The 144179-nt window shown below is 43.5% G+C and overlaps 2 protein-coding genes across 2 annotated transcripts; both read right to left on the reverse strand.

Annotated features, from left to right (window-relative positions):
- Positions 1 to 7230: 7230 nt before the first annotated feature.
- LOC147437626 (uncharacterized) lies at positions 7231 to 9458 on the reverse strand. Its single transcript, XM_086487133.1, has one exon. The coding sequence runs from the start codon at positions 9323 to 9325 to the stop codon at positions 7409 to 7411; it is 1917 nt and encodes a 638-aa protein (XP_086343259.1). The 5' UTR covers positions 9326 to 9458; the 3' UTR covers positions 7231 to 7408.
- A 26775-nt stretch (positions 9459 to 36233) lies between these two features.
- LOC147437627 (binding protein) lies at positions 36234 to 106631 on the reverse strand. Its single transcript, XM_086487134.1, has 14 exons — positions 106497 to 106631; positions 106278 to 106423; positions 105892 to 106091; positions 79841 to 80088; positions 79541 to 79749; positions 73288 to 73390; positions 39993 to 40156; positions 39774 to 39912; positions 39541 to 39702; positions 38634 to 38767; positions 38148 to 38492; positions 37903 to 38048; positions 37292 to 37386; positions 36234 to 37208 (listed from the first exon to the last, which is right to left on the reverse strand). The coding sequence occupies exons 1-14, from the start codon at positions 106527 to 106529 to the stop codon at positions 36732 to 36734; spliced, it is 2601 nt and encodes an 866-aa protein (XP_086343260.1). The 5' UTR covers positions 106530 to 106631; the 3' UTR covers positions 36234 to 36731.
- Positions 106632 to 144179: the final 37548 nt, after the last annotated feature.

Below are 144179 nucleotides of genomic sequence, written 5' to 3' on the forward strand. Positions count from 1 at the left end.
AACGACAAGATCCAGTGTGTTCAGCAGGCCAAGGTGCCCAGGAATGCATCTGAGTTAAGTTCTTTCTTGGGATAAATTAACTTTTTCAGAAGATTTGTGCATAAATTTGCCTCCCAAGCTCTACCACTGTATGAGCTCACAAAGAAAACCAACAAGTTCAATTGGACTGCTGAGTGTGAGGAAAGTTTTCAGAACTTAAAAAGTGTCATTATCAGTAAACCAGTCCTTCGGAAACCAAATTGGGATGTTATCTTCCATGTACATGTGGATGCTTCGGGGTTGGCGATGGGGGTGATACTAGCCCAGCCAGATGGAAGGACTGACTATCATGTCTACTTCGCTAGTCGCAGATTCAGTCAGGCTGAACAAGGTTATACAACCACTGAACAAGAAGCTCTAGGGATGGTTTCCAATGCTACAAAATTCAGGCATTATTTACTAGGCAAATTGTTTCATTTCTATGTGGATCATCAGGCTCTCTTGTTCTTGATTAATAAAGTCATTATTCAAGGCAGGCTAATACGGTGGATGATGTTCCTTATGGAATTTGAATTTTGGATTTTCCATAAACCTGGCAAGAACCACTGCGGCACTGATTTTCTCTCTAGGAGTATGGAGGGCTATTCCGAAGAGTCTTTAAGAGACAAACCAGTGGATGCTGAATTATTTCACTTGGAAGCGACATAATCAGTTGATCCTGAGTTATATGAATATCAGTTTCTTTCACAGGGTGGTTTCCCAGATGACTGGAAGCAAAACCAGAAGAAGGCTCTGGTCATCAAAAGATTAAAGTTCACCATCATTGGGGGCTCACTCTACAAATTAGGTGTGGATGGTATTCGTCGCCGATGTGTGCCTATGGAGGGGAGAATGCAAGTTATCTCAGAGGCGTATAATGGAGAATCTGGTGGACACTTTTCTACTGATGTTACTTACAAGAAGATTCTGTAGAATGGTTTATGGTGGCAAACATTGATATTTGATGTCAGAAGCTTTTGCAAAACTTGTGATATATGCCAAAGAATGGGTAGACCCACAGTTGTAGACATGACTCCCTTAACACCAGTACAACCACTGGGTGTCTTCATGAAATGGGATTTGGATTTTATGGGACCTTTCAAGAAGGTTACTCCCAGGAAGATTAGGTATATTTGTTATACATGCATTTACCGAATTTTATACACCCTTAACTCATATTTGCACTATCAAACACATAACTATATTTTTGTGTGCCAATATAGCACATTGAAACATGCCTTTTGTGATGGATGTGTACTCTCTATCGTCATTCACACTTGTTTCAAAGGACACTTGCCGCATTGTTTGCCTATAGGCCTTCAGAATATCAGCATCGCTATAAAAATACACAAAACACTTCTAGAGATCTAGCTTTTCTTCCTTACGATATGCTTCTTACTTTTAGATGAGAGAGTTAAAAGAGGTTTTTATGCTCGATAAACTCTCTCTCTCTCATAATAAGGGAGGTAAATATGTTCTCTCTCTCTAACCCTTTTTTTTCTTTCTCTCTCTTTCTCTAAGTTCAGGGTCTATGAATTCATATTTGAGAAAGCATATCCTTCTCTTTCTCTTCTTTAGAGAGTGGAGCGAGTGAGCTCTCTCTAAAAATTTCTCTCGCTAGCCCTTCGATGGTTAGGCTTGCCCATCTAAACTCCAAGATTTTACGATTTTTTGAAAATTTTAAGGTACTTAAGACTGGAAAAATACCCCCCAAAAGGCCAAAATGCCTACCAAAAATCCACCTTGCTGGCAATTCGCAGTCTTTATTTTGCTAGATACTTTGACTCTCTCTCCCGTTGCAAGCCTTGGGCTTCATTTTACTAGGAATTTTGACTCTTTTAAAATAAATTTTTATCGTTTTATCTCATCTATAGTGAGGTTGTGAGTTTGCCAACTGAAGGACCACGTGTGCCCTGAGGGCCACATCATCGGCATGGCCGCCGACAAAGGGATATTTGTTATCTATGGCGCCAGGTTGCCTTCTATTGCGCTTGCAAACTCACTGCCCCTTTACCATACATAGCTTTTGCTGTACATTCATTATGTGTTGCAAGTGCAAAGAAGAAATTTTTTAGGAATATATATACACTATTCGAGCAACATTTGGTTATACAACGCATTGGAGAAATCCTTTAAAAAAAGGACCAACTTTGACATTTCATATAAGGGATTTTGAGAGACTAAGCACACAAAAGTTAGCAATGGAGTCCAATAGAGTTTCGTTTAGACAAAGGATGAATACACGGCATCCTATTGTGCATACAAAGGAATGCACCATTGTCTTTGAGAGATGTCAAGGTGAAGTATTTGGGCTTCAATATTGCATGTACCCAATATTACAAAGAACTTGAAATCTGCTGGAAAAATGGTTGAGTAGATTTTGCAGATCACGTTCAATTGTGGTGGTCTCTATATAGAGGAATAGAAGAAGCATGGAATGCTCATTGCACAAGGCAAAAAGGTGGGAAGAATGTTCACTCTTGATGTAGATGCACCTAAGATTAAAGCTTTCATGCTTGCACAAGGTTCAGGAGTTGTTAGAGATGTAGACATTTGGCATAACCATATTGGACATGTGAATAGACAAACACAAAAACTATGAAAAGTCAGCAATGTGTGATGGGTTTGCCACTATTAAAGATGGCTAAAATGCATAAGTTTTGCAAGGATTTTCAATTTGGAAAGCAGGAAAATGCATCATTTCCTCATTACAGGCATGTAAAAAAAAAATGTTGAAGATAGCGCATTTTGATGTGCAGGTCATGCGAAGACTGCTTCTATGGGTGGATGCACGTTTTATGTTATTTTCATCAATCGTGCAAAGTAGATGGTAGAGTTTAAGTTTCTTATCTAATGCAAATCAAGATCATGTTGTGAAGGACACATAGTGGATATAGTGCACATTGTCAATATGATCCTTCCCATCATTTTGCATCTGTGGAAGTTACTGCACATTCTTAAATGTGGTACTTTGACATTGTTGCTTCAAAGCACATTAGATGATGAAATGTAAATTTTATAAGGCAAATAGTTATCAAGCAATATCTTGATTAACTAAAAAAGGAGACTTGTATTTTATAGGAAAAGGTAATTATCTTTTATAAAATTTCTTATATTTTGTAGGATACAAAGTAAAATTTAGTGAATTTTTTTAGTATAATCCTTTTGTCATGCCAATTGTATGCTACCAAGGTTGTCATACATAGTAGGTGACAATTGGCCTCTAAAACTATATGCCCAACTCTCCAAGTAGCATCTCTATCCATTTTACCACTCCATCACACTTGTATTCAGTCTTTGTACTTGAAAAAGCAATCATGGATCACTTCTTATTGCTTTGTGTGATAGTACCACTTCTAAGTGAGAACGTGAATCTACCAATAGTCACCGACCAGAAAGACTACCAACCTAATCCGCAAAACTGTGTAACCATAGAGTGCACCTACATGATATCCTCATAGATGAGTGCATAATCCAATTTAGCATTTACATAGTGCAATATGCACCTCACTACACCCAAGTCTCACTTCCTAGGAAGCTACATAAACTGGCTCTCAAGCCCAACAATGAAACAAAAATATTATCTTGTGAGATTGTCAAGTAGTTTAGGTTACCCAAAGTCTTCTTGTATATGGTGGCATTCTCCAACACATCACCCATATCAGCTTACACCTTCAAAATTTGATCAGAAGGGGATTGCATTAGGCTGACAACTAGATGCACCATACTTTGACAACATATTGAATGCATATTGCCTTTGTGACAACCGTTTTCCCTCTTTTGTATGCATAATTCCAATTCCTAGGAAGTAACTCAACTCTCCCATATCCTTCATATCAAATTACTACCTTACAAATGCTCTTCACATGCTCAAATTTTGCCCCATGATTGCCACCAAACAACAATCAAATCATAGACATAGATGCATATGATTACAATATCTGCATCAACCATGAAAAAAGCTATAGTAAGCAAATAAGTTGTAATCCTCTCATGCCATACAAAAACAAATAAGCAAATAGGTTGTAATCCTCTCATGCCTAGCTCTAGGTGCTTTCTTTAGCCCCTAAAGATATTCCTCATCTTATATACATATTCATGATTTTTTGTATCTTCATATCCCTGTAGACGTTCCATATACACCTCTTCTTGCAAGTTAGCATGCAAGAATGTATTCTTCACACCATATGCTGCAAAACCCCACCCTTTGCTATTGCCAAAGCATAACAAGACTGAAAGTCTCCTCATACTCAATTCCATATGTCTTTGCATAGCCCTTTGCTATATAAATCTAGCTTTGCACCTCCTCACTGAGCCATTTGCATCTTGTTTCACCTTGTAAACTAAATTACATCCAATCACATTTTTTCCTTTCAGAAAATAACCAAATTATGTAAACATCTCTTCATCCATAGCTTGATCCCACTGTGGATCTCCAATAGAATTCTCAAAACACATAGGCTCTACACTCAATAAAGTCTTTGCCATATATGCACAATGGCACTCCACATAACTATCATACATCATGCATTGGATTTCTTACCCTTCTAGATATTTGTGGTCCAAGATCACTGCCAAGTGCCCTATTTTTTTCCTACCTTCAAGCACTTAGAGGCTTCATGAAGGGTATACCAAACTCCTTCAAGCACTTAGAGTCTTTATGAAGGGTATACCAAACTCCTCATCAAAACTTTTCTCCAAGCCACTTGAATCTCTATCATCATGATCTACATTCAAATTTGGCATCCTTAGGGCATCAACCTTTTCTTCCCCTTCTCTTGATACATTTGATGAATTTACAGGACTTACCTTCATACGTAGCCTGCTACCCCTTGGATTCTTAGCATGACTTGAACTAGGTGACCCTTGTGATCCATTCAAAACTCAGGATTGTGCACCTAAAAATCCACATTCTTCTTTACATCAACCCCACCGCAAGAACATATTTTACATCGGCATACCATCTCTTCAATTCATTAATAACCACATCCCTAATCACCCTCACTTGACCAATGACACGGTTGTATCACTTATATCCTTCTAGTCAAGAGAATAAACAATGTACACACATTTTTGAGCTTTTCGCTCCAACTTTGCATGCAACTCATCCACCAGCATATGCATATTTTTCTTAGTCATCATTGCCCTTATGACTTCTGTAATCTGCATGTTCTTCCACTAAGCAACACCATTTTGTCGTAGAGTATACTTGAATGAAAACTTCCTCTAAATTCCGTGCCTTTTCAAAAAACTAATACTCATTAGAGAACTATCCCCCTCCATCTAACCTTAGGCACTATGCATATTACCATGCTTGTTTTCAGCTAGTAATGAAGGTACATTCGTAAGTGCACTACCCAAAGAAAGAAAATTAAAGTAGCAATTTTATTGCTCCTCCTCTAAGAAGTGACAAAGGCTTGATCAACAGCACATTGCTTAACTTGTTTTCCCCTAAATTGAGTCTCTTGTAACAACATAGAGTGAGCCTACACATACTTTAATATCGATTGTTGGATTTAAAGTTGAAGGAATACACACTCAAAAAATTGAGAAGAAAAGAGAAGCTCAAGGGCACACATAGTATTACTTAGTTCGCGTGCACAAAGATCAACCCTAAAATGATGGAATGGTTGAGTGGAAAAATATAATTGCATAATTTTATAATCGATTGGTTTTGTATGGAATTTAAGTCATTGCCTAAACTTAGCAGTTTATGCTTTCTTTACTTTGGAACCTCTCGAGTGTGTCAAGTGTGTTTATGTGGTTTATGTGGGCTATGGAAGAGAGAGGGAGGGAGAGAGCTAGGGAAGAAGGAGAAGATTATTTGCTTTGCAATTGAAGTTTCAATATGTGATTTAATAGAAAAGGCCATATTGATTTTTAATTAACTTGTTAGAGATGTGTTGGTAGTTTGTAATTTGAGGGCATGCATGGGACTGATTTCTCAGCACCACTCACAAACATCAATACCAATAAACGACATTTTCCCACATGCAAAGAAGTGGTGCTTCTTATTAGCGTTTTATTCTAATTAAACTGTATCGAAAGAGCAAGGAGATAAAGCTACAAAAAAATGGAAGGAAACAAATGTGGAACCTGAAAGATGCTGTATCCAATGTTGCTGAGACTAGAGGTGATACAATGTATGAGCACATGCCTCACATGACACATAGCCCATTAATTTTATTCACATGCTTGCTACTCCATGCGATAGCAACACTCCCAAGTCAGAAGATGTATCCAATGTTGCTGAGACTAGAGGTGATACAATGTATGAGCACATGCCTCACATGACACATAGCCCATTAATTTTATTCACATGCTTGCTACTCCATGCGATAGCAACACTCCCAAGTCAGAAGATGAATCCATTGAAAGATAGACGATCCTCTTCTATCATTTTTCCCATATGTAACCTTGTAGCTTTTATTCCCACAGGCATTCTAAAACAATATGGAAATGTGTCCCATAAGTTTGTTCAATGAAGGGACCCCATTCACTAGCTAATCAAAGGCACACAAGCATTTCTATGCCTTTCTCCCTTCTCCTTTTAGAGCATGTTTTAGCATGCCAGCTGATTTCAAACATGAAAGATTAACGCCATATTTAATCACAAATGCCAAACGCAGAAGTTCTGTGAAAGAGAGGTGGGGATGACAACAAGTCCTTGTTATTAACAATGTTTCCACCAAAGGATTCCCCTCAATCAGGAGCACCAATAGTAAAGACATAAGCCCCTTCTTTAGATGTTCTAGTAAAAAAGACATACACATGCTTCACAAAGCATGAAGGGGGCAAGTCCATCAATTACTGAACCCATACAGAGTAGGCCTAGTACTTGTATCATGAACAATGCAAGCTCATTATGAGCCAGAAGCAGCTGCATATTTTCTTGCAAAGACATCGAAAGGATACTTTCGATCATCCATGCACCATGGTCAGACAGCTAGCCCATTCGAAATTCTGGGTAAAGTGACGTGAAACTGCCTTTCTGAACTGCCCTTGCCTACTACTCTGAAATGTACAAATCGTTCATGCTAATGGCAATGGTTAAAAGGCCTCACCATTGACAAGAAGTATACCTTGTTCATACTTCTGTCAAACCTAGCAAAATGCCAATATGGCCGATCAGCAACTTCGCATTTTAGCTTGTCATCCTGTAATATAGCCTCATCATAGCAGGAGGGCTCTTCACAATTTGTCAACATAAAGTAATCCAGGCTTGGCACAACCCTGTTAGGCGCCCTAGAAACTCTGGCTAAGAGCGTATCTCCATCAAAATTTTCCATTCATCAATTCTTATAAGCATGTGAATAATGTGTGCCAAATAGTATATCACACACACACACACACACACACACACACACACACACACACACAAATTTACATTTTACCCCGCCAAGGAGTGTCTCAAAGGTCCCTTCCGATGTAGCTTATTAGCATCAGGAATTACTCTGATAAAGTAGCCATTTTCGACATAACGTTGAAGACAAGCATCCAATGCAAACCCTAGCGACTTCATCGTCTTCCAGAGCATGGTAGCTTCTCCATCCCTTCCAGCTTTTAGGAACCCGTGTATGAGTGTATTAAACATGATAGAGTCTGGTGTGACACCAAAAATAGCCATTCTCTTATAATACCCATAAGCTTCGTCTACTTTTCCTATTTTACAAAGGGAGGCTATGATACACATAAAGGTCACTACATTTGGGCTGAGACCTTGCTTGACCATACTCTCAAATACTCTCTTTGATTCTGCAATATGACCGGCCTTACCAAAACATGAGATAAAGATGTTGTAGAGGCTTCGATCAATCGGCACACCGGCCGTAACAAGCCATTGGAAGAGCTTGTAGGCCTTACCTAGTTGAGAGCTTTTACAATACCCATCAATCATAACGCTGTAAGTGGCACTTTGGGGGTTGAAACCCCTCTGTATCATCGCTCTTAATATCTTTTCTGCCATGTCCACTTTCAAAGCTTTGCAAAATCCGTGTATAATCGTCGCATACGTCACCACATCTGGCTGACAATTCGCCTTCACCATACTCGTGAATGTTTTGCTTGCATCATTTACTTGCCCTGACTTAAAAAAGGTCTTTATGAGCGACGTGTAGAGCACAGAGTCTCCCTCAAAACCCTTCTCTTGCATCTCGTCGAAGTACTTCCTAGCTAAATCGGATTTCTCTGCCTCACAAAGCCCATGAATTAACGAAGTATATGTGACAGTGTCCCGCGAGCAACCGCTTTTGACCATCTGATCAAAAAATTGGATTGCATTGTCAACTTTTTTTTCTCGGCATAATCCATCAATCAACATATTGTATGTGCGTCTATCCGGTAATACATCATTCTCCCCCATTTCTTGGAATAGTCGCACAGCATCGTCTGATTTCCCTGCTTTGCTATAGCTATTGATGATCGTATTGTACGACACTATGTCGGGAAGCTTGTTCTTTTGCTTCATTTCCTTAAGAAGCTGTAAGGATTCTTCCATTCTGCCTGCCAAGCAGAGCCCATTTAGCAGAATGTTGTATGCCTCTACAGAGCCTCCTTTCAGCACTATTTCAAAGATTTTCTGCGCTTCATCTACCATGCCGCCTTTGCATAAACCATCCAGAATGGAATGTTGCGTGATCTCATCAGGCACACAACCTGCCGATACCATTTCCCAATAGACCTCATAAACGCGAGTAATTTTGCCAAGCTTCCCAAACCCATAAAGCAAGATACTAAACACGTGATTATTGGGCTCAACTCCATCCTCATGCATACGCTGATACACAAGCTCCGCTTGATCGCTCAAGCCATCTTTCAAGAGAATGGTCAAGAGGGTGCCATACACAGCAATAGAGCACTCATGGTCATACTGCTGCATCAAATCAAGCACTTGAGTAGCCTGGCTGGCCATACCAGCAACACCATAGCTCTTAATCAGAGAAGTGAAGGTCCAATCATTAAGATGGCATTCCTCAAGACGCATTTGCTCAAGAATCTCCCGCACACTGTCGAATTTTTTGGCAGATCCAAGGTGGGCGATATATACATTAAACACACTGGTATCATGTTTATAGCCCTGTTGCTTGCCAGCCCAATTGAAAATCAACTTAGCATGTTCTAGGTTTTTGGTGTGTTTGAGCACTTCCTCCACATCGCAGGTCCGGAGCTGCCCAGAGAGTTTCGAAAGCGTATCTTCAAGAGCTTGCTCGCCATGGCTGTTGTGCAACGCGTTGAGGATCGTGTCAAAGCTCAGCTTCGAGAAAGGGTCCTTGCGTATTCTGGCTCCCTTCATTGTCTTCCTGCTCATTTTATGAACGACATATCCACGGCTTCTCTGCTCCTTTGAGCGACACTGGAATCGATCTCCTGAAGAGTTCCCCACACCCTCTCTCTCTCTCTCTCTCTCTACCTGTACGAGTCTCACTCGTTTACGAAGGGCTTTAGAATGAGCAATGCTTGGGTGGGGGTTGAACGCCCAAATAGTAAGTTTGTTGACCCCCTTAATATTAATTTACACTGCCAAATTGGACGACAATAGAGCACCCACTAGGGATAGTTATTCTTTGCGGCTATCAAGATACAATTCAATATTTGTGTAAGGTTTCTTAAAATATATATGGGAAAAATTAATACCCCTGTAATTTGCAAAAATTCCCAAAATACCCCTCAAATTTCAAAAATTTCCAATATAACCTTGTATCATTTTGGGATGGATTTGCCCCAATTTTTGCATATTCTCATCTTTATGACAATAAAGTTCTATCTTTAAGTGTCTTGGACAAAACTATTCACCAATGAGCTCGCAAATAGCGGCACCTATGCATAATAATGATGAACAATTTCATCTTAAGAGCCCACGATACCATTCAAGATCCTACTTCTATCATCTTCTATCGAGGGAGAACTAATCTTCCAATAAAGAGTTGCAAAAGAAGTTGTTTTTCAGCTATGTTTTCGAGGTTATTGAGGGGTATTTTAGGGGATATTGGCGAAATTGAAGGGCATTTTGCGAACTTTCAATAAAATATGAGAGGTATATTAAGAATCTTTGAAATTTGAGGGGTATTTTGCGAATTTCCACAATTTTCAAAGGTATTTTGGTAATTTTCCCAAATATTCATCCATAGCAAAACATATGTAGTGATCGAGTTGAACTTAGAAGATTTTTGGACTACGAAAGGCCTTAGTAAAGGGTTGCGTTTTGGGTGCAATTGTGTACCATTGGATAAAGCTTGTTGATTAGTGCCACATGGCAACAAATTTTCTTTTTTCCTATTTCTTGTAGGTCCGGATGTTGACATTTACATAAAGCCCCTCACCTTTACCACTAGGCCAACTCCCCACTATGGTTCAACCTCGGAGACATGTGATGTGGGTGAGTGGGCGCAATCCCGTAAAACTAGTCAAAGCAAAGCTTGGAATGGTATTAAAAAAAAGAAAAAGGATGTTGACATTTATGTACCTCTCTCTTTAAAGAACCATCCCATGTCCCATGGTCAAGTGCGCAAGGATTTCCTCTTTGTGAAGGTGTCTGCATTCACATGGTCTATGTACACTACAAGTGCATCAATATCTGTTGAAATTTGACTCTTTTGGGTCAAGCTCAAGTAGGGGAAAAGTTTGATTCTAAGTTTTTTCCAATATATAAAGTGTATCTTTCTACTTTCACTATAAGCACTAAAGACATCCACATCAAGGCTATCTTTTATTTCATGTTCTTCTTTTTCTTCCTTATGTGCATGTATCATCCTTCTGGTGGCGCCACTTGAGGGAGAAGTAGAGGTCTTCCTTTTTGTGTGTGCATCACCCTTCTTGTGCTCTCTTGGGAGCACCAATGGAGGAGGATGTCAATCCAGCTCCCATAGACGCAGCTACCGTCGAGGCTCCACGTCCTTAGAAGCTAAGGCAAGCACTAATGTGTTTCTTGTATTTGTGTCTACAATGATCAAAACTCCTGCTGGACTACTTGCTGAAGAACATAGCATTAAAAAAATAGATTCACAATGTCCATGATAGTTAAAGTCGATCACTTTCTTGTATTGGAAAAAAACGTAGGTCTTGTGCTTACTACTTCTCCTCCCTTGGACCCAAGTTAGCATTGAGGGGAGTTTCTTTCCAACTCCCGAGTCGTCCAATAAATAGGCTCGAAATATTTTTGTCAATGCTGCAGTTTTCATTGCTTTTGCGAAACTCTTGCTTTTACCAACCTATAAGTTTCAATTGGTGAACGAAGGTGTAGTTTAGAGCAGCAACTCCCATGGGTTGCCATGGCTTGTGTCGACTGTAGACAAAAACAAGGCTCTTGAGAATTGAGGTCCGAGGAGGCCTAGAAAAAGCATCGATCGACTGGTAGCCATGCGGATGAGACTCGAGAGTCGACATTGGCAGAGCAGATTTTTTTATCAACATACTTTGTTGGCACTGCCTTTGGAGCAGAAAGGGAGGGTAAATGCAAAGGGAGTTTTAGCCCGTGTACAACGGGGCACCCTTCAAATTTTAAAGGTATGTTTTATTGGCACTACCTTTTGACATGTAGAAAGGGAAGATGTATGCCAAGGGAGTTTCAGCTCGTGTACAACCGAGCACTCTTCAAATTTTCTAAGGTATGTTTTATTTTTCTGCTCTTTGATCTATAGTCTTTCTTCTTCTCTCTCTCTCTCTCTCTCTCTCTCTCTCTCTCTCTCTCTCTCTCTCTCTCTCTCTCTCTCTCCATCCAGTCGCAGTGAAAGGCAATGCTAATGTCTGTCTCTAGATGCCTTGTTTCATTAATTTCCACTTTGAATTTTTTGGTGCCAGCATTTGAAAACAACAATTGAATATTCACATCCCGACTTAGAATTTAATTATTTATGACTACATGATTGTGAAGAAAATGTAGATTCCATGTGTGCCGGGTGTGATAAAATTACATGTTATGCACATAGTAGCAATTTAACAATCATAAAATTATATTTCCAGACATTGACATTGTTAGTGCGTGATGTGTCAAGGTACTTACCTTTTTTAGTGTAACTAAGGTCTTAGTTTTAAATCTTAGGGGCATGTTTACACAAGTCCCTAATGCCTAGGTAGTTTTAAATACCCGAGTTGTCTCATGGCGTGTAGCAGCTTTTTGGTGTAACCAATGGGCAGTTTGCAGTTGGGTTTCTGTTACCATATACATGTGGTAGTGATGTGTGTGAACACACTAGGACCATCGGGGTATTTTTCCCTCTTTAGGAGGTTTTTTTCCCCGTGCATTTTATATATGCCCATCACTCTAGGGCTATCTATCTTTCCATTGCACACTAAGTAAAACATTCTCAGTTGTGTGCCTTGAGCTTCCTTCGTCTTCTCCAAGCTGTGTGCATTTCTCTGCAACCCTAATTCCAACAATTGGTATCAGAGTAGGTTGCATCCTCCCGGGCTCCAGCACATGCCTACTCACTTTCTCCGATTTCAATGAGCTTTGGCGAGCGTTTGCAGGTCGATAAAAATTTCGGGCAAGTTAGTAGAGCTCAGTCTGCTCATATTCTGATTCGGGCTCATTTCGGCCTTCGTTTCCACTGCAGGCAGGTCTGCACAGGCAATTTTGTCATTTAGTGCATAATTTTTTTCAGTGCCATTTTCTGCATAATAGGTCCCATTCAGTCTACTGTGGGTTGTGCTATATAGCACGTCTCACTCAGTTTCTCCTCATTTAGGGCAGTTTTCACATCATGTGCAGGCATTTTCCATGGCTGACAACAACACAGATGTGTTCAAGATGTTTGCTGTTGAGGATAGATTTTGGATGGGGACAATTACCCTATGTGGGCTTACATGATGCAACATGTTCTTGTGTCAAAGGGTGTCTAGAATATTGTGCAGGGCATTGATGTACGTCATGTAGGCGATGAGGATGTTGCAGGTCTTGCTGCAAGAATTGTTGCTATTAGAGTTGTTTTGCCTACGGTAGAACAAGCTTGTTGGGATGTAAAGGATGCACAGGTTCATGCATTGATTGCATTGTCTATGAAGCGCACCATCACTTCTTACATTCGTTGAACAAAATCTGCAAAACAAGCTTGGGATATTCTAGCAGGTCTTTATGCAAGCCGCAAAATGAGGCTAAAATTGCTTTGTTGCGTAAAGAGCTGGAATCGAAGATTATGCATGAGGAAGATGATATGGACACTTTCCTTACTAGTGTCAAGGATATCAATGACCAACTTATTTTTGCCGGTGAAGTCATTTCAGACAGTTCCCTTGTGCAGACTGTTCTTGATGCCTTACCAGATTCTTACCAGACTTTTGCTAGTACTTGGAGACTTGTGACCCAAGGAAATCGTAAAGTTGTCAAGTTTGATGCATTATGCACATTGTTGTTCCAAGAGTCACTTTCCAGAAAAAACAGGACGAGGCAGCGTGCAGTTGAAAAGGATTTTATTGCTTCTCAAAGAAAGGGTGGTAACAACAATGCAGCCACTTCTTATGGTTCTACTGCGAGTGGCCAGAATTCTGTTCCTAATGCTTCTGCTGGCATCAATTCGTCTAGAAATTCTGGTGATAAGGGCAAAAAGAAGATGCGTTGCCATTATTGTAAATCTAATGATCACTTGATCAAGCAATGTCCTAAGCTGAAGGCCAAAGAGGCTAAGAAGAAAGAGGGTGGTTCCACTGCAAATGCTGGTTCCACTACAAATGCAATCATTGTTGAGTCTTCTGTGAAGGGAGACTGTGATGCTAATGTTGATGCAAAATGGGATTTTAGTGCAGAGTGCACTTACAATCGTGTTGTCCATGATGCGTGCATGTCAGTTGTGCTGCAGATTCACATGTGTGGTATTTCGATAGTGGTGCTACAAAGCACATTACCTCACATTGTGAATTGTTCACATCTCTCAAGTCTGTCCCTCATGGGAATTCAGTCACTTGTGCCAACAATGCCTCTTATCTGGTTCAAGGAGTTTGAAAGATCGTGCTTACTACTACAAATGGCAGTTCCTTCACACTTGTTGATGCACTTTATGTACTTGGGATCAAGAACAACCTTTTGTCTGTATCCGCACTTGCTAGACTTGGATTTGTACTCAAATTTATGGATGACAGATGTATAGTTCATGATCTCAATTTTGGTGATGAAATTGTTGCATCTGGCCTTTTGTGCCGTGGGCTGTATAAGCTCACTTTGTATGACCAATGTGGACAAAATTTTGCAAATGCAGTTGCAGATTCAAGGGCTGTTTCAAATGCAAAACTGTGGCATGCACGTTTTGGGCATCTAAACTTTGCCAGTTTGTTGCGTCTGCAGAAATTTGATATGGTTGCTTCTTTACCGCCTCTTGAAGCACCCTTCAAACATGTTTGTGAAGGCTATATTTTGGATAAAATGCAGCGTTCGAAGTTTCCAAAGGATGGTTCAGTTAGGGCCACATGTAGCTTGTGCATAGTGATGTTTGTGTGCCCATGCAAACTCCGTCCTTGGGAAATTACCTTTACTTCATGACTTTCATTGATGATTACTCCAGGAATGCATGGGTATTTTCGCTTAAAGCGAAGTCCGAAGTTTTTATGTGCTTCAAACAATTTTTGGCTATGGCTGAAAATGTATCAAAATGTACTATGGGCACCCTTCGTTTCGATCGAGGGGGGAAGTATATGTCTCATGAATTTAATGAATTTCTAGCTAGTCATGGGCTAAAACACCAATGTACAGTGCCTTATACGCCTCAACAAAATGGTGTTGCTGAGAGGAAAAACAGGTCACTTACGGAAATGGCACGATGTATGGTCAAAAGTCAAGCTTTGCCGCATTCTTTTTGGCTTGAGGCCATCATGTGTGCCACTTATGTTCTTAACAAGTGTCCTACGAAAGCTTTACAGTCTATTACTCCATATGAAGCATGGCATGATAGAAAGCCTTCTATTGAGCACTTGCGTGTTTTTGGATGTTTGGCATATGCTTTGGTGACACAAACACAGTGCAAAAAATTGGATGATAAGGCTATCAAATGTATTTTTGTTGGTTATAGTGTTGAAAGAAAAGGTTACAGGTTGTATCATCCGCAAACAAATCGTATTTTGGTTTCACGAGATGTAGTGTTTGCTGTCATGTACGAGAGACAGTAATGTAAGCTCACAGGACATTTATGACACTTTGTTGCCTCTTTTCAGTGGTGGAAGTTTGAATGTAAATTCCAATGGGGGTTTCCAACAATGTTACAAATCAGCCTATTACTGATGCAGATGTACTTGATGTACTTGATGAGGAAAGGGCTGAAAATGAGCAGCCTAGAGGTATGCCAAAATGGCTGGTGCATACATTGCGTGACGGTAAATTGGATGCACATTTGTCTAGTCATACTCGTTCAGGCTGTACGCATTCATCTTATGCATCAGATTGTTAAGCTTTGGCTGTGTCTAGCTTACACGATGTTGAGGAACCTCAATTCAAAAAATTGGATGGATGCCATGCAATCAAAATATGATGCACTTACAGAAAATGACACATGGACTTTATGTGATTTGCCTCCTAACAAAAAGGTCATTGGTACGAAGTGGGTTTACAAGTTGAAACGCAAGCCGGATGGTGGGATTGATCGCATAAGGGTTATGCATAGCAAAAAGGCATAGATTATGAAGAGACTTTTGCTCCCACTTGTCATATGACTATTGTGTGTCTTCTTTGTGCATTGGCAGCTCATTTTGGTTGGGATGTACATCAATCAGACATTGTTACTGCTTTCTTGAATGGTGACATATTTTAGGAAGTTTATGTAATGTAACCTCACAGTGTGTCAAGAAAGGACAAGAGGAAAAAGTGTGCAGATGTAAGAAGGCTTTGTATGGGTTGAAGCAATCTCCTTGTGCTTGGTATGAGAAGGATGACACTCATTTGTTCAAACAAGGCTTTCGTAGCAATCCAATAGAAATCACATTGTATGTGAAGCGTGAGGGTGATGTACTTCTCATTATTGTTCTTTATGTGGATGATTCGCTGATCACTGGTCCCAATGAGACACACATTGCTGAATTTGAAGGCTAATTTGAATACTACTTTCAAGATGAAAGATTTGGGGATGTTGCATCATTACTTGGGTATACAGTTTAAGCAGTGTAATGGTGGTATTTCCTTGTGTCAAAAAAGTTACATAGAGACATTGCTATGTAAGTTTGGACTTGAGGATTGCAAACCTATTGCCACTCCCATGTAAATAGGTTTGAAGTTAAGTCTACATGATGCTGGTGATCCTGTGATGTCACTCTTTACCAAACTGTTGTTGCCTGCCTCATTTATGTATGCAACACGAGGCCGGATATTCAGTTTGCAGTCTCACAAGTCAGCAGATTTATGTATAGCCTAGGGTCTAAGCATTGGCAGGCTGTCAAGAGGATTTTTCACTACCTTAGTGGCACTTTACGTCTTGTCTTGTTTTATCCCAAGGGGGGATCATTGCTGCCAGACTTACATGCTTTTTTGGACTCAGATTGAGCTAATTGTTTTGACACGCGAGTGTCCACAAGTGGTTTTTTTTTTCATGCGTGGCAGTTCATGTATATCATGGTTACGCAAGAAGCAACCTACTATGGCCACTTCTAGTTGTGAGGCTGAGTACAGGGCAGTATTCACAGCTACGGTTGAGTGTGTATGGCTCAGACGCCTTATGGCTGATTTGGACAAGACACTACCAACACTATATACATTAACAGTTAGAGCGCATTGGCAATTGTGAGGAATGCAGTTTTTCATGCTTGCACAAAGCACATTGAGGTGCATTACCACTATGTCAAGGAGAGGCTCTCAGTAGGAGAGATCAACTTGGCTTATGTGCCAACACAGGACAACCTTGCATATTTTTTCACAAAGGCATTGTCTCATGAGAAGCTCGAAGCTTTCCGCAAAGCTTTAGGATTACTCCCCTTTGTGGACTGATCATGTCCTCAGGGCATGGCACTTCCCTTTACTCATGTGCCAGCTTTTGTTCATCGCATCACTCCAAGGGGAATTTGTTACCATATACATGTGGTAGTGATGTGTGTGAACACAATAGGACCGCCGGGGCATTTTTCCCCTATTTAGGAGGTTTTTTCCCCTGTGCATTGTATATACACCCATCACTCTAGGGCTATCTATCTTTCCATTGCACACTAAGTAACACACTCTCAGTTGTGTGCCTTGAGCTTCCTTCCTCTTCTCCAAGCTGTGTGCGTTTCTCTGCAACCCTAATTCCAACAATTTGTTACCATATACATGTGGTAGTGATGTGTGTGAACACACTAGGACTGCTGGGGCATTTTTTCCCTCTTTAGGAGGTTTTTCCCCCCGTGCATTGTATATATGCCAATCACTCTAGGGCTATCTATCTTTCCATTGCACACTAAGTAACACACTCTCAGTTGTGTGCCTTGAGCTTCCTTTGTCTTCTCCAAGCTGTGTGCATTTCTCTGCAACCCTAATTCCAAAAATTTCTTGCAGTCGTACTGCCATTTTTGGTCTGTAATCTGATGATGATGATGAATACACAGTAAAGCGGTACCTTCTTTCTCTCAATCATGGTGTTTATTATTCATATGCTTTGCAGTTCTATGACTTAATGTGTAGTCTACCGTTGTATCTTTCTCCTGCATTGTGTGTCTCTCTTATTGAATCTCTGTTAGGGCTATGATCCCCTAACACTTTGGCAATCCTGTTGGTGTCTATTTCTAGAGACTGGAATGAGCTTTTGACATTTTGGGACGATTGGTGAAGCGGTTCTTGTGGTTGTTTCGAATTCAGCCTGAACTGTCATAAAAACTGATATCTAATTCTCCCAAATGATTTTCTCATGTTAAACTGATCATTTAATATGGGGAAGTACCAGGGGAGTAAAAGCTAGAATATTGGTAAGGCTGCCAGACCGGTCTCTGTCAGGGATCCAAAGGAGGGAAGATAGGGATCCAAAGGGGGACAATCTGCAAAAGAGAAATGTGCTTCAATGTGGCTTAAAAGACCTAAGGTTCAGCTCCATCAAGACTTCCATAGGCTAAAGTTCCTAAATTTAATTGTATTCTCCAATGGCGGATGGTCATGGGAAGACTAAAAAGTCTTCCCACATCCCTAGGAAGGGGGGGGGGGGGGGGGGGCGAGCCCTAATGGTAGGGGATGAGAGAGAAACACACACACACACTCCCAAGATTTCCCCAAAGGAAAGAATGGACACATGGTAGGCTCCTAGGCCAGTTGTCCCCAATTTCCCCTCAAACCCTATTGGATGGCCATAGAGGTGGACTAATGAGAATTAGGCTAGAATAAAATTAGTCTAATCAATTTAAAAATGCTTGATAAAAAAACCAATAGAAATTAAGCTCCCTAGAAGACTATTGGATAGTCTACCAAGGGGTCCAATGAGCATCCAGCAGCCCAATGGCTTGCCTGCTTCCTATTGGCCACTAGAAGACAAAAAGGTCCAATGAGAGTTTAAATGAATTGTTTAATTACCTAAAGCTCTCACAAAAGGGAAAAGGGGGACACATGTCACAAGGCTATCAATTATGCTTCTAATTTATGATTGGCGAAGCTTTGCAGGAGCCAATGAGAGGCCAGCATGAGTAATTTGCAAGAGGGGTCGACCAAGAAGAGAGAGAGGGCTGCATTTTAGTCTAACACATTGCTACACATACACACACACACAACTCATGTGTGCAAGAAGAACTCCATCTCCTTCTCCAAGCATTGAGAAGTAGAGGCCTACACCAATAACTCTTAGCTATGGAATGCAAATCGAACCAAGAGCCAAGCTTCAATGGCATGCTCATCTCCTCTACCATGCTAATTACTAAGCTAAGCTATGTTATTAGAGTGATTATGTGAGGATAATACTTATTTCTTGTAAGATACATCTTCTTTCTCTCAATACATCCTCATTCCCTGCTAGCTCTCACCAATTTTAAAGGTGTGTGAGGTCCTGGGACTGAGGCTAGGGACACTAGGTGTGTTTTTCAAGCATAATTTGGTGCATGAAGCTTCCATCTTCATTGCACCAACTAGTTTTGTCAAGGAACACAAAGATTGTATTGTACAAAAGTCTCCTTTGATGGGAGAAGCTATAATACAAAGCATTTATGGAGGGGCGACCGGCTCCATGTAAATCCGGTCCTCAATTGTTGTCAATTGTTCTATTTCTCTCTCTTTTCAAGTATTATCAATGCCAAATTAGCTGGGTGTAAATTGCTATGTTTCTTTCTCAAATTAAGTACTCTCTCTATGCTCATTAGGAACTTGTTCTTAATGAAATGCTCAATATGTTATCAATTTCCACTACACATAACTTACCATTGCATTAAATGTTACATTGGTATCAGAGCTATTGGTTTCTCTTCTCTTGCTCAAGAAGATAGGTCCTCAAGCCATCTACAAATGGTTGGTGTTATTAATTGCAAAAGGGTAAGTAGAATAGGGTTTTTTAATCCTTGAAGCATGCCTGCTTTATGCAGTTAATGGGGATACCATTGAGAGTTATGGTTTTAATAATGGAGTCCTACGGGGCTTGCCTATGGCTTAACCATTACTGAGCTATTAGAAGCTTGACAGGAACCAATTTTGTCTTGGCTCTGTTGAACCCTCTCTTCTATTCCTTGCAATTAATAATATTTGAGCCACGGGTATAGATGCTTGAGTGCTTATCTTTGAAGGTAAAGAGGAATAGCAACTAGGGCTTGAAGTGTCAAAGTACAAGTAAAAATTTACACCTAAAATTTTCTAGTATGGCTAACAAGGGAAAAGAGATTGAAATGAATTTGATTTTGCTAATGAAAGAGCAACTGATCATGCCCCTATGCTTGTAAACTATCTTATTTCTAGGCTTCAACAAGCCTTGGGCAACCCATCCCTCTAAGGTGAAATGCTACAGCAATTGCGCACCCATGGTATTCTCCAAACTCCCCACCAAGAAGAGAGAGTACCTGGGAAATCTCCTGGTGAGACTTTCAAAAGAGGAATCTCTCCGATAAGGAAAGAAGAGGAGGATCTGTACGAAGGGCTCAAAAACTTACTACTTGATGAGGCATCTCCATCTCAAAGGAGAACCCAAGTTTCAACAGTAGAGCCCCCACCAAAAGAACGAGAAAGAAGCGAGTCTCCTACCACCTAGGCGGAGATGGCTCCACGAAGACGGTGGGCAAATGTTCCCCAACACCAGACCATCACATACTTCTCTACACCATAATTCAAAGAGGGAAGAGAGAAAACAAGAGAAGAAAAAGGTGAGAAAGAGGTTGTAATGGAATTAGCATTTTAACTTGAGTTGGAGCGGAAAGTGAATAACATATTGGGCATTTCCTTGAGCATTCCTCTATGTGTAGATATAGAGTGAGAAAGAAAGTGCTTGGATGGAGAGAGCAACACTAACACATTACTTCATTAACATGGCATGAACAATACTTGTAAAAGAGAGTGAGAGTTTAGAGAAATTGACACCAATAGAGGACCGGATTAGTTGGAGCCGGTCCCCCCTCTAATAGGCATTTGTATTATAGATTCTTCCATGACGGAAGACTTGTTTACAATACAGCTTATTGTGTTTCCTTGAAATATTCTTGATGAGGTGAAGATGGTGAAGTTCACTCACCAAGCATTAGCATGGTAACAACAATAAACATGATTAGCATGAACTTGAAGAATGCCCAACCTCAATCCCAAGACCTCAAACACCATGAAAAGTGAGGAGAGCTGGCATGGAGTGAGGAAGAAGAGAGAAGTAGAAGTAGCTCTACGAGAAAGCAATAACCCCTTGGACATAATCACTCATAGCTCTTGTAGCATAGCTTAGCATAGTGATAATGGAGATTAGAGAGATTGATAAGCAAGCATAAGCATTCTCTTGTGTGGATTTGCATCCATAGCCAAGAGCTTGTGGTAGTAGGCACTCAACTTCTCAAGCTTGGACAAGGAGATGGAGTTCTTGCTTCACAAGAGTGTGTGAAGATAAGAATGAGAGAGAGAGAGAGAGAGAGAGAGAGAGAGAGAGAGAGAGCTCATGCATGTTCAAATGAGAGAGAGAGAGAGAGAGAGAGAGAGAGAGAGAGAGAGAGAGAGAGAGATAGCTAGGTCAACCCCCTTCCCTAGGCTTTCCTTGAAGCTCATTGGGCTATGTAGTCGTCTAGCCAATGAGAGCTTGGCTCCCTTTGGGGCAAGGTGTGTAGCCTCTTGACAAGTGTTTTTCTTTCCCTTTTGTGAGGCTAAGCTAGCACGCTCCTTGCTTAAGCACAACCCTTGCCTACTTGAGCAATGTGCCTCTACACTTGTCATGTGGCCCCTTTCCTTTCATGAGATTATGGGTCCTTGGTGAGGTGCATACTTACTACATACATATCTCCTTTTTAGGGCTCGCCCCCTTCTTTGTAGCAAGTTATTTGAACTTGGTAAGCAGGCAAACCCCCTGCTTAAACAAGCTGCCCCCGTGCCTGCTTGTATTTTACTTGAATAAAGTTTAAAATTTAAAGACTATGTCCTAAGGATTTCAACACTTACCTTTGGAGGCTTTAATGAAGCCAGTGCTAAGGTCTTTTGCTCCATTGGTTAACCTTGCTCTTTGATAGACCATCTCTCATTTGGGCTCCTTTACCATTTGCCCCGTGTTGAAATAAATCTATAAGCATATCTGTATCTTAACCCTTGTTCCCATTTATTCTCCCACATTAAGTGATCAGTTTAATATGAAAAATATTGGGTTGGTTAGACATTAGATTTTATGACATTGGAATTGGAGTTGATATCTTTAGATAGCTGATTCTAGTGTTAGAAGTTTACAGCTACTGGTGATGTGTTAGTTCAAACATTAAACTGGACAAGGGAATAGAAACTGAACTGGAATACATCTACTGAAATGAGAACCAGACTGAAGTATTGAGAATGATGTTCATATTCAGATTCAGACTCAGAGAGAATGAGTACAAAGTGTATGACTGGAGTATACTGTACTGCTGTATTTAGGATTACAGATGAAAGATTACAATAAAGATGATGTAGCTCAAGAACAACTCAGGGCTAAGGATTATGAATCAAAAGCTTAAGCAGAGGTACAGCCGACAAATGGCTCGATTCATGCCCACGACTCATGCCAACCCGATTACAATGTAATGGGTCCTATTTATATGCTTAGGGAATTACTGTGGTAACTACTGACTGATCCACTGTGGTAACTACTGTGGTAATTACTGACTGATCCACTGTTCGTCTCACAAGAGCCGGTTCCCACCCAGTGAGACTGTCTCAGCCATCTACATCCTTCCCTCCTTTCTTGAATTTTGGCAAGATTCCAATTTTTTTGAGAAAAAATCCACCGTCCGATTCTCCTGGAATGTTGCTTGTCGAGTGCTTGACACCCCTATAGTTGTAATTCCATGGGCATCAAGCCAAGTTGTACTACAAAAATCCACCGTCTGATTCTTCTAGAATTTTGCTCATTGAGTGTTGAACACCCTTATAATTGTAATTCCAAGGGCCGTCAGCCAAATGACACCAATCCCTGAGTGGAAGAATCTAGCGTCTGCTGGGAAAACTGGTGGAAAAATCCACCGTCTGATTCGAGGACTCAAAGTCTGTGCTAACTGAGAAGAAGGAAAAATCCTTGACCGAATTCTGAGATGGAACTACCCAGTATCCTTCCACTGAACCCGCTTTCGTTTACCCTTTGGCTTGGATGGCGTCTGAGAAGTCCCAGTGCCAGCATTCTCCTTCTGAATGAGTCTGTAAATGGCCTTCTGCTCAAGCTGATCCCGCCTTTCTGTGGTCATCTCCATTTCATAAGGCATGAGAGGATGATAGGTTTTGGTGTCAGGATCATAGAGCGTGCGTCTGCCTTTGGTGATCCGAGTTCTTGCCAGTTTGTGACAATGCAAGGCTGTATGGATCCATCCTTCTGCGAGAGGCTGATTGGTTTTGATCTGAGCTTCAAAAACAATCTTAGCCATCTCTCTATACTGTGGTCCTAGGCCTGGTTTAGCCGTAATGTCCTTTTCAGGCAGTTTAGAGGACTCAAAAGTGAGTTGCAGCAGTTGGTTGGTGATCTTAGTGAGGCCTCTGATATGAATTTTCCACTAGCCCATACACAGTTTGATCCTCTGCACCTCCTCTTTTAGCTCCTGGAGATCATTTAGTTGGAGAGCGTCGTTGAACAGTGTTTGCCAAGTTTTCCATTCCACAGTCGATCGCTCATACCAATCGTGAAGATCATCAGTAATCTTGAAATATGTGAGCCGATCGACTGGTTCTAGATGTTGAGGATAAAGTGCTGGAAAAAATCTTGGCAACTCTGCCTCTCTTGCTGGTAAAGCATACAAGAGAAGTGGGGAATCATGCACAAATTCTAAGAAGTTAAGGACAGCCTGGTTCTCTTGCTGCATCATTTTTCTGGTTACTTTGACCAGCTGAAATAGTCACCGGAGAGCAGTTTCCTGTTCTCCCACTTACATTCGAGTTTGAGGTCCCTTGTTGGTGGCAGTCTGGTCTTCAAGAATGGTCCACACCCTTTGATCCATAACTCCCTAGCAATCTGCATTTGCACTAAGACCTCTTTCAATTGATTCCTGACATCCTTCATGCATCTATATGTTGGCTTGTTTCCCAGTAAAAGCTCTAATTCCATAGCCAGAGAGCAACAATCTATAATAGACTGCCGTTGCCAATGTGGATTGTTTACTCTCTCTTCAGTAGTTAGTATCCATTCAGGCACCATTTCTAACAACTGTATTGTACTGGGATGCGCAGGTAATTGGCAGGCCTCTTGATCATGGAAAGCAGCTGATTTCCAATGCTCAACCATTCCCCTGGCTCCGACATACAGTCACTGAAAGCATTCCAGATCAGAGATAAGATCATCATCCTCCAGATACCGCCTGGTTATAGGAGCCTACTGATGTCTCAATCTCTTGTTTAGCATGATGAGCTGTAATGAATGTTGCTCCTCACCTGCTGGTCCCTCAGTCACAGCTTTGCCTTTCCCTTTAACATCCCTGTTGTGTTGTGACTATTGTGCCGGTGGATTCCCAGTGTTGCTGGGTTGTTGCTCTTCTAGCTGCTGATTGCTCGACCACTGTCCTTCATGTTGGTCTGGTTGGTCTGCCTGTGTGATTGATTTCCTCCAGTTGGCCCTGTACCACCAGTACCAGGTCCTGGAGGTGGAGATGGAGGAGAGGCATCATCATCATCATCATTATGCCCTTTGTCTGGTTCATCCTCCTCCTTCTCTGCTTCTTCTTCCTTATCCTCATCTTCTTCAATGGTAGTCTGCTGTTCAATGTAATCAAGGATAGCTTGATTTGTCAGAGCACTGTTATATTCAGTAACTTTATCCTGCAAATCACTCTACATCGTCTCCATAAGAGACTTCAAGTTATCCATGTCAAAAAAAGCATGGCCTGTTGGATTCAAGATCTCAGCCAGATTATTATAGATATATCATTCTCTTAATGTGGTCTTCAGAGCATTGTGGCGGATCAGTAAAGAGTTGAACTCAACTCACTTCATTCTCAGCATGGTTTTGAACCTATCAGCATCTTGTTGTGCTTCAGCCTTTTCTTTCCGCATGGTCTGCATCTCAGACTCTACCTTGGCTAGCTTACTTTGTAACTATGCTGAATGGTCCTATCTGAGTGAGCCTCAAGGAGAGTGTGGCGCAAGTTTTGGGTTGCTCTCCCTTGCTCCATCTTTTCAAACTGCTCCTCAGCCTCCCTCAATTCAGTTTTTACCTTAATTAGTTCATCTTCTGACCCTGTAGCATCCAGCATTTGTCCCATACAATTGGCAATAGTGTTCCATGATGACTGAATGAGTACTGAACAGCCATCATTAACTGTTGCTAGGTCAGAATCAGTTGGCTCATTAACAGGAGCAATATAAGGTAATGCAACATAATCAGATTTCTGCAATAGGAGATGTCCCTTGAGTGGATGAGTTTGCAATTGTTGTAACCTGTCTTTCTTGGTCAAGTGGAGGGCTTCTTCATTGGATGGGATGGAGACTCGGCCAAGTGGATTTGGAGAAGCTGGGCCTTTGTCCTTATCAACCTGGTCTGCTGATTGCTCAGGACTAGCCTTTTCTATCTGATCTTGGCCAGTACTGGTGGTTACTGAAATCTGACCTGCTGACTGGTTGATTCCACCAGTGGTTTGGTCAGTCTGTTGTTTAGTCTGGCTAACTGGAGTCCTTTCAGTAGACACTGTTTTGACTTGAATTTCCAGCTGCTTCAGGAGAGCACTGCTCTTAGTCAGTGTCGTCCTTGGCTTCTTTGAACTGCAAGGTTCATCTTGTTTAGCCTTCCTTTTCAGTCCAATAGAAGTTGACTGACTTTCTGGCTCTTCTTCATCCGATGACAAGTCGATATTTTTGGATAGTGGAAATGGCTTCTGACTCCAAGCCATTCTCACCTGATCATGGGTGTCTGGAGCAGTTGCCCAGTACAGAAACTGCCAAACATACCAAGCCTTGAATACACTTTGAGATTTTGGCTTGGCAGTTTGCTGAAGCACATTGTGCGACAATATTTGGCAGAGGCTGATAGAGACTTTGGAATCCAGTCTTTTTGCTAAAAGCATGGCAAAAAGTTTCTCTGACACATATGTCGGGTTATTCTTCACACTCACAGCTTCAACCACAAATCAATAGGCAGCAGGAGCTTCTGGTTCTGCAACCAGAATCCCTTGCGCATAGGCTTTCCTTTTCCTCTTAGCAGCATCATCCTCCTTCAAAGCTGCACTGACCTGCTCTGCAGTTTCCACAGACGGCTTGGGCCCGTTTGGCATACGGAATGCAAAAGTAATTCTTTCTGGTGTGACAGACACCTTCTGGCCATAAATCACAGCATTGCCATCTTCAGCATTGAGAGAGTCCAAGACTTGCCTTATTATGGCTGTGTCAAACTCAATCCTTGTGGCTTGCAGAACCACATGTAAGTCCCACAGTTGGAGTAGAGCCTTAGCTTGCTCAATAAACACATAGCACTGAATTTTGATATGCGGGATGAGTGGAAGAGTTGCCTTTGTAGCAGTAATAAGAGCTTGGGTTTCGTTGATAGTGTCCTGTATCTTTTCTGACAGTTTCCTCCTACCCATGCACTGTGAAGATGATGAAGCAGGGGGGGGGGGGGGGGGGATATTTGTATATATTATGGGGCATAAAAGACCCATCAAAGGCATGTGTTGACATGCATGTATAAAAGCACAGAGTACATTAAATAAATAATGTATATGGCACTTATACAGCATGATGTGCATCAAGGCATGGCACATGTTTAAAAGAAACATTTTCTTTTATAGTAGGTATCCTAGAAGTGGTACCTTAAACATAAAGATGGTCATTTTTTTGCAATTGGCATGGACTATGGTCAAGAGGACTCGACACAAATTTTCGAGGAAGCTCTTCCCACCATAAGAAGAAGGCCAATTTTTAAAAATTGGCCTTCATTAACAAAATGTATATGGCATGAAGGTGTTAGCACCCTTGAAATCAATAGATAGGTACCATAAAGATGGTACGTAAAAAAATGAAGGATAGTTCTTGAAATTGGCAACGACTATGGTCGAGAGGACTCAACACTCATTTTTAAGGGCGAGGGAAGATACGTCCACTTGAATAAGTAGGCACTTGAAGTGCAAAGTATGTTAGCATTAAAGAATGTTAGCATACAAATATAAGGTTAGCTATAACTAGTTATATAGAGTATGGGAAGCAAGACAAGGTGTCAACAAAGTGAACTTGAATGAAGTTGTATAGTATGGGATGCATGGTTTCATATGAGAGAACTTTGTATACATTTTTGTGCTTAGCTTCCACCAGAGAGGTAAAGGTTAGGTTTAAGAGGTTGTTACCCGTGACAAGAAGTATGATGACATATAAGTATTTAAGGAAGGAAGAAAGTATACAGATAACAATAAGTTATCTTCAAGAAAATATGAGTGTAAAAACTCATAGTTGAGAGAATGGAAACAATCAACTAAGTGCTCAATGTAGGTCTCAAAGGATAAGGAACAACATGTTCATTCTACCGATTAGTGACATGGAGACTTACATGGCCTATCCATCTATTTGTGAAGGGTTGATTCCCAACTAGAAACTGTGTACACACGTGTGGGAAAAGGAGGATTATTGGCTTGGAAACAAGTTAGTGCACAAATGGCCAAAGATGCCAAGTCAATAATCATGTTGAATATCGTGAGCAAACATTCTAAATCTCGGAGTTCTCACCTGGCCAACAATTTAAAGATCTCTAAAGATAGGCAGATGGAAATCACCTACGAGGGGACATCATATTGTCCAACCAAGTAGTATGGGATGCTTGGTCTATGTATTTTAGGCACTAAAATGCCAGAAGTAATTGTTTTTAGTAAAAACCTAAGAGGTTAAGGGTTGCCATGAATATGTGAGAGGAGTTAAGGGTTTCCATGAAGATTTGAGAGGAGTTTACACCAGTAAACTCTCAAGGTAACAAGGAGTTTTCAATGAGAGAACTCACTTGAAGAAACAATAGGAGTTTGCATAAACTCATTAGGTAATAAGTAGTTCTTAAAGAGATAACTCTTAAACAAAAGAAGGATAACGGAGTTCAAAGTTGAACTCAAGCAAGGAGAGTTTTTAACCTTATGGTTTTTTCTCCTTAGAGGTCCAAGGATGTTTATGAGAACGTAAACTTTTCTTCACAGGGAGGCAATGTCACGTCATCTATAGCATTGAAGCCATGGATCAAACATGGCACGCGCAGATAGTGTGACTACTGCACACTGCTCATGCATAGCTTGGGGGTGGAGTCCACTCACGGTTTGAGGAGGGCTAGGATGGCCATAGGGTGCGTAGCCTAGGACACCATGAGGATGGATCATGTCCAAACAAGTGTGAATGTCCAGGGCCTAGTCTATTATTAAAGGGACTCCTATGGTTGGGTGGAAAAACATTAGCAGTGCTCCTACACTAGGGAGCTGACTCTACAGATCTACAAGAGAGAGAGGAATACAATGCCTAGGATCCCACTTACATTTCATGAACCAAAAGGGAATGAAGACTAGCACATTTTGGTTACTTACCTTGTTGAATTTCAATGATTTTTATGTATGTGAGCATTGCATTTATGGAAAACAAACAAATATTGTACACTTGCGATTGGGTAGAAAGCATCTTATACCGCTAGAACTTGTACATAACAACGTGTGTGGTCTCATGCCAACCAAGCCTCTTTGGGTGGGGGTAGCTATTTTGTGACATTCATAGATGACTCTAGGGGAAGCTGTGGCTATATCCTTTGAAACATAAGGATGATGTCTTCTCTACATTTCAAAAGTTTCTTGCATTAGAATCTTAAGAGCTTAAGGACGGATAATATGTCCCCAAGGTTTTTGCAAAGTTCTATCCTAGAAGAGGGATTTGATGACAGTTTACTGCATCTTACACACGTACCCAAAAAAGAGTACTTGAACGGCTAAATCGTACGATCCAAGAAAGGGTCAAGCTATGCTTTCTATGGCAAACTTGACTCAAAGCTTTTGGTCCAAGCTATTTTGACAGTGATTCATAGTGTAAAAAAATTACCTAGTACACCATTGAATACAAGATTCCAGAGGAGTTGTAGTCAAGCAAGAAACCACACTATGATTATTTACATGTTTTTGGTTGCAAGGCATATGCATTGTAAAACCCCTTAGCTGTGAATTTTTCACCAATGAAAAGGGACCCTTTTCCTATTCAATCTAAAATATATATAAGATCTTTTTTTCAACACGCTTATGTATGTGAAAATATTAAAAAATATAGAAAAAAACTAATCCCTACTGCTGACTCCACATGATCGGAATCTTTTTATTATAGTGAACCTTGTTATTTTGGACCTTGTGGCTTTTGGCTATCCATTCCTTCAAAAGCCTCCTTGGATACTTGGGATTTGTGAGAGGACGGCCCAAAATTCACACTTTTTCTTAGTCTCCTCCTGAAGTATTGCACACATGGTATGTTTGATGGTGGAACTCTATCTTCTTGGCCAAGTGCGGCATAGGCCACTCGAGGTAGAGCCAAAGTACCACCGAGGAATCATCTCTTCTTGCTCTTTGCTTTAGCCCTACCGGTAAGCATAATAATATGGACTACCATTGAAGATTATGATAGAGGGTCATTTCCATATCAAATGTAAGAGCTTTCTAGTGAAAGTGTGACGCGGTGTGTTCATTTGCTAGCTGAACTTCAGTGTTTATGGGGGTTTTATGCTTGGTTTGTGAAACAGTACATATGCGATCTTTCGATGTAGGCTTTTTGGTGGTGTGCTCTTTAGAGGTAATCTATTATTGGTCAGGGCCATGAGTAGGTGGGTTAAGGTTTGGTTGATCGGTTGCAGCTTTAGAGCATCTTTGATCAAAGAGGGGTGATTGACACTTGGCGGGGATACCCTTGTAGGTCAGTGATAATTGTCTTTCCTTGAGCATCCAAGTTATGCAACAACTCATAAGCTCTTTTTGGGTCTAGTCCCCCATGGCTCTAGCTTGAAGTATTCCTCGATGTCAAATAGCTTCATAGCTTGTATGCTTTGGAATGTACTCCATACAATCACCATGTGGTAGAGGTGGGCACTTGGGTGACAACTTATTTGTTGATAGGTGTTTTGAAACACTCTTTTATAATGGTGGCATTATGCTTCTAGAGTTCCACTTTGCCAATCTAACACTTGGTAGTTAGCTGCTTATTGTAGAGCTTGTAGGGCTCCACACTCAATTGCACCTTCTCCCCTTGGAATGCAGGCTTGGGTTGCTCAACCATTGGCATACCATTGGGTCCTTATTGCAAAGCCCCACTTCTAGCTTGCACATGTGGTTATTGTTAGGAGCGGTGCTAGCATCATCACATTTTTAAAAATTTCACCAAAACTTTATGGAGGGCGGTCTAACGAAACAAATATCATGGCCGAAACCAATATATAATTCCACCTCAAGGGGTGGGTACCTATTAAAAAAAACCCCAAACGGTATATCGCCATGGGTTCCCTATAATGCGGGGAACACATAGCCATGGTTGGATCTTAGTAAGAGGCCTTGTATGGCACGTGCAAATCATTAGATCGGTGGTAAAGATCAATGCCAAGTGCTCTAGACTTATTATGTCTCTTGCCAATGCCCAAGTGCCGGGATTGAAAACCCTACAATTGGGGTTTAGAAGCCTTCTCTTGTGCTTTTGAGCACCTCATATCATTTTTGGTAGCTCAGATTGTTTTTGGCAGCCACATCATTTTGTACACTTGACATATTATTTGCACTTTGGCCTACTAAAGCTACTGGTGTGCTTATCTAAGAGCTTGTTGAAATCTTAAGAGGAGGTCCCAAAAGTTGGTATCCTCATTTGCAAATTAGAACTTCAGCAATGCCTCAATGAACTTGCACACAAAGTACACATCTTGAGATTGTGTGTATATTGACGGGTTTGTAGGTATGCATCCAGGGGCTACCACCAATAGTGGTTGAGTCAGGTAGCTCATGTTGAGGTCAATATGTTTGTCACCTTTGAGAAAGTCTTGCATGAAAAAAAAGAGTTGTGTCACCCCAATCACACAACCCCACATACCCTTTGTGCCAACCAAAGTGTAGTAGAATGTTTCTCGCATGCATGTTGTCATGGGTAACCCCATTCATGTGCAAAAATAAAAATTTCTATAGCAAGTCATTTATGGTTTGCTACATATAGTCTCTGACCAATATTATGGGACCGTCCACATCCCTAAGCCCTTGCTTTAGGGAACATTGTTCCCCTCTTTCTGTAGACTCTCCCACCAATGGTTGAGTGTGCCATTGTTCCAATACTTGAAGATCAAAATAGGCAACTCCGCAAATAATTCCACTGTGTGTAAAAAAAGAACAACAGCATCATGGAGGACTACATCGTCAATGTCCTCCCATCACTAACTTTCATCAACTTGCCTGCATAGAACTTATCTATTCACTTATCTTCATTGATCTTTGACCTTGACCACATGTTTAAAGGGGCACTCCCCAATGTTTTCAACCTCTATTAACTCAATGAGTGTACGTCGTAGTATGTATAGCATTCTTGCGCCAAGATGACCAATATTCAGCGCTTGGGGGGCAATGGCCTGCGGATTGGCTTCAACCTATGTAGCAAAGTCATGACCTTTAGTTGGACTAGCAACACCTTCTGTTTTTCAAGGAAACTTTCCCTAGCTCTTCATGTTATATTATAAGAGCCCCACAAGTTTCATGTCATTCCCATAAATCTTGGTAAGCCCCTGACCATTGGCTCAAGGGATTTTGCAACTTGGCACTTGGCAAAGAATCATGTAGCACTCAAAGGTAAATTGGCCTTCCTTGAGGACTTCATTACCTCCTGAAGCCTTAGATAACTTGGCACAACAATGGGTTTGTATGTTTCTTGGCACATGTCATCGACCATTTTTTTGTATGCCATTTGTTCAGCAACAAAGGAGCTATGAATTAATTCCTCTCAAGCCCAATATAGGCTCAGGCATACACACTCTTCATGCTCCACTTTTTTCACCTTGCTAGTGCCACCCATGATGTGGGTATAGCCCAAACGCATCAGACTTTAATCAACAAATAAGATATCCCAAATGTTAGGCCTCAAACATTCAACGAGATATACAATATATGCAGATTTAGGTACAAAACCATATCATGTATGCACATTTTTTATTAGCATTTTTAAACAAAAATGATAAAGCAAAAACTCCCTCAAAAAATGGCTGAGATCATTTTGTGCACATTCAATTTTTTATTTTTTCTTTTGCACTTGTAGCCATTCTAACAAATTTTTGGCCCAAATAACTTGCCTTGGTCCTTGGCACCATGTGAGACTTTTCAAAACCTAATTTTGATTCGTACATCTCCAAATATGCTGTACATCACAACATAGAACCTAATCGTTTGCTTTTATTAAATGAGATGGCATTGTGTCAATGGTCTTTTTGTGGCCATCAATTAAGGTGGGTATGATTTTGGATTGAGTTTTATTCGTGCAAATCCGGTCCACTTATATTACTAAAGGATTGATTTAAAAAGAGGATGTTGATATGTTCTACAATGAGTTTAACAATGTGAACATTATCCATTGCTGAAAAATAATATGGCAAGAGTTCTTTGATGAACATGACCATCAAGGTTGTTGGTCAACGGGTCTGCCGATCGCCATGGGGTCGTGAATATTATGGAGAATGGTCAATAAATGACCATTCCCTACCCCTTTCAACACCAAAATAATAAGTCTCATGTTCTCAAAACAACATAAGAACCACATTATATCTGCAATTGGATTGTTCAAAAGAAAAAAATGTTTGGCTACATGTCCAATGTTCTCACTTAGGCTACACCAAATACACATCCAATGTTCTCACAATAGCCTAAACGGCCTTATATCATATCCGCACTAAAGTACTTTGATTTTTATTGGTAAGCCTAAGATAGTTTTGAGAAACGAGGGCAGAAGATTGAGGACACTGGTAAGCTACACATGGTATTGTAGCTATGTGTCCTTAATCATGGTATATGCTTGGGTCTTGGGTCGTGGTGGGGAGTGGTGTGGGCACTTATTTGTTCTTTTCTTTTGGGGAAGGGGGTTTGAAATTGTGTCTCATTCTTGACTCGGGAGGGTAATTGCAAAAATTTCATAGAAGGGAAATTAGTGAGCTTGGGGGACACTATCCTGACGATGGCACTCTAACAGTGAAGGGGCTAGGAATCAATCTCATCAAAAAATTTAGTTTCAACTTGTGAGAAATACACAACACTTAAAATTCTTATGATTTTTGTGTCAAGAATTGAGGAAATTATTGGGTTTCTTTGAGACAAGCTCGAAATATAGCTAGGATTTTGGAATTTTAGTCCATGAAAAATACAATAAAACGTTTTTGGGCGAACATGGGAGTGAACGGTGTCACATTCATTATTTGCAGAGGGTAGCAAGCTCCCTCTCAGGGTGATGAGGATAGGGGCCGTGGCTAGGAGGTGGCAAGAAGGACAAGAAGTAGATGGACGGTTTGTGCTCTTAGTCTTAGATGTCCTTGTTTAAGGATAAACTCTAGCAAATCATATAGGAACAATGGTAACTCTTAATCCTAAATTGAAAGAAATCTCTACTCTATAGTGACATCTATGTTGAGTATATATATATATATATATATATATATATATATATATATATATATATATAAATATGGCTCACATAGTATAGACCACATAGTATAGATAGTAGCCAACTTTAGAGAGTCCTTTAGATAGGGGAAAGTTATATGCATACACACCCTTCACCATCACATTAAATAAAATGTATATCTTAGAAGCACCTCCAACATAGAAGGTGCTTCAAAGACCCTCTACACTACATCTTGTAAGGCCTATGTGTAGGATCATATATACTTGTTGTCACATAGTGTCATGTGATAAGTGAGCCTTTTTTGTGCCTACATAGGGAACATTTTCGAAAAAATGATTTCGATTCACATGGTCATTTTGCATTGCAAGACGTATATGATAATCTTTTGGACTTTTGGCCCTTGTTGCGCCCCTTGTCCCCTCATCTTGAGTAGTGTATTTTTTACGTAGGTTACCCAAAATTTGCCACTCTATGTTTACTCACGTGTTTTGCTCACTCTATGTATACTCACTTGTTTCCTCCCCTTTTTTGTGTTACATTTGCACAAGGATTACAAAACTGTGTATAGAGGCTTGTATGGTACACGTGGTGTGTGTGTGTGTGTGTGTGTGTGTGTGTGTGTGTGTGTGTGTGCACGTGCATGCGTGTGTGTGTGTGTGCGTGCGTGTGTGTGTGTGTGTGTGTGTGTGTGTGTGTGTGTGTGTGTGTGTGTGAGAGAGAGAGAGAGAGAGAGAGAGAGAGAGAGAGAGAGAGAGCGATGGATAAGAAGAAGAAACCCAAGACACCTTAAAGGTCTAACCAATAATGCTCTTGTAGTGCATCATGATGGAGAACAGGAACATCCATGACACCAAGTGACACAAGGCATTAAAGGGGGCAGGGAGAGAGGGGGTGGGGATTGTCGGTTTAGAAGTCCACGCCTGAAGGCCGAGGCATGTTAAACCCGAACAATACAAAAATTGAGGCAAAATTAAACTCTGCCAGCGCGAAATATGCCCCCCCCCCCCCCCCCCCGTCAACTGGATTTGAACCCAAGACCTCCAGACTGAGATGCATGGGCTAACCATCTCACCCGTGTGCAGAATGTAATCGTGGTTGTTTTTATAAGCTTTTATTATAAAAACACAGGCATTGTCCATGTTTAATTCTTCATCGGGTTTAGTTTTTAATTTGACTTTAACGATTGTGATCTTCCCGGCCTTTGTGCGTGGACTTCCCGTCCATTGATCCCCTTTACACCCCCTTTAATGCTTTGTGTTACTTAGTCATGAGGAAGGAACATCACTACAATGCTAAGTCATTGTTTAGAAAGTTTTACAACGGTGTCATGATGATAGATTGCAAAGAGCGTTCCTTGAGGAGGCTATGTAAAGGAAAGACAAGGTTAAGTGAAGCAAGTTATGCAATAAAAAGTGGACTAGAGCATAGGAGACCCTGGATTTGGAGAGTTAAAGAGATATTTTCAAAATTCCATTACTCATTGGTCTCCTTGGCTTTCCAAAGCGGGAAGCACCCTTTTGAACCCATTTTGGAGATAAATTGATAGAAAAATCAATAATAAAGGTCTCAGCCGACTGGCCCACTTTTGGGATAGCAACAGCCAATGACTTTTCTCTCTCCCCCCCCTACCCCCGCCCCCCACCGAGCCATATTAACTAGTATTAACGACAAAGGCTATTAGAAACCTTATAACCCAAAGTTGGAGTGTGAACCAAAAACCTCATGTTGGAGACTACTTAACCTCCACTCTAATTCAAAGGGAAGCTTTCTATGTAGCACAAGGTTATGGGAAAAATCTAAAACCCTTGGTTATGGAGTAAACTTAAAACCCACACTCAATGCCATAGTGAAGTAATCATAGAAGTGTTAAGTCTCGCTTAAGGCGCCGATTGGTGGGGTATGCCCAACTCGTGCTTGACTATGAGGCTTGCATAAGTTAGATGCACCCAAGGTCTCTCAACGCCTTGAGGTTTTGGGGTCTAAATGGCTAGATCAAGTTTTAGAAGAGGTTAAATGCGCATGTGCAAGAACAATATTGGGATGGGCAACTTCTCAAGGTGTTGCCATGAGAACCATGTTTGGGTTAGCTTGTGACCTATAAGTGGTGCTTAACTATAAGGCTTACATAAATTGGCTACATTGAAGCTTCCTAGCACGTGAAAGCTTTGGAATCTAGATGGCTGGACAAAATTGTGCAAGAACAGAATTGGGATGGACTACCTCTAACCCTTATGAGCCGTATTAGGCACATTGAGAAAAACTTGTCGAACAAAACTCGTCCCTACCTCGAAGTTTTAGACCCTAAGTTGTAGAAGAGGTTCCTAGTAACAATACACAACTCAATGTTTATTATCAGAAGGGCGTATGTTCACTCAGAGAAACAGCAAAGATTGATTGAACATAACTCAAGTTTCGAAAGTCGGGCTAGTAATACTCCCAAAGGTAGCTCTCAATGCATACAGAATATCTGTGTTGCAATTCCTTGATTTCCTTGCATGTGCAAAGGTCTACGATTATTGAATGTCAATAAATTCATTGCCACTCGAATTATTTTTAATTTGAACCACACCAAATTGCAAGTGCTTTCTTTTTTTGGGGGGCAAGGGGGCGGCGGGGGGGGGGGGGGGGGGGGGGGGGGGGGGGGGGGGGTATAGTTTGTGCAATAAAAAATAAAGCACAAAATATGACCACTCTCCATTCCCACTAATGCTGGAATCTATGTCTCCATGGACTACCCAGCTAGTCCCCGATGTAAAGGCCAGGGCTAAGACATTAGTATGGAAGCTCAGCAGCAAGCTCAAGCTGATGCATGAATGGCCAAATGCTCAATTATAGTTCTCAATGAAATAACTAGACATCTCTCAATCAAACCAAAAGTAGTCATGTCTAATGCAGGAATCTATGTCTCCATAACTATTTATCTAGTCATGTTCGATGCAATCTGGATATCCTTGATGGAGGCACTCCCGTCATACTCATCTTTGGACTGAAACCCTTCATACATACAGTACCAAAAGGTTTAGCTCCAGCTCTCATGGTTCAATCTTTAGCAAGTGTGATGACACCCTAAGTAGGAAGTCCTTAGAGCACAGAGAGAGAGAGAGAGAGAGAGAGAGAGAGAGAGAGCTCATCTGAATTCTTTTAGTTTTTGAAGTTTTGAAGGTTAGCATATAAAAGAAGGAAGCCAAGCCTGCCCCTACCGGAAAAGGGGCCGCATCACCCATTAAACTTCATTACAATAAGGCCTTGCACTTCATGATGCCAAACTAATGCCTGTGGCAAATGCTCATAATATATTGAAACCTCGTTAGCGTTTGCCAGCAGGCAAAAGAATGCCAGCAGTAACACCTGCGCTCTAAAATCTCCAACTCCAACGAAAAGGGTCAGCAGAGTAATAGCACATACTAGGCGATTCTGTATCCAATGGTTGCATCAACATATCCTTAAGTTAATCCACATCTGGGATTGCCACCCTTCAAAGCCTGAAACTCTTTCTGTCCACCATGATGGCCGATAATCTTTGGTTTTATAAATCCTGGCATAGAAGACATGACCTGGCCATCACCTTGGATATGCAAAAAATGACCTACCATTACATCTATCGGCCAAACAGTTCCCAGGCCTTCTAAATACTCCTGCCTTTCCTTTTCCTTCTGCTTTTGAACAGATTTACAGACCGGACAAGTTTCTTTAGCTCTGTTCTTAAAGCTTCATTTTCTTTGATGTCGCGAAGGACTTTGAAGTGCGACAAGAACATTTGACTGCTCTCCTTATCAGAAGAACTAAGCACAGAATCATCCATATCGGTCTTTAACACCAATGCCTTTAGTGGGTGGCTCACATAACTTTTTCTTTTGACTTTGTTTTTGGGCAACTGAACAGATGGATTGAAGCCGCCCTTGTCGGTGGAGTAGACAATTATAGCTTCCTTCGGAGTCAATGAAGCTTGTAATGCCTCGCTCGAAGTCAACATGTTGGAAATCTGTTCTGCAAGCCTAGAGATAGCAGGATGATAATGCCTCGATAAGAGAGATACTTCCCACAGAACAGATGAAAGGGCAGCACTCATATCTGGGTCACCTCTCTCCTCCCCTTGAAGACTCTGTGGGAATTCAACACAAGCAAGCATGCTAAGTAAATTGACAGGTTAGAAAAGAACAACCTCAAAATAAAGTGAGAGCTTACGATAAAGCTTCTCCCAGTGCCTCCACCATCCTCATTCTCCAGAAGATTACGACATTTCTTATATCTCTGCAGCAAGTGCCGGACTGTCACAAGAGCTGCACACCGTTCCATGGAACATTAGCAAGAAGCTTTGAAGTAAAATTACTGATTGGTCACAAATGCTGGTTGGATGCAGGTTATAAATGGACACTCTCTTGTGATGTTTCACAGAGTATTCACTACAATTTTGATGAAAATGAATAACCCAACCTTACTCCTTCAAGTGCCCTCCTAAGATGTGACAAAGGGTACCTTGTTTACCAGTGTCATACTGACTGACCTAACCAGCCTCTAGAGCATTTGAAAATAAACCATTATGCACACATAGAAACTCAAGGAACACAATCTGAGAGGGTCAAATGAGTGGAAACACACAAAATACACAGTGAACCCACCAATCAATCACTTCTAATTCGGCCAAAGGGTGTAAACCACAAGGGGTAAATAACCAGACTGCGTGTTAAAAGCACTAACCAGGCTCCCTCATTCAAGAGCCCTCTTAAAGATAACAGAAAGCACGATAATTTGACGTGATTACTACAGCCCTCATAATTAGAAAGAAACGGACTAACCTGATATTGCCTCAGCAGGTCCAAGATGCAATGCCTCTGCCGCCAATCGTTTTATAAAAGCTGCAACTCTTTGCATGTCATGCTGTCTACTCTCCCAAAGCATAACTTGTAATGCTTCAGCAAGCACGAGACCATCATGCTCATCCCTATTCGATCCACCAAAGACAAAGCTCAATGTCATACTACCAGAAAGAGCTATACTGCAACAGATTTCATAACTATGCATAACCTGTGTAACTGTCTACCTGGAACCTTTGTGACAAAGCAACAGGTTGTACAAAGCAACATAAAAATCCCGAAGATCAATATTAAGAGCATCCAGATTGCTTCGTACGATTTTAAATGCGACGACACAACAGTGAAGTCTATCTGTGAAACTGATGGGATCTGCATCTTGAACTTCACTTCCGGCGGACGAAGGCCCAATCCCTCCAGCCAGTCTCTTCAAAAGTGCAAGTAAGTCTGCCATAAATTCTACACTAACAAGATGGGAGAACTTGGCCAAACCATCAAGGCAGGAACCGAGCAGAGGCCGCGGCCCATACTCTGCCAATGTTGCTTTTACTGATCCTGAGTTGCTGCCAGAGAAACTGCAACGACATATTCATATCAGGTGTCAGTGTGAATACTAACTCCAGCCACAAATAGATGGCGTCAGATGTAGACAATGCAGGCAAAAGCATGCCATAGACTTTGCAAAGAAACTCAAGGTCAGTAACAAGCAAACCCACCAATCAGCAGGATTCAAACTTGCTTTCAATATCCGGAAATAAGTTTCAAAAACGGCTGTCAGGATCTGTGTCTGCAGCCTTCGAAGCTCATTAGCTTCCGGCATAGTACACGACTCTCGAAAATCAGTGGCAACCTTCAGAAAAACAAAATGTACAAGGACTTCAATAACCTTTACACTAATCAAAAATCAAAAAACAATGCAGCTAGCTAAATGCTACTGTTCTGAGTGGCATCCTCATTAGCAATCATTTGTCTTGAAATAAAAAATGGTTTTGGTGGTATTGTAAATTTGTGGAATCCTTACAAATTGATCTCTTATGCTATGGGATACTGTGCATAGATCAACTTCTTCATTTTGGTATGTCCGATTGGGATAAGAGTCTTCAATGCTTGCCCTCTCCAAACTTCATCCTAACACTGCCGACTGTTGCATTGCATCATGAACAAGGCAGTAACACCTCGACCTGGAATTGTCGGCAAAGATACTAGGGATTGGGATTGGAGAACATGCAATGGAGTTTCTTCTTTAAAGAAATCCCAGCTTTATTGTTAGGAGAACTTAATAAAGGGTTAACCATAATGTACCAATCAGTCTATTAAAACATAAAGAGTTCTTTTATGGCGCATTGTTTCGGGTGCCCTCCCCACACCAGTATTAAAGTTCTCTGCCAGAACAAGAAACGGTTCATTTGCATGGTTCAGTATGGAACATGGAGTCTTATTGAATGCCAGCTGTCTTCATGTCGATTCAGATGTATATTAAGAAGTTCAAAGACTATGTGACGTTGTCTGTTGTAACATGTCACATTATGAAAAAGTATAAAGCAACAACCTTCCCACAAAGGGGGGGAAAAAAATGCCGGAAACTAGTCCACTAGTACTCTTTGGTTGTAGCCTCTGCCCTACCTCTTCTCTCAACTTGGCTGCGAGTTGACGCTTCTTAGCTTTTTTGTCTTTTTCATCATGCTTGGGATTCAGCTTCTCAGTCTTTCCATCATGTCCTTTCTTTTTTTCCTGCTCCGGAGCAGGCCTGTTAAGATCCTCATCGAACGATAATGACAAAAGCACCTACAAAAAAGTTAGTGTTAAAATATAGAAATGTCAAACAGACATCATTCCAACAATAAAACGTCCACTACCTGAATTACGTCCGGCCGTACAATACATTTTTCAGATTTCACAAGATCTGCAATCATCTCAACTGCTTCTACTGTAGCAGAGCCCCCATGCTTTCCCTCATTTAGAAACAAAGATCTAACCGCATGACAGCTCATCTTTCTGTAAGGACCACCTCCAATATCATCAACACAAGCAAACAATGTGTCATCAACTTCTCTAACTAAATATGTGTTGCACACCTGCAGTCTGAGTCTGCTGAGTTCATCGAGGGAATAGTTGCAGATAGCAAACTATCGCGAAAGTTGAAATGAGGAATAGCCTCCAAGAGCCCACTGACACAGCGAGTTGCTGCTTTCCGAAGTAGACCTGACTTCGTTGACTTGATGAGGAATTGAACATACCTCTGCACATATAGCATCAAAAAGACTTTTTCCATGAGAATTTTGTTTCCGACATATTTTGACATCTTTGAAAATGTGACGGAGAAAATTTTGAAGCTCAGTGTCAATATACACAAGATATATGGAGAAATGAACAAGAAAAGGGTTGACAGAACGGTGTACATAAAAGTGTCCTTTGGGTATCCAGGAAAAAGAGAAGTGCTAAAAATGTACATGCTACAAAAGAAATAGACTGCTGCTGCTGCTGGATGTGAAACTATATGCACCAAGGAGTTAGTTTGGTGAGGGATGGAGCTAGCTAGTGTTCTGCATACCATTGTTGTGGGGTGTAGTATGGCAGGCATACGTAGGTAAGAGTCCCCGCAATAGCAGTAGGGTCTGAGAAAGCCAGCTCTATCCCCTCTTCAGGTCTGCTGATGTCGCAGTCAAATCTCCCGAATGGCCCTATTATGTACTCTATGGGCTTGGTATCTTGGTGCTCTCCAGCATCGACAGGCTCGAACTATCTTGGCCTGTTGTAGTGTGACCCCTCTCTAAACGCCTGTGGGTGGTACTGGAGCAGCTCTGCAAAAGAAGTCCGTGAGATGTGCTGTCCCCCTCCACTGGGGTGTGAAGGTGGAGACGTCTCCCTATGTCTCTCAATTCTGATAAGAAGCCAACCAGTTGTCTCTGGCCTCTCGACTACAAGACTCTGAAGCGTGCACTGTCCCGTGAAAAGGGCTGTATATAGGCCAGTATGCTCTCCTATTCTGGGCCTCTGCATACATAGTGCTCCTCACTCTCCACTCCACGTCTGCATATCTTGCAAGTCCTCCAAGGTCCCTGACTCTGTCAATTTGGGCTGCCTGCCCAACCTCAATCTCGAGTCTATGGATGGTGCCTTGAGCTGTCCAATCACCACTTTAGCACTCGGTGGCATTTATGTGTCCATATATCGTGGCCGTTGGAAGCCATCCTCTAGAATAGTCATAAAGTGCATTCCGTGATGCAACATCTTCGGTGTGGAATAGACTGTTGGGTATAATCCATGTCTCTCGGATGTATGACTGCCGATGTCACATGCACATCTAACCCTGTGTGCATGTGGACAAGCTACTTCAAGTTCAGGGTTCAGGTCAGCTTTTGTAAGCTTGTGCGCAGGCCGTGCATGTCCAAGCACTTAGAGAACTTGCATATCCTTTGGTTGCACACAACATGATCATCAGAGAACTTGCATATCCTTTGTTGCACACAGCATGATCATCAGCATTACAATCAGTAGCCATCATGAGCATTTTACGGGGCACAGAACCCATTTTCCCTATTTTAGCCATTTTTCACTTATTATTAATAAGTGACTTTGTTGGAAAACTGGGTAGGGCAAATTTGCTAAGTTAATATAAAAGAAACCTGGCAATCACTCAGTAGAGCAGAAGAAACCAAGAGAGCACAGGCAGAATCTGCAGCAGGACCTCTAGGGTTTCTCTTCAGCAAGAACCTCAGCGTTTTCATCAAGAACCTTCAGCATTCAGCCTAGCGCCAGGGATTTCAGCGTTGTAGAGCCTTCTGTCCATTCCAGCGTTCTGTACCAGCCAGCGTTTTGTACCTGCCTGCATCAGCATTATACAGCAGCCATACCCAGCATTTTTCAGCAGATTAAATCAGCGTTTTCGACAGGAAGCATTAGCATTTTCAGCCCAAAAAGAGCAGCGCTTTCAGCCCTGGAGTTAGCATTTTCAGCCAACCGTCGTCCTCATCGTTGCCGTCCTCGTCGTCGCCGTCGTCCCCGACTTAGATCAGCATTCCATCATAGCATCATGAACTTGCATCAACACCTTTGTACCAGATTTGTGCAATCAATAGCATAGACCTCTCTCGCCATAGAGAGTGGGGCCCTTGGAGGAGGGTTTGACAACATTCTGGTGTCGTATTCTTCTCTCTCTTTCTATCAGTCTCAGCACCTTCATTCACAGTATTTACCTACTTTGTTTGTGATCATTTGCACTCTCTCACTAAAGGTACAGAGGGCTCTCCCTTCCATAAGTAAAAGGAACCCTTGAGCACAGTTCGGAGCACTCATCTTGAGCAAAGTTCAACATTCACTTCAGCACCTTACATTGGTATGAGAGCGTTGGCAGTGTTCTGTATCACTCAAGGAAAGAACCACAAGAATTTTTATTTTATTTTTTGGCTTGTTGCGGTCGCATGTAACCCATGTTCACTTGGGCGTGTCGATTCCTAATAGTGTTTTTGAAGAGTGACAGGAAACCCAAGAAAGAAGGGCTTGTCTGGCCTCCCTTGTTCCTCTTTTCACTCATTGAGAGCGGACCGTGCACTTAGTGGCCGGCCAATCGACGTGAGGTGGGAAAAAGCAACCTTGGTGTGAGCGCAAGGCCGCCAAGAGGTGCGCTCGCAGGAAAGAGTAAAGCTCGGGTAAGAGAAGATCCTTCTCTAACACAGATTGCAAGCTGAAGAAAGAATTCAAGAACCTCAAGAACTCAAGGACTCAAGAACCTCAAGACCCGAAGTTCCTCATGAATTTAAGAACCCAAGATCTCAATGTATGGTCATCACCCGAAGCGGAATGGATACTTTGCGTGAAGGTGATGAGCATGGAGGTGGAGAAGAAGAATTTTCCTCACCAGGAGGTTTTTCCGACCCTCCCCCCTCCCCATCTACGCCAAGGGTTGCACCAAATCCTATGGAGGCTTTGGTCAAGTCGATGATGGACATGATGTTACAACAAGAGGCGCAACGCGCTACCTTGGAGCATAAGCGCGAAGAACGAGAGTTAGCCTTGGAGCGTGAGCATGAGCAAGCGCGCTTGGCGGCCGAAGAAAGACGGTTTGCCTTGGAGCATGAGCGTGAGCGCGAGCAAGCGCGCTTAGCGGACGAAGAAAGACGAGCGGCCTTGGAGTTAGAGCGTGAGGCGTAGAGAGACCAACGCATGCAAGAGTTGGTCCTACAAGTACTTACCTCGAAGCCCGAGCCAATCAAAGATGTTGGTAGTTCATCAAGTAGCTCAAGCAGAGATTCGGACTCCAACAACTTCGTCACAGAAAAGTTGACGTTCAGTAAGTATGATGGTAAGATGGATGCTACTATTATTTCATTCTTAGTTGCATCAATTTAATATACCTTCATAAGTTCAGAATAGTCTGAACTCACGAATTATAAGAGGGAATAAAGCAGTCATAAAACTATAAAAGCAAGGGACACAAGAAAAGAAAAGAAAAACAAAAACAAACAAACAAACAAACTAAATCACTTTGTTTGCTACGAAACAAAACTTAATCCTAGAAATCAAACTTCACACAACAACTTCTAACGAAACACATTCTTGAGTCCTCATGTAAGCTAAATACGAAATCGAAAAATGAATACTACTACAAACCTACGAAGAGCAAAGAACCAAACTTGACAATATGTGATCTCAACTTCGCTGCTTGTCCAAACAGGAAGAATAAGATTATCACCTTTATCATGCATAGCTTGGACAACAGCTATGACATCCCTACTCACGTCGTCAGTGCCCAAGAGTAGGTGCAGGTTTATATAGAGGTCATTCATGCTTTGAACGTACTCTACAAAACCAACGAGCTGAGTTTCTATCACCCTCCGGAGGTGATGGGCATACTCAGCCATGATAAAGGCTAGCATTTGTCAAGCTATATTCAAAATACTAGAAGCGCTAAAGATCAAAACAACAACATAAGGTGTTATTAAGTCAAACAATAAGTGGGCTTTTTAGCTCCCCACTTCTATTGAATTTACTACTGATTATCTTGAACATTCCAAAGGAAGAAACATTAAAAATAAACTTACTACGATGCAAAAATGAACGAACGTTTTTCATGATTCTTTTGAATGAGTATCCTTTTTCAAGTAGTAAAGAAATAAGATGGCAAGATTGAGCAACAAAAGTAGATTTATTAGAACAAAGACAAGAAAATCTCAATAATTGAGAGCAAATGACACCGTACTTAGCTAAAAGAGAAATGTTCAAAGAAATGTGAGGCATACGGATGATTTTTAGATTGGCATATTCTAGTTCAAGGCGCTTATCATAGATATCTACTTCTAATCCCAAGGGAGTCTGAAAAATCTTAAGGTCTAAAAAGGCACAACAATCACTATTTGTGGTACAGTTAAGTTCACAAAACTGCTTGGGATAAATTCCTCCGCCTAAAGAACTCGAATTCAAGTACATAAAATCTTGAAAAGAAGGAACGTCGGAGACAAAAAGATCATCTACAAAGCGTCTTACATTACATAACTTGTGCAAAAATATTGGGCAAGTGTTAGCAAGGACAAGACGCTCCATAAAATCAAACTCATAAGTAAAAAGATAGAATTAACAAGAAAAACAGCACAATAATTGTTTGTTTGAAAAGAGAGTCGCCGATGGTTATATATAAATTGTCCGAAAGAAAATCTAACCAAGATATGATGTCAATGTCATCTACAATCCTGGTGAATCTCTTTCTTCCTTTGTCTACATCTACATTCTTATTTTTCAACCATAAGAAGTCAAAGTTCAAGGCTGAATTTTCTACTAGCAATGCCTTGTACCTATCCTTCTCAAGCTTGTATGCAAGAACTTTTGAAATAAGAGACTTGACTTTAAATTTAAGGTCCTCCAAATTTAGCTTCGTGTATAGCGTTGTAAAGTCAAAAGTGTGGAGACATAAAGGAGAAGATTTCTCCTTGAGGCTTCTTGAAGAGTTCAAAAACTTTAAAACAGGAATCACACCTACTGAATCATTTAAAATCCAACTTGAATCGGTGGGTACGTCTGCTTCCTTTAGCATATTTTTCCACAATTCATTTACGCTAGGTAAAATGGCTTTGAAACAATAACTAAGCCATTTGGAAACCTCGGTCAAAGAGGTGTTACAAGAAGCAGCTATAAATCTAGGCTTTATAGGGTTCTTGTGGAACTTCCAAACGGTATATAAAAAAGGTAATTTAGGCTGGCACTTAAAACCAAAAGACTTACAAAAGTCTTGATGTTTCAAGATAACCTCTTGCATTGAAAGATCACAATCATTGTAAGTCTGAGAGTTTACTTTACCTAACAAGCATTCTAAATAGAACTTTTTACACGTAACAACAAAGTTATTAGAGCACTTATCTACATAAGAAATTACAAAACCGCGATGAAATTTCCTAAGAGCATCCCGATCAAAAGAAGATAAGCTATTCCTTCCTGAAGAAACTTTTCGAGAGCAAGATGCTAATTTCAAAGAAGCTTTCTTGAGGATTACAGACTTCCAATGGGTAAAAATACCTTGAACTCCTAAAGACTCCTCAAACTTTACTACGAAACTAGAAATTCCTTTTTCTATGGCTTTGAGAAGACAAGAGTCGTTTGAGGAAGGGAGCCTATATTTAGTACCTCTTGAGAAAAGGTCTTTCAAGGAATCCGAAGGAAGGATAGAACAATCGGCAGCCATGTACCTTACCGGTGATGCCATTAATAGGTAGCACGCCTGGCAAGAGACACAGTTGACTGTGTATCTAGAGGAAGCCAGAGAAGGCGCATCCCTTTGCTTCAATTGGGCGGACTTCCAAGACAAGCTCAAGGCGTGGTTTATGCCACCATAGTACTTAGCACGATTGAAAGGCGATTGGCGCAGTCTCAAGCAAAATGGTATGCCAATTATGTCTTTCTCTAATCGCGTTTTGCAGCTCAGCTCCAATTACGCAAATCGGATGATGAGCGCAAGGAGGCATTCCTTTATGGATTGAATGAGTAAATCAAGTATGATATCGAGGTACTCGATCCAATCGATCTCAACAAGGCGGTAGCGATTGCTCTCGCACAGGAGATGAACCACAATAAGGGAAAGCCTAAGGAGAACAAGTCAAGTCGTCTCAAAGTACCTCTCAGACTCCTCAGAACCCTCAGAACGGTATGAATGGTAAGAACGGTAACTCTTCTAGCCAAACTTCCAATAATCTCTCGAAAAAGAACACTCAAATTGAATCTAAGGGTGAAGCTAACACACTTGCTAAACCTAAGGTCACCCCAGATAAAAAAGCTACACAAGGAATCATAGGAGGATACATCACGGCAGAAGAACAAGTCATTTATTCTAAGAAAGGTCATTGTTATCACTATCACGTCAAGGGTCATATTAAGAAAACATGTCCTAAGATTGAATCTATTGAATCTAAAGAACCCACAGAACCCACATCCTCAGTTAATACCATCAAAAAGAACACTCGTGTCTCAAGTTTCTCATGATCCTATCATTGATGAGTCTCTCATGAAGTGTTATGGTCGTGTGAATGGTCAACACATGGTGGTCTTGTTTGATTCTGGTAGTATGCATGATGTGATTGGTGACTCTCTTATCGGAAGAGCCCACTTGGAGGTTCACAAGACATCTCCTTTCGAGGTGTCGGGCTTCGCTCCCTATATGGACTCTCTCATCACAGGAGAGTGCCTTGATGTGTTATTCACGGTTGAACAAGTGTCCTTCGGTAGAAAATTAGTAGTGTCTCCTCTTTCAGGATGTGATATGCTTCTTGGCATTCAATGGTTTTGTGAGCATAACCCTCTCATTGATTGGGCGGACAATACTTTCACTTTCAATGCCAAAAGTGACTCTCTCATTGTCATTCATAGGGAGAAGGTTGTTCATTCTTCATCTCTCATTTCTAATGTGCAGGCGAAGCATGAAAAGAAAAAGGAGAAGGAGACTCTCTCAGTATTTTCTTCTCCACAACACGACACATATGATTTGCATGATACAGATGTGATTATGTAAGGAGCAGCGGAATGAATGTTTGAACTTTGCTCAAGATGAGTGCTCCGAACTATACTCAAGGTTCCTTTTTGTTCTTATGGAAGGGAGAGCCCCGTTCTTAATGAGAGAGTGCAATGATCACAAACAAGTGAATGGACACTGTGAATGGAAATGTATGAGACTGAGAGATAGAGAGAGAAGAGAATACAACACCAGAGACGTAAAACCCTCCTCCGAATACGTTGCGCTTGGGGCTCGCTGCTGCTGCACGCTCCCCCCCCCCTTGCGCCATCGCTCCCTCTCACCCCCCTTCTCCTCCTAACCCTCGCGTTGCCCTCAGCCACCCCCGCGCTGCCCCCCCCCCCCTCTCGCCCTCGCGCCACCCTGCCCAGCCCGCAACCTGCCCATCTCGCCACCTCTTGCCCCCTGCTGCCCGCCGCCCTCCCCCCCTAGCCCTCCCGCTGTACCCGTGCTCGCCTCCTCCTTCCTTTTCCTTCCCTTCACACCCCCCCCCCCCCCCCCCCTTTTTTTTCCGCCTTATCTCCGAAGGGTTTTCTGCGCCCGGCTCTGCAACACCTTTACTTCGGAACAGGTGTTCGGCATTCTCGGTTGCAGATTGTTCTTCTCCGTCCGCTTCTTCGACTCAGCAGTAGACACAGATGGAGGCTCCAGCTCCGCCACAGAGGGACTCACCTGAAGCCCCCTCGCCCGACCCCGTTGAGCCCACCATTCGACTTGCTCTTTCGCCGACAGAGCAAGCGAGCCTTGCCGCAGAGGTAGAGCGCTTGCAGGCGACTTCTGTCATCTGCAAGGTTCTCGGCACCCGTCCTAGCAGAGGAGAGCTGCGAGACCTTCTCCAGGCCCGCCTTCTCGCAGAGGTGGGCAAGATTTTGGATGTCCAGATCCTCGGACGGGGGTACTACCAGATCGAGTTCGAGACTTCCGAGATGGCCTCCAAGGTCATAGCTATGAGTCCACTGGCTATCCGAGCATCACGCGCCCACTTTCGACAGTGGCGACACGGTTTTGACCCGATTTCGGATGTGCTCGTAGAGGAGGCAAACATCCCCATCTCAGTCTGCTTTCCGGGTTTACGGAGGGAGTACCTTCCACTGCTCTCCAAGATTGGCTCCGCCATCGGGACTGTTCTGGAGACACCTCGTACGGCACCATCAGTAGCTGCCAAGGCGGCCGGCATCCCTTCAGTTCGAGTTTTGGTCAGAGATACCCACACGCTCTCGAAGATCATCCTTTTGCCTCGGGTGAGTGGGGGTTGGTTTAGGCAAAGTGTGGAGTACTCGGGTCTCCCGAACCAGTGCTTCATTTGCAGACAGATGGGCCACCTAGCGAAGGCCTGTCCACGGAGGAGACCACGACCTGCACCTCAGCCTCAGCCCCAGCCTGCCAAGGCTGGGCCGCAGCCTCAGCCAGCGACACAACGCACAGATTCTGAGCCACCCTTCGAGCCTGGGGCTCCAGCGGAGGAGGGGTGGCAGCAGGCCCGTGGCCGTCGACGCCAGGGGCCACAGCGACAGCCTAGCACTCAGAGTGGCCCTCAGGTGCCTACTCAGCAGCAGTGGGTTCCCACGGGGAACCGCTTTGGTCCTCTTGAGCAGGAAGAGCCTCCTACGCCAGCCTTCTCTTCCGTTTCACCCTCGCCAGCCCCTCCACCTTCAGATTTCCCCTCTTCCTCCTCATCCCCTCCCCCGCCCTTTGCTCCCGCCCACTCCCCACCTCGCCCCCTGTCTCTGTCGTCCCGCCCCGCTTCTCTTCTCCTCCGCCCCCCCCAGCTCCTTCTCCCCCTCCTCCTGCTTCAGTACCACAGTCGACTCAGGAGACTGGTCCCTCGCCGGCGGCTAGGAGATCTCTTGGCAGCGCTTTTGCCACGAGTCGCCTAGCGAGAGAGGGTCAGCCCTTCTTGCGGCCCCCTTTGCAGATTCAGACATCTTCCCTTGCAGCTATCCCTCGTGGTCTGACGAGCATTGACCTCCGACGCCGCTGGGACTTCTTCGATTACGGATTCACTCTCTTTCTCGGCGATTCCGCAGCAGACCACGAGGAAGCCTGCTTCAGGGTCCACGCTCTGTTCCTCGCCGCTAGGGGGACAGAGGCCTTGGACTCAGCAGTTGGTTTCTCCTTTCCTCTCTGCGGTAGGACCGAGACAGAGTGGTCCCTCGACTCAGTGGTGGGATGGTTGCATACACAGGTTCTCGAGTTCTCTCACCACATGGGAGAACTTGTAGTTACAAATTTGCTGCAGACTTTGTGGCCACTCGCCAAGTTTGCGGTGACACCCCCAGACTCAGCAAGATGTAGGCACATTGTGGTGTACTTTTTTGCTGATACACAGTGTTTGCCTTGCTATGTATACATACATGAGGACTCCTGGACAGAGGAGGTTGCTTTACGCTCGGCTCGCTCTGCTTGGGCTTGGGCCAGGCACTCACTACAGGCTCGCCTATCTAGAGGACGCTCGGATGCAGATTACTCCCCATCCAAGCCTGCCTCGAAGATAGCCCGTCTTGCTGCTGCGGCAGCATCTGTTCTCTCTCGCTCCCCATGAGGATCGTCTCATGGAACGTGCAGGGATTAGGTGGGCCCCAGTTTCAAAGACAGCGGGGCCGATTGCGGCAGGAGCTTCAGCGTTGCCTTGTGGGAGGAGAGATTGATCTCCTTATGCTTCAGGAGCACCATTTGTCTGAGAGTCGCATCCGGCGCTATGGTCAGATTTTGCGTGGACGTTATGATACCTTTTGGTCAGCTGCTTTTGGACCTGGAGGCATCCAGGGTGGGGTATGTATGACTATTGCGGACTCATTGCAGCAGGCCATTGTGGGCAGAGGGATTATTGTGCCAGGCAAGGCTCAGTGGATTACTTTGCAGGTTCAAGGTGGCCTTGTGGGCTTCCTGAACATCTATGCGCCCAATGTGGCGAGTGCTCGTGCAGAGTTTTGGTCACAGATTGTTGAGTCTTTGCCACAGGTTGACCATTGGTGTGTAGGAGGGGACTTCAACATGTTGGAGGACCCTTCTGACAGGATCGGAGGCAGCCATGCTACTGTGCATGGAGTCGAGTTAGCAGCTTGGGAGAGGTTGTGTATGACCTTGAGGGTCTCGGATACATGGCAGCCAGAGAGTCTTGCCTTCTCTAGATCAGACCGCAGAGTGGGAGGAGTGAATCTATCGCGGATAGATCGCTTCTACACTAGTGACCACTTCAGTGACTTGGGGGGATCAGTGGGCATCCTGGCAGGGACATCCTTCTCGGACCATGCACCAGTGATCCTCGCAGTGTCTGCAGAGGAGTGGGAGCACGATGCTTCGCATCCCAGAGCCGGTCTTGTTGGACACAGCACTCACAGAGAGGGTAGAGGCTCTTTGGACAGAGGGCATGTACAGCCAGGCTCTACCGGCAGACAGAGTGGCCTTAGGCCTAGCTCAGCTTAGCCACTTTTTTCTCCAGGAGTCTTTGGCTCGACGGGCCGCAGCAAGAGAGGAGGAGCAGCGTCTCAGACGAGGCATTGCTTCACTACAGAGGATGCAGGAGCAGCATCCAGACAGTCCATGGTTGGAGGAGCAGTTACAGCAGGCTCGACAGGAGCTTGCTTGCACAGAGGAGAGGCGCCATGAGTTTGCCTTTCACCGACAGGCATCTCAGTGGACTCAGGTAGGTGACAGAGTGACAAGTGCCCTTTTTGAGACAGTAGGACCTCGGCACTCGCATGCCAAGGTCACTCAGCTGAGGAGACCTGATGGGTCAATTGCTTGTGAGCCTGAGGATATGCGTGCAGTTGCTACTGACTTTTACCGTGAGCTACTGACGGCTGAGCCCCAGTCAGAGAGACAGGATGCATGCAGGGAGCAGGTTTGGGCGCAGATGCCTTGTCTTGTGACTGAGGAGATGCGCCGGAGGCTGGAGATACCTCTTCAGCTTGAGGAGCTGCACACGGCTCTTAGGGCCCTTCCTCGTGGTAGCTGTCCAGGTGAGGATGGGCTGACTCTCAGCTTCTTCTTGGAGTACTGGGACTTGCTTGGCCCAGATCTTTGTAGTGCCTTTCAGTACATTCTGCACACAGGAGTGATGCCGGATAGCATGAGTGAGGGCCTGATTTACCTCATTCCAAAGGAGGGTGGCTCCTTGGATGAGATTCGACAGTGGCGCCCCATCACCATCCTCAACTCAGCCTACAAAATTCTTGCCAAGGCTCTGAGTTTGAGGATTCAGCCACTTTTGGAGAGCCTTATACATGGGACTCAGACAGGTTTTGTCAAGGAACGCAGTATCCTTGACAACATCTTCACTTTCTGGGAGGCTTCTGCCCTGGCACATCTCCGTGGGGAGGACCTTGTGATTCTTCTTCTCGATTTTGAGAAGGCATACGACAGAGTTGACTGGGACTTTCTAGAGGGCACGCTTCGCAGGATGGGCTTTTCAGATGCTTGGATCAGAGGGGTGTCAGCTTTGTACAGACAGGCTCACAGTCAGGTGCTTTTGGCAGGAGGTAGAGGTGAGCGCTTCATGCTCACACGATCGGTCAGACAGGGTTGTCCTCTTGCCCCCTTTCTCTTTCTGTTCTATGCGGAGGCGATGAGCAGATTTTTGGTGTCACAGCAGGTTGGTTTGAGGGGCTTAGCACTCCCGATACGGGGAGATGAGCTTCTGGACGCTGAGCTTGCCGACGACTCAACCTTGTACTTAGAGGGCCAGGAGGCCAATTTACACAAGTGTGGGCAAGCTCTTGAGACCTTCTGCTGTGCATCGGGCGCATTGATCAACTGGAGAAAGACAGTGGCTTTCTCGGTTGGCAGTGCGCCTGTGCCAGAGTGGATGCCAGGAGAGGGTTTCAGGTGGATTCCCCCAGGGACTGCAGTTCGATACTTGGGTTGTCAGGTTGGTTTGGATTTGTCCCCCGAGCAGCAGATTGCTCCTCTTCTCCTGTCCATCAGGAGAAAGCTGTTACACTGGAGCTCAGCACGACTTTCGCTGGCTGGTAGAGTAGTAGTTGCCAACCAGATGTTGTTGGCAACTATGTGGTACATCACTTCTTGCTGGATCTTCTCGAGTTCTTGTATCAGCCAGGTAGAGAGGCTGATCAGGAACTTCCTTTGGTCAGGTCGCGACACTCGGGTTGCCCGAGCCAAGGTGGCTTGGTCGGTCATCACTCTTCCTTGTTCTCAGGGAGGGCTTGGGATCATTGATCCAGCACAGCAGAGCAGAGCCCTTCTTGGGAAGTTCGTCGTCGGAGGACTTCTTCCAGGCAAGGAGCCCTGGAAAGAGTTCTTGCTGCAGAGGCTTCGTGCCAGGGTGCCTCAGTCAGGAGGCCCTTGGCAACCTTCGACCAGATGGATCTTTACAGAGTTGCGCCGAGTTGGTTTGAGCAAGAGACTGGAGGACCGATTCGCTGTGAGTTTGCTTCGCTCTTGGGAGCTCTTACGGCGTGGCCTAGAGCAGAGACAACCGACATGCACGGAGAAGCGCCTACGACAGCCCCTCGTCTGGAACCCCATGGTTAGCACTCAGAGAGGCCACTTGGTTGGGAGTAGGCCTCATGTTTCATGGGGTCCCATGACAGCAGGTCCAGCGCGCTCTCTAGGTGACTGGCTAGAGTTCACAAGTTTGTCAGAGGAGGTGTAGGGTGTCCAGCTACAGGGCATGAGAGGGGTTCAGAGCATGTGTCAGGACATCTCAGAGTCAGTTCCAGCTGAGTGGCTCACGCCTCTCGAGCCAGTAGCACCCCGATGGATGGGAGCCTTCACACGACTGGAGGTTCTCATCTCAGTCAGGGCTTGTTCAGAGACTGTCCCAGCCCTGTTCTTTGAGCTTCAGGGTGGGGGACGATTACAGCGAGTTACAGTAGAGGCCCCGCAGGTAGCAGAGTGCTGTTTCCAGAGGATCCGAGTTGTGGGCATCTGTGGGAGGACTTGCGTCATAGACCCTGACCCAGCAGCTCTCGAGACAGGACACTGGAGGCTATGGGCTTGGGAGTGTTGTCCACTGGCACGAGTACAGTGGGATCCTGGTGAGTGGCTATGGAGGGACCCCTTCTCTTCTGCAGACCGCCCAGGAGTCCCTTTCTTTCAGTACACTGTTCGCAGAGAGAGGCCCGCCCTGCTGTAGCACGTCATTGGTAGGAGGAGGGTCTCACAGTTGAGTTCTTGGCAGCTTTTTCGCAAAGGCTGTGGGACTCCAGACAGCCGAGGCGCGTCACTTTGTTCCAGTGGTTGGTTGCACACAGAGCCACAGCAGTAGGGAGCTGGCTTGTGCATAGTGGTCTCTCGACTGCATGTACAGCCTGTGACCAGTTGGTGGAGAGTCAGCGACACTGTCTTTGGGACTGTCCTTCGGCCCAGCAGGTGTGGCTACAAGTTCTTCGGCTGATGCCTGCCCTCTCCGCGGCTCAACAGTACACTTGGGGGGCAGCGGCTTGGTCCACCCTCACGGGCCCGGCACTACAGTTTGAGCTATCTTCCACCAGCAGGATGATAGTGATATAGTGGGAGCGACCTGCACTCCAGCCTGCTACAGACCTTACTCCACAAGAGTGGTGCAGTGAGAGAGAGGAGTGCTGGGAGCTCATCAGTGGCCTAGCTCTTTGGTTCATCTGGCGGGCCCGTTGTTTCTGCATCTTTGAGGCTCGCCCTGTGCCACCAGCAGAGACTGTTCGTGACTTTTGGCTAGAGCTGATCATACTCTCAGAGGACAGCTTGAGGGACTACAGGGCAGCTCCGACCGCATGCGGGAGCGCCGCGAGGCTTTCCTTCGACTCTGGCGCCCTGGGCCTTTCTACACCATGGTCCAGGGGGTGCTCAGATGGCACTACTGTCCACCTGTGTGGCTCTTCCCTCCTCCCATTTCTTGATTTAGCCCCATTGTATATATGTTGTTTTTTCATTAGGAGAGTCTCCCCATCATGCTTGTTGTAGCCCTCTCTTGCAGAGGTGGATGTAGCCCTATGGGCAGTTTTCATTAACTAATAGAAGGATCTTTTTTTGGGAAAAAAAAAACCCTCCTCCGAAGGCCCCACTCTCTATGGCGAGAGCGGTCTACTTATGATTGCACAAATCTCTACAATGCTTGGACTTGCAGACGATGTCGACGACGACGAGACGGGCTGAAATCTGGAAACTCTAAGGGCTGAATCTTCTATCTGCTGAATTCTGACTCTATGTCGATGACGATGTCAATGACGACGATGCGACGACGACGCGCTGAAAACGCAGATTCTGAAATCTGCGTTTTCCGGGCTGAAACTACAAACTTCGATGGATCCCAGCGTGCGGCGAGGAACTGCTGCGGGAAGGTGAGATCTGCGAGGTTCAGGACTTGTTCTGCGAGTGCTAAAGGCTGAAAACTGAAAACGCTGGTCCTATGGCTGATCCTATCGCAAAGATCTGCAAAAACGCTGAGATTGATCTGCAAACCAAAAACGCTAGGGCTGAAAACTGACCTTGCGAGAAAATCTGCTAACACTAGGAAATCTGTTGTGTTGCGGTGGGAATCTGCTAACGCTAGGGCTGATCTGCTGTTTACTGTTGTCGGGAATCTGCAAGTGCAAAAACGCTGGCTGATCTGGTGCAAAAACTCTAGGCCTTCTATTGAGAGAAAACACCAGAATTGTCGCGGGCGTTGGTCTTGCTGAGAAGTTGCCTGTTGAGCAAGGTGCTCCTGCTGCCTCTTCTGCCAATTAGTGCTAGTCTAGGTTTGCTTATATACAAACTTACTCAATTTGCCCTACCTACTTTCCAACAAAAGTCACTTATAAATAACAAGTGAAAAATGTCAAAAATAGGGAAAATAGGCTAAATGCATTGGAAAATTCTCCTAAAGGATTCTGATGGATTCTGATGGGAATGCTTATGATCATGCCGTGTGCAACCAAAGGATATGCATCTAATCTAAGTGATTGGGCATGCACGGTCTACGAGTAGATTCACAAAAGTGCCAGATCACTTCTAAGCTAGACTGACTGGACTGACTGAACCCTTGTCGTGCTGTAGTTTGTCCACGAACACATAGGGTTGGATGTGTCACGTGACATCCCCTCCTTTTCAAAGTGAAGTACTGATACCGAATTGTATGGGGTCGAGGGAGATCGCCAATAGCATCCGGAATCCTGGAAGGGACTCTTCGCCGGCCCACTCTGATGTGTGGCTCGTGCGGTACTTGAACTTCATAAAGGTCTGCAACGCTTGCTTCTTTGGGCTGCGCCGAAAGCGACTCAAAGTCTTTTGGGTTTCCTTCGATGCTTCAACTTCATCTAGAGTCATGCTTCTTTCTTCTTCAAGAATCTCCATGGCTGAAAATTCCACACTTCCAACACAAAAACATACCTATTCCATGTAAAGTGAGTGGAGAAAATCCTGTCGTCCTAATAGACTGTGCATGCAATGTAGATGAACAAAGAGACGAGGTGCCAAACCGTTCACCACACACACGCAAACAATGAGATCGAAATTTTCTCTTATGATCTAAAGCAATCAACTGTGGCAATTCACAACGGAAATGCCGATGCTTGGTGCTCATACTTTCATGTGCTCTTTCTACAAATGTGTCATGCCAAGGAAGAGACATGGAATGTGACGTCCTTGAATGCATACGTTTCAGTTTTTCATGAACAATCCGCATACATTCGTACTCATTCATGAGGGAAACGTGCTCAACGTCCAATATGTCATGCCTAGGAAAAGGGATCACATAAAGACGCTGACGAAAATACAGGAAACGATCATGAATGAAACACCCGTACAATGCGTGCGTACTAATCATGCGAACACATAATACTTCCTGTGAGGGTTCTTTGGACCGAGGCTCGAGAGCCAAGATCGGTTCTTCCTGAAGGGGTGCTTTGGACCTACGCTCGAGAGCCAAGATCGGTTCTTCGTGACTGATCGAATCTGCAACGAGGTTAGCTTCGCTACAAAAAGCATCAACTAACACATCATCCTTGTGAACAATCACATCATCTTCATGCAACTCATCATGCTTGTGAGAAATCACATCTTGATCATGCAAATCATCATGCTTGTCATTGTCATCCAAATCATTATGCTTCTCATCATCATGCTTATCATCATCATTCAAATCATCATGCAAATCATTGTCATTCAAATCATCATGCAAATCATGTGTCTTGCTTTGGACAAGAAGAGACTGAGAGAGTCTCCTTTTCCCAAATCTCTTGCATCTGTGCCTGAACTTGAGAAAAGAATCGCAAGAATTCTTTCATGTGTTGGTCGCTCTTTTCTTTGATGGCTTTGTTCTCGCAATCAAATTGTGCTTGTCTTGCTTTGTTCTCTGCTTGTCTTTCTGCGCGCTCACGATCCAATTTGGCTTGTCGTTCTTTGGCTTCCAAGCGTGCTTGCTCATACTCACGTGCTATGGCTGCCATTCTTTGTTGGTGTTTGCGCTCCATTTCTGCTTTTCAGTCTAACTTCTTGTCCATCATCCTCTTCACCCGAGTTATGCTCTTTTCCGCGGGCGCACCGGTTGGCGACCTTGCGCTCACACCAAGGTTGCTTTATCCCACCTCACATCGATTGGCCGGCCGCTAAGTGCACGGTCCGCTCTCAATGAGTGAAAAGAGGCACAAGGGGAGGTTGGACAAGCCCTTCTTTCTTGGGATTCCTGTCACTCTTCAAAAACACGATTAGGAATCGACACGCCCAAGCGAACTTGGGTTTGTGCGACCTCAACAAGCAAAAAAAAAAAATCTATGATTCTTGTGGTTCTTTCCTTGAGTGATACACAACACTATCAAAGCTCTGATACCAATGTTAGGTGCAACGGAATGAATGTTTGAAATTTGCTCAAGATGAGTGCTCCGAACTGTGCTCAAGGTTCCTCTTTGTTCTTATGGAAGGGAGAGCCTTCCGTTCTTAATGAGAGAGTGCCATAATCACAAACAAGTGAATGGACACTGTGAATGGAAATGTAAGAGACTGAGAGATAGAGAGAGAAGAGAATACGACACCAAAGACGTTGTAAAACCCTCCTTCGAAGGCCCCACTCTCTATGGCGAGCGTGGTCTACTTATGATCGCACAAATCTCTACAATGCTTGGACTTGCCAACGATGTCGACTACGATGAGGACGACGACGAGACGGGCTGAAATCTGGAAACTCTAAGGGCTGAAATCTGCAAATCTTCTATCTGTTGAATTCTGACTCTATGTCGATGACGACAATGCGACGACGACGAGCTGAAAACGCAAATGCTGAAATCTGCGTTTTCCGGGCTGAAGCTGCAAACTTCGATGGATCCCACCGTGCGGCAAGGAACTGCTGCGGGAAGGTGAGATCTGCGAGGTTCGGAACTTGTTCTGCGAGTGCTAAAGACTGAGACCTGAAAACGCTGGTTCTATGGCTGATTCTGTAGCGAAGATCTGCAAAAACGCTGAGGTTGATCTGCAAACCAAAAACGCTAGGGCTGAAAATTGACCTTGCGGGGAAATCTGTTGTGTTGCAGTGGGAATCTGCTAACGCTAAGGCTGATCTGCTGTCTACTATTGCCGGAATCTACAAGTGCAAACACGCTGGCTGGTCTGGTGCAAAAACGCTACGCCTTCTGTTGAGAGAAAACGCCAGAATTGTCGCGGGGGTTGGTCTTGTTGAGAAGTTGCCAGTTGAGCAAGGTTCTCTTGCTGCCTCTTCTACCAATTAGTGCTAGTCTAGGTTTGCTTATATACAAACTTACTCAATTTGCCCTACCTACTTGCCAACAAAAGTCACTTATAAATAATAAGTGAAAAATGTCAAAAATAGGGAAAATAGGCTAAATGCACTGGAAAATTCCACTGAAGGATTCTGATGGGAATGCTTATGATCATGTTGTGTGCAACCAGAGGATATGCATCTAATCTAAGTGACTGGGCATGCACGGTCTACGAATAGACTCACAAAAGTGCCAGATCACTTCTAATCTAGACTGACTGGACTGACTGAACCCTTGTCGTGCTGTAGTTTGTCCACGGACACATAGGGTTGGATGTGTCACGTGACAGATTATTCACAAGGTTGATGATTTGCATGATAAAGATGTGATTGTTCACAAGGATGATGGTTTAGTTGATGCTTTTTTTAGTGAAGCTAACCTAATTGCAGATACGATCAATCACGAAGAACCGATCTTGGCTCTCGAGTCGAGGTCTAAGCCTTAAGGAACCCACTAAGGAAGGATTATGTGTTCGCATGATTAGTCATTAGTGTTTCATTCGTGACGGTTTCTTGCATTTTCGTCACCGTCTTTACGTGTCCCCTTTTCATAGGCATGCCATATTGTACGATGTACATGATTCACTCATGAATGAGCAGGATGTATGCGGATCACTATTGAAAAGAAGAAAAGTTTGCATTCAAGGAATTCACATTCCATGTCTCTTCCTTGGCATGACACAGTCTTAGAAATAGCACGAGAAAGATTGACCATCAAGCATCGGCGTTTCCATTGGGATTTGCCACAGTTGATAAATTTAGATCAAAAAGTCAAGATTCGACTTTCTTGAACAGTTTACGTGTGTTTGGTGAACAGTTTGGCACTCCGTCACTTGGTTCACCTCAATTGCATACACAATCATTTAGGAAGCGTAGTTTACGTGTGTTTGGTGAACAGTTTGGCACTCCGTCACTTGGTTCACCTCAATTGCATGCACAATCATTTAGGAAGCGTAGTATTTTTCCAGTCACTCTACATGAAATGGGTATGTTCATGTTTTTGTGTTGGAAGTGGTTTCAAGAATTTTTCCTCGGAGATTCTTGAAGAAGGTAGACGCACGACCATAGCCGAAGTTGGAGCATTGAAGCAGGCACAGATCCCTTTGAGTTGCTTTCGGTGCGGCCCAAAGAAGCAAGCATTGCAGACCTTTATGAAGTTCAAGTATCACACAACCCACGCATCAGAGTGGGCGGGCGAAGAGTCCTTCCCACGATTCCAGACGCTGTTGGCGATCTCCCTCGACGCCATACAGTTCGGTACAAGTACCTCACTTTAAAAAGGAGGGGATGTCACGTACACATCTAACCCTAGGTGCATGTGGACAAGCCACTTCAAGTCCAGGGTTCAGATCAGCTTAGGGAGTGTTCTGGCACCTTTGTGAGCCTGTGCACAAGCCGTGCATGTCCAAGCACTTAGAGTAGTTGCATATCCTCTGGTTGCAGACAGCATGATCATCAACACACGACAAGAGGTTGCAAAATGAGCCTCCCAGCTATAAATTCAGCGCCACTTCTTCTTGCATGAGGAAGTGCACAGGAATGTGCCCTTGGCACGTTTACAGGCCATTTCTCGTTTCGGGGTTGCCGCCTAAAAATCTCCCGATTAGTTGCCGAGTTGATTTTGCGGCAGAGTTCTAAAATGTTCCCCTTGTCATTCCGAAGGTAATGACGCGAACACATTTCATGGCCCAAAATAGCAGTTCCCTAATTTTTAGGAGATGCTTCCGTTGTGCTCCCACTAGTCTTCTGACCATCTATCCCCATTGGGACCGCATGCAAAAACGCAATGTGGCCCAACTGTCGGGTATTTTCTTTTGGTGATCCCACCTTGACTTTGTGCCTTTATTGAGTTCACTTCCTAGTATCCACCAACTTGCTAAGTGGAACGCAGAGAACTACATGATCTTGAACTAAGCCTAGACATCCTCTTACTATACGAATTCCAGTGCCGACCAACTTCCCATCTGCGGGTGAAACTACCGTTCACATTGGCTATACAATGGCCGACCATTTGCATCTTCAAAAAGAGGGTCTGAAAAATAAAACAAAAATCATTGGAAAGAAACCAACAACTAAGGTTAGCAGTTGCCACGTCCTCGTGACATACCCCCCTCTTGAAATCGCAAACGTCCTCGATTGCATACCATAAATACACGCTACTGATGATCTTGTGTTGTTAGCACTCTTTTATCATCGCATGTTTCCACAAGAAAGGTCATAACACATAGATACAAATGACTTAATGAGACCTTCATACTTTTGTCATTTCCATCTATTACACTGAATTCATATGTATATTTGATGTGCTAGCCCTGTCATTACTCCTCCTTTGCACATGTTGGGTTGGGGCATAAGTAGGTTGTAACCCAAAGGCTTCAAGGTAAAGCTGCAATACATTTGGTGACTCTGACAGTTCATGCTCTTCCATCCACTTTGCATCCATAGGAACCTGTCCTTTAACTTTTCTGTCCTTATGTGCCAAAACTTGCTCACGTACCAGGATCTCATCAAGTTCCTCAACTTTTGGTTGATCCTCATCTGCAATATCTTCTGGCACATCACCCACGAAGGGTCTTAGAAGAGTCACGTGAAACGCATTATGAATCTTCCACGCATCAGGCAATTTCAGCCTGTAAGCCACATCGTTGATCTTGTCAAGCACTTGAAAAGGCCCATAGTAACGCATGCTCAGCTTAGTTCCTTGCCCTTCATCTTCTTTAACCTTGCCTTTTCAAACCTTAACAGAACCCAATCACCAGGTGATAACAGCAATTCACGACGGTGACGATCAGCAGTCTTTTTCTGATTTGCCAGAGTCTTCTCCAAGACAACTGAGGAACCTTTTTGCCGCCTTCAACAATCTCAAAAGGTGCCTTGCGAGTCGACGAATGCACCATATTATTGTACGCATACTCAAGCATAGGCAACTACTGTTCCCACTTGCCCCTATTACCTAACACATAGCATTTCAGCAGACCTAAGACAATAGAATTAGCGTCTTCTGACTGTCCATCAGTTTGTGGATGCAACGAAGACGAGAACTTGAGCGCAGTGCCCATGTTCTCCCAGAACAAACTGGTCATGCGAGGATCACGATCACTAACAATCGATTGTGGCATACCATGGTACTTAGACACATTGTACATGAACAAGCGTGCCATCTGGTCAGATTTTATCTTCTTCCTGACAGGGATAAAATGGGACTGCTTACTGAACCTGCAGATAATGGTCCATATACCATCATTCCCTGTTGGGGTTTTTGGAAGATCAAAGATAAAGTCCATAGCAATGCTTTCACATGGCTTATCCGGAATCGGCCGTGGTTGTAACAACCCTGGGGCCTTTTGCTTGTCAAACTTTACCTTTTGGCAAATCAGGCATGCTCGCACAAAGGCATCCACATCTCTCCTCAAGGTAGGCTAATAGAAGAATGTCTCTACTGCTTTAACTGTCGCATCAATACCACGATGCCTTGCATACGGTGAGACATGACTCTCTTCCATGACCTTATGTCCCAATGGCCTAGTGACACAAAGTCTGCCATGCATCATTATAAAACCATCTCTAAGGAGGTAGTGCTCATGATGTTGCCCCTCTTGTAACTGTTCAAAGATCCTTGCAAAATCTTCATCAGTAGCATATTGTTCCTTCATGTCATCCAACTCATGATGATAAGGAATTGACACAGCTGAAATTTGTGGCTTTCTTGATAACGCATCAGCCACGACATTCTTCTTGCCTTCCACATGCATAATCTGGAAGTGGAACATGGAAAGAATGTTTGCCCATCGCATATGCTTTTCGATAACTTTGACTGTGTCAAGAAGTATCGCAAGGTCCGATGGTCTGTTTGGACAACAAAATCAGCACCTAACATGTAGTGCTTCCAGCTAGAAAGCCCATGAATCACGGCCAAGAGCTCTTTCTCATTGACTTGCATAGTCCTCTCTAGCCCTTGCAAAATTCGACTTTCATAAGCTACTACCCGTCCATCTTGCATTAGCACTGCTCCGATGCTACTGCCACACGCGTCACACTGGACCACAAATGACTTCCTTAGATCTGACAAAACAATTACTGGATCTGAAGTCAACTTTTCCTTTAAGAGACTAAAAGCTGAAATATCTTTTTGGAACCATCTGAAAATGACCTCTTTCTTTTGCAATGCGTGAAGAGGTGATGCTATCTCTACAAAATTCCTGATAAACCTTCTATAGTAGGAACACGATCCCAAGAAGCTTTTGACATCGTGCACAGTCTTCAAGTCTGGCCATGTCTTAATAGCTTCGATCTTTGCGGAATCCATTCTGACACCATCCTTTGAGACTATGTGGACAAGAAAGTGGATCTCTTCCGGGAAGAATTCACTTTTCTTAGGATTGACAAGTAGCCTGTGTCTGCGCAGCTCTTCGAACACAATGGTCAAGTGATGCCTATGCTCCTCTTCATTCTTCGAATAGACTATCATGTCATCGAAGAACGTCCCAACAAACTGTTGATGCGAGCGGAAATTCGAGTCCATCAATTTGTTGAAAGTGGTAGGACCATTTGTTAGCTCAAACAGCATCACTAGAAACTCATAAAGACCAAATGTCGTTCTAAACGCAATCTTGTGCACATCCTCGAGCATTATACGAATCTGATAGTACCCACTCTTAAGGTCGGACGTGGCAATTGCTAGCTTGAGTTGTTGGTTTCTTTCCGATGATTTTTGTTTAATTTTTGGGACCCTCTTTTTGAAGTCGCAATGATCGGACATTGTGTGGCCAATGTGAAACGGCCGACGGCCGAGAGTTTCACCCGTAGCCAAGAAGGACAGGTCACCACGAGTTGGTTGGGCTAATCGGCACTAGAATCCGAGCCGTAAAAGGGTGTCTAGGCTCAGTTCAAAGTCAATTAGGCCCCTCGTGACACTTATAAGTTGGTGGGTACTAGGAAATTAACTCAAAAGAGGCACATTGGACACATGGCAGATCCAAGCTGATCTGCCAGATCTGCATGAAGAGGGGGCGCCCAATTCGAGAGTGGAGGCTGGTTTTTGTTCATTGGGGGTTGCTACAATGTGAGTGAGTAGTGGGTGCAGGTGCTCACAGCTTTAATGAAAAGCTTGCCTTCTCCCTTGCTCTATGTAGCGCGGCGATTTGCTCTCACGCATCTCTCTCCCCCCTTTGCACGTATGGTAATGCCCCACTAGTTGGGCTTCTCAGATGACCATGTACGGTTCTGGGGGTTTTGTGCGCGTTTGCCAAGGCAAGAGCCTTCTGTACGGGAACCGGATTAGCTAATTGCTAATCCCCTTCAAGTACGCATAGTTCCATCGCGAAGGAATGCGAAAACGGAGAGTTTTCTCGCGTGAAAACTTGTCCCATTCGAAAGGGAACTGTCCCATTGCGTGCGGGAGCACCTGAGACACGCGTAGGCGTGCTTGCTCCGCTCGAAACGGTCCAAAACAGAGAATTACAGCCTGCTGTGTTTTTTTGCAGGTTTAGGGTTCCGCACCTAAACTGCAAGGAATCGCCAGGGGAGCCTCGGAAAGGCCTTGGGATGCGTGTACAGGGCAATAGGCACCAAACACTGGCAAAACAGAAAATTACAGCATGCTGAAATTGACCTGCAGCTCAGTGGAAAGCTTCCATTCCGCAAGGGAAAGTGTCCTTGACGTGTACTTTTGACCTACAGGAATATTTGTGCTGTTATGCTGACGAAATTGGATCAAAAACCTGCAATTACAGCCATGGACAGGTTTGGACAGCTTGGTGAGGGCTAGGTGCAAGGTTTCAGATCGTTTATTTGTTAGGGGAGCCTTGGGAAAGCATTGGGTGATTGTACAGGCCATTTTGGAGAGATTTCCTGCGAGGAATCTCGTCTAATTCAAGGGGCAAGTGACCCTACAGGTGCGAGAGCTCGAGGGCTACCCAGAAAAGTGATCTGCACGCGGATCAGAGCGCAACGCAGAGAATTCAGCGAGCTGCAATTTCTCGCCAGGTTTTGCAAAGAGCTCTAAAAAGCTTGGAAAGTCTATGTTTGCTTGGGATTTTGTCCGTGGAGACTTCTACTGTGATTATGTTGCAAAAATCGGGTTGGAGTAGAGGAATTTCAGCCCGATAAAAGTGGGACATCTTGTGGAAGTTTATAGGTGTTTCTCAAGTATAATAAGAAAAAAGAAATACCGAAAGGGGCGCCAGTCTTTGGGGCCAACAGGGTTGTCTGCTTGGCAGCGCTCTAGCTGCGAGGCCGTGTGTCTTGAAGTGTTGAATCCAGTCACACGCTTATTCGTGAAGTTCCTTTGTGTCGTAAAGTTAAAGTAAAGAATTTCGGGTCAAAGCCAAAGTTTACAGCCCCACGGGCCGGTTTCATGGTTCCATTGCCGGGATATCAATCACTTTTTCCTCAAAGAGTGAGCCTCGGTTGTTTTGGGTAAAGATTACAGAGTACAGGAACTTGGAATTACAGGATGAGTGACACCAAGGAAGAGGGTTTCTCTTCACAGGACAGACAGGAAATTCCGCATGTACGCCCTGCCAAAAAGTGGTCAAATTAGGGCTGATTTTCTACTGCGTTTTTAGGGTTTGCAAGTATGAACCAAGATGGGATAGGGAAAGGTCTCACGGTGGTAGATTGGCGACTAGATCTCCTGCGGGAGTGATGTGGGGCGATTGCTTGGATTCTTTGATGCATCGGTAAATCATCTTGAAATTTAGGTTAGGTGACACGCTGCTTGCCGATTCTCTGAGGCGATTGCTTGGATTCTTTGACGCATCGGTAAATCATCTTGAAATTTGAGCTTACTTGGTCGTGGGTGGTAAGTCACAGGTTGTGGAATTATGCTCATTTGCTGAGGCAAGAGCCTCTTGCACACGTAAAAGCTAAGAGATAGGCTGCAAAGATGCTACTTGGTGAAGTTCAAGAACTATCCACCTATGGATGCAAAGTGGATGGAAGAGCATGAACTGTCACAGTCACCAAATGTATTGCAGCTTTACCTTGAGGCCTTTGGGTTACAACCTATGTATGCCCCAACCCAACGTCTGCAAAGGAGGGGTAATGATAGAGCTAGCACATCAAATGTACTCATGGATTCAGTGCAATAGCAGTGTACATTTTGACAAAAGTATGAAGGTCTCATTAAGTCATTTATACACATGTTTTGACAGTCTTTCTTGCGGATACATGCGATAATAAAAGGGAGCTTACCACACAAGATCATCTATGGCATGTATATATGGCACGCAATCGAGGACGTTTGCGATTTTAAGAGGGTGGTATGTCACGAGGAGGTGGCAATTGCTAACTTGAGTTGTTGGTTTCTTTCCGATGATTTTTGTTTGATTTTTGGGACCCTCTTTTTGAAGTCGCGAATGACCGGACATTGTATCGCCAGTGTGAAATGACCGCGGCCGAGAGTTTCACCCGCAGTCGGGAATGGCAAGTCACCACGAGTTGGTTGGGCTAATCGGCACTAGAATCCGAGCCGTAAAAGGGTGTCTAGGCTCAGTTCAAAGTCAAATAGGCCCCTCGCGACACTTATAAGTTGGTGGGAATTAACTCAAAAGAAGCACATTGGACACATGGCGGGTCCACGCTGATCTGTCAGATCTGCATGAAGAGAGGGCGCCCAATTTGAGAGTGAGGCTGGTTTTTGTTCATTTGGGGTTGCTACAATGTGAGTGAGTAGTGGGTGCAGGTGCTCACAGCTTTAATGAAAGGCTTGCCTTCTCCCTTGCTCTATGTAGCGCAACGATTTGCTCTCGCGCACCTCTCTCTCCCCTTTGCACATATGGTAATGCCCCACTAGTTGGGCTTCTCAGATGACCATGTACAGTTCTGGGGGTTTTATGCGCGTTTGCCAAGGCAAGAGCCTTCTATACAAGAACCGGATTAGCTAATTGCTAATCCCCTTCAAGTACGCACAGTTCCATCGCGAAGGAATGCGAAAATGGAGAGTTTTCTCGCGTGAAAACTCGTCCCATTTAAAAGGGAACTGTCCCATTGTGTGCAGGAGCACCTGAGACACGCGTAGGCGTGCTCACTCCGCTCGAAACGGTCCAAAACAGAGAATTACAGCCTGCTGTGTTTTTCTGCAGGTTTAGGGTTTCGAACCTAAACTGCAAGGAATCGCCAAGGGAGCCTCGGAAAGGCCTTGGGATGCGTGTACAGGGCAATAGGCACCAAACAATGGCAAAACAGAAAATTACAGCATGCTGAAATTGTCAGTGAGAAGCTTCCATTCCACAAGGGAAAATGTCCTTGACGTGTACAGGGATATTTGTGCCGTTATGCTGGCGAAATTGGATCAAAAACCTGCAATTACAGCCATGGACAGGTTTGGACAGCTTGGTGAGGGCTAGGTGCAAGGGTTCGGATCGTTTATTTGTTAGCGGAGCCTCGGGAAAGCATTGGGCACTTGTACAGGCCATTTTCGAGAGATTTCCCGCGAGGAATCTCGTCTAATTCAAGGGGCAAGTGACCCTACAGGTGCGAGAGCTCGAGGGCTACCCAGAAAAGTGATTTGAACGCGGATCGGAGCGCAAAGCAGAGAATTCAGCGAGCTGCAATTTCTCGCCAGGTTTTGCAAAGAGCTCTAAAGTGCGTGGAAAGTCTATGTTTGCTTGGGATTTTGTCCGTGGAGACTTCTATTGTGGTTATGTTGCCGAAATCGGGTTGGAGTAGAGGAATTTCAGCCCGATAAAAGTGAGACATCTTGTGGAAGTTTAGAGGTGTTTCTCAAGTATAATAAGAATAAAGAAATACCGAAAGGGGCGCCAGTCTTTGGGGCTAACAGGGTGTCGTTGTCAGCTTGGTAGCACTCTAGCTGCCAGGCCGTGGTTTGTCTTGAAGTGTTGAATTCCAGTTCACAGGCTTATTCGTGAAGTTCCTTTGTGTCGTAAAGTTAAAGTAAAGAATTTCGGGTCAAAGCCAAAGTTTACCGCCCTATGGGCCAGTTTCAGTCTATTCTGCTGAAAATTGCAGCACCCTCTAAACGATCGAGAATATCATCAATTCTAGGAATAGGAAACCTATTCTTGATGGTATTCTTATTCAACGCACGGTAATCAATACACATGCGCCATGAGCCATCCTTTTTCTACACTAGGAGCACTGGGGAGTAAAAGGGTGAAGAACTAGGCTGAATCAGCCCCTTCTCTAATAACTCCTAAACCTGGCCCATAATCTCTTTCTGCTGCGCCGCAGTAACCCTATAGGGAGGTCTATTGGGTGGGCTACACCCTGGCCCCCAATCTATCTGATGGTCCTCAGGTCTCTCTGGCGGCAATTGTGACGGTAATGAATCAGAAAAACAGTCACTAATCTCTTGCAAAAATGCTGACCTTTCTTTATCTAACACAAATAAATTTGACTGACAATTATCTGAGACATCACGTGCAAAAATCAAGTACACAGAAAGATGATTCTTTATTACAGAAGTGATAGCAGAAGCAGACACGATAGGGACAGACTCCCCTTTGGGCTTTACATCCAAAACATGAGTTTTGCCCCTATGCTGAAGGGTGATCGTCTTGCCGAGGGCATCCAGCACGCCATGTACTCTGAACATCCACGGAATTCCAAGTAGCGCATCGCACCCTTCCAATGGCATGATATAAAATTCTTTTGTGTCTACATATGACTGAATATGCAGACGCAGCTAATAATGGGAGTAACACACTCTGAGTGGCCAGGACATGCCAATCTTGCCTCTGCTATGTACCCCATCTCTTCAGCTCTCATGCCCAGGTTCATAGCTAACTCCGGTGAGATAAAGTTTGCTTTGGCACCTAGATCAAACTTCAACGAAGATGAGTGTCGTCCGATATCTAACTTTACCCCATGCTCTGCATAACTCGCTAGCATCTGTACTCGGCATGTCACAACCATATCTGGCACCAAACCTGTCGTGGGTTTAGGCTTCTTTCCTTTCTGGTCCTCTTTATCATCTGAGTCAACTGGTCTTTTCCTTTGTGGACGATTGGTAGCAAAGTGACCAGGCTGCTCGCATATAAAGCATTTGTTTTCAGCCATTAGGACCTTCTTTTCCTCGAGCGACTTACGCACAAAAGGCTTCCTTTTCTGTTTCTTTGTCTACGCTCCAGAAGTCCCGGCTGAATCCTTGTCTTTGGTGGCCTTTTCTGACCCCTGTGATGCTTCAAGAGCCGTTTTCACAAAGGGCTTCTTCGCTTAATTTTTCTTTTGCTGCCCTCCTTTCTCGTTGCTAGGAAACCACCCACTATCCTCTCCTTTCAACAAGGCAAGACCAGTGTTAGCAACTTCCATGAGCTGGGTGAGGGTAGCCACTTTGTTCTTGGTACAATAGTCCCAAAGCTCTTTAGGCAGCCCACAACAATACTTCTCTATCTGCTCTGTCAATGGCACAAATCTGTAGGAGGTCCCTGAGAGTAACGCTTTACAAAACCTCCGATTGTACTCCAGCAAACTCTTGCATGTAGCGGAAGTAAGCTGGTGCCAATCTGTCATGACGTCGGCTTCAAATTCATTTGACAGCCACGCAGATGCAAACATTTGCTTGAAGTAGACCCAAGTGGTGGGTGCTTGTCCTTGCATTAACAATGTCGTCCACCATGTAAGCGCATTGTCCATCAAGAAAGTGGCAGCTTTCCTGACCTTAGAGGCCTCTGTAAAATTCCCTCCTGCATAAGCTGTATCAAACTGCTGGAGGAAAGTGAGAGCCTTTGCTTTATCCTCGAAGCCACCAAAAGTGCTGAGCTTTACAGCTACACCACCTTCTTTGTAAGCTTTCGGCTTTTCCAGTGCCCCCAAATTGTCATAAGGAATAGTCTGCATATGGGCATTGTAGTAGGCATCATCGCCACATCTTGGCCATTAACATTTTGCGTCACAGATGCCATATCTGGCTGCTGTCCAGAAAAACCAGCCATGCCAAAATGACCCTCTGGCACCCCAAACTGGCCCTAGTTACCTAAAAACCTTGCTGCATGCCGATGCTACCATACATGGGATTTGGCATCATGCCTTGCATACCCCAAAACATTGTTCTTGGCATGTACGGCTGACTTCCAGGCGCATAACAAGCCATACTCTAGAACACAGATCCAGCCCCGAAATACCCAGAATGTACCGTGGGTGGTGAAAAAACTGGGTGCATTGCCTGGTAACCAGTTCCCTGTCCATTCAAGACAGCATGCGGTCCCTGAAAGGTGGCGGGCTGAACTGGCATAGCCTGTGAAATCCGTGTTCTAGCCACCTGTTCAAGGACGGGAGGAACCTGTTTTGGAGCCCCTGACTCCTCAACATGCGAGTGTTCCCTATCCTGTTAAGTCGCATGAAGTACTTGGGCTTGAGCCTCAACAAGCTCTGTTCGCAGTGTAGGTTGCCTATTTTGTTGTAGCACTGGTGGCGCTTGCAAGAACTCCATAAACCTTGGGTTCTGCACCAATTGCGAAAACGTATTACCACAGCAACTAACTGAGTCCTGAACGCATCATCCTCAAGTTGCCCAATAATAAAGCCCTGTACTAGAGGGACATTCACATCAACAGGAGGTCAGACGGGCGTGGCTGTGAGCTCTCACCAAACTCGAAGACCATAGGAACTTCCTGTCTGTCCTTCGAAGAGGAACCCTCTTCCATAATGCCCTTCTTCCCTTTGTCGGCCATAGTGTAATCCCGCGTTCCTGTACTCTGTGTCTTTACCCAAAACAATCGAGACTCACTTCTTGAGGAAAGAGTGATTGATATCCCGGCAACAACGAAACCTTGAAACCAGCCCGTGGGGCGGTGCTTTGGCTTTCACCCGAAATTCTTTACTTTAGACACACACACACAGCACTTTACAAAGGTCACCTGCGACGGGAATTAGCACTTAAGCACACACACGGCTCGGAAGCTAGAATGCCCTGAGCAGATGCCAACAACCTGTAGGCCCCAAAATTGGCGCCCCTTTCGGTGTTTTTTTATACTTTAAGAGGGTAAGTTACAAAGTAGAGTCCTGGGAATTCTTTACCTCTATCCAGCTAGATACCACCTGTTTTGGCAAAATTTCGGCAACATAACAACCCCAAAACTTGCCCGAAACCAATTCCCTTGCTAGAACTCACTTCCACTGGCGTAAACCCTCTAATTCCTGCCCAAAAACAGTAAATTCAGCACGCTGTATTTACTGGTTTTTGCCCTATTTTCAGCCCTAAACAGTCCATGAACTGCCCTCTAGCAATGGGGCACTATTCCCAAGGGTTCTAGCGTCCGTATGGCTGAAAAACAGTCAAAATACAGCCCATAATCAGAGCTAAAATCGCACCTGTACGGTGAGGTTATCACCCTCACCGGTGCCTATTGTTGGAGTAGCAATTAGCTACTCCTGTTCCTGCTCAAAGAGGCTCTTGCCTCGGCACAAAAGCATGAAACCACACAGCTGTACATCAATCAAACGAAGAGCCCTCTTGTGGGGCATCACATAATTGCGCGTAGGGGGGAGAGAGAGCAGTGTGTAATGTGCAGGTCATCACTCCTAGCACTACATTGTACATAGAGTGGAAAGCATGCACTCCATAGCTCTTAACCTACGACAAGAGGTTGCAAAATGAGCCTCCCAGCTATAAATTCAGCGCCACTTCTTCTTGCATGAGGAAAGTGCACAAAAATGTGCCACTTGGTGCGTTTACAGGCCATTTCCCGTTTCGAGGTGGGCACCTAAAAATCTCCCGATTGGTTGCCGAGTTGATTTTGCAGCAGAGTTCTAAAATGTTCCCCTTGACACATTTCATGGCCCAAAATAGCAGTTCCCTAATTTTTAGGAGATGCTTCCGTTGGGCTCCCACTGGTCTTCTGACCATCTATCCCCATTGGGAACGCATCCAAAAATGCAATGTGGCCCAACTGTCGGGTATTTTCTTTTGGTGATCCCACCTTGACTTTGTGCCTTTATTGAGTTCACTTCCTAGTATCCACCAACTTGCTAAGTGCGACGGAGGGAACTACATGATCTTGAACTAAGCATAGACATCCTCTTACTATGTAAATTCCAATGCCGACCAACTTCCCGTATGCGGGTGAAACTACCGTTCACATTGGCCATACAATGTCCGACCATTTGCAACTTCAAAAAGAGGGTCTCAAAAATAAAACAAGACACACTTAACAGTAACCACCTCCTCGTGACATCCGTTGTACCTTACAGCCGAAAATCCTTTTTGAGGATCCTATTCCTATCTTATGGGAGAGGCATAAAAATGGTGAGGCTGGGGTGGGAGTTGCAGGATATCCAGAGCATGTGTGTTGAACTATTTTGTCATCTGAGCATACCATTATCCACTCTCACTTGCCTCTGCCACTCACTAGATGCGCTCAAGAGCTCTGCATTGACTATTGTGTCATCTGAGCATACCATTATCCACCTCACATGCCTCTGCCACTCACTATATGCCCTCGAGAGCTCTGTGTGAAACATGCCCTCTGGTAGCTTCTTCAATCTCTGGATGAAACATACTTTCTAAAAGAGAGCCTCCACTAACATCGCGGGTGTCCAACTTCGCTCTAATAATTTCATGTGGGACGAAGAGGCTGTTGAGGATGGTGCAAGAGATCATCATAACATGTGGTCTCTCGATCTGTGTCCACGATGAAGCTGTTAATCCAAGTTCCCAAACTGTTGTTGCATACATCATGGAAGGGATAACTAAGGTGTCAAAAGGCCACCCCTTTGTGCAGGGCTCCAGAAATTGTGCCCGGTGGCCACAATGCTCTAGCATCATTAATGCAGCATAACCTCTAGTGAGCCTATCTCTGGCTGTGCTTGGCATAGAGAAACGGCTTGTGGAGCCTATGAAAGTAATCCCAAGGTATACATATGAGTCTGCCCCCTCGACTTGCCCTCAACAAAGTAGAGTAGGCCTCTGCACCAAACCTGTCTAGATGTATAAAAAACCAAAACCTTGACCTCCCAAAGTTCACTCAGAAGCCTCTCTACGTGCAAAACTCATCCAAAGCATGTAGATAGAGCCATACCATCAGCATATAGCATAATATGAACTGAAGTACCTGCCAGATCCACGCCCACACCTCCTATGCAAAGAAAGCACTCTGATACATCGTCGCAACGTAGAGGCCAAACGGCCTCAGTGAGAGTGGGCACCCTTGGTTCATTCAATAGTGCTAGCAATGGGCTCAAGAGCCTCCTAGGCATCGTTCTTGGCCAGTCATCTGCTCGTAGAGAGAGATCTCCCCAATCATCTCTAATGGCACACAAAGTTTCCAGAGGCACTCAAAGAGCCTGTCCCGTGGAGCTATGTTGAAGGCTTTGCAGAAACCCACAAAGCAACAATGTAATTTCGTCTTCCACACAGGGCAGGGTAAAGATGTGCTCGATGGTAGGAGAAGGCCGTTTGAAACCGGTCTATTTTGGGGCTTGTAGGTCCTCACTCTCCACATAAGAGCTCGGCTCTGTCTTTAGCAATGCTCCATAAAGTTTGACCAATCATGATGGCCCTGTAGTTGCCCGGGTCAAGAGTGTCCCCGGACTAGGCTAAATGGTGTGCCTAGTCCACTCTGCTAGTAATCCCTTTGCTAGTACTTTGTTGAAGAGCAAGGTAATGGAGGGGGCGAGGGTGCTTGCGGCATATATGAGGTGCTCATTCTGCATAGATGTGTGGTCTGTGGAGCGGCCATGCTCGTTGCGGCGAATAGCCCTCTCCACCATCACAGTTGTAAAGGAAGTGGATGTGGCAAGGCATGGGACTGGAGGCTATTGACTCGGTGGTTGCATGGTATCCCAGCTCTTATGATGAGAGCTTCACTCATGTACTAGGTCTTGAAGGCCCAATGGTGAGCTTGTATGGCACTATGGCAAGAAAATAAGGTTGATGCTATTTCTTCCACTTCATCTTGCATGGTCCAGCAAGATAGGCTTCCTTCACTCATGTGTAGGGTGACATGGGATGTTACTAGCAAAAAATATGGCTTTTATGCACATATAAGTGTGCGGGAGTCAATAATTAGGTTTCCCACAATGTTCTCATGTGTATTGGTTGATGCTAGTATTATGTTAGCATTGTCTCTTGTCAACGTTGTTTTTGTCAATATTGTTTTGTTCTCAAGAGCTGGCCCCTCGAAGAACATAGCAACATATTCTTTCAAAATCTGGCTAAGAGTAGATTGAGTTTTCCTTCATTAACTGTGAAGTATTGTACAGTTGAAAATATTTCATGACAAGAGCCATCATTTACAGAGGCATTGCGCATGCAATTTCAGGTTAATGACTGCAACTTCCATTTTAATTCCCATTGCCGATACCAATTTGGTCTACAAGGCCGATGCATATGAGCTGTTGGGTGCATGTCAGCTGGCGTTGGGCCTTCTAAGCTCGCAATCTATGAGGTGGCAGCATGATCTCACAAAGGAACAGCCCTCACAGCCAGAATAAGCTCAAAGGATGACCCAAAAAGGACCGACCAATGACAGCATCCAGGGCGGGCTAAGCAGACAGCCAAGCAGTGCCAAATGGCAGCTAAAGAGTGGCAAGGCCACCAATAATAAACTAACCTGGAGGACATACACGGTCTACTTTAAGACTGGTATCTGTTGCAAAGGCTGTCTCCCAAATCAAACAAAGCGACATGCAGGGATCTTTGTGGCCCCAACCATCATTGAGAAAAAGGGCCACATTCTTGTCTAGCAATCCTATAAATCATATGAGCAGAGATAAGTTACTGACTTACCTGATAGCATTTAAGCAGCTTTGTCTCAAAGTCGCGCAACTTCTTCACTTCTTTCGACACTTGCATTTCCAGCTCCTTTTGTGTTGGCAATCGTATCCGGTATCTGGCATATAAGTCACAAGAATCTTAAAACAAATCAAACTACAAAATAATGATTAGTAATGATATACCTTCATAAGTTCAGAATAGTCTGAACTCACGAATTATAAGGGGGAATAAAGCACTCATAAAACTATAAAAGCAAGGGACACAAGAAAAGAAAAGAAAAACAAAAACAAACAAACAAACAAACTAAATCACTTTGTTTGCTACGAAACAAAACTAGATAAAACAAAACATTATTAACTTAAAAATGTTTTTAGAAAAGGCATGTGTAAAATAAGTTGACGCAACTTACTTGGCTTAAAACAAGTACTCAACTTTAAGAAAAGAAAAAAAAAATGATTAGTAATGAGTAGATGCAATCCTAAAGAGACTTGAATTCTTCAGCACTACTTTTTGCACAAGGCAATAAACATTCCTAATGGCCTTTCATGCATTGTTACCAAGAAACTCCGTTTCAAGTCCTTGAAATGGGAACCGGCATGGTTGGATTTGTGTGAAACGGGAAAATGTTTGAAAACGATGACCTTGCCACATGGCATCTCTTTGGTGACTAAACAAATTTTCATCAAGGGTAGAGAGAGAGAAGAAGAAGAAGAAGAGTACTTTAACGTCATAGGAAACTATCCCAAGAGACCTTAAAGATCTAGAGAGAGAGAGAGTGCACAGCCTATGGGATACTACTAGAGATAGATATGCTAGACTGGCCCTTGAGTCTTCCAGACAATTAGCTCTACAGGGAGACACTTCATGCTGGTATGCACAAATGACATCATGGTTTCAGACGCATGGCTTCACCTTGGACAGATTGCCCTATGAGATCTCGACTGATTAGAGCCAAGGCTTCTGTACCTCACGCTATCATTCGAGCAGAGCTAGCTACCCCCCAATCAGGAGATCCCATGATTCCTGGGAATTATCGCACCATCATGGTTGGTCACACATTAGCTAGGCTGTATGTATCCGTTCTTGAGCAGGAGCTGAGTAGATGGGCAGAGCGGGAGGGCATACGAGCAGCAGGGCAAGCAGGATTCAGGAGAGGTTTCTCCACTCTTGACCAAATTCTGACACTCGGAGCTATTATTGAGGAGGGTAGACACCATGGCAAGAGGACCTGTTGTAGCTTTGTGGATTTCCGCAAAGCTTTTGACAAAGTGCCGAGAGCCAGACTTATACGCAGACTACAGGACATGGGTGTGCCTACAGAGCTGATATGGGGTATTATGGCTTTATACAGGACTATGATGGGGCGGGTACGCACTACTCAGGGAATGTCTGACATGGTCCACTCCACTATTGAGTAAAGCAGGGATGCCCCCTATCTCCGACTCTTTTTGGGACGTATGTGGATGAGTTTTCGGACTATGTAGAGCGTCACGGAGACAGAGGGGCTCAGCTAGCAGGGACATGGATTCTGTTGTTACTATATGCTGATGATATTGTGTTAATTTCTAACTCTCCTAATGCATCGTCATTTGGATGCTTTGCATACATTTGCTCGTGACAGTGGATTGTCTATCAACCTGGGGAAAACCAAGGTTGGGGTGTTCAACACCACACCGCAGTGGGTCAGGAGGACAGCACCCACATTTACGTATGGCCAGGAGACTGTGGAGTACACACATGCATATACTTATCTTGGGGTAGTCTTCGGTGGACAAGTGTTGTCACTAAGGAGAGCATCAGTGACTAGACTGACGGGAGGACTGGAGAGGATGTGTTCGCAGGTTCAGTTTCACGAACCGCGAACAAAGCTATGGCTCTTTGACACTCTAGTGACTCCAGCTATGCTCTATGGAGTTCAGGTATGGGGACCCTCAGTAGACCACCATGGGAGAGCTGGTAATACAGATGGATGGAGATGTATGGAGAGGCCTCTGGTCTCTATGATCGCTCGAATGATTCGGGCTAACGCCTCAGTACCACATGAGATTATCCGAGCCCAGCTAGCCGCCCCCCCCCCCCCCCCCCCCCCCCCCCCGTGGTGGAGGCACTGACGAGATCAGTTTCCTTTATGCACGGTTTATGGGATCTCCCCAAAGACAGATATGCTCGGCTTGCCCTGGAGTCATCTCGACAACTAGCTCTACAAGGCAATACAGCATGTTGGTATGGACAAATGGCATCATGGTTCCAGTCCCATGGTCTCAATATGGATAGATTACCTCCGCTTCAATACTCCTTGGATGCACCCTCCTTGTCTCTTACACGGACAGAGATCACCAGGCTCATACGTCAGGATCTGATTTAACTAAATACCAGGAGGACATGGATACAGCCAGCACAGGAGTTGGGCACGAAGATGGCCTTCTACAGAGAGCATCTTCTCCAACTCACTGAGGACGGCTTTGTGACTAGGCCACCATACATGGATACACACTTATCTCATGGGATAAGATGCGCTATTGGACAGATACGCACATCCTCACATCACCTCCAGATCGGGACTGGCCGATTCCGAGGGGTGCCGACAGGAGCCAAGATATGTCACCTATGTAACTTAGAGCCAGAGACAGAACTGCACTACACATGTCACTACCCGGCATACTATGAGATACGCGGACGCTTCCAGTGTTCAAAGAAGGGTTCGGACCTTTTTCTAGAGTCATGAGATACAAGGATCAGAAGTGTCTCGGATTGTTCCTGCTAGAGCTGCGCAGACTTAGGGAGAGCTTGCTGAGGACATCAGGGGAAAGACAGTCTCAGAGACGAATCACAGAGTTCTTTACACCAGACAGAGGAGAGCAAACGGAGCAGTCATTACATCCTACTCATACTAGAGGTACACTACTTGACAGAGCCACTGAACTTAGCAGATCCAGACGTCCACGACCTCGGGGGGTCTCCCACTACTGAAGAAGGTTGCAACAGAAGATACAGATCACTCTAGCTCGATATCCAAGACGCCCAACCAGAGTTCTGACCATGGAGGAAGTCGATGAGATCCGACAACGACCGATGAGAGATTTCATCTCAACCCACAAACCCCCCTCCCCACCCCACCCCCCCTTCCCCTCCCCCCCTTATTCCCGTTCTCCTTAGTGCCTTAGTGTTTTAGTTTTAGTGTTAGTGCTTTGTAACTTGGTAACTTTGTAACTTGGTAATTTCCGTACTCAGACATGGTATCAGATTCACCAATTGTAACTTTTTGGTCTCATAGGTCATTTTGGCCTTTTGAAGACGTTAATATAACATTTCATTTCATTTCATCTCTCTCTCTCTCTCTCTCTCTCTCTCTCTCTCTCTCGTTGCAACCCTAAACCTACACGACCCCTCCTGTCTCCCCCTGGGCGAGGGCAGCCCTGTGGGGGGGGCGTTAACTCTCAGCCCTGCCCTGCCCGAGCCAAAGCCCCGTAGCTGGTCGACATAACCTGCAAACAACGTTGCTGCTCACTCTCCTGCTCGTGGAGTTTCGGCAGCAAGTGGCTGCTTCCCGGCTCGGCCCTGTCCCGTGGCGCTCTCTTGCTCGTGGAGTTTCGGGAGCGAGTGGCTGCCCCTGTCCCGTGGCCTTTTGTGCTCGGCCCCAGCAAAACGACCTGCACTTTGATTAAGGCTTCATTTCCCCTATTTTCAAATCAAAATAAGCTCATAATCCCGCCCACCACACTCTCAGATCGACAGAGTTGCCAACTAGAGAAGGTATCACTAGCACCGATGTCGTCGTTTGACACTCCCACTGCACACAAGAGTTTTCTTGTAGTGGCTGCAGCACCAAGGAAGGACCCTGCCGCCCGCCAAGAAGCAAGGTTCACAACCCTCGAGGCTCGGATTCAAGAACTCATTGGGGAAAATGAGAACTCAAAGAACGTCTACGCAAGCTCGAAGACGCAAAGGAGGCAGAGAGCCAAACGCTACTTGCAAAAACACAAGAGCTTCAAACCTCACTCACCAAGACTGTCATGGAAACAATACAAAAAGAATCACACGACGCAACATATAAGAAGATCGACAACAAGATACAAGCAGCCATACATGAATGCCGACTACAAGAATCGCTCGGCCTCAAGGTCAGGATTGGGGGGCTCCACCCACCGTGGTGCACCATCGAGGACACCCTCGAGGAGGCAATCTCCAAGCTAAATGACATTCTTCAACCTGTCTACATCAAGCCCGAAACTGTTTCATGGATCAACGACACACATAGGCATGTGCCACCCAAACATTGCATACTCACCTTTAAGGACAAAGATGAGCGTATGAAGCTGTTATGCCAATCTCGACTTCTCAAGGGAAAAAAGCTTTGGATTTCTGCAAAATTGACCACGAATCAACTCAAGAGTAAAGCAAGTGAGCTCAAGAAGATGCATGAAGCACGTAAACAAGGCAAATGGGCAGTCTACCGAAATGGCAAAGCGATCATCCAGGAATTTCGAAATCCTAAGCCGGCTACCCCCTCAGCTGAACCCCCTTAGGTTTTGTTCTCTCTTTTATTTACTTTACCCTCTTGATGGACCCTCAGTCCTTAACTGATATGTATCACGTCCCACTCTAAGAAGAATTTGTTGTAGTGCTCCTTTTTGGTCCCATGGGTCATATGTGACCTCCGTGGACGATAATTCAATCAATCAATCAATCTCTCTCTCTCTCTCTCTCTCTCTCTCTCTCTCTCTCTCTCTCTCTCTCTCTCTCTCTCTCTCTCTCTCTCTCTCTCTCTCTCTCTCTCTCTCTCTGGTTTCGCCAGTGTCGTGATTAGGGTTTCGCAGGCAGACGTGGGAACCTTCAGCGAGCAGGTTCAGCGCTCTCTCTCCCCTGTTGTCGCACACCCCTGCACTCCCGCCCCACCCCCCCTGTTGTCACGCACGCCCTGCACCCCCGCCTGCTATCGCACGCCAGGATCCCCGCGCGCACACACCCCCACCCCCCCCCAAAAAAAGCGTCTATCTGCGAAACCCTAGAGAGAGAGAGAGAGAGAGAATCTTCAAAGATTACCCCTCAATGAACCGGCTCGCTAAAGGTTCCCACGTCTGCCTACGAAACCAGAGAGAGAGAGAGAGCATCTTCAAAGATTACCCCTCAATCTTGATTTTTTCCATGTCGAGGGGGACATACTTGAAACGTTGCAAAACCTAGAACCCCCAAACGGCCGAACCTTCCTGTAATTTGATTCGCAAGAGGCACCAGTTTTCAGACCACCACTGTCTAAATGACAACCGTCATTTCTGTGCCTTGATACTCTTTGTCTGTTGTTGAATCAAAATGTTATATTGCCTTTTGTTAGATTTTTTTGGCTCCACTGCCAGAATCTTTACACAAAGTTGGAGATGGATTCACCGTCATAAATCTACCGAAGATCAGGAGCATATAGCCAAGGACTCGAGCATAACGGACACAATGATGATATGAAACCGTCAGCGCAGACAAATCAAACTACTGATAAGGGATCAAATATTCTTGCTCTATGAGCATAGTAGGCCTTTTTTCAAAACCCACATTTATGCAGAGGCTTCTTGGAGATTCCAGAGTAGAAAAGCAGGACGAGCAAGCAAAAGTTAGCGAATGTGGAGGCCCAGCCAAAGGTGGAGAAACCAGTTTCTATCCTCCAAATGGTCAGGATCGTAGCCCCTCAGTCTTTCCTTTCCCTTCTCATTATCGCACTACTTTATTTTAAGATAATGGGTTTTTTCAAAGAGGTGGTAATGTCATCAGTGAAGACAGGAGCAGCAAGAGCACCTTTGGCGGCTGAGGTGGCATCTTGGCCACGTGGCATATGGGGAGCAGCAGCACATGCACGTTATGCCAGCACCTGCAGAAAGCAAATGAGTTGCAAAAGCAGCCACAGTGCATGATCACAAACAAAAAGCAGCCAGGATCACAAAAACCGCTCTTAAGGTGTTGGTCTGAGTGAGCGCAAGTGCTCAGGCAAGCAAAGACGCATGTTTCAGAGTTCTTTTTAGCAGAAACTTTTGTACTTGCTCTCCCAAGCTTGTAAATTAATCAATCGAGGGGGAACCTGTTTTTGAGGACAATGGCCCACTACTTCTCTCCTGGTGACATTCGCATGACTCATTTGCCTTAAAAAACATTTAACTGTGTGGTGTTCCTAATTGCTGTTCTACTGACTCTTGTCAGTAGATAGCTGATTTCAATTGCTTTCAAACATCAATAAAATTTGAGACAATAGTGAGGCCAGTACCAAGCAATAAACACTCACCCAGGGACAATGTCTTTGAAAACAGCTAGCAAGGAGAGCATGGCCATACTAGAAACGTTCGCGTCCTTATCCGAGCAATAGCCTTGAAGGTCTGTTAGAGAATCCAAATGGTTTTCTGGGTCAGCAAGCACTGCTGTTCCGAGCTCAGCCATCCGAGCTTTCATTTCCTCTATTCTCTGCTGTTCAGAAAGATCCTGCTCCAACTCTTCCTGCAAAAATCAGCCAAAAAGTTTACCAAATCTGCGGACATATAAGAGTAAAGCTCGACAAAATAATAGAATATCACAAAATTGCAATGACCAATGCTAATGACCGTGATGATGCTTTTGACGTATGAGTGTCTCTATTAGGAAGTGGATGCTGGTCCCTTTTCGCCTTCTTCAGTTCCTTTCTTGATTCTGACTTTGAAAGCTTCCTATCTCTCTGGTCAGGTGGTACCATCTTATCACCTTGCTTTGGCACAATCTCTGACTGCGTAATGGTTCTGGGAGTCTTCCTTCTAACAAGTGCCTTCCTCTCTTCAAGGTTTAAGACTGCTTTCTCTTCACCTACGAGATTTTAAGCAAACCAAAAATGAAAAAACAAAACACAATTAGGACCTGAGGGGCATTTGATACCCTCATACCACAAAGAAACTCTGTCTACTTGTATTTGATACCATCATAGACAATTAGGACCTCAGGGGCATTTGATACCATCATACCACAAAGAAACTCTTGTCTACTTGTGGATATATAAAATCCTAATCTCTCATTAACTGGATGCCAAAAATGAGCTTGAAACCCTGCGATAGAGGAAGTGCAATACATCCCAATAGTCAAGGAAAAACTCCCTAGTGAGGCCTCACCCATACAACAAGCAACATCAATACCTACTAGGGCATCATGCCTCTCTCTGTCTAGGCCAAGAATGAATTTCTCTTCAGCGGAGTGAATCGGGGCTCGGTGAATGACGAAATCTCCTCCCTGGCATGAAGCATGTCCTCAATGGTCGGCAACGTTGTGTACAAATCAGAATAGAACTCGGTAGCAATCTCCAAAACTCTGTCCAAATCCTTGCACACATGCCCATCTAAGTCTCTTACAGCACGAAGAGTGGTACTAGGAGCTCCCTCCTTAAATCCCAATTCACCCCATCCACCTTAACAATCCTGTTAAAGTTATGCATCTCAAGTGAATGCCTTGTATGATCCTTTTTAATTATTTTGTCATTTTAAGGTATTATCTACTTAAATAACATGATGGATTGGTCAGGCAATTCAATTCAGGGGTATATAAGAAACCCCGGGCCCATGTAATAGTCATCTAATTCATTGTGGAGTCTGTTGGTTCTCTTTTTCTATCACAAACTGCTCACGTGTCAAGCATTGAAGACGAACGGGGTTAGGACTCTCAGATCTTAACTCTAGCCAACCTACACATCCTGGCCGTGGGTAACAAAAGAAGCAGCAGAAGAAGCACAAGAAGACCTACCAACTCATTGAAGATGGCCAAGGTCAGGATAAAATCCAAACCATGCCCAACTTAACAGATCACGACCGAGGGGAAACCCCCCCCAACCCCCACCCCCTTCCCGGATCACAAATTGCGCAAAGAGTGCTGATGTGGCATGTTGTACGGACAGATCCACGATTTGCGGAACTGCATGCTAACGTGGCAGCGTTGTACGGAGGCCCTCTGGGCATGAGCTTTTGGACCAGAAGCTTTTGGAAGACTGACTTACTTTTCATGTAACTGCTTTTGGACAGGCCCAGGGCCTTTAAATAAGTGTGTTGGGTTCTCTCTCTCTCTCTCTCTCTCTCTCTCTCTCTCTCTCTCTCTCTCTCTCTCTAGCATGATACCCGCGGGAGAAGCATGTACTTGGTGAAAGCGATATAAAGAAATACCAACAGGGGTGCCACAGATTGAGCCATAATGCCATTGCCATCTGGGAGTGGATCTCCGCCACTCCGTGTCTCGCGTGGATTCTCTCTTTCAGTCCGGTTGCTTTGAAGTGCCTAAAGTCTGTTCAGATTTTTCTTTTCAGTTGACACGTGGTGCCATCGCGTTACAGTGGTATCAGAGCTACAGCCGTGTGCCTTTCTAAAAGCATACCAGTCCTCCCAAGAACATACAAAGTGTTTCTGGATTCGACAAAGTACCTGCAGTTCCTACTCAATGAGCTCCGCGACATACTCTCAAAACATCCTCAACAAAATCTCCCAGTTCTGCAGAGTTTTCAGCAATTCCTCAACTACATGTTGCCACCTCTAATGCCTCAGGAAGTTCCTCCTCCTCCGGCACCAGAAAGCACAAGAGCCTCTTCTCGACAACCTACTTAGTCGTCAATTCCGATCGGGGAAGTTTTCAAAAACATGGTTGAATCATCTGATCTATTTCGAGTGCAAACGCCGTTGCCACCACCTCCCCCAACTCCATTTGGATACAATGGTTGGATCCCTCATGGTTTCCCCTACTATTATCCACATCCTGGATTTGCACTTAATCAACCAAAGGACTTCAAGGATAGTGGATCTATGGTAAAAATTTTCACCTTTTCCGGCATGAAAGATGGGAAGAAAGCCTTACAATTTCGGCAGCAATTTGACAACATCTATGCCTTGGGGAACTACACAAAAGAATCCAAGATCTCTTGAGCCACGGGATTTCTCAAAGATAATGCTATGCAGTGGTGTTCTTGTAAAACATGGCAGCGGATGTCACAAGACGGGCACCATGTGCCAATAGAAAAGAACACACTGAATAGACTTTAAGCACTTCAATAACAACTAAAACTGAAATAGAGAGAGCACACGCGACATGGAGTGGCGGAATTCCACCCCAGAGAGTATTGGCCCCAAACCTTGGCGCCCCTTTCGGTATTTCTTTATATTGCATCATCAAAGTACAAGCCGATACTCCATCCTCTGCACCTTCATCTAGAAGCAGACCCAAGAATGAGCCCATGGCCTCATATTTAAAGGCCCTAGACCCAAAAGCAATTTACATGAAAAGCCTTAAACTCAAAAGCAATTGGTACAAAAGCATCTTGTCCAAAAGCTGTCAACGCAAATTATGGAAATCCGTACAGTGCCACGTCAACACCTATCAATGCAAGTCACGGAAATCCGTACAGTCTGCCATGTCAGCAACCAGCATGAAATGCGGGATTCTGTACAGTCTGCCTCGTCAACAGTCAGCGAGAAGTGCGGGATTCTGTACAGTCTGCTGCTTCTGCTTCTGCTTCGGCTTCTTCACTTAGGGTTTAGGCCCCTGCGCCGATGGCTCCGTTCTTCGGTGGCTTGACGCGTCAGCAATTTGTGACATCCCCCCTTCTTGAAAGAAAGTAATCGTCCGCAATTACGACATATCTGCAAAACAACTCAAGTTAGCTCAAAAAAAATTCCGAGGGACAATCAGTTTGCTCTTTTTTTTTTGTTAAGGAGTTGGCTTCTCCTTTCGGCTCTTTTGTTGAGGAGTTGGCTTCTCCTTTCGTCCATATCAAAACTCTTGATATTCAAGCATAGTAAAATTAGCCATCACACCCAGACCGCACTGATCTACCATGGGTGTCTTGATGCACTAAAATTACATACCTAGGCAATCTCATCCAATTAGGAATATTCAGTGGTTGGCACATCATAATGCAACACAAATGCTTACATATGCATGTGACAAGACATAGAAACATAAAGCCGCCGATGAACACTTCCCCCACAAATAACCATCGAGGTCCGGGCCATGAGCTGTTCAACTCCTCCCCTCATCACTCCTCCCGCAGATTGTCACAAATGGGTGACGTGGCATGGCCCCGAGACACTCATACACTGGGGCAACAGACCCGGACACCCCGAAACTGCGCAACAGTAGACACGTGGCAGCTATAAGACAATCCCAGAAATTTTGCCGGATTTCACGTTGACAGTAATGACGTGACCTGCCGTACGGATCTCCGCTTTTCACGCTGACAGTGTACGAAAATCAGCTTTTTGCGCTAGCTAAAAAATTGGCAGCTTTTGGCAATAAGTTGCTTTATTTTTTAAGGCTTTTCACTTACAGCTTTTGAGGCTTTGCTTTTGGGCACCCCTTGTAACTTATAAATAAGTGGACAAGGCCCTCACTCCTTAGAGCATCTCGACGCGAAGTCTGAGAGTGAGAACCCTCCCACTCTCTTATACTTTGAACACAAATTAATACAAAAAAAGGGACACCAATCTTTGGGGCCAATATCTCTAGGCACGGAACTCCGTCGGGCCATGTCGAATCAAGTGTGAATTGTGAACTGTTTTGAAGTGAATCTTTGTTGTGTCGCGGTAGAATCTTGACTTGGAGTGTCCAAGTTTGTTACAGTGGTATCAGAGTGCGGGAGATCAATACGAAGATTCGCATGAAGAGTGCGGCCCACCTCGGCCTACTCAGGCAGATATCGAAGAGATGGAACGTCGATAATTGGTTGACGACGCAACAAAGATGATGATCAACATTGCGAAGGATCCAAAATTTTGCAAATTTTGACTCAGACATCGTTCAACGAGGTGCACACTCAGTGGCAGAAGGCCACAGATTCACCCCTCAAACTGGCACTCAAGAAACCTCCTACTCCAAGGATGTTTATAGAGCAAGAATTGGAAGAGGTGGTTGATACACGGATTACTCAGCTTTTTGGCGCGAACAACAAAGCCAAAAAGCACGAAAAAAAGGTAGAAGAAAGGAACTTACTTCTCGGGTTATTTGGGTCGTCAATCTACTTTTGCCTCGACAAGAAAGCAATAGAAGCGAGTGCGATTTGAAGGAGTATCCAGTTCTTCTTCTTCTTCTTCTTCTTCTAACAGTTCTTCTAGCTCTTCTGACTCGAGCGAAGAAGATAGGAAAGGAAAAAAGCAAAGCAAAAAGTAAAGCTTCAGAAAGGGCAAGAAAAAGGCAAAGAAGCCTAAGTTTCGCCCAGTTTCTGACAATTCTACAGAGAACTCGTCTTCAGATAGTTTGGACTCCAACAATCACAGATTTTACGCAAAGAAGAAGCATTTCTATAAAGCCAACCAATATGACTTCCTCGAAGATAAAAGCAAGAAAGTTCGAGAATTTAAAGGTGGACAGTCAATTAAGTTTGACACTTTTTCTGGATTCCGAGATGCTTGGAGGCTTTGGCCTTCATACAGTAGTTTGATATAGCTTTCTCTGGAGGGCATTACTGAGAGCACTCCAAGATTCGGAGAGCTACCTCTTTCTTCAAGGGAAACGCTCGAACATGGTGGTCCACTCTTCTATTGAACAAGAAAGCGCCAGTTAAATGGCTGAAATTTAAAAGGCTTTTTATTTCTTCTTGGCTGAATCGAGAGTATGAACGAGATATGTAAACTGCTTGGAATCATCTTCGGATGACCAAGAGAGATTCTTTGGGCGCATATTGTGTTAGGAATTGGATCGTGCTAGCTAGGGTGGATGAAAGAGAAACATAGTGTCAATGCGTGAGTGTGTGTATAAGCAAGATTATCACTCAAGTGAATTAGGTTCCAAGATAGAATTAGCTTGGACTCATAAACACAATCTTGAGTATTGACTTAGCTTAGCACAAGCTCACCATAGACAAGCATGTAGTGCAAAATAGAGTTGTTGTTTATTCATTCATGAAATGAGCTTTAAGTAGCTCTACAGCCTTGCTCCACAGCATGTGGGATAAATCCACTCTCCTCTCCTTGACTCACACTTTAGGACAAGGCTCACACTTTACAATCCTCCCCTTGAGGTTTGGACTATGACAAGATACTGAAGATGCATGATCCACACAGGCTAACAAAATCCACATAGGATGGTGATATCCACACAGGAAAATAAAGTCCACAAAGGATGGTGATATCCACACAGGATGATAAAATCCACACAAGAAAAATCCACAAAGGATGGTGATATCCACACAGGATGATGAAATCCACACAGGAAAAAGTCCTCCCCTACAAGTAGAGAGTCTGCATCTTCAAAATGGGTCTTCATAAAAGACAACGTTGCTCTCGTCTTCATCCTTTTTGTCTTCTACTATGTGAGTTGATCCTTTGTCAGGTCTCTTGCCTTCGTTGCTTCTATTGTTGCTTTCAACTGCTTCATGGTCTTTGACTTCGTATCCTCCCCTCGAACGAGTGCTTCTGTCCCCCCTTTTGTTGTGCAATCAGGCTTTATTCCATGCGTCATAATGACATGCAACAATATGCTAAAATATCCTATGAAAAGGTTTATGCGAAAAATTAATGCTTTCTCTTCCATCTTGGTCATACTCCCGAGAGCCCAAGCATGCGGTGTTTCTCATACACTTTGTCACAAAATCTTCACACATGGAGAGATTTTAGCAATTTGAAGACTCTCCAATGCCAATGTCTATCCCACTACAAAAGCACATAATGTCATCCATGTAGACAAATACAATTACATACATTGCAAGAAATTGTTGTGCTTGGCTGTAAGATCAATGTGTACTTTGGATTTTCCCTTCAATGTAAAGCTCCTCTTCATCGTCAGTGAAGCCCCTCTTCACAGATAGGGGAAATGACACTTTGATTTTGCTTTTGATGCTCAAAAGAATTCCTTGAAGCTTGGTAATAAATTTGTTGCCGTAATGCCGTAAGCTTGGTAGCCCTTGGAGTGCCTGATAAGATCTTGAGGAAGGCTTTGAAATCTCTTGGAGGTGCTACTCCGTGGGAGTAGGTTCTTGTCAGGCTCTCGGAGGCTTGAGGCAGTATGCGCGTGGGAATGCAGGCCTGTTAAGGGCCGAGAGATGTGAGGAATGCCGCGGGATGGCTTGCTTGATTGGAGCTCTTGCGGCTCGGGAGCAGGACCTCAGCAGGCGTGGGAAGGGGGGCCCAAGAGGGGCGGACCCGAAAATCCCCTTAAAAGGGGTTGAGCGCGTGGGGTCAGGCCAGTCAGGCGGGCGCATGCGCGGGCAGTCGGCCGGTTGCTGCGAGCAGTCACCAGGGACCGTCGGATGGACGCACGCAGCGGGTTTTTTAGGCCTTGCAGCCGGCCGGTGGCGGACCCGCCTTCAAAAAAGGTTGGAATTTATCGCATGCCTCAAATCCGCCGGCCTTGCTCATTTGATGAAGCCCTCGTTGAACCCACGACCTTCCAAAGCCACACTAAATGTAGTGCTCAAGCTAAGCCAAGGGGGCCATTGGGCTCCACGTGGGTAATAGGCCAAAAATAGGATATTTTAACTCGGTTCTGCAGAGCTTCTCCCACACAAACTCACACACACACCTAAATATAGGCAAAATTGAGGATGAAGTTTAAGACGTTTTTGAGCTCGGATTGCAAAGCTTGAAGGCTCTATGGAAAGCTTGCGTCGAGCACTTCGAGATGAGGTGAGCAATGCAAAAGGAAAATGAGTTTAATGAATTTAATTGAAGAGGCAAATGATGCAAAAATTGACGCAAAAAAGGCAATCTAAAATGCAATTCAAAGGATGCTAATCCTCTCCCTAATCAAGTCTACCTAGCCATGGAGGGTAGTGGCCTCTTGGGTGTGCCAAGGACATGCCCACACATAGCTAGATTAGTGCTTAATTAGTGAGATATGCAACTTAACTATGAAAATGTTAATGGGCCGTGACAACAATAATGAAATGCTAATTGATCTAATGGAGATGCTAATAATTAACACACACTAATGCATAATGACAATCCTAGCTAGCACACCATGGCTCTGATACCAAATGTTAGGAATTGAATCGTGCTAGCTAGGGTGGATGAAAGAGAAACATAGTGTCAATGCGTGAGTGTGCGTGTAAGCAAGATTATCACTCAAGTGAATTACGTTCCAAGATAGAATTAGCTTGGACTCATAAACACAATCTTGAGTATTGACTTAGCTTAGCACAAACTCACCATAGACAAGCATGTAGTGCAAAATAGAGTTGTTGTTTATTCATTCATGAAATGAGCTTTAAGTAGCTCCACAGCCTTGCTCCACAGCATGTGGGATAAATCCACTCTCCTCACCTTGACTCACACTTTAGGACAAAGCTCACACTTTACATATTGCGAGAGATTTTGGAGCTCTTTTCTACCAACTTCTTCATTTAAGAAGATCTCGTTTAAAGAACAGATTGAGCGGTTTTGTTGCGGACTTCCTACAGAGATCCGAGATCACTGCTTAGAGCAAAAGTCAGATTCTATTCAAGATTTGATGGGTCATGCGAAACGGGGTTTTGCCATACATTCAGGCAACCTGACTTACCCCACACATGAGATCATGACTCAAAGAACCGAACAGACTTCTAATAATGAAAGTAAAAAGAAGAAGAGCCCCCAAGAAAAGAAAAATAAGGATTCACGAACCCGGCTCACTCTTCGGGAGAGAGCCAACTACATCAAAGAGGGGAAGTGTTTTGGATGCGGGGAACATGGGCACATCTCCGCGAAGTGCCTTGGTTCCAGATTGCATGGGTACTGACCCAAGCACGGTTGATGAAAGTACAGAACTTTGCCGAGCTTGGGGCTAAGTGAAAGATCAAGAACCCTAATTTTCTTTGATGGAGGAGCCAAGGCCAGCTTCATTTCACCTGAATTGGCCGCGCGGCTCGAGATTCCACCCGATCGGATGGGACCACAAGCAGAGGCAGTTCTAGCAACACCCGGCAAGGACGTGGCCATTACACCTGTCATTGGCAAACTTCGGTTGCATTGTCAAGGGTATTTGGGACACAAGGACTTCTACATAATGCCCTTGGAAGGTTGTGATGTCCTCCTAGGAGTCCCTTGGTACCATAAGAACAACACCGTGGTCGATTATCGGCCGAAGAAAGCGACATTGACTACTGAAAAGGGCCGATACATTGTACTTGATGTGAAACTTAAGGGCGAATCTGTCCCTATTGTATCGGCTTCGGCCGTTTTGAAATTAATGAAATCCAGTCTATTTGTTTACTCGATCTTTTTGAAAGAGTTGAATGATGAACATAGGACAAATATGTATGAAACTTGATAAAGAACGCTAAGATTTTCTCTACACTCATGCCGATTGCTTTTCTGAGGACCTGCCAGGCCATTTGCCATCAGCTCATCCTGAGGATCATACCATTGATCTGATACCTGGAAGCACACCACCGAACCGTGTGAGCCGAGCCCAAAATGAAGAGATTATGAACCAAGTGAAAGACGTCTTGGAAAAGGGTCTTATCCAACCGAGCACTTCACCTTACTGCTCTCCGATGTTGGTTTTGAAGAAATACGGATCTTGGAGAACGTGCATTGATTATAGAGCTCTCAACAAAATCACCATCAAGAATAGATTTTCAATTCCTAGGATCGATGATATTCTAGACCGACTAACAGGGATCCTTTTGTTTCAGCAGGATTGATTTGAAGAGTGGATATCATCAGATCCGAATCGCGCCAAGAGACGTCTACATGTCACGTGACACATCCAACCCTATGTGTCCGTGGACAAAAGCTACAGCACGACAAGGGTTCAATCAGTCCAGTTAGTCTAAATTTAGAAGTGTTCTGGCACTTTTGTGAGTCTGTTCGCAGACCGTGCATGACCAGTCACTTAGCTCTAGTTGCACACAGTATGATCATAAGCATTCCCATCAGAATCCTTAAGGGAAATTTTCCAGTGCATATAGCCTATTTTACCTATTTTTGACATTTTTCACTTATTATTTTTTAGTAACTTTTGTTGGAAAGTAGGTAGGGCAAATTGAGTAAGTTTGTATATTAGCAAACCTAGACTAGCACTAATTGGCAGAAGAGGCAGCAGGAGCCCAAGCTCAGCAAGCAACTTCTCAAGCAAGAACCCCTTGGTGGTTTCTCTCGAAGCAAGATTTCCCCTAGCCTAGAGTTTTCCATCAACCCATGATCCAAACCCACATCGCCAGAAGATCCCAGAACTAGCGTTTTTGAAGCAAGCACTCATCGCCAAGAGGTCCTCAGCCCTGGCGTTTTTCAGGAGCCTAGCGTTTCCAGATTTGCAGCCTTTGAGCATGGCGATTTTCAGCAGATGAAGACTTGCAGTTTTCAGCCCTCATAGCATCAGATTTTAAGCGACAAAGATCAGCAGAAATCAGCCCCAATTCAGCATTTTGATTTGCAGCAGATTTCAGCCTAGAGCGTTTTTGGACAACAGATAAAGAACTCGGGTGAAGAGAAGATCCTTCTCAAACACAGATTGCAAGCGAAAGAAAACCCTCAAGAACCCAAGTTCCTCGTGAACTTAAGAGCCAAAGATCATAGTGCATGGTCATCACCCGAAGTGGAATGGATACTTCGCATACAGGTGATGAGCATGAGAGAGGCGACGAAGAATTTTCCCCACCAAGAGATTTTTCCGACCCTCCCCCTTCACCATCTATGCCACAAATTGTACCAAATCCTATGGAGGTGATGGTCAAGACGATGATGGACATGATGGCTAAACAAGAAGCGACTCGCATTGCCTTGGAACGCAAGCGCGACAAACGAAAAGAAAGAAAAGCACAAAGAAAGGAGGAAGCTAAAGCAAGACGAGCGGCCTGGGAGGCCGATCGGGAGGCTCAAAGAGCGGCCTTGGAGGCCGATCGGGAGGCTCAAAGAGAACTCCGCACTCAAGAATTGGTTCGACAAATACTTGCCTCGAAGTCCGAACCAGCCAAAGATCATGGGAGTTCCTCAAGTGGCGCAAGCCACGATGCGGATTCCAACAACCCAGTCACAGAGAAGTTGACTTTCAGTAAGTATGATGGTAAGATGGATGCTACGGTTATTCATTCTTGGTTGCATCAATTTAATGTTTATTTTGCGACAGCTAAGAAGACAGGAAATAGCAAAGTTTTGACGGCAGCCATGTACCTTGTCGTGATGCCATCAATTGGTACCACGCATGACAAGAGGCACAGTTAGCCACGCACCTAGAGGAAGCCGACGAATTCACGCCCCTTTCCTTCAATTGGGCTGATTTCCAAGACAAGCTCAAGGCGCGGTTTATGCCACCTCAATATCTCGCACGATTGAAGGACCATTGGCACGCTCTCAAGCAAAATGGTATGCCAGTTATGTCTTTCTCTAATCGTGTTTTGTAGCTAGGTACCCAATTACGCAAGTCGGATGATGAACGCAAAGAGGCATTCCTTTTTGTGTTAGACGACTATATCAAGTTTGATGTAGAAGTCTTCGACCCAATCGATCTCAACAAGGCCGTAGCGATTGCTCTCGCACAAGAGATGAAGCACAACAAGGGAAAGCCTAAGGAGAATAAGGCTTCCACAAGTACCTCTCAGACTTCTCAGAACAATAAGAACGGAAAGAATGGTAAGAACGGTAACTCTTCTAACCAATCTTCCAGCAGTCTCTCGGAAAAGAATTCTTCCGATGAACCTAAGAGTAAGGCTAACACAATTGCTAAACCTAAGCTTACTCCATATGAAAAGGTAGCACAAGGAATTTTAGGAGGATACATCACGTCGGAAGAGCAAAGCACTTATTCTAAGGAAGGTCGTTGTTTTCATTGTCACATTAAGGGTCACATAAAAAGAACATGTCTTAAGCTCGACTCTAATGAATCTAAAGAATCCACAGAACCCACTTCCTCTGTCAATGCAATTAATGATAACACGAGTGTGCCCCAAATTTCTCCTGACCCTCCCATTGATGAGTCTCTCATTAAATGTTATGGTCATATGATGGGGCAACGTTTTGTCATATTGTTTGACCCAGGTAGTATGCATGATGTGATCAGTCTCTCTCTTGTTGAGAAAGCCCGCCTAGAGGTTAGTTAGAAATCTCCTCTCGAGGTCTCTGGCTTCGCTCCAGGTATGGACTCTCTCATCACGAAAGAGTGTCTTGGTGTGTTGTTTACAATTCAACAAGCTGCTTTCCGTAGAAGATTTTTTGTCTCTCCCCTCTCAGGATGTGATATGATTTTGGCCATTCGATGGTTTCATGAGCATAACCCTCTCATTAATTGGGCCAAAAATACATTCACTTTCAATCCCAAAAGTGACTCTCCCATTGTCATTCGTGGAGAGCAAGTTGTTCATTCTCCCTCTCTCATTGCTAATGTGCAGGCGAAGATTGGACGGATTCAGGAGAAGGAGACTCTCTCAGTCTCTTCTTCTCCAAAGCATGACACACGGGATTTGCATGGTTATGAGAAGTATGATGAATTGAATGATAATGATGAGCATCATGATTTGAATGACAATGATTTGCATGATGATGATTTAAATGACAATGATAAGCATGATGATTTGGATGATAATGATGAGCATGATGATTTGCATGATCAAGATGTGATTTCTTACAAGCATGATGATTCACATGATCAAGATGTGATTTCTCACTAGCATGATGAGTTGCAAGAAGAAGATGTGATTGTTCACAAGGATGATGGTTCAGTTGATGCTTTTTCTAGCGAAGCTAACCTCGTTGTAGATTCGATCAATCACGAAGAATCGATCTTGGCTCTCGAGTCGAGGTCCGCAGAACCCCCTCAGAAAGATCCGATCAAACAGGAAGAATCTATCTTGGCTCTCGAGCCTAGGTCCAAAGAACCCTTACAGGAAGTATTATGTGTTCGAATGATTAGTAAGCACACGTTGTTCGAGTGTTTCGTTTGTGATCGTTTCCTGTATTTTAGTCAGTGTCTTTATGTGATCCCTTTTCCTAGGCATGACATATTGTACGTTGAGCACGTTCCACTCATGAATGAGCACGAATGTATGCGGATTGTTCATGAAAAGCTGAAAAGTATGCATTCAAGGAAGTCACATTTCATGTCTCTTCCTTGGCACGACTCAGTTGTAGAAAGAGCACATGAAAGTATGAGCACCAAGCATGGGCATTTCTGTTGTGAATTGCCACAGTAGATTGATTTAGATCAGAAATGAAAGATTCGATCTCATTGTTTGCATGTCTTGGATGAATGAGTTGGCAATCCGTCTCTTTGTTCATCTACATTGCATGCACAGTCTTTGAGGAAGACAAGATTTTTTCCACTCACTTTACATGGAATAGGTATGTTCATGGTTTTGTGTTGAAAATGGTTTCAGGAATTTTCAACCATGGAGATTCTTGAAGAAGAAAGAAGCATGACTCTCGACGAAGTTGAAGCATCGAAGGAAACCCAAAAGACTTTGAGTCGCTTTCGGTGCGGCCCAAAGAAGCAAGCGTTGCAGACCTTTATGAAGTTCAAGTACCGCACGAGCCACACATCAGAGTGGGCCGACGAAGAGTCCCTTCCAGGATTCCGGATGCTATTGGCGATCTCCCTCGACGCCATACAATTCGGTATCAGTACCTCACTTTGAAAAGGAGGGAATGTCACGTGACACATCCAACCCTATGTGTCCGTGGACAAACTACAGCACGACAAGGGTTCAGTCAGTCCAGTCAGTCTAGCTTATAAGTGATCTGGCACTTTTGTGAGTCTACTCGTACACCGTGCATGCCCAGTCACTTAGATTAGATGCATATCCTCTGGTTGCACACAACGTGATCATAAGCATTCCCATCAGAATCCATCAGAATCCTTCAGGAGAATTTTCCAATGCATTTAGCCTATTTTCCCTATTTTTGACATTTTTCACTTGTTATTTTTAAGTGACTTTTGTTGGAAAGTACGTAGGGCAAATTGAGTAAGTTTGTATATAAGCAAACCTAGACTAGCACTAATTCGCAGAAGAGGCAGCACGAGCACCTTGCTCAACAGGCAACTTCTCAGCAAGAACCCCTTGGTGGTTTCCCCTCCAAGCAAGATTTCCCCTAGCCTAGCGTTTTCCATCAACCCCAAATTCTAGCGTTTTTGATCCAGACCAACATCGCCACAAGATCCCAGAACTAGCGTTTTTGAAGCAAGCACTCATCGCCAAGAAGTCCTCAGCCCTGGCGTTTTTCAAGAGCCTAGCGTTTCCAGATTTGAGCCTTTGAGCATGGAGATTTTCAGCAAATGAAGACCTGCAGTTTTCAGCCCTAAGCCATCAGTTTTCAGCCCTGAAGACCTGCAGTTTTCAGCCCTGAAGACCTGCAGTTTTCAGCCCTCATAGCAGCAGATTTTCAGCGACAAAGATCGGCAGAAATCAGCCCCAATTCAGCATTTTGATTTGCAGCAGATTTCAGCCTTGAGCGTTTTTGGACAGCAAATAAAGAGTAGCAGATTTCAGCCCCTTAAATCTGTTCTGTCATATCCATCGTCAACATCGATCTAACCTAGACTTGCATCAGTCACATGCATTCAGTTTGTACCAGTTTGTGCAATCAATAGTAGACCACTCTCGCCGACGAGAGTGGGGCCTTTGGAGGAGTTTTTTACAACTGTTTTGGTGTCGTATTTCTCTTCTCTCTCTATCTCTCAGTCTCATGCGCCTTCATTCACAGTGTTCATCCACTTTGTTGTGTCCATTGCACTCTCTCACTGAAGGAACAGAAGGCTCTCCCTTCCGTAAGTGAAAGGAACCTTGAGCACAGTTCGGAGCACTCATCTTGAGCAAAGTTCAAACATTCATTCCGCTACACCTTACACTACAAGACAGCTTTTCGGATGACCTTCGGTTTATTTAAATTTTTGGTGATGCCTTTTGGCCTTATCAATGCTCCAATGACCTTTAACCAAATGATGGACAGATTTTCAGAGAGTACAGATCTTTTGTTGGCACTTTCTTTGATGACATTATTGTCTTCTCCAAGGATGAGGCAGAACATAGAGAGCATCTGCTACAGGTCTTTCAGGCATTGCGAGATCAAGTTGGTGATTAATGCAAAGAAGAGTGAATTTTTCCTACCAGGGATACACTTTTTGGGACACATCGTCTCAACAGCAGGAGTGCATATGGAACCGGCCAAGATTGAGACTATACGTGATTGGCCCGATTTGAAGAATGTCCATGAAGTTGGAAGCTTCTTGGGCTTATGTTCTTACTATCGGCGGTTCATTGAAAGTTTGCTGAGGTTGCTTCCCCTTTGCATTTGTTGACACAGAAAGAAGACCCTTTCTCGTGGGGACCCACATAGGTGACTGCCTTTCAGACATTGAAAGAGAAATTGACTACGAGACCAGTTTAGACTTGGCCGGATTTGCAGAAGTCATTCGAAGTATATTGGTGATGCTTGTGGTCGTAGTCTGGGTGCGGTCTTAATGCTAGAAGGCCACGTCATTGCCTATGAGAGCCGATTGTTTTCAAGGCCGGAATTGACAGCACAAATATATGAGAAAGAGCTTTTGGCGGTTATCCATGCTCTTGCTCAGTGGCGACATTACCTACTGGGAGCCGATTTTACGGTCTTCACATATCACCAGAGTTTACGCTACTTCTTGTCATTGAAGCAGCTATCGGAAAAGCAGATGCGATGGGCAAACATCTTGTCACGGTTTCACTTCCAAATTGTCCATGTGCAGGGACAGAAGAACTTGGTGACAGGTGCTTTGTCCCGGAAGCCGTTGGTTCTGTCTATTTTCGCGATACATCATAGAAGCTTCGAGGATATGGTCGATCAGTATGCCACAGATCCAGATTTTGCAGATGTATTCGCTCGAATACAGAATGGGGAGGTAGTAGCGGGATATTCCATTCGGGATGGCTACTTGATGAAGAAAATGATGTTGTGCGTTATACAATCGTTGAGGGAAAAGGTTCTAACCGAATGCCACTGTCCACCATTTATGGGTCACCGCGGCATTGATACCACCTTAAAAGGTGTGGAGAGATACTTCTTTTGGCCGAGACTCAAGGACGTGGACGATTTTGTACGCAGTTGCTTGGTATGCCAGAAGGTCAAGTTTGATAGGCATAAAAGCACAGGGATTGTTACAACCTTTACCCATTCCCACGGGCCCCTAGGAAAGTATTGCTATGGATTTCATTTTTGATCTCTCAAAGACACAGAGTGGGCACGATGGTATCTGAACTGTTATTGACAGATTTAGCAAGCAAGCTCATTTCATTCCAGTGAAGGAAACAGTCAAGCCGGATCACTTAGCGAGACTGTTCATTGCCCAGATATTCAAATTACATGGCATGCCTGAGACAATTGTTTCTGACAAAGATCCCCGATTCACGAGTTTGTTTTGAAAGGCTATTTGGAAAAACATTGGCACGCAGTTGCACTTTTCGTCGTCTTTCCACCCGCAGACAGATGGGCAATCTGACATTGCAAATTCAGTCGTACTGGAGTTATTGAGGTCTTACATTTCGGATTAGAAGACTCAATGGGAAAAGTATTTGCCCTAAGGTGCTCCGAAGGTTCCACCCTTCCTAAGCACGAAGGATAAGATTTTTGAAGCCGACCAGTACACGAGGGACTTGGACACTGCTTTTGCCAAGGTCCGGAAGGCTTTACAGAAATCTCAAGAAAGACAGAAAAAGGCAGCAAATTGATATCGTCGCGATTTGAAATTTAAGGAGAACGATTGGGTGCTCTTACATTTGAGAAGGCACGCCTGAGAAAGACAAAGGAAAAGGAGAGGCTTTTTCCAAAGCTTAGCATAAGATACTATGGGCCTTTCCAGATAACCGAAAAGAAAAATGATGTCTCCTTTAGACCGAAGCTGCCCGATACTTGGAGAATTCACAATGTTTAGCATCTTGTCCAAAAGCTGCCAGCGCAAATAACGAAAATCTGTACAGCGCCACATCAGCAGCTGTCAGCGCAAATCACGGAAATCACTACAGTCTGCAACGTCAGCAGCCAGCATAAAACGCAGGATTCCGTACAGTCTGCCACGTCAACAGTCAGCGTGAAACACAAGATTCCGTACAGTCTGCTTCTTCGTTAGGGTCTAGGCCCCTCGGCCAATGGCTCCGTTCTTCAGTGGCTTGACACGTCATCAATTTGTGACAGCGGAAGATGCAAAAGAGACAAGAACTGGCGCATGATCCGGTGGACACCTCGACTCCGATCTAGAACGCCTCCAATTCCACATACTAACACCCCCTCTCAGCAACTGATGCTGAACAAACCGCATGAAGCCGAAGATGTCAGGCAAATGATGCAAATGTCTGTTGCCATGTCCACTGAAGGATATTCCATGAGTGTAGCAGCAGTATGGGGTGTCTTGATCTCTGAGAGATCGAGATGGTAAAGTGTCGTCATGAGTAGTGTAGTAGACTGTTGTACTCCGCTAATGCAGTGTGAAGTTATTGCGTGAAGGTCCCGAACTGAGTGTGAAAACAACTCCTTGTCGTAAAAGGAGTGCCAATAGACCTGCAAGTGTCCTGCCCAATAGGATCTGTGGTGTCTATAGTCAAACTGTCTGGAGAAAATGGGGAAGCCCAGAAACCATCATGAGAATGACTTGAATGAATCTGTAACCCAAGGTGGCCAGGTGGCTATGCTGTGTAAAACTTTTGGAAGGCCAGATATAGCAATCCGCGTCGTAAACTCCCTCCGAAACAAGGAAAGCGAGACTTAACAGTCTGCACCGTAGAAGCTACCGTAAGCTGCAGCAGTCACCGAGAGATCGCACAGACCACCACCAGATGGTGTCCTGTCAGTAGGTAGGGTAATCCAAGATGAGGGAAAAGCCAGACTCTTAACAGTCTGCGCTGTGAAGATCCTCTGAGAAGGGGAAAGGCCAGACCAATCTGTCTGCGTCGTCTTGCATGTATCTCCTGCCTCCAATCCTTCGATGTCAACCAAAAACGAATCCGCACCAACAACACGACCAAACCGCATCTCGGTGTGGCTCTCAATGTGAATGAGTTGGGAGTGACCTACTACCCAGGTCGAGGGATAAGTCAGCTGTAAGGTTACCGAGGGTGAGTGTAAGCAACTCTGAAGGTAGCAATCCAAATGATCAGGAGTGTAGTAGAGCAACTGCACTACCATCCAAGCCAATCTCCGGGTGACTCCTGATGTAGTTGTGTAATGATGCCTGATCTCCCGCATCTCGTCGGTAAACTCTCAAAGAGAGTCCAAAGCATTGAAGTCCCACTCCAATCTATAGATCCAAGCAATGAACTTGTCCAAGAAGAGATCTAAGATCCTTTCCCTAAGTTCATGTAGATGCTCCTGTGTAAGCAAGTAATCTGATATGTCGAGGTCAAGTGGTAAGTGTCTATCCACCAAAGATGGTGGTGTCTTCTCCAGGAATGTTGGAATCCCATATGCCATGAGCATGGCCATACCTCGTGTGAACTCCTCTTATGAGTGCATAGGTGTGTCCATAGCAAACCACAAGTCACCACCCCCTCTGGAGTGCGCAACCGCCAAATGATGGCTCGAATGAATGGATCTCCCAAGGATCGTACGCCCGTAGATGATCAAGCCGATGTCGAAGATACCGTGTACTGCAACAGTCACTGAGAGACCACACGGACCACCATCAGATTGTGTCCTGGCAGGAGGTAACTTCATCCTCTATGAAAACACAAGCCAAGAGGCTACTGTCCACCCAAAAACGCAACTGTGAGGTGACGAAAACGCTGCTGTCCAGCGATTTTCAGTATGCTCGCATGCTCTCGGCAGTGTCCGGAGCGGTGCAAAGGGTGTAGGGAGGGTGGGGAATCAATGTCACAACCACTGGTGGGCTGAAAACAGAGAAAACAGCAGGGGTTAATGGCTGAATTCTGATGATCTGAAGAGGAATCTCGTTGGCAAGGCACCGGATGCCGAGCCGGTGGGGTAAAGATCTGAGTGGGCTGATGCTGACGCTGCCCCCCTCTGCTAAAAACGCAAGGTTTTACACCAAAATCGCAGATGGGTTGCAAAAACGATGATGGAGGGAGGAATTTTCCGGCGATGGATGGTGCCCAAAAGGGTAGCGCTAGGCAGCCAGGAGGTGATCACCCTGTGTGAATGCAAAAACACAGGTGGTGTCACAAGGCGGGCACCACGTGCCAATAGAAAAGATCAGACTGAACAGACTTTTAGTACTTCAATAACAACTGAACTAAAAGAGAGAGACGACACATGACACGGAGTGGCGGAATTCCACTCCAGAGAGTATTGGCCCCAAACCTTGGCACCCCTTTCGATATTTCTTTATATTGCATCATCAAAGTAGAAGCTGGTACTCCAGACTCTGCACCTTCTCCAGGAAGCATGCCAAAGAATGAGCCCTAGCCTCATATTTAAAGGCCCTTGGCCTAAAAAGCAGTTACAGTAAAACTCAAAAGCTTCTGGTCCAAAAGCAAAGCCAAAAGCTGCCAGCATAAATCACGAAAATCCGTACAGCCTACCACGTCATCAATCAGCGCAAAACGCGGAAATCTGCCCTTAGGTTAGGGTTAGGGTTTTTACAATTTTTGGGTTTTTGGCAGCAAAATTAGGGTTTGCAAGTTTTAGGGTTAGGGTTTCAAGAATTAGGGTTTCAACAATTAGGGTTTTTGGCAAAAATTAGGGTTTGCATGTTTTAGGGTTAGGGTTTCCAAAATTAGGGTTTCAACAGTTAGGGTTTCTTGCAAAAATTAGGGTTAGGGTTTTTGCTCTCGGGCAACAACGTCATCACTTTGTGACACTTCTTCTGTTACTTGTTCTTCTTAGGGTTTAGGCCCCTCGGCCGGTAGCTCCGTTCTTCAGTAGGTCAACACGTCAGCAGTTTGTTACATCTCCCCTTCTTGAAAGAGAGTAATCGTCCTCGAGTACAGCATATCTGCAAAACAACTCAAGTTAGCTCAAAAATTTCCGAGGGACATTCCGAGGAACAATCAATTTGCTCTTTTTATTAAGGAGTTAGCTTCTCCTTTCTGCTCTTTTGATCAAGGAGTTAGCTTCTCCTTTCGGCTGTTTTGATCAAGGAGTTAGCTTCTCCTTTCGTCCAGATCGGAACTCTTGATATTCCGGCGTAGTAAAATTAGCCATCACACCCAGACCGTACTGATCTTCCACGGGTGTCTTGATGCACTAAAATTACATACCCAGGCAATCTCATCCAATTAGGAATATTCATTAGTTGGCACATCACAATGCAACACAAATGCTCACATATACATGTTACAAGACATAGAAACATAAAGCCGTCGATGAACACTCCCTTCACAAATAACCATCCAGGTCCGGGCCATGAGATGTTCAACTACTCCCTCGTCACTCCTCCCGCAAGTAACCTAAAAAGGTCCGGGCCATGAGATATAGAGGCCTTTTACAACCAAACGCCCCCCAGACCGCAGCCTACGTTGTTTGGAGATGCTGAGAGTAACCCCTGCTCAGACTTCTTAATACTCCTCCCGCATAACCATCCAGGTCTGGGCCATGAGTAACAACAACAATACTCCCCCTGTAAATAACCACAAGGGTCCGGGCCATGAGTAAAAACAACACTTTTCAATCATTCAATACTCCCCCCGCAAATAACCACAAGGGTCCGGCCATGAGTAAAAACAACACTTTTCAATCATTCAATACTCCCCCCGCAAATAACCACAAGGGTCCGGGCCATGAGTAAATACAACACTTTTCAATCATTCAATACTCCCCCCGCAAATAACCACAAGGGTCCGGGCCATGAGTAAAAACAACACTTTTCAATCATTCAATACTCCCCCCGCAAATAACCACAAGGGTCCAGGCCATGAGTATGAACAAGCATTCTCAAACATCATTTCTCACTTCTCCACCCGGGAGTAAAATCACCAATCATTGACACCAGTATCAAACCACAGTCAAACAATTCAAATCGGCACCAAAACAGGTTCAAAACAGATAGCATCCATTTCAAACAAATTCCAAACAGGATCACCAAACAAGTTCTCAAACAGATTTGAAACTTAAAAAAAGCAATCTCGACATCAGTCGAGCTCAAAAAGTCGACCGACTTTCCATCTTGGAACCTACACCAAAAATTAGGGTTAGGTTCATTCCGTAAGGTTGTAGCCGAGCACAGCATGGTCCATCAGCTCTTGGACAGACAGTGTTTTCGTTGGCGGCGATGGTAGTCCCAAGATAGCAATCGCACAAGGTCATCTGCTCGTGAAGAGACATCTACTGAAAGATGTCAAGAAATTTCAAGTTATAATTTGCTAGGGTTTCCATGGCAAGCATTTCAGGATACCCCACTCTGCCAGAAGTTGCACTCTGAAGGAAGATGTCAGAAACCATATAACTTTAAGCAAAAATTTTCTTGAAAGCTTGCAAAGTACTTGGAGTATGCTGCTTGGTAGCTGTATACATCAACATCTGCATGGCACTGCTTCTGAGAGAGAAAACAGTGACTTGAAACAAATATGGATCCTTCTCTTGCAAGTGATCTTAATTGTCTTATGCACTGTAAGACAATGCGGTGAAGACGGGAGCGCGCCTGTAAGACACTGTAAGACAGTGACTTGAAACAAATATGGATCCTTCTCTTGCAAGTGATCTTAATTGGCTTATGCACTGTAAGACACTGCGGTGAAGACGGGAGCGCGCCCGATGCGCGATGAAGTAAGGGTGGGAGTGGCTATTGAGTTTGGGTTCTAGTGAGTCCGGGTTGGAGGGCGAAGATACCTCAAATAAAATTCAAAAAGCTTTGTCTGCTCTTTTGCAGTACCGGTATGCTTTGAGAAAAGCACACGACTGATGCCCTCATACCACTGTCACGAGGCGGGCACCACGTGCCAATAGAAAAGAACAAACTGAACAAACTTTTAGCACTTCAATAACAACTGAACTAAAAGAGAGAGACGACACGTGACACGGAGTGGCGGAATTCCACCCCAGAGAGTATTGGCCCCAAACCTTGGCGCCCCTTTCGGTATTTCTTTATATTGCATCATCAAAGTACAAGCCGATACTCCAGACTCTGCACCTTCTCCAAGAAGCATGCCAGAGAATGAGCCCTAGCATCATATTTAAAGGCCCTTGTTAAAGGGCCTTGGCCTAAAAAGCAGTTACAGTAAAAAGCTTTTAAAACTCAAAAGCTTCTGGTCCAAAAGCAAAGCCAAAAACTGCCACCGTAAATCACAGAAATCCGTAGAGCTTGCCACGTCATCAACCAGCGCAAAACACGAAAATCTGCCCTTAGGGTTAGGGGTAGGGTTTCTGCAGTTTTAGGGTTTTTGGTAACAGAATTAGGGTTTGCAGGTTTTAGGGTTAGGGTTTCCAGAATTAGGTTTTCAGCAGTTAGGGTTTCTGGCAGAAATTAGGGTTTGCAGGTTTTAGGGTTAGGGTTTCCAGAATTAGGGTTTCAGCAGTTAGGGTTTCTAGCAGAAATTAGGGTTGGGGTTTCTGCTCTCGGGCAACCACGTCATCACTTTGTGACACTTGTTCTGTTACTTGTTCTTCTTAGGGTTTAGGCCCCTCGACCGGTAGCTCCGTTCTTCAGTAGGTCGACACGTCAGCAGTTTGTTACATGTGGAAACTAAGTTCTCCGCAACAAAAGTGCTCCAAACTCCATGGCTGGCCTGGCTGATGCAAAAACGCTAGCAGATCAAGCTTTCCAAAAACGCTGGCTGATGTGATCCCTTGGGAGGAGAACTTGATGTGGCTATGCGCCTTGGACTCAACTGAGGACTGATACCATGTGAGTGCGCATGTGCGCGGGAGAGAGAGAGAGAGAGAGAGAGAGAGAGAGAGAGAGAGAGAGAGAGAGAGAGAGAGAGAGAGACGCTAGGTGAAGGGGAAGAGAGGGCGATCAGCCCCCCAGACTACCAAAGCAAGAGACCCTCGATACATCAAATGATAATGAAATGTGTACCCCCCTGGCCCCACATATATGAGTGCTCAGGGTGGGCGTCCAACTCAAGTGGGCGGCCGGCCCCAAACTCAGGCGGCCGGAGTCTGGACAAGGTACAACCTATGCTATGGGTGGCCAACCCGGAGAAACTAGCCGTACAAGGAAGTGCCCTAGACCTGTGTGAAACAATAGAGTGGTGTAAATCTAACATACCACGCAGAGATAAACCCTCCCCACACCCTCTGCACCGCTCCAGACTCTGCCGAAAGCATACAAGCACGCTATAAATCGTTGGACAACAGTGTTTTCATCACCTTGCAGCTGCGTTTTTGGGTGGACAGCAGGCTCTTGGCTTGTGTTTTTCACAGAGGATAAAGTTACCTCCTGCCACGACACCATCTAGTGGTGGTCCATGCGGTCTCTCAGTGACCGCTGCAATACACAGTATCTTCGACATCGGCTTAATCATCTACGCCGATTCTACGGGCGTACGATCCTTGGGAGATCCATTCACTCCAGCCATCATTCGACAATTGCGCATCCAGAGGGGGTGGTGACTTGTGATTTGTTTTTGGACACACCTATGCATTCATCAGAGGAGTTCACGCGAGATATGGCCATGCTCATGGCATATGGGATTCTGACAATCCCGGAGCGACACCACCATCTTTGGTGGACAGACACTTACCACTTGACCTCGACACGTCAGATCACTTGCTTACACAAGAGTATCTACATGGACTTAGGGAGAGGATCTTGGATCTCTTCTTGGACAGGTTCATTGCTTGGATCTATAGACTGGAGTGGGACTTCAGTGCTTTGGAATCTCTTGGAGAGTTTACCCGCAAGATGCAGGAGATTAGGCATCCCGCGACTACATCTGGAGTCACTCGGAGATTGGCTTGGATGGTAGTGTAGTTGCTCTTCTACACTCCTGATCATTTGGATTGCTACCTTCAGAGTTGTCCTAGGTAACTTACAGCAGACTTATCCCCGACCTGGGCAGTAGGCCACTCCCAACTCATCCACATTGAGAGCCACACTGACAGGCGGTTTGGTGGCGTTGTTTGCGCGGATTCTGTTTTGGTTGACACCCGAGGATTGGAGCAGGAGATATAGGCAAGACGGCGCAGACAAATTGGTTTGGCCTTTCCTCTTCTCAGAGATTATTCACAACGCAAACCGCTCAGTCTGGCTTCCCTTCTTCATACAAGATGATTACGGTGCAGACAGCTTGGTCTGACCACACCTCTTCTCTGAGGCCCTTCACAGCATACAATTGTTGAGTCTGGCTTTCCCCTCATCTTGGATTACCCTACCTACTGACAGGACACCATCCGGTGGTGGTCCATGTGGTCTCTCGGTGACTGCTACAACTTAAAGTAGCTTCTACAGTGCAAACTGCTCAGTCTGACTTTCCTTCTTTCGGAGGACGTTTACGACGCAGATTGCTACGTCTGGCATCCTAGAGTTTTACACAGCTTAGCCACTTGGCCACAATCGGTTACGGGCTCATGCATCGGCAGGCTTCCAGTCATTCTCCGAGCTCGCCACCCATAGTCTAGGTTGTACCTGGTCGGACCGCCCACTTCTGGGCCGGTCGCCCACCTTGTCCGGGCGCCCTCATATATATTTCTTTTCTTGTTGGGTCGTGGGGGATTTTATCTGGCATTGCCCTACCTCTCCTTGGGCACCTATTTATGGGGCCAGGGGGGTATCCACTTCCATCATCTGGTTATTGTATATTGGCTCTCGTGCTCTGGTAGTCATGGGGGGCAGATCGACCCCTCTTCCCTACATCAGCGTTTTGGTGGTGTCTGTCTCTCTCCTCTCTCACACTTCCGCACACGTGCACACTCAACTCTCATGTTATTCAAGTTGATTTAGCGCATAGTGCCTACACTAAATGTACTTTTAGCACCCAAGTGTTTGATAAGCACGATCATCTTCATTTCCCTAGAAAGATTAATGGTCATGATGTTCCAAGTTTGGCAGTTGAGTTGGTTGATTACCCAAAAAAACAAGGATTTTCACATCATGAGTCTAGACAGAGCAAGTGTTATCTTAAGGATTCCATGGTTTTTTGATAGACAAGATATATTGTATGTAGACTATGTACATCACTCTCTTGTTTTTGTTAAACAGGACATGCCTCACGTGTGTTCGCTTTGTAATCAGATTTTTGTAAATAATGGCTTGCAACACTAATTGTCACTGCTTTGGGAATGTACAAAGTCTTCTAATGTGGACTTCTATCAGTGTATACCATTTGTATGGTTTGATTCATTATTGCTGGTACTTCTGTCACTAAAATTTGTAAAAATGTTTCATGTTCTTATGTTGAACTTCGGGATTCTGATGAGTCCACCCTTATCCAAGAAATCGTGACTGATTTCAAAGATGTTTTCCTTGATGATCTACCTCCTGGCTTACCGCCTTTGAGAGGAGTGGATCATGCCATTGAAGTGGCGGCTAGTAATCAGCCTTTTTCGAAGCAACCCTATTGGTTTAGTAAAACCGAAGAGGATGAGATTCAACGACAGCTAAAGGATTATCTCGACAGGGAGTTTGTTCAGCCAAGTAAACTCCGTGGGGAGTGCATGTATTGCTTTCTCAAAAGAAGGATAACAATGCGTTTTGCCATAGATTACAAGGGATTGAATAAGCTTATTGTCAAGAATAAGTATCCACTCCGGGTATGGATGATCTGATGGATCGACTCCATGGAGCGTTATACTTTACGAAGATAGACCTACGACGATCGGGCTATCATCATATACAACAAACTAAAAGATGTTCCTAAAATGGGTTTCCATGCGCGCTATGGTCACAATGAATTTTTGGTCTAACCGTTTGTTTTGACCAATGCTCTTCCTACGATTCAGAAAGTGATGAGTAATCCGTTGAGACCGTTTCTTGGCAACTTCGTTGTTGTATTTCTCGATGACATCTTGATTTACGACCGAAGTTTATCCGAACATCTTGCGCATATATGCGCTATTCTCAAGTACTAAGAGCTGAGAAGCTTTATGCCAAAGCCTCTAAATGCGAATTCTTCAAGAAAGAGCTTCTTATTTGGGTCATTATTACTCGCGATTGACCCTGATAAGTTGGATAAAGTTGCACATTGAGGAGACAGTTGCAGGCTATTCTCTTAAGGAAGGCTACTTGATTCAGAAGACTATGTTGTGTATTAGACAGGCTTTGCTTTAACAGAGTGCCACTGTCCATCTTTTTCGGGCCATCACTACATAGACACCACTTTGGAAGGTGTGGAGCAGTATTTTTACTTGCAGAGGCTCAAAAAGGATGTGGACGAGTTTATTCGAAGTTGTTTAGTATGCCAAAAGGTCAAGTTTGATAGGCATAAGGACCAGGTCCAACCTTTACCTATACCTAGCCGACTGTGGAAAAGTATAGCAATGGACTTCATTTTTTATCTTCCCAAGACTCAAAGTGGGCATGATGGCATTTGGACAGTCGTCGACAGATTCAACAAACAGGCTCACTTTATTCCAGTAAAGAAGATAGTTAAACCCGACATTTGGCTGAATTGTTTGTCTCGCAGATTTTTTGACTACATGGTATGTGTCACAAATTGCTGACGTGTCAAGCCACTGAACCAAAGCATACCAAGTAACAGACCTAGGTCAGACTGTACTCTTAAAGAAGAAATCCATTGGACAAGTTACATTAACAAAGATACTCCTTAAATAAACAATATATATGCAAAATCATTTTAAATATTTTGCAGCAGTAATTTATTGATGCTTTGTGTAAAGCACAAACGCCAGACACCTTAAGTAGAAAGGAGAAAAGAAATACCTTCCTTCTCCAGCTCAGACTTTGACTTGGCATTGGCATATTGGAGTTCTCCTGACAACGTCTTGATAGGTAAGACATCAGCAGGATCCACCAGATTAGTATCATCCTCCCTGCCCTTCTGCACAAGCTTCGCTCTTTTCTCATAGTAAGATTCCAAATTATCCTCCTCCTTCTTGCTTGATTTGATACCCAGAACTTGCCTGTCAGCAGGAATAAATGACACAATATTTGCAATCATAACTAATGTTGTGACTGCAACAACGCGGTTGTATGATGGGAGATGATTTCCCAGATATGCTCACTATGTAGAAATCACCGGAATAAAGGCTCAAAAAGACACAGACAAATACTGTTGAATGCACATTTGAAAGGAGGAGGAGAGATACTTAGTAATGGAGGAAGTGTCAAGGCCAGAGAGAAACCCAGCATATTGTCTATGCCTGGCTACGAAACTCAAGTCCTCGTCTGATATGTCAATCTCATCATCGCCCACGTCTGGGGGAAGCAGAGGAGCTGCAGGTTTTGCCGTCTTCTGAAAAAAGCAGAAAGGAGCGCGTTGAAGGCACACCTTCCTGCAAACGAACACTTGCAAAGAGAACACAAACCTGCACATTCCGTCTGCGCTTGCGGGACGACATGGCGCTCTCCGTGGAATTCAGTGATGCAACTCCACTGTGTAATTCACTCTATTAAGTATGGCAAAATGACTTATGTGAGTTGTTTTCTCAACTGAAAACTTTCTCTTGTTTCTCTCAAAAGAAGCATGATGACATTTTTTGATGATGAGTTTGTATGTAAGTTTTTTTTCGAGCTTGAACTAACAGTTAGCGAGAGGTTCCCGCAATTGGCACTGAACACGTTATTGTGGTTAGCTCTTCGCAGTTAGCAAAATAATTTAGCGGCTTGAAAAAGGGGAGGATTTTGTCAACTTCATGGTTAACAATTAAGAAACCTTTATGAAGGTTGGTTAGACAAAGAATGTTCATGGGTAGCGGTAAACTTAAAACTTTGTATTTGTTGAATTTCAAGATTGTTTTCACTAGGCTATGTTTGACAATTGTTAGGGTGATGTCTGAAAATTTGTTTGAATGAATCCATGACAGAAATTAATGAAGAAACGCAAATTGTATATGTAAAATAGTGTGGTAGAAATTAGAAACAAAAGGCATGGGTGAGTTGAGTGTCGAAAGTGGAAGTCTAGTATCCAAAACTATGTCTATAGATGGGTAGACCCAATCGAATAGGTAGTTTTCACAAAATTAATTGTTGGTTGAGGATAAATCTCATACTATAACAAAGAGTTTATGGTTGATGATCGTATACATTGTTTGTACCTCTCCATCTTTTATGCCTCTGTCCTCTTGTGTGATGATTGCGCCACCCACTCCACAAGAGCTTGCACTTGTGGCCAAAAGTGAATGGATTGAGCATCCTCTCATATGTCTTCACTTCTCACAACATAAAGAACTATCGAACTATCTCTTCATCGGTTCACGTTGGTGATGATTCTACCTTGCCTCTAGTTGGAGTTTAAAAAAAACATATTGCTTGAAACTGTTGTTTTGCATGACGTGACGCATGTCTCTAAGCTTTCAATGAAACTCTTCTCCATCTCTTAGGAAACTTTTAAAGGTCTACTTGGACGATGAAATGACTGAAGTGTTTGATGGAAGAAATCTCTCTATTGTGGCTTATGCTCATTAGGAATGTGGTTTGTATTGTATATTGTCTTTCTCTTCTAGTTTGTAGATGCAAGAGTCCCCTTTGCATCAATTAATTTCTCCCAAATCCAAAGAAATTTTCACAAATGATATTTTGGCACTTTCACTTTGGTCATGTCTCATTGCATCTACTCTACAATATCTTGCTACCGGCTTGCGCAAACTTCAGAAGTCTCTTCATTTTTTCCCTTCATGTGCAAAAGGCAAACAAGAGAGATCACTCGACCACTTCACAATCATGAAAGCCATGAACAATCGCATCAAAATTGATGCTCACATATGCATAAATAAATCCACAATCTGTTATCTGTAAGCATAAACTAGGACAAACAGCTCAACTGAGTGTAAAGCACATAACCATATACGCAAGTAGAGAGCAAACTAGCTCAAAATGCATCCCACAAGAGAAACTGCATGCCAAAGTCGACAAAAAACCTGTGAAACCTGTGACTGGCAAAGTCTGTAGCCACACAAGCATACGCTAATCCTCTCTCCTACGGGAGTGGGTATAAGAACACCAACTTATGTCCAAGCTGACAAAATTTGTCAAAGTGAGAGTATACACACTCGATCACTGTCAAAGTGGGAATATATCGACCACTGTACAAGATGACATAACACTGCAAACTTTTATGGCAAGAAGACGCGGAAACATGAACAGAATTTCCTTTGGAAAATGAGTTAAAACTCAACGCAAACCGCGAGCCAAAAAATTGCAGATAACTACCAAAGTGGGAGTCAACTCGACCACTAAACCATTAGAGAGAAAACTGAAAATACATGCAAACCATGGCGAGAATCTGGGAAAAAATCGATAGAGTTTTCCCTAAAAAAATGAGCAAAAACTCAAGTACAATCTCTACCATAAACGATCAATACCTTAAATAACACTACTCAATGCCAATGAGTAGAAATGCCAAAAATGACTCCACATTTTCACATACAATGGCAATGCACACTCAACGTACATCAACGGAGTGATCGCGTATGAGCAACCACCAAAAGAGTTGTAATCTGGAAACTTGATCAATGCAAAAACAATTCTCTCAAGAGAGCTCATTGGCACTTGAAAGTGCTTGCCGGTTTTTTGCCGATTGAAGAAGATTTAGAGCTTGTTGCTCTTTTAGATGATGCATCGAGTGGGTTTTTTGTTGCATATGAGAAGGTTATTCGAAGCTTGAATTTCACAGGCATCTTAAAGCACCAAGAAGAAGCAGATGATGGAGATACTTGATGAAGCTCTAGAGGATTCTAAGCTTGCCAGAGAATACATGTCTACAATTGTTCAGGTACTAAAGAGTGATCTAGATGCTTTACACAGAGATGATTTCTTATTGCAGACTCATACCTCTGATGCAAGAGGGGGTGATGTTGATTTAGTAGCATTTATGCGAGAAAAAGAGGTGACTATCTATTTGCTTCAGTTTTATGATCTCCTAATGAGAGTGATCATACATGTAACTATAGGGAATGTTATAGGGATATGCTCATCATGTTTTTGTAGTGATGCCATTTGACGCAAGGGGGATAGGGGTATGTATATGGTCTGTGGCAGTTGATCTATAAGCCATACGATCCTGGTGGAGTTCATGATGCTTACAGGTTATGACAGGCTATTCACATGCTTTACAGTCCAATAGGCTTATGAATTATTAGATGGTTATGCTCTATTGATGGGAAATTTTTGAGTTTTTCCTTCAACCCTAGAGGTTTATGTTTACATGAAGTCAAGTTTTGGGATGTTACTAGCAGTATGCTTACAACAGAATAGTGGTTGCATATGAACATAGTTATACTTGCAATTTTTTCAGACGGTTGGCACATGTCGGAGGATGTGCTGGTTCAGAGGGGGCGAATGTCATGACACCCCACATTCTTTGGGAGAAAAACACAAAAAGAATAGGATTTTTTCTAGGTTTTTTGGCAAAAGAATGTCACTTCTTGTGCGATGTTTTGAAGTACAAGTGATTGCAAGATTGTGCTCAACAAAGCCATGGTTCATATGTATGTCTACTATCGTACGATTCAAAAGGCACAGTAAGTGCTTGGGAAAGCTTTGGTCGAAATGTATGCTAAAATTTTAGAGAGCATAGTAAGATCTTGAGGAGCTTCTCATTTGGAGTTCAAGTTCTTGAAGTTTATGGATTGCAAAATTATGCTCATAATGGCAATGGCAACGATGCTTTGGTTGATTTTGGGTGATATGTACGCAAAATTTTGTGCTTGATGATACCTGAGTCAATATGTATACTGAATGTGGTTCACTTCAAAGATGAGAATAAGTTCTTGAGGAACTATTGTCCAAAACGGCGTCACTTGGAGAACATTGATTATGACATATACTTGATATAGCTAAGATATTGTGTTGGTGATGCCTTGGTTGATATGAGTAATGCCTTGGATACGATGCATGCCAAATTTGTTGGGACTTTGAGGTTAAGGGAAATGGCCGCCATTAAGGTGGTGTGAATGGCCGCTTAGGCAAGCAAGGCTATTTTTAAAAATCAAAAAGCTAAATAAAAGGAGGCAATGCGTACTGTTTGGGGGGCGCCAACCACCAGGAGGAAACTGGCCGACGAGCAGCGTGGTGAGGAGGACAAAAACAAGAAGAGGTTGTTGAGCGGCTTTTGTAGGAGAGGCAGGAAATGCAGGAGGGTGAGATTCCTGACCTTCAACAAGAAAAGTAAGAGGTTGGCGTTGCCTGTGCAGGGTGTAAAAGGGCAGATAATCGATGGGCATCGTTTCTACGACTGTCGACAAGCTTCATTTGCAGAGAGTTGAGGGGGTGCATTGCAAATAGGAAGGAGGGAGTTCATTGAATGACAAGGGAAACCAAGAGAGGACGAACACCTTGTTGTGATGCCCCGCTTTCATTGGGAGGAAAACACAAAAAGAATAGGGTTTTTTTAAGGTCTTTTGCCAAAAGAATGTCACTTTTTGTGCGGTGTTTTCAAGTATCTGTGATTGTAGGATTGTGCTCAGCGAAGCCATGGCCGATATGTATGTCTATTGTTGTGCGATTGAGAAGGCATATTAATTGCTTGGGAAATATTTGGTTGAATGTTCACTAAAATTAATAAATTTTAGAGAGCATAGTAAGATCTTGAGGAGCTTCTCATTCGGACTTCAAGTTCTTGAAGTTTATGGATTGCAAAATTATGCTCATAATGGCAATGGCAAGGATGCTTTGGTTGACATTAGTTTGGGTGATATGTATGTAAAATTTTGTGCTTGACGTTGCTTGATGATGCGTAAGTCACCGATTGTTGTTCACTTCAAAGATGAGAATGTGAAAGTGATACCATAAAAACTGTGTGCACAGAAGCACTGTTTTCAAATTCCTTTTTCTCCTTGTAGAATGTAGATCTGAGAATTTCGGTCGTGGGACCCCTCCGTTTTGACGTGGTCTACAACTTTGCAAAAGAAATTTTTTCCAAATTCCTCACTGTTTTGCTGATATTCAGCTCATACTGATTGTGTACAGAAATTGCAGGTTTTTTGCTTTTGTTGTGTGCGAGTTTGATGCACTTTTGAAAGCACGGCAGATGCTTCAAGTGGGTGCATAAATTCTAAGCTGAAGATGTAATTTCAGCTTGTGCAGAGCTTGTGGTTTTAGAGTTTTTGGTAGATTTGGGCAAAGAGTCATGGAGGTGTTTACACACCATTGAAGCATTCTCTTGAGAGATGGTTTTTGGAGCACACAGGTGGAGCTTCTTTCACAGATTTTCACAGGATACTTTGCATGTGAAGTCCTTGTACTGGTCAAAACAAGTATTATTATCAGTAACATGTATAGCAATCATTGGCTTGGTAAAACACTCTTGTCGTTTTCAAGCAGAAACTCATCTACAACAACTTCAAGCTTAGCTCGGATTTCTTCATAAACATTTGAATTGTCAGCATAATCTCTACCTGCATCTAAATCTTTGCAAGAATCATTGATAGAGGTAGCTACCATATGGGTAAGCTTGGAAAAATTTCACCAATGGTTTCAGCATGAAATTCATTGTTTCCCCGTATTAGCTTACCTGAAACATGATCTTCTAGGACTAAATCTCCTACTTTCAAAGCTACTTTTTTAGCTTTACTTCTTGCATGAATATGCTCCGAAAATTCATCACATCTAATTATTTGCAATTAATCCCCATCACCTTTATTAGGAAGTAGCCTGCTTCTTCTCAGTCATCTACTCTATTTTGAGATCCATGTACTGGTTGCCCACCTGTATAACTGTTGCTTCAAATTTTATCCCCATACATGTCAATAACCTCCCACACTTGATCATCCAATTCTGGAGCTACCAATTTCTCAAATTCTTTGATCATGCACTTAGTTGAAACGCCCATAGGCTCCATCTCTAGCATGTAGCGTACAAGGTATCCGCCACCATCATAGCCGTCAAACTTCTTTTTTAGCATAAACTTTATCTAAGGCTTCTTCCATCGCTTTTTTCACTTTTGTTTGCTTCATCTGAGCTTCATCCGATTGAGCATGTCCATCCAAACCAAATTGCTGATAAGTAAGCTATTGTTGTTGCTGCCTGAAAGCATCAAATAGCTGTAACATCTCTTGCATCATATCTACTTTTGAGACATTGTCATTTTCTCTTCCAAACTTTCTACCCCGGCTCGCTTCGTGTCGGGTTCACCAAAGATGTCGGGTTATTTTATGTTCACAAGGTGAGTCGGGTTATCACCGAGCTACTCGTTGTGTTTTATGGCAACAATCAACTTTGTTACTACTCACAACCCCTCCTTTTTACTTTCCAACTCCCTTCCACCAATCTTTTCACATGTAAAGTTTTTTTTATGGTGATTTCTGCATATCACCCCCCCATCTATATGCATTGGTGCCATAACCACTCAATTCTTCTCCCTACCTCTCTCTCTCACTCCCTCTATTGCAACGCCTGCAAACATGGTTATTTCTCTCACTCTCTCTATCAAATTTATCTCGCTCTCTCTCTTTCTAAGCTGTTTCGTCTAAACCAGCTAAAGGTTGAGACACTCAACTCCCTGACCTCTATTGAAATCTGAACAAGGTCGTGTCCATGATGGTTTTGTGTAGACTCAAAGATACCCAAGGTGCCATTATCTTTGATATAGGTGTGGTTGGTTGGAGTTGCTTTGTGTGTCTTGCTAGTGTATCGTTACAAGGTGTTGAAGCGGCGGAGAAGGCTGCAAGTTGGCTACCTCATCTCTTGCAAACTAAGGCACGTCTGCTCTCATTCCAGGAGCTGGAGAAAGCAACTAGACACTTCCATCCCACCAACAAGCTTTGCTCGAGCGGATTCAACATCGTTAACAAGGGGACAATCGAGCAGAGAACATGTTGCAGTAAAATAGAAAAAAGAAAAAAGATTATCCTTACGAAGGCAAGAGGAAGAGGGAAAGGAAGAGTTTGTGAATGAAAATCTCATAACAACCGTTCAACACAAGAACCTCATACGATTGTGGAAGGGACAATATGATAGTGGATTGGTTGACTCAATATGGTATCATCCTTGGCATGGATAAGGGACTGGCTTATCTTCATGAAGAATCTCGTATTTGTAGTATTCACAAGGATATTAAGCCCGAGAATATCATTCTAGAGGACCACTTAAACCCTGTAATTGTAGATTATGGTATTGCCAAGCTTGTGGAGGAGAATGCAACAAACGTTCACACAAGAATAGCAAGAACAATATGATATGTTGCATCTGAGTATGCTTTCTATGGAGAGTTCAATAAAAAACTTAATGTGTTCAAATTTGGTATGGTCTCCCTTGAGATCTACACGTGAAAAAAAAAGATATGTCACAACAGCCTTTTAATATGGAAATTTTCATTTGATAAATGATTTGTACAACTAAGAAAGATGGTTTTAAAACTGAGTAGAATGGATGGACAGGTTCACATCAATTTTTGTTTTAATTTTATTTATTTATTTTCAAGTCAAATGTTTATCCATGCTTGAAATTTGTTGCCATGTGAAGGCAACCAAGCCATTGCTTGTAAATGAATTGCCTTGTGAAGGCTATGAGGCATCTTTTAGCTTGCTCGATTTTTTTTTAAATTGCAATAATAAATAAATAAATCTAAATATTGGGAGGCTAATGAACATTTATCTAACCTTAATACCTCTCACTATCATCTTCATCGGTATTCAACAAGATTTATTCTATTCTAGTGATTTACCAGTCAAAGGGTATGTTTGTAGGTGTCCATAACTCTTTAATTTTTAACTCTGGTGTATCAATTTAATCACCTTTTCAAATGTTAATGTGTGGTTAAATTGTTGTTGAATCTAACAAGAAATCACTTTTAGTGTTTTGTCTTTGAGTAACACTTTTGCAGATAACGCTAAACTACATTGCTACTTATTACAGACCCCCAAGGTATGAAATTTCACAATGCATTTGATGATATCCATCTAGCAAGATCATTTCAAGCTCCCTCTATATATCTTTAGACCCAGATGCCATATATATATATATATATATAATACACCACCCAACTGCTTACTCTACTTCCTTTATTATCTTAAGATCTCCAAATTCCCCACCACCTTGTACAACATTTTTTTATATGACAAATCCCCATTTTAATATACTTTGTTTGATACATTATAGTTTATTTTATTTTATTTCTTTTAAGTGACTCTTTACAGATATTATCATACCCAAGCAACTTTACAACAAGCAAGAGCACCATCGAACACTTTTAGATGAGAGAGCCTCTTCAATTATTTCAATTGTGTTATTAACTTTAAATTCAATCCCCTCTAACGTTATGACACTATACTTACATTCATTGGAATCTCCACTGAGATAACTTCTCATACAACCACTTACATGAGCTTAGCTGATTTGGTATGATCATTTGGCACATACTTCAACATTCCAACCTACTTCAATATGGTACCAAACATGTTATAAATGTTTTTTTTTTTGTTATGCCTTGTCTAGTCCATTGATCACGTGCACACAGATTTGCCAATTTAGGTAGTGTGTAGTTACTCATCGTGGTGTAGATTCGTCGACCTAGGCAACACTAGTTATATGTGCAAATCTACCGGTTTAGGTAGCACAATTTGCCGATTTAGGTGGCACACCAGCAAACTAGAGATTCACTATTTTAAACAATACAAAATGCAGATCGGTCAGTTTAGGCAGCATTAGTGCAGATTCGCCAATTTAGGCAGCACGTCTCATTAGTGTAGATTTGCTGCTTGAGGCATCATTGATCACAAAATCATGTTGCAGTGGCTAACCACCATTGTCCCTAGTATGATTTTGTTGACCCGGGTATATAACGACAACGATTTGGATTTGGAATTATATTTGGATTTGAAATTGGATTTGGACTTGGTATATGATGATATCATGTTGCAACAATGTTTGAGATTTATAAGAATTGATTTACTGAACGATAAGTGTGACCAATGATATCCTGATTCATCAGGGTATGACATATACTACTTATTCTAGTGGTATGGGACACTAGAATATGCAGTATGTGGATGACGACATGCATAAGCAACGTTGTTTAATTTTATGAACTTCTTTCGATATGTGATACTTGACGCACAATACTATCCATTGTTTTTGACAAATATGGTTTGCAAATTCCTATCTTTGCAATAGAGGACAATTGCTTTCTAACAAAGAGGTATGTAATGAAAATGGAAAATGACTTATTTATTGCAAGTGTGATAGGTGGATAAAGCTAAAGGTTAGGCGAAAGGATAGCACATTTAAGGACGTTTCATTATGTAAGTGCTCTTTATGAGCTATGGACATTTATGTTCGGCCGGCCTGTATGTATTCATTTTGAGCATTCAAGAAATCTATAAATAAATATATGTAAGAGGAAAAGGCTCACTCTTGCACGGGGGGAGATTGCACCCAATGCCTGTGTCTATTCTTCTCTCTTCTCCTCTTGTCTCTCTCACTATGCCGGTGTCGCACTTTGCTTCCTCGTTCTATCTTGCTCTTTTTCTCTCTATGTTTGTCTATCGCTCAATTATGGTGCACATGATATTCACCCGGTATGTAGACTTGTCTGTTTTATGGAATGTAGCATGTAGTTTTTGGTATTTTGTAGGGCTCTCTGGGCTTCCGTCTATAGCAAAGGCAATCCCTGATATGATTGACAAAGGGGAAGTGGTGTAAAGCAAGAAGTTTGACCACACACTCTTGCTATATCAAGAGGTAGATTAGAGGCCTTCATGCATTCATATGATAAAGAATGACTCATCACAATATAGAGTTGACAGTTGGGATAATGCAAGAACAATGGCATTACAAGCAGAGCTACAATGCCCTCCAAAAACTCTTGTCATCCATGAGCACAAAATCTAGTAAATACTCTTCTTTGGGGTACTCTCTTTAGTGTGCCAACCTTCAAAAGCCCAACCAACTTTTCCAAAATGGACACAACACACCAAAATCAAAATTAGGACTGCAAGTAAATGACCTTATGATGTTGCTGAAGATTCTTTCATTTAACCCCACAACCGATTCATAGACTTGGAACAATGCCACGGGAGCTGCCATATCCTACGAGTATTAGAATTGATTGATCAAGCCATGCACATATAGTGTAGCATCCATCTGCAATGCCAACTCCCTCTACTTTGCTTGGGAGTACTAGTAGGTGTAGACGACCTAGTACTCACCGCCAATGGTGTGGCCGAAGAGATAGCTATCCCTATAAGCCTCCACAACATTGTACAACTGACATTTGTTGGTGGACGTTGCCATGCCTTGGATGGAGGCACACATGTTCACCACCTCTTCCGCCTGAGTGTGGCGGGAAAAGATGACAATGGAGGTGGATAAGGTGGTGAGCTTGAGGCTTTGCAATAGTTGCATCTGTTGCGACACGCTGGCTAGGCCATAAAAGCCCATGACCATGGACTTGGTGTGTGCATGTGTGTCCACTGGTTGACAAAAAGGAGAGGTTGGGTGTTAGGTTTTAGGCCCCGTGGCCGGTTTCGATCGGGCGCCCGCCCACCTATAATTCTTTGCTTATAATGAAAGAATAAGGAGAGAGAAGGATTTCTTCTCTGAGCTCCATCCAATACTTTGTGTTTCTTTCCTTCCCTCTCTTGCACTCACCGATCCTTCCCCACAAGTGGTATCATAGCTCTGGGAGCCCGTCGGCATCCCCTCCCCAACTACTCGCATGTGCAGGCCTCCTAGCTCAATTTTGAAATCAATGGGAGCTTGGAAAACTCAGCAAGAACAGAGCAGGGGGTGGCAACACTGAACGGAGCTCGAGAAGGGCAAGCAGGTGTATCTGTAGAATCGAGCATGAGAGCTTAGGAGCAGTAGACTAGGATCGATTAGAGTCGAAGAGCTTAGGAGAGCTTGTGTGTACACACACACACACACGAGCTTGAAAGCAATTGAAGGCTTGAGAGATTGAAGCCAAGCAAGGAGAAGTTGGATTCAGAGTTGAAATTGGGATTGCGGTGAGTATGGAGTGTCAAAATCAAACACGTACACACCCAGAGAATCGAGCAGTAGCGGGAAGAGAGAGAAAGCAAGTTGGCACGGTAGCTCTTGGCATTGCAACATTGAAACACCACCGCACAAGCAAACGGATTAAGGAGGTGTTGATGCCAAGCAACACACCCACACACACTCACAACCGTGGCTCTGAGCTTCTCAAAATTCTTGCAAGCCATTCAACAGAGGATTGAATTTTTTGCAGGCTTTTCCATATAGATTTTTTATATTTTTCATAATCGAGTCTTAGGGTGGGTGCACACCTGCCCATCCTTCCCAACAACCGGTTCGACAATCCTGCACTCACTCACACACACCCGAGAGGCAGTGTGAGAGCTTGAGAGATAGCAAATGTGTGTGTGCGTGTGTGTGTGTGTGTGTGTGTGTGTGTGTGTGTGTGTGTGAGAGAGAGAGAGAGAGAGAGAGAGAGAGAGAGAGCAGGGTTTTGTAACCGACATATCGACGACTCTCCGCTCTGCACCGGCATCGACATTGGCGTACAGAGTGTGTGTGTGTGTGTGTGTGTGTGTGTGTGTGTGTGTGTGTGTGTGTGAGAGAGAGAGAGAGAGAGAGAGAGAGAGAGAGAGAGAGAGAGAGAGAGAGAGAGAGAGAGAGAGAGAGAGAGAGAGAGAGCACTTACTTTCTTGGTGCTCTGCATCGATTTTGGGCATTCTTCGACGACACAACACATCAGTTTCAACACCGATTTTTGTGACTTGGCACCAACAACACCTCTCATTACGCGATGGATTTCCTACCTCCGACCCCGACACTAGCGTTTCCGCAAATGAGCATTTTTCCATGGATGGTTGTGCTTGCAACATGTGTGGGTGAGGTACCTCTATCATAGAGGAGTGACACTCGACATCGGCATCAAGCGCACCAATTACGCTCTACGAAACAGTTTTCAGCCTCGACTTCTTTGGTGGCTATTTGACTAGTGCATTTCTATCTGGCGGTGGAAATCGGCATCGACATTCCCATTGTACACCAACACGTAGGTACACAAAGGGTTTTCAAGTCCACATACCCCAATTTCTCTAGGTTTCTAGACACTTACAGGCACAACGTATTTCATGCGATTTTGGCAATCATTTTTGAGAGCAGTTTCTCTACGTACAGATGCGTTGATAGATGCATGTTTGTTTGAGCATGCATAGTACTATTGAGCTCTTTTGAGAGCAGATATCCCCAAAAGGTCCTTTTTATTGCATGCAACAATTCTTGGCACCTGTTCGTCGTGGTCACCCATGTACGTTGAGTTGCGGTCATTGTCTTTGTACGTCTTTTGTGGCGTCGTTTTGGCTTGACATCTTTTTTGAGACTCGGACCGGAAGAGCCCTTTTTGAGATTGTGGCTAGTTGTTTTGAGTTTACTTTAGCCTTTGGAGGATCGTTGCGTGAGGTGAGCGTGAGGTTTTCTTTGAGATGGGGTATTCTCAAATGTTGAGATACCTTCGGTGATATAGGTAGTTGGAGTTCCCCTCTTATGGTACCCTTGCCATAGGATATGTATCTGGACGTTTCTTTTGCTTTTGATGCCGAGTTGGCGATCACACGGCAATTGGTTTTGAGATGTTTATGCCCATTGGTTGTTTTGAGCAGTTTTTGTGCTTACTTTTGTCCTGTCGGGTTTGAGAGTTTTGTCCCCGTACAAAGGAGACTGTCGGATTTTTTTCGTGAGTCCATTTTATGCGTTCTTGGCACATTTGGCTATTCTTACACAATGTTTTTACTACTTTTGGTTTGAGTTTTTGCTCCCGTTTTAGGGGAAACTCTGCCAAAATTACCCCATGAAATTTGCCATAAAGTTTTTTGGCCAAATTCTCTTGAGTCATGGCTGTGAGTAGTGCTTCCAAAAATGAAGATTACTACATCAAAAAGTTTGATGGTGCAAACTTTGCTATTTGGCAGCACCGTATCAAGATGTTTTGATCACAAAGGCTTAAGCACCCTTGCGTGAAAGAATAGAGAATGCGTACATTGATGAACAATGGGAAGACTTGGACGAGTGTGCTATGGTGGCCATTTGCCTGCACCTTGGTGAATCCATTTACTTTACCATAATGGATAAGACCCATGCCAAAGATTTATGGGATGCTCTATTTGTAGCATGGGATGGCAACAATGCCTTAAAGAAGGTTTTAATGATGAAGAAGCTTATGCTCATGAATATGAAAGAGGGCACTAATGTTAGTTCTCACTTGAACGAGTTCAACAACATAGTTTCATAGATTACTTCAAAAGGCCTCAATTTCGGTGATAAAATGAAGGCTATTTTCTTTCTATGTTCGCTACCATCATCATGAGATACCTTCAACACAGCCATAAGCAATTTTGCACTTAATGGCAAGCTAGTTTTTAGCGATGTTGCTAGTGCATTGCTCATTGAGGAGATTCGACATCAATCTCTTGATGCGAGTGGGCATGATGATGCATATGTGGCTAGTGGCAAGCGTGACAAGCAAAGGTAGTATGGTTGTAGCCATGATTAATCTTAGGATTGCAGGCAAGGTCGTAGCAAGAGTGGCGGCAATGACATGAGAAATATTGAGTGTTACTACTGCCATAAAAAGGGACACTTGAAGAAAGATTGTCGTACATTGCAGCATGCACAAGGGCAAAGAGAAAGCGAAGTTTGACAAACCTAAAAGCAGCGTGAAAATTGAAGAGCTTAATGTGGTTGAATCTCCAACCATTGAGACAGTTTTTGACATGCCAAATGATGTGTTGATTTTCACATTGGATTTGAGTCGTGGTGCATTGTTAGCTCTTGAAGAGTGTTATACATAGAATTGGATTGTGGACTCGGGTTCTAGCTTTCATGTGACTCCTCACAAGGAGTGGTTTTCTACATACACTGCCACACATGGCACAATGAAGCTAGGCAATTCTTATGAGCTTGATATATTTGGTGTGGGCATCATCCAAGTTTCTATGTGTAATGGCATGAGTTTATGCTGCATAATGTCAGACATGTACCCAAATTGACAAAGAGTTTGATGTTTGTTAAACAACTGGATGATTTTGGGTTACACTACCATATTTTCTCGTGGTTCTTGGATTATCAAGAAGGGGAATTTGTTCATGCTTAAAGGCCAGAAGTTTGGCTCATTGTACTCACTTTATGTCTCTTTCGTAGAAGAGATTTTCATTTGTGTGGTCGAGATATCGTCTACAGAGTCTAAGAAGGTTATACGTAGCTCACAAGTGATATTCAACGAGTCTAAGATGCATAGAAAGCCAGTGAAGGCATTGAGTATTGCAGAGTACGGCTTGAGGATGTTGCTTCACCACCAGTTACACAAAATGTTGGACGTGCTAGTGATGCACCTTCCACTAGTACAGACACACATGTTTCTCCAAAGAGAGTGAAATCCAACAGTTAGGCACTTTGGAGATCTACTTGTACATCTCGTGCACCTGAGCATTTTGAGCCAGGATTGGACTACTTGCTAGTCATAGACTGCGATGAACCCACTTGCTACAAAGAGGCCATTCAAATGGAGGATAGCATGAAGTCAAAAGAGGCTATGCAATCTGAGTATAACTTGATATTAGCAAATGAAACTTGGGAATTGTTGGAGTTGCAAATGGGTGTACAAGAAGAAGTATACCACAAATGATCTTGAGCCTAAGTATAAGGCTAGATTAGTTGCTAAAGGGTTCAAGCAAAATAAAGGCGTGGATTTTGATAAAATCTTTTCTCCTATGGTCAAGATGACTACATTGCGTCTTCTGCTTGGTCTAGTAGCCATTGAGGACATGGAATTGATCCAAATGGATGTGAAGACATCATTTCTTCATGGGGAGAGGATCTTGAATAGGATGTATAAATGAAACAACCAGAAGGTTTTGCAATAAAGCTTGAGAAGCCAACACAGACAAAACTGGCAAGGCAATGTACATCAAGTTTGATAAGTACATTTAGTCCCAAGGTTACATACGGAGCCAAGAGGATCATTGCTTGTACACAAGGAGGTTGAACGATGGTTCCCTCATCATTCTGATCTTGTACGTGGATGATGAGCTCATAGTCAGGAAGTATAAAGATGAGATTGCACTTCTTAAGGATGCCTTAAACAAGCAGTTTGCTATGAAAGATTTTGGCGATGCACATCACTTTCTTGGTAGAGAGATCGCAAACGTGGTATACTTAAACTTTCGCAAGAAGAGTATGTTCACAAGGTCTTGCAATGTTTTAATATGCAAGGGGGGAAAGCATTGAGTACCCCAATGGCTCCATATAAAAAACTTAGCAAGCATGATTGTCCCAAATCAGATGATGAAAAGGTAGAGATGGCAAAGGTGCCATTTTCTTCGGTAGTTTGGCAGTCTCATGTTTGCCATGGTTAGCACACGGCTAGACATTGCATATGCAGTGAGCGTGACCAGCAGGTTTATGGCAATCCAGGTAGAAAGCATTGGGAAGCAGTGAAGCATATCTTGAGAAACATCAAGGGCTCAACCAGCAAGTGCTTATGCTTTGGAAACAGTGATGCATCCATAGTTGGATACAATGATTTGGATTATGCGGGTTGTGTGGACACTCGGCGATCCACATCTGGCTATATTTTCTTGTTTGTTAGAGTGGTAGTTTCTTGGAGATCATTGCTCCAAAATTGCACTTCGTCTTCCACCATCGAGACAAAGTATGTTAGAGTTTCCAATTCCAGTAAGGAAGCTGTGTGGTTATCTCGTCTAATGGGAGACCTTGGTATACCCCAGACTCCAGTGCTGCATTGCGACAATCAGAGTGCGATTGTGTTAGCAAAGAACCCCATGTTTCACTCCAAGTCAAAACACATAGAGGCCAGGTATCATGTGGTACCGGATATTTTGGCTAGCAAACGCATCGAGTTAGTCAAAGTTCACACGGAGGAAAACCCAACGGATGCTCTAACAAAGAGCTTAGCCTCAGAGCAGTTCAAACATTGCATAGAGATAATGAGCGTACGATGAAGCTACAATCATGCTTCCCGTTTGTACAATTGTGCATAATAGCCCCTACATTCTTTAGCCACTTGGGCCACGTTGGCCATCAAGTGGGAGATTGTAAGGTTTCAGGCCCCGTGACCAGTTTCAGTCGGGCGCCTGCCCACTTATCATTCTTTACTTATAATGAAAGAATAAGGAGAGAGAATAACTTCTTCTCTAAGTTCCACCCAATACTGTGTGTTTCTCTCCTTCCCTCTCTTGCACTCACTGATCCTTCCCCACATTGGGTGTGGTGTGGCAGCATGAGTGAACGAGAAAGAGGGAGATGCTGGTCTTTTTGTTGCATGGACGTCCAAAAGGGAGAGAAAAAGTGCAGCTAGGATTGTGTGGGCACCGTCCACCATCAAAAGAGAGAGAGAGAGAGAGAGAGAGAGAGAGAGAGAGAGAGAGAGAGAGAGTTATTTACGGTATGCAGAGTAGAAGGGGGTTGGTCCTTGAGGGATGGAGATGGTAGCTTGAGTGAGAGGAAGAGAGTGACTGCATGTTGAGAGAGAGAGAGAGAGAGAGAGAGAGAGAGAGAGAGAGAGAGAGAGAGAGAGAGAGAGAGAGAGAGAGAGACTAATTACCATGCGATGTTGGTAGTCTTCTCTCTCTCTATCTCTCTCTCTCTCTCTCTCTCTCTCTCTCTCTCTCTCTTGGTGGGGGGGGGGGGGGGGGGGGGGGGGGGTTTGTTGTGTGTAGGGCAAGGCATAGAGTGGGAACCGTCAGGTGGTGGGTGGTTGAGCAATGCAAGTTGCTGCATGCAAAATCAGAGGTGAGGGTGGGTGGCTATGAATGAGAGTCAAGAGAGAGAGAGACAAAGAGATTGCTAGGTTTTTCAGATGCACTTGGTTGCCACCTCTATGTAACACGTAGGAATCTTGGATTTGGGCAAAGTGAAGCCCTTAGCAGCACTATTGAGTGGATTAGGTAATAAATGAAGTTTGTGGATTGGCTACGGTTGCCTGTGATGGGCAATGAAAATTTTAGTTGAATATCCACTAATAATTTAGTATTATGTTGAGGAGTATGGAATCATTTTGGGTTGCATCCCATTGCGACTAGCTTGTGTCTCCCCTATTAAATCGACAAGAAAAGCGTATCCTTATGCCCGTCTGGTATTGCTTCCACGATGAGGATAAAGTTCCTTCCTTCTCGTATTTCTTTAAAACTTCACTACGATAAAATGTGGGTATGATTTTTTGGGCAGTTCATACCCCCTACTTCTTCTCGATGTTTTCATCAAATTATGGTAAATAACGTTGTCAGGAGTTTTTTGGAGCAAGGGATTGCGCATATGTACATACCCATGCATGGTACATCAAATAAAGTATTGCCCATTTTCCAGAGCCAGGTGGTTACGTGGGGCCCACATGTGTACAGGTAGGACACCATGTACATAGTGCATCGATTTTCATCGTTACTAGTACCATTGTGTTTTTCTACAATAAGGAGGAGTTGGTAGCGCGTAAAACTTCTCGAGGAAGCTATCCGCGGGCCGACGACGTGAGGTCAGCAGGTGCGTCAGATGGCATCTAGTGGCGTCAGGAGGGCGAACGAGGTCAATATTTGCACGCGGATGAGGACGGACACAACGTGGGTGTTTTCTTGTGAGAGTTATGCAGAAAGGTCATTATTAGGACCACTTTTTGGGGCCACTTCACGTGGTGGCGAGATGCATTATTGGAAAAAAGCTGAGTGCCAGGTGTGCAAATGATGCAAAAAGGTGACAACTATGCACTGCGAGGTCAGTTTTTGGCTTGTTCGGGGTCCGTTTGAGGTCATCTAAAAGGCCAAGGGTGCCCAATTAATAAAGCTAAGTGTGGAAACTGAAAAAACAGAGAGAAGACCAGAAAAAACGTGGAGAAGAGAGGAGGAACAGCCGCAGGTGTGTTTTTGCCCATTTTGGCCCTAAACTGCTCATCCGAGGTCGGATTTGAGCACTTTGACATTGTAGACTGGGGTTTTGGGCCATTCCGGATGCGATGGCGCTGTCCATTTTGCCAAATTCCTCACTCTTTTCCTGCTGTTTTTCTGTGTAAGTTTCTCCTATGAGCGAAGTTTCTGCTCTAGTTTGTGATTGTATCTGGTATCTTTTACCCATATTGTGTGAGCTGTTTGCCCATTGGTGTTGGCCCAAGCTCATTTGTATCTAAACATCAGAAATTCTCCTCTTTTGAGCTGAGTTTTTTGGGTGTGTGTGTGTGTATGTGTGTGTCTGTGTGGAGTGGGCAAGTGGATAGTCTCTCTCCTCTCACTCCAGAGGTGTGTTCCCTGTCTCGGCCAGGTGTGTTGTGTAAGCCGAGTGGTGCCCCATAGTGTGTGTGTGTATCTTCCCAAGAGTGTGTGTCGGGTCGTTATAGAGGCGCTGTGTGTGTTTTCATCCCGCTCACATTCTTTTGGTGCCCCCACTGAGGATCTTCTTCGAGTACCTTCTGCTTCGAGCTTCGAGCTTCGAGCTTCGAGCTTCGGGATTGCAGATTACAGGTTACAGGTTACAGGAACAGGGACAGGGACAGGTACAGGTGATTCACACAGGTACAGGTAGCTGGAGTACAGTGATGTCACTTGCAGTTGTTGTGGGAATGCATCACTTGGCGCCTATTTGAGCGCATTGTCTGTTGGATTGTACGTTACTTGTGGAAACTGCCATTGTACGCCTTTGTGGAGCCATATATGGTTTTATTTGGCAGTCCCAGCCATTTCTGAGACTTGGTCTGGAATATAGTCATTTCTGAGACTTGACTATACGCGATTTGCATTAGCTTTCGTGTGAAGGTCGATAGTGTGAGGTTTTTATTGAGCTGGGGGATTGTCAAATGTGGAGATCCTTTCGGTGATACAGGTAGCTGGAGCACCCTTTTCGTGACCTCGCCATAGGCTATGTACTAGTGAGTCCTACTTGATGCTCGGGTTCTATTGTTGACAGTTTATGCATACATAGACAGTCTATATTTTGGGTTCCTATTGCTCTACTTCTGGGGAAACTCTGTCAAAATTTTCCCAAGTTATGATGGCTGGTTTTTTGGTATTTTGAGCCATTTATGCTGTTATGCTGCTGAAATTTTGGCAAAATCAGAGGTTGAGTCAGGTGTGCCTTCTTGGGAGCTTCATGGTTGGCTTTAATGGATGATCAAAATGGCCCTCAGTTCACTGCTTTTCATTTAACTCAAAGAATTCAGATTAATGTTCATGTGTCCAGGAAGATCTTTTTCCAGCAGCGCATAGTCTTTATGTTTGGGCCAAGAAGATTGAGAGAGATCCTGGAATGTCCTTTGCCTGTTGTCATTCCGATGATCAACTATGAAAACTCATTTGATGTGCATGTGTTTGTTCTCATCTAAAGCTGAGCTCCATTGAAGTTTCTGGGGATTGGGTAGTGAAAAGTTTTGGGTTCTTGCACGTGTGTTCGAAGGGGTTCTCAAAGCATCATAATTTGGGTAGCCATGGCTTTCTCTTATCCCGAGTTTCATGGAAGAAGTGATGAAGATGTGGAAGAATTTTTGGAAAAGATAGAGGTTGCCTGCATTAGCAACCAGATTCATGACCCTACGCAAATGTTACGCCTTCTCCAAATTTGTTTGAAGAGTGATGCACGAGTTTGGTCCAAAGCATTTGAAGAGGAGTTGCGTATGGCTGATCCACCTATAAGATTGAGTTGGGACAATCTAAGGCATGGATTGGAAGTGGAGTTTGTGAAGATAGAAGATCCTGACAAAGTGTGGCAAGAAGTACAGGCTTTGGTACAAAAGGAAGGTGAGCCAGTAGATGTGTACATACGAAAGTTTTCATTAGCATGGGAGCGAATGTGCAAGGCTTTAGCACCACAGGTACCCCCGCCTGACATGATGAAGAAGGACAGGTTCTTGGCTGGTCTTTGGGAGAATATACGTTGGAGAGTAGAGCTAAAGAAGCCTAGGACATATGAAGATGCACTAGAGGTAGCAAGGAACAAAGAGTGGAGGCTGAGGAAAATGAGCCAGTTAGGGGTGGAGTCTTTGCCAATGAGGTCTGAATTTCAGCCTATAGAGTCTTTACAAGGGCGCATGTCAGGGGTTCATCATGAACCAGTGGTTCCTGTTACTACTCAGGTTATGCCAGCAGTGGTCACTACAGCAGTGCAAGATGATGGCCTAAGGCAAGACATGAGGCAAGTGGTTGATTTGATGAAGAATCTCAGCCTAAACATGCTAGGTCAAGTGGGAAATAATCGAGGTCGAGGGAGGTTTGCAAATCAGCAAGGAGGTGAAGAAAGGCCTAGGAATGGTGTTGGACAAAGCAATGGTAGGTTTTGGAGGCAGACGCCCACATGTTATAATTGTGGAGAGTTGGGTCACATCAGCCCGCAATGTGATAAGCCACCAAGGATGGGGGGAGACATGTATCCATTGCCAAGACAGGTGCTAACTAGGTCAAATGATTATGGCATCGAAATTAAGGGAGACGAAGGAACCAGTGGACTGACCCAGGAGGAAAAAGGGAAGACAAAAGTGCTAAGTGTAGTCACCTTGGAGAAGGCATCAAAGCTAGAGGATACATTAGTGATGCCTATTGGGAAGAGGACCACAGAGGAAAAGGAAGGAAGAAGTGCCCCAGGTCCTAGTAAGAAGAAAGGAAAGAGCCATGAAGGCGAGGATGTCAAGGCCAACAGGAAAAGGAGAGCTCGTCGAAAGTTTCATGTTTCAGATTTTCCACTAGGGGATGGGCAATTAAGCTATGACTTGAAGGAGGATCTGACGAGCAGGAAGGCAGATGTTACTTTTGGGCAGCTTATAGAGATGGTGCCTAAGCTAAAGCGACAGTGGAAGAGGATGGTTAACCCAATGGAGAAAGAGCCAGAGAGAGGTTCAGTGAAGGTGTTGGCAATGGACGAGCTACCAGACATTTGTCCAATAGTAGATGTGTGGCATAAAAGGAAAAATTTGGGACAAGGTTATGTGGATGGCGGAGCCCAAATATGCGTCATAACACACTCATACGTTGAGAAGATGGGTCTCACAGTGGCTGGGGTGTCAGGTTTTCGGATCAGATTGGCAAACCATCAAAAAGTAAAATGCTTGGGTGTTGTAAAGAGCTTAGAAGTGGAGGCATATGATGCAAAGGCAGTGGTTGATTTTCATGTGATGCCAGCAGGGTTGGGAGCATATCCTATTATACTGGGCAGACCATGGTTACGTGCAGTGGGAGCTGTTCAAGATTGGTGACATGGTACGATTAGCCTCTATGGAAAGACAGGTACCAAGAAGCTTTATAATATGGACACAAGGAAACGATTAGAGGAGCTTTATGAAGATGAGGATGAGTCTAGTGATGAAAACTCTTCCACGGTGACAGATGAGGATAGTGATAGCACTACCAGCAGTGATGAGGATGTTGATGTTGCATTTCTTTTGATGGACAAAGAAATCCAGGAGATTGGTTTAGTCGCATTTGCGAAGGAAGTTGAAGATGAAAGTGAAGGGCCTTATGAAGTGATTGAAGGGCTGATGCAAACCAAGGTTGAGTTGTCAAAGAAGCAGGAATTGATGACACAAATGATCAGTGGAGACCTCTCAGCTATGGAGAAGGATATATATTTGCATATGCTGGCTAGTTTTCCTGATTTGTTCATTACTTCATATGAAGAGATCAGAGGGTTCAAGGGTGAAGAGATGCATATAGAGCTGAAAGAAGGTGCTAAGCCAGTGCGGCAAAGGCTAAGAAGGATGGGTCAAGAGCAAATGGAAGCCTTGCGGGTAGAGGTGGACAAGTTATTGAAGGCAGGGTTCATAGTTCCAGTGGAGACCACAGAATGGGTGAGTCCAGTTGTAGTCAGTCCAAAGAAGGATGGGAAGTGGAGAATTTGTGTGGATTTTAAACCCTTAAACGCAGCCACTAAGAAGAACCCATATCCTCTTCCATTCATCGATCAGATCTTGGATTCAGTGGCAGGTTATGAGAGGTACAGTGTGTGTGATGGTTTTTCAGGCTATTTTCAATTGAAGATTGCTCTTAAAGACCGCACAAAGACAACTTTTATTACGCCATGGGGCTGCTATTGCTACACAGTATTGCCATTTGGGTTGTCAAATGGACCATCTTTCTATCAAGAAAGAGCAAATTGGGTGTTGGAACCATTCATTGGTAGTTGTGTTAAGGCTTTTATGGACGACTTCTGTGTCTATAGCAGTAGGGCTGAGCATCATGAGAAGTTGCAGATGGTATTGGCTCGATATGATGAATGTGGAGGACAACTAAATCCAAAGAAATGTCATCTAGCACAGCCAAGGGTGAAGTTATTGGGCCATATGGTGTCAGAAAATGGCATTGAGGCTGATCCAGATAAGGTTAAGTCTATTATTCTTCTTCCATCACCTATGAGTACGAAGCAATTGGCAACCTTTATACACAAAGTGAAGTACATGGCACGGTTTATTCCATTGTCTTCGCAGCTTCTTTATCCATTACAGCAAGTGGCAAAGCATGATCCATTGCAATGGGATGACAAGTGTGAAGAAGTGTTTCAAGAGGTGAAAGAGGTGTTAGGGGGGTTGTCAGCCATGCAGGCTCCTGATTGGGAGAAAGTTTTTTATGTAAATCCATCAGTAGGGGATGATGCCATTGGAGCCATGCTATTGCAAAAGGGGAAGGGCAGCCATTATATGAGGCCAGTGTATTGTGCAAGCCGAGTGAAGTTGGTAGCGGAGAGAAAGTTATCGGAAGTAGAGCTAGTGATGGCCAGTGTAATATTTGCTTGTCGACGATTTCGTCATTACTTGCTACCACGGCCTTTTGTTTTCTTGACGAGTTATGCCTTTTTGCCACAGTTAATTAATGGTATTAACATGTCAAATGTGGTGAAGAAATGGGTAATTGAGCTGCAAGAGTTTGAGTTCTCTTTTCTAGTGGAAGATAGTACAAGGGCTACCCTAGCTGATTTGTTGACCTACAAGGAGAATCCCCTTATTGTTAAGGAAGAGGTGGTGAGAAAGGTAGTTGAAGAAGTGCCACAGATCAGCAATGCACATGTGTTGTTCTTTGATGGTTCATACAGAAAGAGCCATGATGCAGCTTCAGGGGGTATAGCACTTTATGATCCAGAGGGGAAGCTAGTATGCAAGAGAGGGTTCAAATTGGATGCGCATAGTAACAATGAGGCTGAATATGCTACATTGGAAGCCGGATTACACATTTGTTTGAAGCATGGGGTTCGAAGGTTGAGCATAAAAGGTGATGCCTTGTTAGTGGTGAAGCAAGTGTTGGGTGTGTGGAAGAGCAAGAACACCTCATTGAAGGAAATGTGCTTCAGAATTAAAGGCCTGTTAAAAAAGTTTGAAGCATGGAGTATCAGACACATTGAACGTGCTCTAAATGGAGAGGCACATGAAGCAGCTCAAGGCATGATTGGGGAGCTATTTGTGTTGAGGACCACTTTACCTCTTTATCATGGCCGGGAAAGTTTGGCTCAAGAAGAGGAGTTTTTGCTAACAGGAATCATTCCAAAGGAGATTCAGAAGTCTAAGAAGTATGGCTTTGTGCGTAGAGCATACAGGTACAAATTGATTGGTGATGTCTTATACATGAAAGGGGCTGATCTCGTGTTGAGACGTGTACCTTGGCGGGAGGAGCTTTACAGAGTGTTGGAAGAGAATCACGAAGGCGCATGTGGTGGCCATTTTGCTCTAAAGATCACCTTGCATAAGATTTTGCAAGAGGGGTATGTATGGCCTAGTTTGCACAAGGATGTTCACCATTGGTGTAGGTCTTGCAATAGGTGTCAAGCATTTGGGAAGAGAGTGTTGAAGCCAGAGCTACGAAAAACCATTATGGCGTTTGATGTGTTTGAAAAGTGGGGGATTGATGCAATAGGCCCGTTACCTATCACAAGCAGGGGCAAAAGCTATATCTTGACGGCAGTGGACTATCTCTCTAGATGGGCAGAGGCTATAGCAGTAAAACAAATCACTGCAAAGGATGTGGAAAAATTTGTGTATGATGAAATATGTTGCAAGTTTGGGGTGCCACTGGAGTTACTTTCAGATAAGGGGCCTGGCTTTAGAGCTAAACTGCTAGATTTTTTATGTGCAAAGATGAAGATTAGGCACCAGCATACCACTCCTTATTACCCGCAGTGTAATGGCTTGAATGAAAGATTCAATGGTGAGTTGGTACAGATTCTTTCGAAAGTGACAGAGCACCAAGGAAAGAATTGGGATTTGGAATTGCCTAGTGCATTATGGGCTTACCGTACTTCGGTGAAGACAGGTACAGGGTTTACTCCATTTCATTTGGTGTATGGAAAGGAAGCACTATTGCCTGTGGAGGTAGAGTTGCCTGCGGTCAAGATGTTAGAGAAGTTGCTTGGGCCGCCTAGTGATGCATTCAAAGAGAGGCTCTTGCAGTTACAAGAGGTCCAGTTGGATAGGATGAGCGCATTGGAGCATTATGGGCAGATGCAGGATAAGGCTTTGACAAAGATAAATGAAAAGGTCAAAAGTAAGGGTATCAAGAAACATGACTTGGTTTTGCGCTACAACAGTAAGCTGGACAACACCTTCCAAAAGAAGTTTCAAATTAAGTGGGAAGGCCCTTTCAAGATAGTAGAGTGTTTTCCAAATGGCACATATCAGCTGGCTAACCTGGATGGTGTTCTACATAAGTCAAGGGTAAATGGATTGCGTCTTAAATTGTATCATGCTAGATTGATGATGGTGGAGCAAGATGAACTGTCTGTGGAGCAAGCAATGTTGGTGAAGGATGAGGAGACATGTGATGCGGCGAGTCTCATATCGCTCTTTGCTGCTGCTGATCATGAATGATCTAGCAGGCTAGGGGATAGGCAAATTATGTCAAGAGTTTTTTGGAGCAAGGGATTGCGCATATGTACATACCCATGCATGGTACATCAAATAAAGTATTGCCCATTTTCCAGAGCCAGGTGGTTACGTGGGGCCCACATGTGTACAGGTAGGACACCATGTACATAGTGCATCTATTTTCATCGTTACTAGTACCATTGTGTTTTTCTACAATAAGGAGGAGTTGGTAGCGCGTAAAACTTCTCGAGGAAGCTATCCGCGGGCCGACGACGTGAGGTCAGCAGGTGCGTCAGATGGCATCTAGTGGCGTCAGGAGGGCGAACGAGGTCAATATTTGCACGCGGATGAGGACGGACACAACGTGGGTGTTTTCTTGTGAGAGTTATGCAGAAAGGTCATTATTAGGACCACTTTTTGGGGCCACTTCACGTGGTGGCGAGATGCATTATTGGAAAAAAGCTGAGTGCCAGGTGTGCAAATGATGCAAAAAGGTGACAACTATGCACTGCGAGGTCAGTTTTTGGCCTGTTCGGGGTCCGTTTGAGGTCATCTAAAAGGCCAAGGGTGCCCAACTAATAAAGCTAAGTGTGGAAACTGAAAAAACAGAGAGAAGACCAGAAAAAACGTGGAGAAGAGAGGAGGAACAGCCGCAGGTGTGTTTTTGCCCATTTTGGAGCCTATTTTGGCCCTAAACTGCTCATCCGAGGTCGGATTTGAGCACTTTGACATTGTAGACTGGGGTTTTGGGCCGTTCCGGATGCGATGGCGCTGTCCATTTTGCCAAATTCCTCACTCTTTTCCTGCTGTTTTTCTGTGTAAGTTTCTCCTATGAGCGAAGTTTCTGCTCTAGTTTGTGATTGTATCTGGTATCTTTTACCCATATTGTGTGAGCTGTTTGCCCCATTGGTGTTGGCCCAAGCTCATTTGTATCTAAACATCAGAAATTCTCCTCTTTTGAGCTGAGTTTTTTGGGTGTGTGTGTGTGTATGTGTGTGTCTGTGTGGAGTGGGCAAGTGGATAGTCTCTCTCCTCTCACTCCAGAGGTGTGTTCCCTGTCTCGGCCAGGTGTGTTGTGTAAGCCGAGTGGTGCCCCATAGTGTGTGTGTGTATCTTCCCAAGAGTGTGTGTCGGGTCGTTATAGAGGCGCTGTGTGTGTTTTCATCCCGCTCACAACGTCTAAATTCTTCTCAATATAGCTATACGTAACTTCTTCTTCTTCATAAGATCACCCTTCTTCATCATACAATGTTAATCAAGACCCTGATTGGAGTGTTCTTGAGTGGATCATATCTCGTGACATTGAAACTTTCTATCAACTACCTTTGTCTGGACCTAGTATAATACAAACAATCAGATAGCGTGGCTTTTTGTCTCTTCTATTGACATCCCTTAGCTCTTGAAAATCGTATGCAAACCTTTTACAGCTTATAACAATTTTTACCTACTTTTATAGAGCATGCATAATCACCTCAAGGAAAAATACATACAACATTCAATACATGCATGAGGATCATTGTTAACAAAAATGACTTAGCTCCAAGTTTGTCATGACGATCTCCATTTTGACAATCCATATCTCACAAGGTGTGCTATGATACCAATGCTACAACTTGGAGTATAGTGGGCCCTGCAAAATACTAAAAATCAAAATGCTACAAGCCTTAAAAGAATAGGTGTGCATACCTAGAAAATCCCACAAGCACATAATCAATGATGTAGATGATCTGAGAGTGATAGAGGGCGAGAGAGAGAGAGAGAGAGAGAGAGAGAGAGAGAGAGAGAGAGAGTAAAAGAGCACGTGCAAGTGCACCTCTTAGAGCAAAGTTTTACACAAGCATGGCGAGAGATGAGAGATGAGAAGTAAGAAGGAATACACAGACACTAGGTGCAATCTCCCTCCGTGCAAGAGTGAGCATTTTCCTCTTGCACGTATTTATTTATAGATTTCTTGAATGTTCAAAATGATTATAGATTGTCCGCTTGGACGTACATTGACCATAGCTCATAAAGAGCACTTTAATAATAAAACATTCATGAATGTGCTATCTTTTTGCATAGTCCATTGACCACTCATGCTTTTGCCACCTGTCAGCTACAATAAATAAATATATTTCCATTTCCATTACAAAAATCCCAAGGGATCGACCATGAGAAACTTATAAGACCGTGTAAGTGCAAAGAATGTGTTTTTGAGAAAAATAATATAAGCATCTACCTTAGGGGTGGGAGTGGTTTGGAAGGTACATAATCATAAAATTAGTTAGGGGTAAATTCCTAATAATTCTCCCCTTGAACTTAAATTTAAGGAAAAAAAACCACTTTTAAGTGTGTTCAATCCAATATATGAAAGATTATTCCATTCCATACCATCAAAACTTCACAATAATTTTGATATATGAAAGATTATTCCATTCCATACTATAAAAACTTCACAATAATTTTGAAATATAAATCCTTTCTTATGCGATTTTCAAACTATAATCAATTTTGTCCATTTTTTCTTTGATGAATTAATGCAAAAGGTAGATGAGAATTGAATGACAAAGGATCATAAACATTCTTATCAAAGTTCCTTGTCATGAATGCTTGCTCACTTCCTTCTATCACAAAGTTAACAAGTCCTATTATGGATTTGGTTTGTACTTTAATAGAAGCTACTATTTTTCTTATTTTTATTTGTGATTTAATGACTCATAACTTTCCATAAATATTACATTCATATGTAACAACCAAAAAAATCTTATATTTAAGATAAAGCTATACTAATATTTTTAAGTGAAAATCATATGAGCGTAAAAAGGGTGGAGCATATTTGTAGTAATATAGATTGTGATCAAAATGTGTGATTGATGACCAATAATAAGAACTAAACATAATTGCAACTCTTTGTATACAATAGAGAAGACTGACAAAAGCTTAATGATAATGTAGTACAAAATGGGGTATACAATAACCAGATGTGTGACGAGTGTAGGAGTGAACATTAATGGCACATGTGGATGTGGTGGAAACACTTTTCAAGGGCATGTGGCTAGTGAGGTGGCTCAAGGAGAGAAGGCATGAGCAACTAGTGAGGTGGCTTAAGGAGAGAATGCAAAAATGCTCATGCAATGGATACAGGTTGATACTTGTATATATAAAAGTCAAGGGTAAAAAGCCTATTGAAGGGAAAAAAACCCCTTGCATTTATTTATCCTAAGGGTTTGTGCATGCTTAGAAAATATCTAGCCCTTCGAAGGAGAGGAGACGGGAGTACAGTGGAAGAGGAAGATGAATACGCACACACACTCACTCACACACCACTATAGCCACACACACAGGTTGGAGGGGGAGAGCTGACACACACTGTGTGCCCCCTTTCTTTATTCTCTATCTTATGCACTAAGGCACAATACACACTCTACTTTGTGTTAATGGCTCACACAAGTGTATAGTTGTACACTTAGGGTTAGTAGCAGTTAGTGATGGGTGGTCGGCCACATGGCCATTAAACCTAACATCTCCCACTTGATGGCCAATGTGGGAGACCATAAGAATGAAAGAGAACCACACTTCACCCAATGCCCATCAACTCATGACAATGCTGAAACTGATGGCTGGAGAGACTTTTAGTGAGTGCATCCGTTGTGTTCTCTAACGTAGGAATCTTCACTAAATCAAAGCTCTTGTTTGCCAGGCATTCACGATTGAAGTGATAATGCACATCAATGTGTTTTGTTCTGGAATGAAACACTGGATTGTTAGCCAAGGTAATAGCACTCTGATTATCACAATGAAGAACTGGTATACACTGCTCCAATCCAAGATCTTTCACTAGGCGAGCAAGCCAAATAGATTCTTTGCATGCCTCACTCAATGCAACATACTCTGCCTCTGTGGTATAAATGGATGTACATTCTTTGAAGAATGGATATTTAAGAAATACCAAAACCATGCAAATGTGTAAATCCAACTTGTTGTTGATTTACGACTGTCAACACAGCCTGCATAATCACTGTCTACAAATTCCTAAATGGACGAATCTCCACGACCACAACATAACTGTCTATCTGCAGTGTCACTCAAGTATCTGAGAATTGACTTGATAGCATCCCAATTCTTTTTTCCATGGTTATACATAAATCTGTTGACAACTCCCAAAGCATGTGCAATGTTAGGTCTTGTAGCCACCATGGCATACATGAGACTACCACAAGTCGAACCATAAGGAACCTTAGCCATCACAGCTTTTTCCTTAGCAGATTTGGGACAATCGTTCTTGCTAAGTTTCAAATATGCAGGCAATGGAGTACTCAAAGCCTTCCCCTTCTGCATGTTGAAACGATCAAGAACCTTGTGCACATACTCTTTTTGAGAAAGGTACAACAACCTCTTCTTACGGTCACGAGTAATGCGCATACCCAAAATGTGATTGGCTTCACCCAAATCTTTCATGTCAAATCGACTTTTCAGCTTGGTTTTCAAGTCAACAATGTCCTTCTTGGAATGACCAGCAATAAGCATGTCATCTACATAAAGGATAATCATAATAAGCTATCCATTGGGTTGTCTTTTCACATAAAGACATGGATCCTCATTACTGCGCTTATAGCCTAGGGAACGCATAAATGCATCAAACTTTGATACCATTGTTTGGATGATTGCTTCAAGCCATAGAGATTTTTCAGAAGCTTACAAACCAAATGTTCCTTGCCCTTTAGCACAAACCCTTCAGGTTGCTGCATATAAATCTCTTCCTCGAGATCACCATGTAAGAAAGCTGTAACGACATCCATTTGATCAAGCTCCATATCTTCAGTGGCAACCAAAGTAATCAACTTTGTCAGTGTGGTCATCTTGACCACTCGAGAAAAGATTTCCTGGAAATCGGCACCATAATCTTGCTTGAAAACTTTGGCCACTAAACAAGCTTTGTAATTGTCAATCTTCTTCGTGTAAACCCATTTACAAGGCAATGCTTTCCTACCTTTTGGCAACGGAACAAGTTTCCATGTTTTGTTCTTTGAGATATTGGACAGCTCTCTCTTCATAGCATGTTCCCATTGAACCTTATCATTGGCTAGCATAGCCTCTTTGTAACAAGAAGGCTCACCACTATCTGTAAGCAAAATAGAATCCACGCCTAGAACAAAACGTTCTGGCAGATGTGAGACTCTTTGAGATATCCGCGGCTGATCAGTACTCGTACTAGCATGTGTAGTAAGTGGCTTGGGAGCTGTCTCGACAGGAGGTGATACATCCAAAAACGTCACTTTTTGGAATTCAACCTCTTTCATTGGCTGTCTATGCATCTTAGTCTCATTAAAAACAACATCATTGCTACGGATCACTGATCAACTTCTTAGATCCCATAAACGACAGCCAAATTGACCATCTACACCATAGCCAATGAAGATGCATTTCTTGGACTTAAGATCTAGCTTAGCACGCAACTCCCTTGGGTACATGTGCATAAGCTTCACACCCAAATGTGCGGAGTTTTTCATAAGACAATTTATGTCCTGACCATAACTCTAAAGGTACACAAAACTTCAATGAAGCATGTGGTGATCTATTGATCAAGTACACGGTTGTGTATAATGCTTCAACCAAAAACGCTTACGGTAAATTAGCATGTGATAGCATAGACATAATCCGCTCTTGGATGGTCCTATTTATTCATTCCGCAACACCATTTTGTGCAGGGGTATAAGGAGGTGTAAACTCACGCTTAATTCCCCTATTTGAACAAAATTTTATAAACTCTTTGGAGACATATTCTCCACCATTGTCTGAGCGCAAAGCTTTCAACTTATGTTCACACTAAGTTTCAACACTAGATAAGAACTTCTTGAAGCAAGAAAAGGTCTCATCTTTAGACTTCGTGGCATAAACCCAAACATGACGTGTTGCATCGTCAATGAATGTAACATAATAGAACACATCACAATGGGTTTTAGAAGGCATAGGCCCACATAAATCACTGTGCACAAGCTCTAAGGGTTTTCTTTCTTTGTCAAAAGAATGTGTACAATGTGTCATGTTTGCTTTCCATATTGACAGTGCGCACAAAAGGGAAAATAAAAAAATGACAAAGACGATAAGTAGCCCAAACGAGAGAGTGTCTCCATTCCCTTCTTTGCCATGTGTCCTAACCGGCTATGCCACAAAGCAACGGTTGGCAGCTCGGTTATAGAAAGAACAATGGTTTTATCAGATACATAAAGAGAATAAAGTGAACCAACTTTAGAACCATGGGCTATAATAAGATGACCCTTCGCAACACGCGAAGATTGCTGATGAAAAGTGACTTTGTAACCCAAGTCATCAAGACGTCCAATCGAAATCAGATTGCGTGTCAAGGCTGGAACATGATGCACATTATGGATGATAAACTTCACCCCATTTGCCATAACCATGGCAATATCACCTATGCCAACAATGTCACAAGAGTAAATGTTACCAAGTGTAACAGAGCCAATGGTTTCCTTGTATGTAGTAAACCAATGCCTATGAGGTGTGACATGCAATGAAGCACTCGAATCAAGAATCCATGTATGGGATACTTCACCACTAACAAGGAGTTCAGCTGGCATAAAACTCTGCAAAGATAGAGTTTCCTGTGCATCATAAAAGACATCATTAATTTTTAGTGTACATATTAATTTCTTGTGCAGCACTGTCATCCAGAACTATGTTCAGTTCTTCAATCTTAACCGAACTCTTTGGTTTCTCCTCTTTATCATCATGATCTTTGCCTTTACCTTTGCCCTTCTCTTTGTCACGCTTCTAAGCATAACAATCCTTCTTTATGTGACCAAACTTATCACAATAATGGCATTGGACATTGCTACGACCACGATACTTTGATCTACCCTTTAATGCATCTCTATTGCCTTCTTTCTTGGACTCGCGTTGCAAAGAACGGCCCTTACGTTGCTTATCATCCCTTTGCATATAATGAGCTTCGCCATATTGCGAGATAGTCATGGTTTTTTGACATATCTCCATTGAGAAAAGTGCACTAGTACCATCATCGTATTTTAGCATACCATTAGGAGCAGAGTTACTAACAGCTGTGCAAAAGATATCCCAAGAGGGTAGCAACGAACAAAGCAAAACGATTGCTTTCATCTCATCATCAATGGTCATGCGTTGAACACAAATCTGGGCAAAAAGAGAATCAAAATCATTGATCTGTCTGGCAACGCTAGCTGACTCCTTCATATGAAGGTTCAAAAGTTTTTGCATAATGAAAACCTTATTGTTAGTCGTATCCTTTTCGTAAGTGTTGCATAATTTCTACCATAAAGCATGAGCAGTCTCGTATTCTAACACTGAAAAGTACACCGACTCACCAAGGTGCAGTCTAATCGTAGACCTGCATAGCTCATTAAGCTCCTCCCACTGAAACTGAGTCACGTGCATATCTTCAATTCTAGCCGCATAGGCAATACGCAACTTTTGCTTCTTTTGGACAAGCACATCATGCATTTGGTTCTTCCAAAGCTGAAAATTAGTGACCTCAAACTTCTCTATGTCATAAATGTCATGGTCTTTTCTATGTACCTGCACCTGTACCTGTATCTGTATCTGTACCTGTAGTCAAAGAAGACAATGCCGTCAAACTCCCACTCTATCTGTGTGTATGAGGCTAATCCAAAAGAAGCTACACACTCCCGAATGAGCCATGGGCTCTTGTAGATGGAAGAGACTGCAACAATGGTACATGTAATGGCTATGGAAGCTCTGCAACACAAACTACCAAAAGAGAGCTAAAAAATGCAGCTCCTAAACTGTATCTCAAATGAGGTCTCTGATGGCATGAATGGCTCTGAAAGGGGGTAAAACCTTAGGACACCTGGACACCTGTTCAGGACACTTGAGGGAAACGCTCTCGGAATGCTGAATTTTTTGATGCCGAAGTCGGAACCCTGTTTACACTCTTGAAAATGCACATGCGTGGAAGCAATTTCGGAAATGAAACAGTTCTGATACCAGATGAAAGAGAGAAGTTGGGAGCACAACGGAAGAGGAAGATGAATATGCACACACACTCTCACACACACCACCATAGCCACACACATAGGTTGAAGGGGGAGAGCCGACACACACTGTGTGCCCCCTTTCTTTCTTCTCTATCTTATGCACTAAAGCACAATACACACTCTACTTTGTGTTAGTGGCTCACAAAAGTGTATAGATGTACACTTAGGGTTAGTAGCAGTTAGCGATGGGCAATCGACCACATGGCCATTAAACCTAACACTCTCCATCATCATCTTAAAGCCAACTATATATGCTTGATTCCCACCAGTCCCTGCTTCAAGCTCATGAGCTGGGCTTGTATGAATATGCTTGCGTAGAGAGTTACATATACATTTCATACATTTAGAAAGGGCCACATTGTACATCGTGCATAGTTCTCAATAGGAGACAACATGTTATGTTTCTCAAAATGATACAACATAATAGGTTCTAAGTGATTGTTGCTCTCATGGGAGATGGAGCTCAATATGCCAATCATAAGATGAAATGCATATCAATTCAAGGAAGGCTTTGTTATGTTCATTGGATGTAGCTCTAGCAAGAAAGAAGTTCATATGTGTGCAAATGATACTTCTTATCCAATTAAAGGTGGTGGTAAGATTTTGGTTACCGTTTTAACTGGTCCAAATTTATGTTTGCCAGATGTCTTCTATGTTCCAGGGATCAACAAGAAGTTGTTGTTTGTATCTTCTCTTGCAAAAAAGTTTTTTCGGTCATTTTTTAGGATGATAGGTATGTTCATGAGATAAAGAGAATGGTTACTCTCACAGCATTGCAAGTACAATGGAAAATGGACTATTTGTGCAGGATCATTCACCAAAGATGTTGGGGGATATGGGTTTGAGAGGTGAGCGAGGGGATTGTCATTGTGGGAAAAGAGAGAGAGAAGATGCACAACACAAGGAAACTTGCACCACTATCAAAGAGCCAAACCATGTGTGTCTCATTGACACTATAGGCAAAAAACATGAACATACCAGGAAACCATAAGAATTATGGAGGAAGTTTGCAAACTCTTCCTTAGCTATAAAAGCAGTACCAAAATATAGAACCAACCAGAAAAGGCCAAAGAGAATAGTTGATACCATCCAATTTATCTTTGGATGTAAGGCCACCATAAATCTCCTTCTATGTAGATTGAGCCAAATTATAGATGCGCAGAAAAGAGTAAGAGAATCCCCAAGAGATCCCAAATCTCCTATCCAATGCAAAAAGAACTTTAAAAAAATCTCAATAAAAATCTAAGATCAGCTACTTCCTAAAAGCATTGCATACTTGAAGCAAATCTATGACAAAACATACCCTCTTGATCTGATCGCCTCTAGAGAGTATCTTTAGCTATGTTGATCGGAACAAAATGTAGGGGACCTGAACAATCTTGAAAGGGGGGTAAAACTACAAGTCACTTGCTAAGAATACTCTCTGAATGTTGAGGATGCTTTCATGAACATATTTCTCAAAAACTATTGATAAACTAAAATTGCATGTGTGGAGACATCAACACTCGGGAGGCTCTGAAAATCACATTGTTCCTCTACGAATTTTTGAAGACGATGAAAGAGGAAATAGAAGGAATGCAACAATAGAGAGTAGGATAATACACAGAGCTTGAGCAATAGAAATCTATAGTCTATCGTCTTTGTATTAAATCGAGTATATTAAAATCTTAGGGCTACACAACTTATAAGAAACCCTAAGAACCAGTTCATAGACATATTGCCTATTCAAAAAATGTATGATTGATTCTTGTGTAGAGCGTCCATCAAGGCAACATGATCATGTTGACCACTATCTGAGACAACATATGTTTGTAATTTTAAGTTTTCCAAACTTTTCATTATATAGTGTAGACCATTTTTGTGTAGATCATCGATTTAAGAAGCAGAATGATGTAGATTGCCAATTGAGACAACATCCCTACTTTGTAAGCTTTGTCAACTGAGGTAGTAAAATTGAGAAGAATTGCTCTAAAACTTAGGGTTTATGTTATAAAAAAAAGAATTCTTTATGGTCTCATGTTTTCAATCCACCTTAGATATTGCATTGGTGAGAAAAAATAATAAGATTTAATGTGTGATTGATGTATATTATATGAGTAGATACGGATTATGAGGATTCATTCACTTCGGGTGGCCTCCACTGTCTAATAAAGGCCAAAGCATACTAAGCACTTAGTTCATAAGAAACATCTCTTAGAACATACAATCTCTATCTTTGGCATGCCAGTGGCAAAGGCGTGAGTATTTGGTTGTGTTTTCAGCTTTGGAGATAGGGGATTGATGGCTTTGAATGGATGCCCTTAAATCATTGTTTCTTCTTCAATAGTCAAAAACTTGGGATTGAAAATATCAAGATTGGGTATTTATTGTATTTGAGGCTTTCACCCATTTCTCCTCTCTCTCTCTCTCTCTCTCTCTCTCTCTCTCTCACACACACACACACACACACACACACACACACACACACACAAAAAACCATTGAAAGTGATGATGATATTGTAAAATGTCATTTCCTAGTTGGTAGGTCACTATGGAATAAAAATTCCACTTAATTTAGCTCTTTGTTCATAGGAAACCTTTCTTAAAACATGCAAACTATGGTTTTAATCAAGTAGTTACATTCTACCCAAAATGGAGGGCTCACTCATGCATGGAGTCGGATTGCACCGAATCTTTGTGTATCATCTTTTTCGTGCTCATGTCTATGTGCAATTTTGTGTGAGTCCCGCTATGTATGGAGATTGTCCACACACAACAAAAAGCAGCTCAAAATAAGCTGACTTAGGCATTGCTTCAAAGCTCTGGAATCAAGTGCTTGTAATCATATAAGGTTTGGGTTTTTGAAAACTCTTAAGGTAGTTTTCAGAAGCATCAACATTTATGTTGTAGTCTATATTTGCTCTTAAGAGCACACTGAATATGGAGGTGGCCAAGTTGATGTTTGATGTGTAGGCACTTCATAGGACCAAATCTAATTTGTGATGAAAACAATATCAAGAGTGGAAGTAATCTCTAGCCAAATAGGTGTCAATGCCCCTCATGTCGAGATCGAAGACTTCTAGGGGCCCTTGGTCACATCCCCTCATCCTTAAAGAAGCTAGTGTATTGTTCACAAATCCCATTTTGTAGTTTAAATATCTCCATTATAAAGGGAGAACTTGAATTGTATTTTCAATGGACCTTTATTTTCAAGGTCAAAATAATAGGCACTTTGAATATGCTTTGAATTTTGGTGTAAAAATCGTGGTTGTCTCATTGATTTGCCCTTAAAAACCAAGGCCAAGAAGATGAGTTTTTTTTTTCTTTTGAACAATGGCCTTGGGGCATAAGGAGTAAAATCTTTTTTGGCCTGCTAAAGGCCTTAGTATCCATATGGGTAAAGGTTGTTCAAATTTGTTTGCTTGACATGTGTCCCTTTAAAAATTTGAAGAGAAAGAAAGCATTTCCTTTCAAATGCTATTTCCCAAAGGTGATGTTGTTTTTTTTTTTGGCATGCCTAAAAAGAGTAAAGAGGTTCCATCGGGAGGTTGATCCATATATGATGTGAAGTATTGATTCAATTTTCTTATCTTATACTCTCACCTGTAAAGAGTCCTTTTATTTAAAGACTTCACCAAGATTCATTTATTAAATTATTAAATTGCTTTATTCTTCTCTATGCTTATTATATCTATCTTTTTTAATGACAACATTAATATGTTCTTTTGCTTTAGTTTTTAATGTATTTTTTTATTTTACTGCTTCTATATTATTTGTTTTATTTTATTTTATTTTTAAACAATATTGTGTAATATGCACCTTTCACCTTATTAATTAAGTGGAGCTTTTTTGGCCTGCCCAAAGGGCAAAGGCTATAGAGATGCCTTCTCTTTTTGCTGACTAAAATAGAAAAAAAAATGAATTGTATTTTCAAATATTTTTTATAGACCAAAAATGCTGATTGGTTGAAATAAGAAAGTGGGTACTCATTGAAATGAAGAGTGTGTAAATCTAATGATGGGTCTTTCTTGCGTTTTACTATTGTTTTCTTTTTACCAGAAAAGGGCGTAAAGTCTTATTTTCATCACTCGTCACTAGGAGTGTGGTTTTATTGGCTCTATCTACGAGCAACATTAATGTGTCATGCACATTGCAATGATAATTGTGATCTCACATGATCCCTACCTCCCGCAATGCTTGCTATCCTCTGCACACACTGCTCTTGTGAACCTCTCGTGAACGTCACGAATGCAACCGACTCGTTGTGCAAGCCTTGATCTGCACTAAGCTGTGCATGCCATGCCAACCTCCAGTTGCTTGTGTCTTTGCTCTACAGTAATCACTGTCTCCGGTATATGTTGAATGCCCTGCAACTCGCCCTCAAGCCTCGTATAGCTCGTGGATGGTAACTACAGCCTCTAGGAGCTACCTCCGCTTGCTTGCACTACTCTGGAGCTCGTATGTATGATTTGACCCTGCTTGTGAAGCTTCCCCCTTCTTTTGAGCCTGCTTCGGTCGCTAACAAGGGCACGACGTTCGGCCACCACCTCTCCTTGAGCCGACTTATATGATACTAGCCATTGGAGCACAATGGTTTTGGTCATTTTCTTCTCTAGCTATGGCGATGCATAGGCCGAGTACACTTGTGGACCTACAATTCAGACAAAGCTAGTCGGCAGCTGACCAGTAACGGGATGAGCATCGAAGTGATGACACATTGCCTTTGGTCGAGGGAAGAGGTAGGCATAGGTGTGTCTCTCTTGTAAGGAGTTTTAGATCTCTATTTCTCTTGCTCACACAACCAATCTGCAGCTAGGGCTACATCCTTGACCTGGACAAAGCTTCTCTGGTGATGGCGAATGGACCAGGAGGGGACATTCAAAAAGGGGGGGGGGGGGGGGGGGTCATGCAAGAGAATCTGTATTGAACATAAGGGGCTCTCATTAAAATGACACAAATTAGCACTATCTTGAGCTGCATGCAGCCACCTGCACCTGATCTTCAACATTCATTATCATCTCCTACAAGGGATGTTTTTGCACGACGACAAGCTACTGATGAAACCCACGGTTATTGATGCACGATGGCAAACTACCGACGTCATCAATTAGTCTGCTAAAGTCTTCGTTCTTGCTTGTTGGAAGCTTTTTGATCATGCTTGCTAACTCACGATGCTGTTGAACTGTTGATTCTTGCTCGCTGGAGAGAGAGAGAGAGAGAGAGAGAGAGAGAGAGAGAGAGAGAGAGAGAGAGAGAGAGAGAGAGAGAGAGAGAGAGAGAGAGAATTTTTG

Source organism: Adiantum capillus-veneris, chromosome 17 (assembly GCF_014529385.1).
Source record: "Adiantum capillus-veneris isolate H3 chromosome 17, ASM1452938v2, whole genome shotgun sequence".
NCBI lineage: Eukaryota > Viridiplantae > Streptophyta > Polypodiopsida > Polypodiales > Pteridaceae > Adiantum > Adiantum capillus-veneris.

Coding starts and splice junctions, on each gene's coding strand:
- LOC147437626 (XM_086487133.1), bottom strand. CDS start 9,325: ATGAGCAGGAAGACAATGAAGGGAGCCAGAATACGCAAGGACCCTTTC.
- LOC147437627 (XM_086487134.1), bottom strand. CDS start 106,529: ATGTCGTCCCGCAAGCGCAGACGGAATGTGCAG. Junction 106,092..106,277: donor GACACTTCCTCCATTACTAA/GTATCTCTCCTC, acceptor TCCTGCTGACAG/GCAAGTTCTGGGTATCAAAT. Junction 73,391..79,540: donor TTCAAAGACATTGTCCCTGG/GTGAGTGTTTAT, acceptor CTTATATGCCAG/ATACCGGATACGATTGCCAA.